This window comes from Herpailurus yagouaroundi, unplaced genomic scaffold, assembly GCF_014898765.1.
Source record: "Herpailurus yagouaroundi ecotype Mexico unplaced genomic scaffold, PumYag 28, whole genome shotgun sequence".
Taxonomy (NCBI): domain Eukaryota; kingdom Metazoa; phylum Chordata; class Mammalia; order Carnivora; family Felidae; genus Herpailurus; species Herpailurus yagouaroundi.
In genome coordinates this window covers 99717582-99856654 of record NW_024412376.1, presented here as the reverse complement: position 1 = coordinate 99856654, position 139073 = coordinate 99717582, and the positions used below count along the sequence as shown (strand labels likewise).

Genomic DNA, 139073 nt, shown 5'->3' with positions numbered 1-139073 from the left:
ATATATGTATATATGTATATATGTATGTATGTATATATGTATATATACATATGTATATATGTATATATGTATATATGTATATGTATATATGTATATATGTATATATGTATATGTATATATGTATATATGTATATATGTATGTATGTATATATGTATATATATATATATATGTATATATGTATATATGTATATGTATATATATATATATACGTATATATATATAAGCAAGTAAGTAGGCAATTCCAAAACAGTATTATGAGAACATACAAAGGGGATCCTAACCCAGACTTTGGGCTGGGGATCGTGTGTGGTTAGGGGTTTTCAGGAGAAGTAGTTTCACTGTTAGACATTCAAAAGAAATAAATCTAATCCAGATCAAAGATAGATGGGATTGAAGCAAGTGTTCCAGGTGTAGGGAAATGTCCATAAAGACCAGAGGTAGAAGAGAATATGGCACCGCTGAAGAGCTAATGGGTGTAGTTAGAGCCTACAGATTGAGAGCAGGGAGAGGACAGACTGGAGAGGCAGATAGGGCTGTACCATGTAGGGACTATGAGCCCCCATGTCCTGGAATCCAATTTTCTGTGAGGGCAATATGGAACTATGGAAGGATTTAAAGCAGTGGAATGGCCTCACTAGCCTTCCATTTTAGAAAAGAATCTCAGGCTGTAGTGTAAATAACTGAAGAGAAGGACTGAGACTGTGGTCACATTTATATAAACTGAAAGTGATGCACTGAGGTAAGAGAACAGCAGTGGGGATGGAGAGAGGTGGATACATTCAGGATACCTGTGGAGGTAGAACTACTAGATTCGGTGTTTAATTGGATATTGCAGAAGAGTCAAGGATTACCCCTGGGAAGCATGTTGGAAAATGGTAATATTTGCTGAGATAAAGAACAGGTGATAGACTGGAGATGGCCATGAGGGCGGGGAAGGGGCACAGTTTTGTAGAATTTGAGATGCTAAAGGAAAACCAAAAAAAACATACTTCCATCTGGCCCTTGGCCATGTGTAACAGGAGCTCAGGGACACATCTAGGCGAGGTGCAGGATGTACAGTCCTCGATCTAAATGTCGGTGACTAGTAACCCCCAGCCCACAGGTGCAGAGACACAGCCCTAAAACTGATATAAGGTACTTCCTCAGAGTCTCTTGAGACTGGTTCTGTTCCCCTGCCTTTGGCCAGGCACTGATTTCATTCCTCGGCATTTTGATTGCATTGGATGATAGAGGAAGCTCATTTAGATTTGTTATGTAGCTGGTATTTGCAAGCAATACCAGACACTGGTGCTCTCTGGGAAATGGAGGGAAAACTAGCACAATGTAGAAGGAGCTATGGTACCTCAAGATACATATCTGTGCACAGCCTGTGTCAGATGCCCGAGTCCCAGAGCCTGCTTCCCAGAGATAGTGACTATACCACCTCGGGTCACTCTCGGTCACATTGCCCTGAATGTTCTTCAAAGGATTCACCACTTTCTGAAATTAACTTACTTATTTGCTTGGTTTACTACCTGTCTCCCCTCCACCCCTGTAAGTTCTTATCTGTCTGACTCATCAGAATCTCCTTAGCACCTACATAAGTGCAAGGCACACAGCTGGCGCTTAATAAATATTTGTTAAGTGAATGAATAAGCGAGTGCTCCCTGGTGAAAGGGCAAGTAGAGCCAGACAAAGACTGTTTTCTGAGCACAATAGAAACTCAGTGCTATAGCTCCTGCCAAGTAAAGGAAGTCACGTGTTGCAAAGTGTTGGTATTAAAGACCTTTTTCACTATCTCCTTTGAAGGGGAACATTTCCTTATTTTAAAAATACAAGACTGATGTCCTCTGACAAAAACCAGACTTTAAACAGCTGCAAAACGAGTCCTAAAAACAAAATTGGTCAGAAATACACTGTTTCTATCACAGACAGAAAAAAGAAAAGGGGGCGGGGCCTCTACCACCACCACAGCGGTATGGAAATAACAAAAGGACACATAAAAGCAGCTGCAGATACTCCATTTAGGGAGCAGTTTGTTAAGGGAAAGAAAAGACTACAGGTATTTTTATCTTACCTTACGTGTAAAAATACACTGCTTGTCTCCGACACAAAAGCAGAGACGCGCTGCAGCCAGCTTGTACTGGCTCATACCAGCTGTGAGAGCCAGTTGTTATATTTTGAGAACAAGGTGTTAAACTCTTGGCAGTTTGAAACCAGCCATGGTGGGGGTATATATACCACAGAAATCAGAAAAAAAAGAAAAACAAAAACACAAAACACCGTAAATCAGTTTCCCCTCGTCCCCAAGAGCCAATTGCTAAACACTCCCCAGCATACCACTGCATGAATTCGAGCCCTGAAAGTGGGTGAGACCCCGCAGGAGATTCCGTGATGTGAAAAGAAGGCCTAAGCCAGAGGCCTGAGGAGCATCCAACATTTGAGACAAGCTAGAGAAAGAGACGAAGTGTTAAAGAGGCACGGGAAACCCCCAGAAATGGAGGCAACATAGAGTTTCAATCGTCAACCTTGCCAAATGCTTCCAAGAGCCTCCATTACTTTGCTCGGGATGCGGTAACAAAGTACCACAAACCAGTGGCTTACACAGGGAAATTTACTTTCTTAAAAAAAAAAATTTTTTTTTAACGTTTATTCATTTTTGAGAGACTGAGAAAGACCGAGCACAAGCCAGGTAGGGGCACACAGAGAGGGAGACACAGAATCTGAAGCAGGCTCCAGACTCTGAGCTGTCAGCACAGAGCCTGATGAGGGGCTCAAACTCGTGCACTGTGAGATCATGACCTGAGCCGAAATCAGACACCTAACCGACTGAGCCATCCAGGCGCCCCATAAATTTACTTTCTTTTAGATGTGGAGGCTAGAACTCTGAAATCAAGGTGTTGGCAAGGCCATGCATCCTCTAAAGTTACCAGGGAAGGATCCGTTCCAGGTGCTCTCCCAGCTTCTGATTTCCCTGTGGCAGCGTTTACTCCAGTCTTCACACAGTGCTCTCTCTGTGTGCATATCGGTCTCCAGATTTCCTCTACTTGCAAGGACATCAGTCATAATGGATTAGGGCTCCTTCCATTCTGGTACGACTAGTTCTTAACTAATTATATCCTCAGTGGCACTATTTCCAAATAAGGTCTCATGCTGGGATACGGGGTTAAGACTTCAATGTATGAATTGTGGGGGACACTGAGAAATTAAACCCATGACTGAGACCCAATAAGATACAGACTGAAAGGTGTTTATTGGATTTTGCCACAAAAGGCCATTGTGATACTGGAGACATTGATTTTATGATACTATGATAGGGACATCGTGAAGGTGGACCAAGGAAGGAGTGGGCAGGCAGTAAGGAAGGCCACAAAGGGGAAGAGAGAAAGAGGGCAGTTACTGCAGAGGCATACATACAGGGTGGTGTTTGAGACAGGAAAGACTTGAGATTTTTCTACACTGTGGGGAAGGACTCAGTCAAAAGGGAGAGATTAAATACGGGGGAGAAGAGAAGAGATGACTGATAGAGCAAAGTCCTTGGGGAGGCTACAGGGCACACAGCAGAGCTAGAAGCGCTGGCGTGAGGAGAGAGAAAGGAAGAAAGCTAGACGTGGCCATGGTATGTATGCAGATTTGGTGGCAAGAAGAAAAGGAAGTTCTTGTCCAGTGACTTCATTTTCTTTGGGAAACAGAAAGGTGGTCATACATGGGTTAAAAGTGATGAGGTGGAAATGGGATCAGAGTTGTAAGGACGTGGAGAATGAGAGAGGCAGAGAAATGAAGAATTGAGGGGTAGCCCTAGGGCCAAGTAAGTCTGGAGGCCACGAATTTATAGGGCAACCCATGTGTCTGGGACATTCCCCTCTGCCCCAAGAGCTAATAGCCCAGCTATTTAGGGAGGCACACTGAGACAGCAGGCAAAGACAAATACAAAAAAGTGGCCTATTAATAGGCACTATAATTCATAATTAGGCAATATTTTTCCTCCCCAGACTTCATGGTAACCTTCCCCCGAAAAGGGAAACTGTAGCTAGGTTCGGAGCTATAGGTTTGGGTTTGGCAGGAAGAACCATGGAGCAGCAGTTTGGGGATGTTATCACAAGAATGATTCATGTGGCAAACCAAGAAGCCCAAATGAGATGTGGAAGAAGGAGAGACAGGAAAAGGCTGTCCAGTGGAGGTTAAGTAACAAATAGTTGTGGTGGATCCACAGAGTGAAAATGTAAGAGGGTAAAGAGTGTGGCCCAAGAATGGGAGATTTTCATTTACGACTTCAGATGTTAAAATGTTCTTAATGATGAAAAGAGGCATGGCCGTGGCATGAAGTGGTTGAAATGGGGTGAAGCGGTGTGTGCTAGCAAGCTGGCTCCCAAATAGCAAGTGCCCTGTTTCTTAGCACTTGCCAATTTCCGTGGTGTAAATACCCACCAGGGCTGATTCAAGATGGCAGCATTGATGCCAGTGAATGTGGAATTGGGAAGAGCTGCACACATTTCATAAGATAGTACAAGCTGGTTCCAATATAACAGTGAGTGACGAGTATTATGAAGCATGGGTGTGAAGAGATTGAGAGACAGTTTATGCAAGTGCATTTGAAGTCATCTAGGATGACGGTGGAACGTGGGAGGGGAGAGAAAACTGTGAAATCAATGCCAATCTTTCATCGATAAGGAGAATGAGTCAGAATAAAGCACAGCGCAGTGATAAGGAACATAGGATGAGAGCCAGACATAGAGGAGTGTACCTCACACTGGAGTCACGACCGTCATCTCTAGCATGCACTAGGTTTGTGCAAACTCAGTGTTTTGGACACCTGGCATAAAATATTTTACTCGATCCCGAAACAAACCAGAGAGGTAGGTATCATTATTATCCTCTTTTTACAGACAAGGAATCTGAACAAAAGGAGGCTATTGCCCAAGGTAACAATCCAGTAGGGATTTGAACTACATTCAAAATGGTGGGCAATCACCTAGAAGGTACATTGGTGAATGGGAAAAGGGCTGCGATATTGGAGAATGCATAGTTTCTACCCCAAAGGGCTACCTCAGGGAAGTAGCCACGTCTCTTTCTCCACTTGGGTCTTCAGAGAAGAGCCAAGTTTTAGCTAGGGTGGGAATAGTCTGTGAGGAGGATAAAGCAGGGGTACTATGCAAAGGGCTCCAGAGAGCACAATGAAAGGTTTGGGAGAGAAGGGAACAATGAGCACTTAATCAGGGAGAGAGTGCTTCTTGGGGGTCAGGAAATGTGAGTCTATGGCTTGTAACTGTTCTCAGTTCTGTTTCTCTGGCTGTGGTTCATTCTCTCAGCAATAGGCACGCAGAGGGCCTGAGGTTATTTCCAACATCAGTTTTCAAAATGTGCACCTGACGTTGATTATAAGTGACTTTCCAAATAAGAAAAGCAATTTTGTCCATGAAGATGCAGGAATCTGATTACTGAAAGTCATTATTAATAACTATTCATCAGACTGGCAAAAAGGAATGAACTTTGCTGGAAAAAAATAAGCAAACCTTTATGAAAAGCAAGCACAACTGCATTATTACTGCTGTCGACATTTAGCACCACCTTTCCCGCTCTGTAGTCCCTACGAACTCTAGCACTGACTCGCACTCTCCTTTTTTACCTCGTGTTAGAGGACTGTGCTTGTGTCTGTATCTTGTTTGCAGTGTGGGCTTCATTGCCAAGATGGTAACCACTAGCCAATGTGGCTAGGATTTGAAATGTGGCTAGTCTGAATTGAGATGTGCTAGGAGCATAAGATAGACCCCAGATTTTGAAGACCTGATGTGAAAAGGAGTGTAAGAGATCTCATTAATATTTTTATATTGATGACATGTTGAAATGATAAACTTTGGATATTTTGTGTTACATAAAATATATTATTAAAATTAACTTCACCTGTTTCTTTTACTTTTAAACGTGACTTACCAAAAAAAATTTGTTTTTATTTTTTTTAATGTTTTTATTTATTTTTGAGAGAGAGAGACAGAGAGCAAGCAGGGGAGGGGCAGAGAGAGAGGGAGACACAGAATCCAAAGCAGGCTCCAGGCTCTGAGCTATCAGCATAGAGCCTGATGCTCAAACTCACAAACTGTGAGATCATGACCTGGGCCGAAGTTGTATGCTTAACCGACTGAGCCACCCAGGCGTCCCACCAAAAAGTTTTAAATTGCACATGTAGTTTGCATATGAGGCTCACGTTCTATCTGTTGAGCAGTGCTGGTCTCAACACTCCCTTCTTTGAGGGTCAGTGCCTGTTCAGAGCTCTGCACATCGGCTTAGGAAGTTTTTGATCAGGTTCTTGATTACCTCTGGGAAGAAGGCAAACTGAAAAGATGTTCCTTTCCAATTCTAGATTGTTCTATCATTGGCACTTAAGTTCTGCGCACTCTACGTTCTCTAACTGCAAATGTGGAAAAACAAAACAAAACACATCTGTTTGCTGTGATGGGAAACCAGACCACGCCATCTGATTAAATTTGCTTAGGATTCTGTTGAAGCACCTCAGAGGTTTGGGCCCCGATTCTCCTACTCTCGGGTCAGTGCTTCTTTTCATTATATCAATCTCCTCAATTTGTTTCTGGACAATCTTTTTCCTCTATACCCTACCCTACTGCTTTAAGAAATATAAACTTCTTACTTTGTTTTTGTATAATCTTGTCCCTGCAATTAGTATCTAGGTCCAGACTCTGCTCCTTCATGAACAGCTGACTGACTAGGGGCCAGTTACAGAGTTTCCCTAAACCTCAATGTTTTCTTTTCTTTTAATTTTCAATGTTTATTTATTATTGAGAGACAGAGCGTGAGCAGGGGAGGGGCAGAGAGAGAGGGAGACACAGAATCCGAAGCAGGCTCCAGGCTCTGAGCTGTCAGCCCAGAGCCCGATGTGGGGCTCGCACCCACGAACCGTGAGATCATGACCTGAGCCGAAGTCAGACGCTTATGCAACCGAGCCACCCCAGCGCCCCTCTTCATTTTTTAAAATGGAGATGATAATATCACTGACCTCATAGTTTTGTAGGAAGGAATAAATGCATTAACACCTAGGAAATGCTACGAATGGGGCCTGGCATATGACAAAGGCTCAATTATTTTAATTACCCTCTCCTTATTACTTGAGCTTTCCTCTGCTCAGCCGTTGCCATCTTTGCCTGAGCGGCTTCCCCTTTGAGGAACGGTACCAGAACAACACCCATCTCACAGCTATTAAGCTTAGTGTTGCCTTCTGAGATGGCCAGGTCACTTTGGGCACTGTGCTAACCACCCTGGCGAGAGGGACTCTCAGACCCTCATTCAGAAGCTAGGTCTTAGCTGAGAGCGAGAGGGAGGGAGCTCCTGCTTATCTGAGCCTCAGTCTTTTCAGATCTCGCTGGGAATAGTATGGAAGGGCTTGCAGATGCCCCTGAAGAGCAGGCATGAAGACAGCCGCTGCCAAGGGAGTGGACTGGTGTGGTCAGGAGCCCGTATGAGCAGGAATACACGGAGTTTTATCTACTGCACAATATAGTCTTTTGGTTTTCATTATCCTCCAGCTTTCAACCAAAAGGTGGGGCCAACAGGGAAGAAAGAGTGCTATGGGAGACACGAGACAAAGGTATCACCCTTGCTGCACTGCAGACTGGAAATTCTGCGTGTTTTGGGGGTGGGGAGGATGAGGATGGAGCTAGTCCATGTGTTAGCTTGACTGCAGGGCCATCAGGCCTGGACCCTAAAAGTCATGCTGTAGGTTTTTTCCTTTGGACGTGTTTCTCCAGGAAGAATCCCCAGATGCCCTTCCTTGGGGAGGGGTGGGCACAGGCTAGCTGCAGCAGCAGCAGCACAGGACTTGAGTTCTCCCGTTTCAGGAAAGTGGTTTAGTCAGTGCCTCTGTTTTTAGCAAGGCACCCCCAACACCCTCTCTTTTCCTATCATCACCCCCCCCACCACTTCCCAAGCTAGCCTGAGGTGCTCACACATGGGGCCCTGTAGTTTAGCATTTCTGCAGAGTAATCTGTCTCCAACCACCTGCTGTGTGGTATTCAGCTTCCTATTCCCAAGGGGAAGGGCAAAACATGGGGGTTCCTCTCCACCAGGAAATTCTCCCTCTGCTACCCCAGGGAAACATGGAGGTTAACTCTGATGGAAAGAAACACACAGAGAACTGGTGAGTGGTTAGCAATACTCCTCATTTTCCAAGAAGAAGCAATGAGCTTAAATTTTGAACACTGTGTGTCAAACACTGTGCTAAGTACTTCTATATTGTCTCATGAAGTCCTCAGAACAATCCCACCAAAAGGCTTTAGAAGTTCTATTCTACAGGTGAAGGAATTGAGGCTTGGGGTTGCCAAGCAACCTGTAACAAGCAAGCCACCCAACTCTGGCAGAGATGGGAATCAAGTTAGTGTAGTCAGACTGCCAATCTCTTAACCATTAGGCTACCTGCTTTTATGGACAGAACAAATGACTGAAATTAGCAATGGCAGTTCAGCTGACAGAGTGGGCACAGAAAGGACAGGGTGTGGGTGTTTGGCAATGATGAGATTCCCAGCTGTGTGTGTTGGCTGAGGTGTGGCCATCTCTGGAGGCTCTCATGATCTAGATGAGTGGCCTAGACGACCTGGGACTGTCCCTGAAGCTCCCTGTCCTGGGATCAGCCTGCATTTAGGAGGCGGGGGCAGTGAACATGCACCAGTTTGTCTCTTTCAGGGGAGAAAAAAAATTACAGCTGATTTTGCAGTCTCGTGTTGGAAAAATATCTTTTTATTAAGGCTCTGTAAGTCACTGCAATAGTCTCCTAGGTCTCCTTTACTTAATATTTAGATTTTTTTTTTAAGTTTATTTCTTTATTTTGAGAGAGACAGAGGCAGTGAAAGTCGGGGAGGGACAGAGAGAGTGGGGGAGAGAGAGAATCCCAAGCAGGCTCTGCAGTCAGCACAGAGCCCCATAAGGGGCTTGAACTCATGAAACCGTGAGATCATGACCTGAGCCCAAACCAAGAGTCGGAGGCTTAACCAACTGAGCCACACAGGTGCCTCTAATACTTAGATTTTTTAAAAAATATAGTGTAATCCTGGAAATCTCTGTACCTTGTGCTCAACTTTGCTGTGAACCTAAAACTGCTCTTTGAAAGTTTATTTTAAAATATATAAAATTATATTTTACACACACATACACACACACAGCACACACACTTACTCTTCTTTGAGACTTTTAACATCTGACTTCTTTTCTTTTTTCCTTTTAACCTTCCTAACAGAGTTTAAGCGAAGGACGCCTGGTCCACAATCTTACCTGTCCTACACTGTGCTGCAAATTCAAGGGCTCACAGGCTCCAGGTACACTGCCCGAGTCCCCTCCTCCAGAAGTGTTTCTGGGGCAGGTGGCAAGTTTCTTTTCCAAATTTCCCCGTAATACCTGGCCCTCAGTTGGCGCTCAGGCAGCACTCGCTGAATGAATGCAGGCGGGAACGAGCGGTTTGGGGGCGGCTGTCACAGGAGAGGGAGGGAGGAAAGGCGGGATGGAAGGAGAGAGGCAGAGACAGAGAGATCAAGGTTCCCGGGCGTGGCTGTCAGGAAGACAGGACCCAGGGACAGGCAGAGGCCGGCGCTTACCCCAGGAAGGTGAGGAACCGCGGGTCCGTGGCCAGGTTGGCGTCGATGGTGAAGGACAGGAAGGCGGGACTCACCAGGTGCACCGGCCGCTCGGTGGAGAAGTCCAGCTCCGCGGCGGCGTCCGCCTGCGCGAGTCCCATCGGGGCGCGCGGGGAGAAGGGGCCGAGCGGCCCCAGGAGCAGCAGCAGCTGCGGCAGCGGCGGCCCCGGCTTCCAGCGCAGCGGCATCTCGGGCTCACCTGGCCGGCCCACCCGCGGGGCGCCTCGCAGCGGGAGCCGGGACCTGGCGCACTTCCTCCCGCCGCGCCACAGCGCCCTTTTCTCCCTCGCGCCTCACCCCTCCCACCGCGCCCTGCAACCCTCCCACTCCTGCCCTGCATCCCTCACCCGGCTCCCTCTTCTCGCCGCCCCGCCTCCCCCGCTCACTCCCACTTCCTAGCACGCTTTCCCCTCGGGGCCGGTCACGCCCACTTTCGAAATCACCCACTCGCGCTCGGAGGGTGCGGACGTGGCCGGATACGTGCGTCCAGGAGGCCTGGAGGGGGAGCGCTCGCGGACCAGCGCTGGGCATCCCGAACCCCGGAGCGCAGGGTCGTGGCCCGCGTGCCCCACTTCCAGGCGTCATCGGGGTGGCGCCGGGTCTTCTGACCCTCAGCTAAAACCTCCAGTTGAGCCTTCGTCACTCCCCCTCGCATCTGGCTCAGCAATACTTGCTTGTCACTTGATTAACCGTGTGTCCTTTGACCAGAGAGCTGTTTCCCAGGCGTATTACTTTTACGTGAAAAAATCTGACCTGGGCGTCGGCTCACCTACAGCTAGAAAGAGATCAACCCTCAAAAATTCCTCACCAATTTAACCATGGAAACAGTGCTGGGCAGAGCCTTAACCTGTCAGGTGCTCCAGCACCTGAAACTCAGGCCGTGAAGCCTCCAGACAAGTCCGGGGTAGTGACTGTCTCTTGAATTTGGAGCCAATGCCAAATTCCCCCTCTGTACATTTATCTTTAGCTGTTGGGCAAACTCCAGTTTTCCCCTGGTGCCTTACACTGATAAATAAGGGTGACTAGCACCTCGCACTTAGGGCTTACTCTAGGCCAGATGCCCTAAGAAGTGCTTTACTTGTATTCTCTTCATTCCCACAACTCTGCCAAGTGCACTTTATGCCCCGTTTACACATGAGGGCCCGGGCTCTGTCCAAGTGTCAAATTGGGATGTGAAGAAAGTTACACAAACCCCTAGCAAATGGCAGCCTGTCTCAGCTGAAACATAACTTCCTCAAAGAAGCTATGCCTGAACCTCCAGGCAGCTGAATGTCCCCATGACACACTCTCACCGCACCCCGAATTGGCTAGAACTTACCACATTTGCTAGTATTGTGACTATTGCTCCCATATTGGGCTCATCTGCTACATTACAGACTCCATGAAAGCAGAGATGGGGTTTGTCTTGTCCATCGCACTCACTAAACCTCATGACTTTGTGCTTGGCACTTAGCGGGCTTCCAATAAATATTTGTTGAGTTAACAAGTGAGTGACACCAAAACCCTTAGAATTTTCTACTGAGATTGCACCACCTATAAAGCAATCAATAAAAATGGATTGGGGGCACCTGGCTGGCTCGTTCGGTAGAGCATGCAACTGTTTCTTGATCTCAAGATTACGAGTTCAAACCCCATGCTGGGTGAAAAGCTTACTTTAAAAAATAGGTAAATAAAAACGGATTCTTTTAAAATGTATATCTAATTTGCATAGATGTGTATATTAGGGAACTTAAATTTAACTATATAGTTAGTTGAGGAAGGTGACGGTTTCAGAATTGTGTGTATCAGTTACTACTTTGCAACTTGAATGAAATTTATATCCTGCAACTATACATAAGAAAAAAATTCATACATAAACCAAGTTACCAGGACATCACATGCAAGTGGAAAAGCAGATACCTTGGCTCTTTCTCTGCCTTGCCACGACATTGACCCTACATGCCATCCCAAAGGGCAAACGTCACAACAGTTTCTTTGGAATATTTGGGTGATTCGAAAAGTGGATCATTGCCAGTTTTCTAAACAGTGAGTCCTCATGACATCCTGAGATGTGGACCAATGCAGTTGACATACAAGTTACTAATATAGAAACTGAGAAAACATAAATGAGGAAGCAAAGGAGAGCAACTTGCACGCGTGATGGTCTGTGTTGTAGATGACATGAGTTTCTGGCTCCTGGATCTAAGTTAGTTTGATCCATTATGCCACAGGAAAGGACTACATAGGTGCATAGCAGGGAGGGAATATGCAGCAAAATTAATAGAAATTATCATTTCCGAGACACTTTGTCATTGGATACCTTACTTTTTTTTTTTTTTCAACGTTTTATTTATTTTTTTTGGGACAGAGAGAGACAGAGCATGAACGGGGGAGGGGCAGAGAGAGAGGGAGACACAGAATCGGAAACAGGCTCCAGGCTCCGAGCCATCGGCCCAGAGTCCGACGCGGGGCTCGAACTCACGGACCGCGAGATCGTGACCTGGCTGAAGTCGGACGCTTAACTGACTGCGCCACCCAGGCGCCCCTTGGATACCTTACATTTTTATGGCAACTTCCAGCTTATATACATCCTAGCTAGAGCCCTTCTACATGCATCCTAGACCTGCAGCTTGAAAGGCTGGGTCACTTTTTCAAACTCCCAGAGCCTCAATTTCCTCATCGGTAAAGTGGGAATAATAATGCATATTTCACAATGCTTTTTTTTGAGAATCTACTTAATATATGTAACACTTCTAGCTCTGTATACAATATGAAGTAGGTGTTGGACAGATATGTTTTTATTATTACTCCATGTAATCTTTTTTTTTAATGTTGATTTGTTTTTGAGAGAGAGAGAGCACAAGCAGGGGAGGGGCAGAGAGAGGGAGACAGAATCTGAAGGAGGATCCAGGCTCTGAGCTGTCAGCACGTGGGGCTCAAACTCACGAACCACGAAATCATGACCGGAGCTGAAGTCGGATGCTTAACCGGCTGAGCCACCCAGGTGCCCCACTTCATTTGATCTTGACAATAAACTTGTGAAGTAGATTTAGACCCAGGTTTCTGATTCCAAGTCCAGAGTTTTTCCACTATGTCGCACAGATTTGGTGACTCACAAATTATGTGATGATAATGATTTAGAAATAAAAATCTCAGGGCCGGCTGGGTGGCTCAAGTGTCTTCAAGGACACTTGAAGTCAGTCAAGTGTCCGACTTCAGCTCAGGTCATGATCTCATGGGTCGTGGGTTCAAGCCCTGTGTCGGGCTCTGTGCTGACAGCTCAGAGCCTAGAGCCTGCTTCGGATTCCATGTCTCCCTCTTTGTCTGCCCCTCATCTGCTCATGCTCTATCTCTCTCTCAAAAATAAATAAATATTTTAAAAAAGAAATAAAAATCTTCAAATGAACTAGGACAGTTCGTATGGATTATTTAATAATTATAAAGTGGTATCATTTCCATGTGGTCTTTGGACTGACTTTCTCTAGTGGCATTGGGTTTTTAGGGACTCACACAAGGTTTACATGGTCAATAACTATAAACACTCATAAGGCAATAGGCTGATTTCAGGGCATCTTCAGAAAAGAATAATCTCTTCACTTGTCTATCTAGAAAACTAAGATTTTTCTAGCGTAGAAATCCCTGAGTAGGGGCAATTTCTGAAGCATATTTTGTTCTCTCTAGGCTGTGTAAATTGTTCACATAAGCTATATCGTTTTGAGTTATTGGGTTAGACTTACTAAATTTAAGTTTTTGTTTAAATTTTCTGGTTATTGAACTATACTCTGAAACAAGGAGAAACTCCAAGCAAATGTGTGGTAGGGGCTGGAAAGAAGGACATTAACACGTATTCGGTGCACGCTGTTTGTTCTTCAAGGTGCTTTCATGTATTTGTCTATTCATCTAATCAAATATCTGTTGGGTGCCTACCATGTGCCAAGCACTCAGCTAAGTAGCAGTAAGCTTACATTCTCTTCTATTAAGTTAATGTCCATATGTATACCCTATAGATATATATTTCTCTGTAGGAAAGTGGCTACTTGGAGCCAGTAAATAAGCCGGAGTGTGCCAGAGAAAGCAGGAATGTCCCTAGAATAAGGACTCCTAAGTTCCAGGGGTCACACACACACAATAGCCAGGTGGGTTATTATGGTGTAGGCTGAAAGATTATTCAAAAGTCCCCAGAGAAGAGCTGACTGCCCAATTCTGGTCACCTGTCTCTGGGATGATGAAGGCCCTGGAGACCTTATTAATTAGACTCATGCCAAAAAGGCACAATAATGTGAATTAAGCGGGATGTTATTTGTTGTTACTCCCAGGCTTGGTAAATGGTGTAAACAATATAAACATGGGGCAGAGAAGGGAGAGTTCCAGGAAATGCATTGGAAATAGGGAAGTGGTTGGGGTGGGGACATAGGGAGGAGATGTCCTATCCTAATATATGTAGGCAAGACTCTCTATTCTGTTCTTCACTTTTGACCAGGCAGCTAGGTAGTTTTGGGCTCCCTCAAGAAATAACTGCTATGCTACTGGGTATTTACCCAAAGACTACACAAACACTAGTGCAAAAGGATATATGCACCCTTATGTTTATTGCAACATCATTTAAAATAGCCAAATTATAAAATAGCCCAAGTGTCCATTGATAACTGAATGGATAAAGAAGATGTGGTACATATATACAATGGAATATTATTCAGCCATAAAAAAGAATGAAATCTTGTCATTTGCAACAACACGAATGGAGTTAGTATAACGCTAAGCAAAATAAGTCAGTCACAGAAAGACAAATACCATACGATTTCACTCATATGTGAAATTTAAGAAACAGATTCTTATGTGAAGTTTAAGAAACAAAACAAACAAACAACAGCAACAACAACGAAAAAGAGTGAGAGAGACACAAACCAAGAAACAGACTCTTAACTATTGAGAATAAACTGATGGTTACCGGAGGGGAAGGTGGGTGGGCAGATGGGTGAAATAGATGATGGGGATTAAGAGTACACTTATGATGAGCCCTGAGTAATGATGTACAGAATTGTTGAATCACTATATTGTACACCCGAAACTAATATAATACTGTATGTTAACTATACTAGAATTAAAATGTTAAAAACTTAAAAAACAAAAAGAAAGGAGTGCTCTGAAGAGAGCTGAAAATATTTCCTGCTTTGTTGGCTCCAGTTAATCAGGAAGATGAGGCGTATAGGAAATAGTCCTTGCAGTGGAAGCAATTTAGCGGGAGTGACTGAAGCCTTATAAGAGCTACTGTTTACATCCAGCAGAAGTGCATGTTGATTGGTCAATGAGTTGGGCAGACAATTGCTTCTACAACTTTTATTGAACAGTTGGTTCAGGCATGATTCTGCAATTACTTGAATATTGCATAAGGCTTTGTCCTTAGTTAATAAAATGAAAAGAAAATGGAAAATACTATGCATGAAAAACATGGTCTCATTCACTTGCTTCTTTGAAACAGGTGGGAAATCATTAGGTGTGCTGATGGAGACAAATCTCTATCCTTGATCTGATGTTCTTCAGATGTAAGCTGACCAAATGTGCATTTACTTCTGAAGGAAAAACTCATATTAAAGTACTTACTCAAAAATGCTAGAGGGGCACCTGGGTGGCTCAGTTGGTTAAGCCTCTGACTTTGGCTCAGGTCATGATCTCATGGTTTGTGAGTTCAAGCCCCACATCGGGCTCTGTGCTGACAGCTCAGAGCCCGGAGCCTGCTTTGGATTCTGTGTGTCCCTTTCTCTCTGCTCCTTCCCTGCTCACACTGTCTCTCTCTTTCTTTCAAAAATGAATAAACATCTAAAAAAATGTTTTAATGCTAGAAATAACCTTATTATAATTTCAACTTAGACAAATAAGCTTTATTTAAAAATTTATGAGGCAATTGGGGAAACATGGACTGGATAGTTAATGACATCAAACAAGTTATTGTTAATTTTCTTAAGGTGGGATAATGGCATTGTGGCTATTTTTCAAGATTCCTTATCTTTTAGAGATCTAGGCCGAAGTGTTTGTGGGTACACTGATGTGGTGTTTGGGATTTGCTTCAACATTAGCTCAGCAGGAGAAGGGAAGTGGGTACGGGTTTGGGTGAAAGAAGACTGACTGTGGGCAAACAATTATTGCAGCAGGGCAATAGGTATGTAATGCTTGTGGCATCTCGGTTACCTGTGCGTTAGGAGGAAGTGTGTGTTGTCTTTTCCCAAAATGGAAATGGCTTTGTTTTGTTTCTGTTTATGAAGTGAATCTGTGTTCTTTCTTAAAAATTAGTATACCTAGAAGCAACTCAAATGTCCACCGATGGGTGAATATGATATAAACAAATGTCGTATATACTTACAATGGAACATTACTGAGTCTTAAAAAGGAAGGAAATCCTGTCATGTGTTACAACATAGATGAGCCTTGCAAGATAAGTGAAATAAGTTGTATGATTCCACTTATATGAGGTTCCTACGTTAGTCGAATTCATAGAGACAGGAAGTAAAATGGCGGTTGCCAGGGGCTGGGGTAAGTGGGGAATTGGGAGTTGTTTAATGGGTACAGAGTTTCAGACTTGCAAGATGAAAAAGTTCTGGAAATCTGGTTCACGGCAACATGGATATCCATATCACTACTGGACTGTACACTTGAAGACGGTTGAAATGGTGAATTTTATGTGATTTTTTTTACCACAATAAAAAAAATTTAGCTAGTACTTTTAGAAAAGGAATAAAGAAGAAAACAAGTATCTCCCTAATCTTGCAGCCTAGAAATAATTAGCATTAGTGGGTATGTATCCTTCCATACGTTTTCCCTGTGGATACACACACACATACATATACACACACAAACACTATTTTAATCAAATATGGGATCATACCCACTTAACAATAAAGAAGATACCTTTTCATTCTGTAAATAGGTTTTCATGCTGTATTTCAATGGTTGCAGAGTTTTCCACCAAATTAGATGTATGGCAGAATAAAACTTTGGCAGTTGTTTCCAAAATTTTTGTTCTCAGGACTCCTTTATGCTATTAAAAATTATTGAGATCCCGGGGCGCCTGGGTGGCTCAGTTCCTTAAGCGTCCGACTTCAGCTCAGGTGACGATCTCGAGGTCCATGAGTTTGAGCCCCGCGTCCGGCTCTGGGCTGATGTCTCAGAGCCTGGAGCCTGCTTCCGATTCTGTGTCTCCCTCTCTCTCTGCCCCTCCCCCATTCATGCTCTGTCTCTCTCTGTCTGAAAAATAAATAAAAACATTAAAAAAAAATTATTGAGATCCCAAAGAATTTTTTGTAGGTTATGTCTGTGATATTTAATGTACTATATATTAAAACTGGTCAAGTAAAAAGACTTATTAATTAATTTAAAAATAACTATTAAATACATTTCATATTAATATAACTAACATTTTTAGGATAAATCGCTATCTTTTCTCTAAAACAAGAACATTAGTGTGAAGGGTGGCATTGTTTTACATTTCTACAAATCTCTTACCTAGCTTAGTAGAAGACAGCTAGATTCTCATATCAACATCTGTAGTCAGTTATGACATTACATATGCAGCTTCTAGAAAATTGCACTGTACTCTTATGAGAGAATGAAAATGAAAAGATCAAATAACATCTTGATATTATTATGGAAAGAGTTTTGACCTTGCAAGAGTGTCTGGGACCTTTCATGGACTGTGGATCACATTTTAAGAACCATTGTTTTTTAGATACTACTCTATGTCCTTAATTTTTTTTTATTTCAGCTTTATTAAAGTATAGTGACAAATAAAACTGTAAGATATTTATGGTGTACTATGTGGTTTTTTGATATATGTACACATTGTGAAAAAATCCCCCCATCTAGTTAATTAACACATCCATCACTGTACATATTCACCTTTGTGTGGGGGGGGGCATTTAAGGTCTACTTTCTAAGCAAATTTTAATTATACAATATAGCATTATTGACTATAGTCACCATGTGTCACATCAGATCCTCAGACCTTATTCATCTTATAGCTGAAAATTTGCATCCTTTTACCAACCTTTCCATGTCCTTTTTTTCTTTCTAGCCTTCTCTTTTGAACAAGTAGCCAGCCAGGCTCATTGTGGGGGCTGGGGGTTGGGGGGTGAAAAGGCAGGAGAAAGGAAAGAAAGCTTTCATTTCCAAAAGCCTAAACCTAAACCCATGAAGAAGATTGTATGAGGGGCATCAGAGGTGACATTTCACTATAGTGCAGTCTTCCGACCTTGTACGCATCTTGACATACATAGACAATTACAGCATTTGCAGGGCATTCTGGGGAAAGTGAATGCCCTGAAGGAAATCTATATATACACTTGGTGAGAAATGCATTCTGTTTTGGATGTTATATAATTATGGTAAGAAAAATAAGTACAGAGCATATGTTTGCTAAATATCTGATTTATATACAACTTGCAAATACTGTCTCTTCCATTTTTTTTTAACAAAAGACTGGAGTTTGATTTCATGGACAAAACTTTTGAATATGCATGGTTGTGTTTCAAATGGCTTCTCCCCATCTTGATCAAAAATTTAAAATGATAATCTCTTCAAATTATTTAAAAAAATTTTTTTAATGTTTATTTTTGAGAGAGAGAGAGAGAGACAGAGTGTGAGCCGGGGAGGGGCAAAGAGAGAGACACAGAATCTGAAGGAGGTTCCAGGCTCTGGGCTGTGAGCACAGAGCCCAATGTGGGACTTGTACTCATGAAGCGTGAGATCATGACCTGAGCTGAAGTCGGTCGCTTAACGGACTGAACCACCCAGGCGTCCCAATTCAAATTCTATTTTTATTGAAATATAGTTGACACACAATGTTACATTAGTTTCAGGTGCACAATGCAGTGATCCGACAAGTCTATATGTTATGTTGTGCTCACCGCAACAGTGACTACCACCTGTCACCATACAACGCTATTAGAGCACCACTGACTGTGTTCCCCAGGCTGAACCTTTTATCCCTGTGACTTACTCATTCCATAATTGGAAGCTCGTACCTCCACTCCCCTTCACCTGTTTTGCCCATCCCTCTACCTCCAAATTCTTGATAAAAATTTTTGCTCACATAAGTAGATAAGAAGCAATTTTCATTTTTTAAAAAAAAATTTTAATGTTTATTTTTGAGACGGAGAGAGACAGAGCATAAACGGGGGAGGGTCAGAGAGAGAGGGAGACACAGAATCTGAAGCAGGCTCCAGGCTCTGAGCTGTCAGCACAGAGCCCGGCGCGGGCCTCGAACTCACGAACTGCGAGATCATGACCCGAGCCGAAGTCGGACGCTTAACCGACTGAGCCACCCAGGCGCCCCGCAATTTTCATTTTAAAAACAGTTGTAATTATATTTAAAGAATCTCACAGCAATTCTTTCTCTTCCATAGCAAAGATAATGTTGGAATTTTCCGATAAAGAGAGTGGACTTTTAGATACAAAGATCTTTTTCACAGGAAGCATTTCAAAATCCGATAAAGAGGGTGGACTTTTAGATACAAAGAAATTTTTCACAGGAAGCATTTCAAAATAATGATGAAGCTGCAATTGGCAGAAAGAGCTTGCGGATGACCAGGCAGCGATGGCTCAATAGATGTTCCAGCTGACATCAGGGTGGGCGGATGCCTGGAGGACACGTCTTGCCCATCCCCTGTCTGCTCCCTACATGCACCGCACCTTGGCATTGCCTATAAGCACCCAGCACTCAGATATTACCCTACAGAAGAAGGAAAAGTCTTAATTGACAAGGATTGCATTTACCCACCTCCTATGCAATGGGTTCAAAATAAAAGTTGTTACAGAAAATGTTCTGAAGTTTTATATTTAGTGCACACCTCAGTTTGTGCTCTGAGACTCATTTCTGCCACAGTGTTTATTTAGCTGGTTTCCGAACATTTTGTTATGATAAACAACACTTTGGGAAACTTCTTTCCACACACTTGTGTTTCAGCTACATTATGATTATTTCCTTAGATTCAGTTGCTGAAGCAGATTTGCTGGATCAAAGGTTTGTGGCCTCTATCTATCATCTATCTATCTGTCACCTATCATCTCTTTACATTTTGCTTTTTTTTTTTTTTTAAAGGTCTTTGTTACATGTTGGTCAAATAATCTTAAAAGTTAACTACTGGGTCACCTGCGTGGCTCAGTCAGTTGGGCATTTGACTCTTGATTTTGGCTCAGATTATGATCCCAGGGTCGTGGATTAGAGCCCTGAATTGGGCTCCTTACTGAGCATGAAGCCTACTTAAGATTCTCTCTCTCTTTCCCCCTGCCCTTCTCCCCCATGTGTGCTCTCTCTCTCTTAAAAAAAAAAAAAAAGTTGTTAACTGCTTAAAAAAATAAAAATAAAAATTTAAGGAGTGCCTAGAGGGCTCAGTTGGTTGAGCACCCAACTCCTGATTTTGGCTCAGGTCATGATTCCAGGGTTGTGGGATTGAGCCCTGAAATGGGCTCCTTGCTGAGCATAAAGGCTGCTTAAGATTCTCCCTCTCTCCCTTTCTCTATCTCTATGTCCCTCTGCCCCTCTCCCCAACTTGTGCTCTCCCTCTCTCTAAAATAATAAGAAAAAAATGTTTTAAGTTGTTAACTACTCATATTTTTTTCTATCATTTTATTGAAAATTTGCAGATACATAGAAAATTTGAAAGACTTATATAGTAAACATACATGTAACCACCACCTCAGTTCTGCAATTAACATTTTTCTTTTTGTTCTATCATGTCTATCTGCCTAACCATCCTTCCAACAGTCCATCTTATTTTTCAACTGGGATACAATTCTCATATCATAAATTCACCCTTCTAAAATGCACAATTCAGAGGTTTTTCGTATATTCACATAATTGTGTGGCCATCACCACTAATTGCAGAATATTCTCATTACCCCATTAAGCAGTTGCTCTAAATCTCCATCTGCTTTCTGTCTCTCTGGATTTACCTATTTTGGAGATTTCACACAAAAGAAATCATACAATCTGTGACCCTTTGTGTCTGGCTTTTTTCAGTTAGCACAGTGTTTTCAAGGTTCATCGGTGTTGTAGCATGAATCAGTACTTTACTCCTTTTCACGACTGAATAATATTCCATTGTATGGATATACCACAGGTATTTGTCCTTTTATCAGTTGACAGACATTTGCATTGTTTCAACTTTTTGGCCATTATGTATGATGTTCCTATGAACACTTATGCAAATTTTTGTGTACTTATATGTTTTCAATTCCCCTGTGTATATACCTTGGGAGTAGAATAGATGAGTCGTACAATAACTCTATGTTTAACATTTTGAAGAATTGCCAAACGGTTTTCCACAGTGACTATAATATATTACATTCGCATTAGCAGTAAATGAGGGTTCCAATGTTTCCACATCCTTTCAAACACTTGTTATTTTCTGTCTTTTTGATTATAGTCTTATGGAAGTGAAGTGATATTTTCTCATGGTTTTGATTTGTATTTCCCTAATGACAAATGATGCTGAACATCTTTTCATGTTCTTATTGGCCATTTGTATATTTTCTTCGGAGAAATATCTATTTAAGTTCTTTGCCCATAATCTTGTTCTTTTTTTTTTTTTTTGATATTACAATGTAAATTGCAGAATCCAACATGCATTATAATCATTACCTAGAGTTCAGTATTTGTTTACGGTTCTTTTTCTTTTTAGGTAGAATTTACAAACAGCATGTTAAAAACAAGACAATAGGCCTCAAATGGAGTCACTTATACTAAATCCCATACCACCAAATCCAGACTTAATTGCAGTTTCAGCTTTCCCAGAGACGGAATCTTAAACCAATTAATCAGGAATCACATGATTGGCACTAGTTAGGTAATCTGCCTGAGAGACCCCTAGTACCCCCTAAAGAAGAATGACCTTGGGGTACCTGGGTGGCTCAGTCGGTTAAGCATCTATCTGACTTCGGCTCAGGTCATGATCTCACAGTCTGTGAGTTTGAGCCCCACGTCGGGCTCTGTGCTGACAGTTCAGAGCCTGGAGCCTGTTTCAGATTCTGTATCTCCCTCTGTCTTACCCTCCCCCATTCATGCTCTCTCTCTGTCTCAAAAATAAATAAACGTTAAAAAAAAAAAAAAAAGAAGAGTGACCTTGCAATAACTAATGCACTTTTTTTTTTTTTTAACCTGGTGTAAGTTCCTTGTTCCCACTCTTTCTGCCTATAAAAGTCTTTCATTTTGGGGACGCCTGGATGGTTCAGTTGGTTAAGCATCCAACTCTTGATTTTGGCTCAGGTCATGATCTTGCAGTTCTGGGTTTGAGCCCTGCCTGGGCTTCATGCTGAACAATGAAGTCTGCTTGGGATTCTCTCACTCCCTCTCTCTCTCTGCCCCTCCACTGCTTGCACTTTCTCTCTTTCTCAAAATAAATAAATAAACTTAAAAAAACAAAAAAAGGTGTTTAGGGTTGCCTGGGTGGCTCAGTTGGTTAAGTGTCCAGCTTCGGCTCAGGTCAAGATCTCACGGTTTGTGGGTTCGAGCCCCACATCCGGCTATGTGCTGAGCTCAGAGCCTGGCACTTGCTTCAGCTTCTGTGTCTCCCTCTCTCTCTCTGTCCCTCCCCTGCTCGTTCTCTGTCTCTCTCTGTCTCTCAAAAATAAATAAACGTTAAAAAAAAAAGTCTTTCATTTTGTACTGCACCTCGGGATCCTTTCTATCTGCTAGATTGGATGTTACCCAATTCATGAATCATTGAATACAGCCACTAAGATCTTTAAAATGGACTCAACTGAATTTTTTTTTCCACAAATGTGCAAACCCTAAGTGTAACATTGGATGAGTTTTGACAAATCTGTGAACCCAAACCTCTATCACTTCAGAAATTTCTTCAAAGCCTTTCTGGACAAACCCCTGCTCCCATCCCCAGAGGTAATCACTCTTCTGCTTTTATTCATCTTATATTAGTTTGGCCTGCTCTATAAGCACATGTTACATAGTCCTGTGTAATGCTCCTCTCGCTCAGAATACTATGTTTGAAATTAGGCTGTCGCATGTATCAGAGTTCAGTCTCTCTCTCTCTCTCTCTCTCTCTCTCTCTCTCTCTGTCTCTCTTTTTTTTCTAAGCAACCTCCATTATATGAATCTATCCCAGATTGTTTATCCATTTTCCAATGGATGGGCATTTGAGGTTGTTGCCCATTTGGGGCTATTATGAATAAAGCTGCTAAGAACATCCTTATCCCAGTCTTGTTGTGGACATATATTTTCATTTCTCTAGGGAAAATAGTTGGGAGTGAAATTGGGTCACAGAGTCTTGAGTGAAACCGCCAAAAGTTCTTCCCAGTGATTGTACCATTTCACACTCCCACAAACAATGTATCAGGATTCTGGTTCATTCTATGTCCCCACCAACACTGAGCATTGTCAGTTTTAAACACTGTAGCCTTTATATGCCTGGACAGGACAGAAGTATAGTCCTATCTCATTGTGGTTTTAATTTTCATTTCTGTGATGACTAATGTTTTTATGTGCTTGTTTGCTATTTGAATAGCTTCCTTTGTGAAATGACTGTCCAAACTTTAGTTAATTGCATAGCATTTTAACATATGTTGGGTTGTATGCCCTTCCAGATAGTAAAAATTAAAAAAAGAATACATGGTGCTATGAATTCACATTTTTCAATGTCTGAAGAGCCAAAGAGATGCAAAATGTGTTGGCAAGATGGGCCCGCCTAGGTGACATGTCAGAGTTCTGTAAATTACTGTTAAGAATCAGGGCCTGATATGGGGCGCCTGGGTGGCGCAGTCGGTTAAGCGTCCGACTTCAGCCAGGTCACGATCTCGCGGTCCGTGAGTTCGAGCCCCGCATCAGGCTCTGGGCTGATGGCTCGGAGCCTGGAGCTGTTTCCGATTCTGTGTCTCCCTCTCTCTCTGCCCCTCCCCCGTTCATGCTCTGTCTCTCTCTGTCCCAAAAATAAATAAATGTTGAAAAAAAAAATTAAAAAAAAAAAAAAAAAAAAAAAGAATCAGGGCCTGATAGAACTCACACCCAAGGATGTGGACTGTGACTGGAGTTACATTAGGACTTTCAGAGAATCTGGGCACTTTTGCCTTTGTGAGAAAAAACATTAGAAATTGTATTCTACTATTGTATTGGTATAAAGATGACTACAATCCAAGCTTGATTTGGTATTACATATTCACTATTATTACATAAATATTTTTCTTCTTATTTTAAAAGAAATTCCAGTTAAAGTATATTTGTGGGCACTCAAAAGTATTGCAGGCCTTAGACCCTGTGCCACTCTCAAAAATGAATGTCATTCTTGTTATCGACCACCTCTTTCTTAAATAATGGCAGAGAAAACTACGGTAATTATAAAAGGGAACTCACCCTAGGTCTGGGTTGTCAAAAAAATATATATATATGTATGTATATGTATACATATACACACACACACACATACTGGCCTGGAGGTCTGTAGTTCGGGCTCACTGTCCAGGCTGAATCTTCTGGTTGTTTGGCAACCTTTCAAGCATCTAAGAAGGTAATTGCCTAAAGGGTGGGACAATGGAATCTTTTCCTCGGTGGGGAAGCATCAGTATCAGAAAGCATCACGTACAGGAATGTTTAGGAAAATCACACCTATACATGAATATTTTGGAGTGAAAAACTGTACATATTTGTTACTTAAGGGTTTAAGCGATTTTGGCCTGCTGGAATAATACTTTCAGCTTTGTAATTCCCAGTTAAATGTATCATCCAGCAACTGATTTAACTCATGATTTTAATTTCAGATGTTACACGGTTAATCTATTAGATTTTAACTTGCCTAAGAACATAAGGTTTGTTGGTTTACGTAGTACTTGACAGAAAAATCAACTACATCAAATGTATAAATATAGTTGGAGATACTTAAGGGGATCTACTCACTCTAAAAGTCCTTTAAGGTGAGGGTTAAAATTGTCTAGATTTATCAAGAGAATTATACATTTTTTTTAAAACTGTGACCTCTTAAAAGCTTAAGAAATCGATTTTGAATAATTTGGATACTAACTTTTAAAATGAGAATAACTCTCTGTGCACACAAACCACCCATGAGGACATTTAAAAAATGGCGCTGACCGTGTGCGTTGTGACAATGAAGGAAACTTGCTATAGATAAGTGGTGAGGACAGGCTGAGTAAAGCAGGGATACCAGGAACCAAATGCAAATAGGAGCCTGCTCCTCCTCTTACCCAGGCCTCATATGTGCCATTTTTGAATCATAGTCCCAAGCTCAAACACATGTGTCTATGAAGTCATATGGCATATGCCCTAGATACTCACACCCCAATGTCAAAGCCCTGTGTCAATTTGCTATGGTCACCTTCCTACAAAATATATTTAAATCTTTCCATCAGAACCTGGTCTCTCAAATATGGCTTCCTTCTTGGCCCAGACTCTCTGCTTTTGTATTATTTATCTGGCTATTTATTCCACCCAAATTCTTCTTTTTACTCCCTGGGTGCAAATTAGAGCTTTTTGAAGCAACCTCAAATTTTTGAGTCACTAGGGTCCTATTTACCCTCATTTAACAGAATAATGATTCCTTAAATGATGCCCTAGTGGCCTGAATAAATAGATGCCCCCTTCGAATTGCCTAATTTGCATCCTGAGCATGAGTTAGCCACCCAGCAACATCTAGAATTCTATTTTTATTTATCACATTAGTTAACTTTCTAGTTACTTCGAGAACTATTCTCAGAGTAGCCATATCATGTTGCTTGGATAAGGGAAATACTAAAGCCCCTGAGCCAATGTGGGTTAGTTTAAGTTGCTATATGAGGTAAATGTATATGTATAATACATACATATTCATATGCAAAAAGTATCATTTTTTAAATGTGCTGGTCATGATATTCCAATATGCAGGCACGTTAAGATATATTAATTTCACATTAAAGTTACCAAGTTTTTGTTCCCTGGGATATTGTCATGTGCACATACTCTTCATGTCTCTGAGAACTCCTCCCCCCACCTGTCCACAGAGTTGATTCTGTGCAGAAAATTTGCACCACGTGATGGCCACTGTTTCTTGCCACAGTTGATTAACCAAGGATGAGAATGCAATCTCAACTTGGTCATTCCTTCTTGGGAAGTTTAGAGACACAGGAGAATGTTCTCTGGTATGCACGTGGAAGACCCCATGAACTGAGTTTGGAAGCTGCAACTGGAGGACAGCCAGCCTGTACCCCATCCATAGAGCCCAAGGAGCCCATTTACAGAGAGTGGGGGGGGAGAGAGAGAGAGAGAGAGAGAGAGAGAGAGAGAGAGAGAGAGAAGCAGATGTGTGGAGCAAAGTAAAGGTAGATAAGGTCAAGGCAGCAAGGGAAAGAGAGCAGCTAATTGCTGATGGTTTCATGGTTCACAATCCCTTGTGAACCTGAGTGCACATCTTGTCCTTGGAATCTATGAAATGACCCTGCATTTTATAATAAATTCTCCTGTTCATCCTAGGTTACTTTGTTTGGGCTTCTTTTACTTATAACCCAAATAATCTTGACACAGAAATAAAGGCCACTTACTACATAGTAGGTACAAAATCTGAATCATTTTTTAAAGTGTATTTATTTTGAGACAGAGAAAGAGAGAGTGCACGCATGCTTGCAAGTGGGGGAAGGGCAGAAAGAGAGGGAGAGAGAGAGAGAGAGAGAGAGAGAGAGAGAGTCCCAAGCAAGCTCTACGCTCATCGCCGAGCCCAACATAGGGCTCTATCCCACAACCCTAGGATCATGATCTGAGCTGAAATCAGGAGTCGGATGCTTTAACCCACGGAGCCACCCAGGTGCTCCAGAATCTGAATCTTTTTTTAAAAAAATTAACTTATTTAGGAGAAGACTAATGCAATCTCTTTCTGGTGTTCTGTAAGCTTTTTGTTTGTTTGCTTTGTTTTGTTTTTATTACATTTTTAATTTTAATTCCAGTACAGTTAACATGCAGTGTTACATTAGTTTCAGGTGTACAATACAGTGATTCAACACTTCCATACAACACCCAGTGCTCACCACAAGTGCCCTCCTTAATCCCCATCACCTATTTCACCCATCCCCCACACCCTCCCCTCTGGTAACCATCAGTTTGTTCTCTATAGTTAAGAGTCTGTTTATGAGCAGTGCAATTTGAAATGAAAGAAAGATCATGATCTAAATGGTTTTATTAGGTTCAACTGTTGTTAGGATTTCCCTTCCTATCTTAAAGTAAATAAACTGCACAGTAAGTTCAACCTAAAATACTAGCGTGAACATTGCATAAATATAAGCACATTGTCATTTTCCCTTGGTTTCCTCAGAAGCTTTTCCTTTTCAGTGGAGATTTGTGAATTCTGTAATATACCCTGTTCAACAGCAAAGTTCAGATCTTTTAGCAGACGCTTAATAAGCAGATAAGAGATTGTGCTGATATTGGGGATACAAGATGAATAAGACTGGTTCTTGCCTCTAGAGGAGCACCCAACACATGAAGAAAGAACACCAATGCTTGTAAGTTCCGTTTCTCCCCTTTCTCTGCTGTTGGGGCTCTATGGAAGATGGGGTGTGGTCACCAATGTCAGCTGGCTGGTCTAAACAAGCCACCTTCCTTGGAGTCTGATCTAGCAGAAAAGCACTGAATTAAAAACCTGCTTAAAAAGCTGGCCTTTGCCAATACTAACACAGCTCTGTGAATCCTTTTCCTAAGCCAGTTTCCCTGTTTATTTTCACAACTCTAACTGGGGCAAAGGGAAATTGAGAAAGGGGCTCACAGGGCTCGGCTGTAGGAAACAAATGACTCCATGTATATTTTGCAGAAAGGGATTTTTAAAACGGCAAGTAAGCACTTACAGAATTGCTGCTGGGGCCGTAAGAGAGGGCTCTTGGCTGGACCTCTGGGATGATTCTCAAGGACATCTTGCAGAAGTGGCTCACCGGGGAATCAGAGGCTGAAGCGGGACTTGTTGATGTCATGGACACACTTTTCTAGCTTTGGTCCAGGACTAAGTGCCTCTGGACACCCATGAAGCCAATGGTGGACATAAAAATGCCGCTACGGAAAACCCCAGGACAGTACTTGCCAAAGGAAGAAGCTAGAGAGCAGGAAGATGGCCTGTACCTCACTTCCACCTTCAGAATAACGATTATAATAAAGCTAACACTTACTGATAACTATGCACCAGGCTAAGCAATTTGTAGGATTTAACTCAGTCCTCTTAACAATGCTATGAGGTAAATGCTTTCATTATCCACATTTTACAGACAAGGAACCTGAGGTAAAGAGTGAGTAAACATATTCGGGTCACACAGGTAGTAAGTAACAGTAGAGGCGTGCATGCATCCCATTGGTGCAATTGATTTCATGTCTGGATCCTAGCTGCAAGGAAGTCTGGGAAGCAGAGAAGGACTTTTGTTTTTCCCACCCCTGCAGCTTTCAAGGGAGTCGGGAAGGCAGCAACAGGGTTCTTCACCACATCTATCCCCACAAGGCAGCTGCAGACCCAGGGCAAAAATGCCACAGCAACAGTGATTCAGCACAAGTAGATTCAATGCGTTGAATCTGTCATCTGTTACCCAAAGATTAGCTCCCCACAAAACCCTATCAAAGTGATACCAGCAGCTTCTAGATTGTTATCTGACGCAACTCCTGTTTGAACAAGGCTTCATGTAGTTTGCTGTGTTTATTTCATTCATACAAAGTTACGAACCAAAATTTAGCGTTTCAAATTTACTCATTCTTGGCAAAATATGAAGCGTTTTTCTTTAAAAACAAGCAAGCCAACTCTGAAAAATGATCACGAACTCATTGGATGTCAACGACTCCCCTTCATTTCTCAGAACCAAACTCAAAAGTTGTCTCTTTTGTGACGATTTCCTTCTAGTGTTGAGTACTTTTGTGCATTAATTATATTATCTTCTATGAAAATATAATGTCGGCATGAGTTTTCTAGGGCTGCCATAAAGTATTACCACAGACAGAATGGCTTAAAAACAGAAATTTGTTTTCTCACTGTTGTAGAAGCTGGGAGTCTGAGATCAAGGTGTTGACTGTGTTGGTGTCTATTGAGGCCTCTCTTTGTGGCTCATAGACAGTTGTGGCTTATAGACAGTTGTGTCTTCAGGCAGCCTTCCCTCTGCGTTTCTCTGTCCTAATCTCCTCTTCTAGAACCAACCATATTGGATTAGGGCTCACCCTAATGACCCCATTTTAACTTAATTACCTCTTGAAATTCCCTCTCTCCAAATATAGTCATATTCTGAGGTACTGGGAGTTAGGGCTTTAGTGTATGAATTTAGGGGGCACAACAGCCCATAACATGCAGCCCATAACAATGTTCTTTGCCGGGGCACCTGGCTGGTTCTTGGAGAAGCATGCGATTCTTGATCTCAGGGTTGTGAGTTCGAGCCCCATGTTGGGTGTAGAGATTACTTAAAAATAAAATCTTTAAAAAACAAACAAATAAGAACAACAACAACAAAAAAAAACCAGTGTCCTTTGCCAATTAAACTATTGTACTCTCAGCATTTTTCATACCAAATGCATTTTTTCCAAATCTAATTTTATTTTTACATACAGGAGTTAAAATGTTTTATGTAGACAAACATGCCCGTCTTTCCTTCAATTCTTCAATTATAGTTTCTTGGTTTTTTATTCTATTTATTTATATAACTAAAGTCTCTCGAGCTTGTTTTGGGATTATTCAAGTGAGAGCCTAGATGGTTTTTATTCCTCTAAAATTTTAACTAATTATTCCAACATCACCTTTTGAACATGCCTTCCTTTTTTCATTTGGTAGGTGATGATGTCTTCTTTATAATGTCATAAAGTTATTCGTATGTAACTCTATTGCTTGGTATCCAAGACCTACATATAGGTTTAGACTCGTACCAGAAAAGGGAGAGTGTTCTTCCATGTTTTCAGTTGGGGCACCCCTCAGCCTGTGAGGGGACAGCTGAGGAGGGTCACTGCAAATCTACTTCCCTCATTGTTCTGGTCTCCCCTGTTGTCCCCCGGGGTCCAGACACCATTTTGCTACACTCTCAGTGGTTGAGGCTTGTGAAATCATTTGCCATTTGCATCAGAGGCAGGCAAAATAAATTTTTCTCTCCATCCCAAAGGGCGATGGGTCTTTACATCCTTCAGAGATCTGATGGGGGTGGAGGTTTGAAATAGCCATTCCGGCAAGTAAAAGAGGGGACTAGTTGGTCAGAGAAATATAATATGATTCCCAGGCAGGACTGAACCCCATTTAAATTTGGTGGCCATCGGGACGCCTGGGGGGCGCCCAGTCAGTGAAGCGTCTGACTCTAGATTTTGGCTGAGGTCATGATCCCACGGTTTATGAGTTTGACTCCCACATTGAGCCCCGCATCAGGCTCTGTGCTGGCAGTGTGGAGCCTGCTTGGGATTTTCTCTCTCTCTCTCTCCCTCTCTCTCTCTCTCTGCCTCTCCTCACCTCGCTCTCTCTCAAAGAAAACAAATAAATTAAAACAGAAATAAAATAAATTTGGTGACCATCAATTATGGTGGAAGCCAGCAGCTCCATTATGTGCATGAGTCACTTTGGCAGGGACTAGGGAGATTTGAATTCCTTTGCCTGGGGATTGAAAACAAGAGGAGTGGAGAGGCTGAGATCAGAGAGATGGAGGAAATGGGACTTTATCTAGTTCAAAAAGATAGGAATTAGGCATTTCAAAGAAGTCAACAGAGTGAGGACTGAGAACAGGCCATTGGATGCAGTTGCAGAGAAGCCGCTAGTGCTCAGAACTCCACGCTATTCTCTCCAATCTGCTCACCAGACTTACCTGTGTCATCAAATTGACAAATATTTTACTTTATTAAAAATTTTTAAAAAATATTTATTTATTTTTGGGAGACAGAGAGACAGAGTGCAAACAGGGGAGGGGCAGAGAGAGAGGGAGACACAGAATCTGAAGCAGGCTCCAGGCTCCGAGCTGTCAGCACAGAGCCTGACGTAGGGCTCGAACCCACGGAGCATGGGATCATGACCTGGGCCAAGGTCAGACGCTTAACCGACTGAGCCAACCAGGCGCCCCAACAAACATTTTAAAGCATTTGTTTCATTCACAAAAGTAAATATAACTAAATAGAATAACATCAATGACATTTTCATTAGATATACTGTATTATGTTTTCCACTAATTATCACTAATCCTCTAAATGGCAATATTCCAGAAAATGTAAGAACATAATAATAATTTCTAAAGTCACCCCATAAAGATGAAGGCATTTAAAAATTTTTAGTACATTTTTTGTTGATCACTAGAAAAAAATGAATAGCTTTTCTCATGTTTGTAAGTGCGCAATTAAAAGCTAAAAAAAAAAAAATCCAGCAACACAAGTAATATAAAGATATTACCCTAATATATAGAAATAGGAAGTGTGTGGGGTGCCTGGTTGGCTCAGTTGGTGGAGTGTGCGACTCTTGATCTTGGGTTTGTGGGCTTGAACCCCACATTGGGTATAAAGATTACTTAAAAATAGAATCTTAAAAAATGTAGGAAGTGTGTAATACCAGTAAGCAGTTTGGATTGTGTGTGTGTGTGTGTGTGTGTGTGTGTGTATGTGTGTGTGTGTGTGTGTGTGAGGTTGAGTATAGATGAGCTCTTTGCCTGACAGGTTCACTCAGCTCTAAAGTCTAAGTTAAGGCTGAGCGCATATGCAAAACTGACTTTGGAAGTCAATTATCACAGACAACAGAACGGAAAAGCCCTTACCCGTGCTTGACTGTCCTCTGTATCTTCTGGGGATAATAATGACAAGGCATTGTCTTTATGACAATAGAAAAGATATTATTATTAGAATGTCATTGTATTTTCTTCTGCTAATTTCTTGGAAATTATTTTTAAATAAAATTTCAATTTATATTTTAATATAAATATAATTTTAAAATATTTTCATGAAAATGTATAACAACCCTGTTTGCATTGCAAAAATTCATAAGGACGAAAGAGAGACACTGGCTACTTTGATGACCTTAAGGAAGACTCCGGGAATGTGCCCAACAGCATGACCTTTGAGACCCAATCCAACAACCAGAAGTCCGTCATCTTAGTAAAGTTTGAGCGGCCATAGCTGCTTGAACAATGTATGGTAGAACCTGGCTGTGTGGCTTCGATTCCCCCTTTCCCCAGCACCCCCAAAGCAGTTGGCCTTTGGGGCTGTGCCCAGATGGGTTTTCTCCTACTGTTTATCATGCCACACTGGTCCCATGGGTGGTTCAGAGCTTCCTGGCAGTGGGAAGACTGAACGTTGGCCCATCCGGTCCACATCGTAGGCTCCAGCAAAAGAGCCAGGCAGCACAGACTCTTCTTTTGCTAATTTTTTTGGTTGAGCATAATGAACACTCAACAAGGATGGAGAAAAAGAAGAAAAGCAAAGGAAGGTTTGTTGTCCAATTGTGATCTTAGTGGCTGTGCCAGTTATCAATTTATTGTTACTCGCCTCAAAATCTACCCTTTATCGTCTGCTCTGTGATAGTGGGCTAGACTGTTTAAGCGCTTCTTGTTTGCAGCGAGCATTTGGTTAGATTTTATCAATAGAAGGTGCTGGAAGGACACTGCAGGAGGAAGGAGCTTCTCCTTCCTGTCTGTTTCTTCCATTTTATTTCCCCCAGATTAGACACATTTGCCCATCCAGGCAAAAGCAGCACTGGGCCACAGCAGACTCCCTGAGGTAGGTGGTTGGTGTTGGGGGGGCCCAGATCCCCCCTGCCAGCAGGCGTGCCCACCCCCCACTGTTGCTGTGTAGCATCCACAGTTGCTGCCTTGGCTAAAGTGACGGACTGATGAAGGGCACTTAACTCCATGATGCAATTTGTGCTCCAGAGCGTCTCCAGGGGATGAGACTGAGCTAGGCTTCCGTGGAGACCACATGCTTGCCTCACTGGATTCCCCTATTCTGCTCTGCTTTCCCCATTCTGCTTCTCCTGAGACATTGTTTCCCCCATAAAGCACTTGTACGCGAATTCGCATCTCAGCTCTGTTTCTGGGAGCTCAGCCAAAGACCCACCACATAGACCCTGCCACATAGAATTCACTCACCAGATGCTTGTTGAATAAAAGTAGAATGATTCTAGGCTCTCTGATACAAATTGGCTCAGATTATAGGGTCTGTTGCTTCGCTCTTCTGAGCCTCTAGTTTGCTATCTGTAAAATGGAATCAATCAAACCTAACCTGTGGAACCGTTGTGGATAAAGCACCTGGCCCAGCCCTATGGTTCAGAGAGTGTTAGCTTCCAACCCCTCCTTTTGTTGCGTTTCCCTCTTTGAAGATGTGGGGACTCACTTGGTGCGTCCAGGGTTGGCATGAAGATGATTTTAAGCTGAAGATAGTTGAGATTCAACTGATGTAGAAAAAAGCCTTCTTGGAGCTTCCCTCACATGACTAAAAGCAGAAACTTCTAAGAAAGGAGCCTGCCATAAATTCTCTTTGGGGTGGCTTCTACTCCTAGGAGCAGGACCAGTAATAAACTTACCATAATTACCCTCTCCAGGGGTGTTTCAAGGCCACGAAGAAGACAGAAAGACCACTGCATCCGTATAAACACTATTATCACAGTTTTTCTTATCTCCCATTTGTTCTCCTAGAAATCCATTTGTCTTTGCTAAAGGAATCTATTTGTTCTTCCCATAGAAGCTGTTAAATATATAAACCTTTAACTTGAACCATTCAACTAGCCAGCTGCTTCTTTGACTGGCTCCTGCATATACACTGAAAAACCTTTTTCTCCTGTTAATGTGTCTTTTGCCCATTGAATTCACAAGCCATGGGCACTAAACCTAAGAGACTAGAGGAAAACGTCTTTCCTCTCCTACAAAGGCTTTGGAAAAGAGCTATTTTTTTCATTTGTTGCTGTGTGGCTCGACTATGTACAAATACAAACATCCTGGAATATTATCTTAACAAGGATGGATGATTCTGCCAAAACAAAACAAAAAAGCAAAACCAGTGTGATCATTATTGTACTCATCAGCTTTTAGCAACTGCTGAACCATGTCGGAACCACAGATGTCCACAGTGACCCCTCTCTCCCTTACACAGAAGGAATAGGCAGCACGTTTAATTACATTGTTAAAATTTGCAAGGGAAGTTAAAGTTTGCAAGGGAAGAAGGAAAGAATACAAACCAAAGTGTCAGCGTGAGTTATTTCTGGATGAGGACATTTTAAAATTTCCTTTTTTTTTTTTTTTTGTTAATTTTTCTTTATTTTCTAAATTTTCAGCAGCGAATGTTAGTTTTATGATAAAAATCCTCTTTCGTTCTTAATAAATAGTATAAAAAAAAACAAAAACAAAAACAGGGGCACCTGGGTGGCTCAGTGGGTTAAGCGTCCGACTCATTTCAGCTCAGGTCATGATCTTGCAGTTCATGGAATCGAACCCCACGTCGGGCTCTGCGTTGACAGTGTGGAGCCTGCTTGGGATCCTCTCTCTCTCTCTGCCCCTCTCCTGCTCAAAAAATAAAAAACAAAAGTAATTAGAAATACAAGGTAGGCAACATTTCCTAGATCACTCTTACTTGCTGGGTTTTTGTCGTTGTTTTGTTTTGTTTTGACCTTCAATCCAGATTTGACATGGCTTTTTAAACATATGCTGCATATTTAGCATTCCTTGCTTGCTGGTTACATAGGCAGCAGGAGGTAAAGTCATTTCCTCTGCGATTTTGTAGTCGATGCAAAGGTTAAAAAAAGAGACAACAGGCCCCAAATGGAGTTGTAGCAAATGGAGTTTGCTCCAAATGGAGTTGTCTCTCTCTCTCTCTCACAGAGTCGTGACACCAAGACTTTTCTTTCCAGGAAGCAACTTTATTCATGCTGGCTGGGCTCAGTTGGGTGTGTACCTGAAGAACTGAGACCCAAACGCCACATGGCCTACTTTTTTTTTTTAAATACATTTTCTATTTCTTCATCTCCCATATATGGTAACACACAAACATGCGGTCTGATTAAATGGTCTCATGTTCCAAGGTCGCGAGGGACGTTGTCACGTATGCATATGCCTTGAGGGTTTTTTTTTTCTTCACATTCCTTAGGGAGGGGACCCTACCACAGAGTCACTTGTGCTAAACCCACATCACCAACCCAAGACCTAATACCTAACTTAATGTACCCATAATTGTAACCAGATTAAAGTGAGTCTGCTCCTTGGTGAGTTTCAGGTAGAGAAGACTCCAGGTAGAGGGGTCACATGAAGGAAGAAAGTTTATGTGCATGCAGCAAGTAATGAGATCACAGGGAATAAGTTACAAAGCCTTAACTCCCAGAGCAGGGACGAGTGGGTTTCTTTTATTTAGAGTCAGGATAACTATTCGGAAAGGGGAGTTTTGTCATCTTATGTCGAGGTAGGCACGAGGTTGCGCATGTGTCTTAAGGAAACACGACTGTAAGTACGTTGTAGGTTGTGTTAGGGAGGCTTGTGCTCTCCTTGGGTGGAGATTTTAACATTACAATAAGGCGGAGGTAACTCTGACGACAGGATGTGGCTGCGGGCCTGCTCCAAGAGCAGCTATAAACTAGATGGGGTCTTGGGCTCCAGATCTCAGGTAAGGCAAGCGGGGCCTTGCTCACCTTTGAATCTGCACTTGGGAGTTTAACCACTGGTTTATTGTCTCTGATCAGGTGTGGCTATTTCCAAGCCTGGTAGAGACTTAGTTTTTGCATTTCCTTTGTTCCCTTGAAATCCTTTACTGCTGAGGTTTCTGCATTTCTTTGTAATTCAGCACCTCCTGGGAGGTTCTGCCAGCCGTGTGCTTGGGCAAGCTAGGCACAGACCTGGGAGAGTAGCTGCGGGCCTAAAATGACTTGTCTTGTTTCACAAAAGCTTTGTCTCATCTTTTCTTTTCCTGGTTCACAGCCCTCTCGGGAGCTTTCCTGGTGCAATCTGAAACCTGCCGCAGCAATCAGAGGGCAGGGAGAGACCGAAGAAAGAGGCAGGCCGCCCTGGGTTGGTAGGTGGCAATTTAAATAATAGCAAAGGGAACTTACCTAGGAGGCTTGTCTTGGGCCGCAGCAAGATGAATAGATCCCCACACCGTCGCCCTCCAAATCTTAAGAGTTTTATAAAGAGGCCCTAACTGGGCCAGTCAAGTATACCGTGCAGGTGTTTTCAACAGCACATCACCATCTCAACACTGTGTCCTTGGAGCAGCCTCTGGGAGCTGGAAAGGCAAGTGGAACCTGTATTCCAAGGACAGGGGAGGGGGGAGGAGTCTCCGGGAGCCCCAGTTCAGCTCACGGGTCTGTTGGTGGTCACATGTTTTTGATGATGTTACCCAACATCTGGGGACCCCTAACTCTTTCTGCTTACATAATGTCTTAACCTCTCCCTGGAATGGACTCTTAGACCAGTCAACAAGGAATTACCTAATTAGCACTAGAGAGGTAATCTGCCTGACAGACCCTTGTTGTTCCCAAAAGGAGGGTGACCTTGCCACCAAAATTCTGCTCTTTGCTAGTAACTTCCTTGTCCTGCCCCCTTCTGCCTATAAAAGTCTTTCTTTCACTTTGCACAGCTCTTGGGAGCTCCTTTCTATCTGCTAGATGAGATTCTGATTCATGAATCAAATAAAGCCAACAAAGTCTTTAAAACGTACTCAGTTGAATTTTGTTTTTTTTAACACAAGGGTTCAGCATTCGCCTCCCCAACCTGAAACCAGAGCTCATTTTGTTTTGTCTGCCAGAAATACGGCAGCTGGTCACTACTCCTCACTAGAGCTCAGCTCTGGGAGCTGTTTTTATCAAGCAGAGCTCCTATCAACAAAAGAAAGGAGAGGGGCGCCTGGGTGGCGCAGTCGGTTAAGCGTCCGACTTCAGCCAGGTCACGATCTCGTGGTCCGTGAGTTTGAGCCCCGCGTCAGGCTCTGGGCTGATGGCTCAGAGCCTGGAGCCTGTTTCCGATTCTGTGTCTCCCTCTCACTCTGCCCCTCCCCCGTTCATGCTCTGTCTCTCTCTGTCCCAAAAATAAATAAACGTTGAAAAAAATTTAAAAAAAATAAAAAGAAAAAAATAAAAGAAAAAAAAAGAAAAAAAACAAAAGAAAGGAGAGATTTAAACAAGAAAGGAATAGAATGATTCCTTGGGAAGGACTATGTAATACTGACATGTCCTTTTGAAGCAAAGGTGATTTTAAGATCACATACGAGTTGTTTGAAAACAATACTAATGTTGATTACAATTCGATTAAGGACAAGTTCTAAGACACTGATACAACAGAGAACTTAATCTTGAACTGAATGAAGATGAAAAGAAAAGAAGAATAAATTGGGGTCAAATAGCCTTATTGGGAAATGAGGAATGCGTGTCCACATCTCTGACAGACTTTGTTTTTTTTTTTTTTTTAATTTTTTTTTCAACGTTTATTTATTTTTGGGACAGAGAGAGACAGAGCATCAACAGGCGAGAGGCAAAAAGAGAGGGAGACACAGAATCGGAAACAGGCTCCAGGCTCTGAGCCATCAGCCCAGAGCCCCACGCGGGGCTCGAACTCACGGACCGCGAGATCGTGACCTGGCTGAAGTCGGACGCTTAACCGACTGCGCCACCCAGTCGCCCCCAGACTTTGTTTTTTAACTATTCTAATAAACTAGCATGTGTTGTGGAAATGTAATGAAAAGTGAAATGTCTTCTCAACTCAGAAAACCTCTCTACAAAGAAGAGAAAGAAAATAATTTTTTTGTTGAATAAGCATTAAACCAGAATGTGATATGCATCTCTGGCCATCTGCTAAAGAGATGGCAGACAGCGGGGAAATCTTGCGCCCTTACAGCTGAGCGGATGCCCCGGTGACATTCGGCAGGTTTTGCAACGTGAACTCAGATGATAGTTGAAGTTAAGTTTGTCTTCTCCTAGGAAACTGCGAGGCAGGGCACCATCTTCCTTGAGGAGTACATTTCATAGAGATGGCTCTTGGTCCTGGGGGACGCATTTCTGAGCTGTGAGACTGGCAAGAGGCTGATGCAGCCATTAAAAAAAAAGAAGAAAAAAAGATTTACATACGTTTGAAAAACAGAGAAAGAAATTGTGAAAGAAAAGGGAAAGGAAGGTCTCTTTCCTTGTTTCCAAAAGGTAGAATTAAGCCCCTTATCTTTAAGCCCTTTACACATACGGTGGGGTAACTTCTCAATTCACCTAACTCGGTAGATAATGAGTCGGCGGGGGGGGGGGGGGGGGGGTTAGTAATTCAGTGAATGTCAGGTATGCAGTTTTTCCTCTTTGGCAAAACAGCAGAAACATACTCTTTTTCCGATTGCCTAGACCAGGGTTTCTTAACCACGGCACTATGAGCATTTTGGGGGGCAGATGATTCTGCGTGGTTTGGGACGGGCCTGTGCATTGCAGGATGTTTAGCAGCATCCTGACTTCTCCACCCACTAGATGCCCGTAGGACAACCCCCTCCCCCAACTTATGGCAATTAAAAACGTCTTCGGTCATAATAAAATATCCTAAGCGGAGTGGGGGTGGGAATCGCCCTCGGTTGAAAAGCACCGATGTAGACAAATGATCAAAACACATGAACCAAAGAGGTAGGTGAGCCTGGGCTGGGATGCCAACAAGCCTTCTGCCCTCACTACCTGAGCCACACCTGTCTGAGGCATGCTGGAGCTGTGGCCTGAGCACGGATATCCCGTGGAACTGAGGGTCAGTCCGCTTAGTGGAAGACATCTCTGTTTGTATCACCCAGCCACCAGTCTCCTTCCCACCCCCCCCACCCCCACCCCCCGCCCCCACAGCACCTCTGGTCATTCTTTCTCAGTCCTTGTGATGCTGGGAGGAGGGTTGACCTGAATCATTGTAGCTCCAGGGCTTGTCTTGTGTCCAAGGCCTTGTCAATCACCGCACTCTATCTTTCCGGCTATCGTGAAAAAGAGGAAAGAGGAATGCTTTTTTGGATGATTTTGCCTGGCTGTGAGAGTATGATCCTGCAGGCAGCCGCCTGGCCACCGTCATGGGGGAGGCTGACTGAGAATGGAAGCAATTCAGTGGGAAGCAGAATTAAGATAAAAGGCGAAAATATCCTGGACACAAAATTGGAGCCCTGGATCTAGCCATGTCTGAAACCATTGCTTCTGAATTGTCTGTTAATGTGAGTCATCAAAGCCGGGGCTGGGAATCTAGTGGCCAACCTGCACACAGCACTCACAGACCCTTCGAGCTTTCTGTTCTCCCCAAATGGATGGGGACGTGAGGTGGGTCTTAATCCTCTTTTTTTTTTTTTTTTTTTTTTTTTTTTTAGTTGCAAAGATTTTACCTCAAAATATTTACAGTTAATTTTTGTGGTGGTTTTAACACATTTCCACAAATACCTTGATACTTTGCCTTCAAGCAACAGGAGCTACAGCTGTCTCCCCTAAGTTATGAACTAAGTAGACAGGGTGACTCACTTGTAGTCAGTAGAGAATGGAAATGTCCCAGTAGTAACTACAATGTCAAGATCTGCAGACGTCACCTGAACTAAGTAGTCAAAGTAAACATCTCTAACAATAACGAAGGATGGTATCATGTCCCCTCCTCCCGATAGATGCAATGAGGAGGGTATTATAGCACATGATATTTCTTCCAAAAATGTACTACCCCAGTCTAATCATGGGAAAATATGAAACAACCTACCATGTGAGCGCCTTTCACAAAATAACTGAGGTCTTCAGGTCAAAGTCATAAAAACAAGAAAAGACCAATAAATTGTCAGAAACCAAAGTTAATTACGCAGGCCTGATGACTAAATGCAATATGGAATTTCGTTTGGTTCCTGGAACAGAAAAAATATTATTGGAAATACATTATTGGGGCCATCGGTGAAATTTTAAAAAAGTTTTTAGTTTCATTAATAATTTTGTACCAGTATGAATGTATTAATTTTCATAAATGTACCCTGATTATTAACATTCTCTTCTAAACAGAGCCCATACTAGATAATCCAGTTGAGGGAGTATGATGTAGGCAACTGCTTAAAAAAGTGTTGAAAGACTTGGAAAGTCAAAGAAAGGATGGGGGAGAAGGGAAGGAAGAGCAAGCCACATGTTTGCAACAGCAGAGAGCTGCTACTACCCGTAGGACTAGAGAGATCAGGGGACAAGGTGGTACCAGGAAGCCAGGAACCAGAGCCACCACCATCGGTGGGAACAGTAGGGGCCAAGGGCAGGCCACCCCAAGATGGGCCGCTTTGGCATAAAGATTATTTTGAGTTAAAAACAATCAAGACCCAGCAGATTCGGAAAAACTCTTTACCTACGCCCCCCCCCCCCCCCCCCCCCACAACTGCCTAAAAAGAATGTATTTATTTATATTTATTTATTTCTCTATTTATTTAATTATTTTCAGTCAAAAGGTCTCACGTGTTTATTACTGAACCAACCTACAGGTGCAGAAGCATAATAACAGAGAAAAGTCTTTTCCGTGATACAACAGATCAGGTAGTAGGGAGGTTTGGAGAGTGACGGAGTAGGAACACGTGACCTTCAGGCGGCATAAACGTGTGCCACCTCAGGTATGATCCCGTACAGACCCGGCTTCGTTCTTCTCCAATGCCGCCTCTTGGAGTTGTAGCTGGTGTTATTACCAGTTTTCATCCGAATCCCCTGAGGAATGGGACGATTCTGCTTTTTGGTTTCTTGGCCAGGAATCGCTTGATCCTGAAAGTCTTGTGAGAAGACATGGCAAGAAACAGTCAGCAGCACACGTCATGATGGCGGAGAGGAGGAGAGACCTAAAAGGAATTCGGATTGAGGACCTGCTCCAGGTGGAGAGCTGTGACCCTAGATAACTACATTATACTGTGAACTAGGCGTGGTAGACAGGCAGGAGCCAAGCAAGGCCTGTTTGATGGAAGCCCTCCATGGCCCGTTGTTTCTCGGTGGCCCAGCAAACGTTTGTTTACCACACATTTACCTTTTTTCATTCTTCCTAAAGACCCCATTCCTTCCCTTTGGAGACCCAGACCTTTGACGACCCCGTTCTGCTTGGTTCAGAATGACATATATACTTCATGCTGCCTGACTGTGTTTGGAATTTCCATGTCTATGTGGATGCTCCCCAGGTCTGTAACTAAACATGATTTTTCTCCTGTTAATCTGTTTCATGTCAGTTTGATTCTTTGGCTAGCAGGACCATGAAGGGGACAGGAATTCTTGCTTCCTGACAGCACTGGCCACACTGCCAGAGGAGCTGAGACTGAAGAGGGGGTGCCTGACAGAAGCTGGAGCCTCGGGGGAGCCATGGCCAGAGAGGCCGCCCAATCGCCTCCCAGTGACTTTCATCGGAGAAATTGGAGAAGAAAATCTTTTCCTCTACCCTCTCAGGTTCAGTAACTGGGGGGCTGAGAATTTAACTGATGAAAGGCAGATTAACAAGAAAAAAAGGCAAAGTTAGCTTGAGTGTGCAATGTGATTATATGCCAGAATGCTGTGAGGAGTAACTCAAAGGGGAGGTTAGAATTTGGGAGTTTATTTACCTAAGTTAGTAGGGGAAAGGGAGGCTGGAAAAAAAGCTTCTATTGGAAGAACAGATAGGTTTCTTTTTTTTTTTTTTTTTAATGTTTATTTTTGGGGGAGAGAGAGGCAGAGTATGAGCAGGGGAGGGGCAGAGAGAGAGGGAGACACAGAATCTGAAGCAGGCTCCCGGCTCCGAGCTGTCAGCGCAGAGCCTGATGTGGAGCTCAAGCTCATGAACTCGAGATTGTGACCTGAGCCGAAGTCGGACACTTAACTGACTGAGCCACCCAGGTGCCCCAAATAGAGTTCTTTAAGAAAGACAAATGGAGAGGCGCCTGGGTTGCTCAGTCGGTTAAGCATCTGACTCTTGAGCTCAGCTCAGGTCTTGATCTCAGGGTCATGAGTTCAAGCCCCGTGTTGGGCTCCACACAGAGCATGACGCCTTCTTAAAAAAAAAAAAAAAAAAAAAAAAAAAAAAAAAGACACATGGGTTTTTAGGAGAACAAATAAGAGATAAGAAAATGTGTCGTGATGTTTGTTTATATAGGTGCAGGTGGTCTTTCCACCATGGTATTCCCCCAGAGAGGGGAAATATGGTAGGTTTACTCTTGGTCTCTCTCCTGGGAGCAGACCTGCCCCTAGCAGGAATTCATGGAAGTTAAATTTCTCAGAAGTTTCTCCTTTTAGTCAGGTAAGGGAAGTTCTGAGGGAGCTTCATGCTGTATCTGTTGAATCAAATATCTTCAAGTTAAGTTAACTCTGGGGTTTAGACCAACTCTGGGGTTCCAAGCAGGTCCTGAAGGGGTTCAGGACATGCTCCTGTCAAATATGACACCGTAGCATATTGAATATTTTAAGCTGAAAGGGTTTGAGAAAACAGAAGCAGTAAGGTCACTGTGAATTTCCTTCTGCCCTTCTCCCAAAACAGGTAATAAAATCCCCATGTGAGAGTTGCCCTCCCTGTACCCCAGGAGAAGACATCCTTATCACCAAAGACAAAGGGACATGGAGAAGCATCTGAACAAATAGGCCTTACTAAGTTTCCCCTGCTGTACTTACCCCCTACTCTTTTACCTGCCGTGTTTCTACACGACTGCCTACTCTTTGTTAAACCTAGCATAAAAATACTCAGGCTTAACTGTTTCTTTGGGCATCACAGAAAACCTATATTAAATAAATGTGTGTGCTTTTCTCCTGTTCATCTGTCCCTGTTGGTTTAATTTTCAGCCCCAGCCAGGAACCCTAGGAGGGTTGAGGAAAACTTTTTATTTCCCTATGGTCCCCACAGGCTTAACCTAACTGAGGGCCGGTGGGCAAGAGAGCCCGGGAAAAGGAAGTATCCAGACTCTGGGCCCTGAAATTCAGAGAAACAAGAAGCAGGGAATGGTTTTAAGAGCAAATGCACAAACGCCTGGCCCATCTCCTTTTCTGTGGTCACCTGTGACCTTACCTTACCGTTTGCCCCATCTCGAGTCCTCCGTTATGAAGGAAACAATGCCCACCCCTTAAACAGCAAGTCCAGTGGTTCATTTCTGGGTCTACTTAAATTGCTAACTTGCTGGTACTGCCTAAATAGCAAGCAGAGCTTTGTATTTGAGACACCTCCACCATGTCCCCAACAGTCATATACGTGAAAACTACCAACTTACGTTGGTTTATAAGCAACACCAAACTGAGCGGTCATCATGAAACACCCGAATAACTCTTGGAAGCTTCTTAATTCACAGTGTAGATGTGACAAGTGTTCCCAGAGATACGGAATGAAACCATCGTACCTATGGGACAATTGCCCTGCAATTGTAGCAGAGACCAGCCAGGGTACCTGTTTCAAGGTGGGATTCCACCTTCTCTTTCCCCAGAGATCACTGAAGTTCACAAGGGAGGAGCAGAAATCTGGAATGGGATTCTTCAGTCTTAGCCTGCTTAGTGGCTTGTATCTGACATAGGAATCCAACCAGCCACTGTGAATGAAACCACCAGCCATTATGAATCAGAAATATCCCAGTTATGCATTGGGATAAATAATGGGAAAGGCTCTCTGCTGAACTGACAAGAAAGAAGTTTGGGTAGCATCTGCTAGAACCTGCTCATTCTGCAGGAAGGGATAACAAAGCATGCCCTGCCCTCACTAATGCAAGAGCAGAGGCCGCCACTGCCCAGCTCGCTCTTCTCCTTCTGCTTCTGTCCTTACCTTTCCTGTGTGTGGACGTGGGCTTGTGTCCTTCATGCTTCTCTCAAGGACTTTCAGCTTCTCCTGCAGGAACACATGTTCCTCCATCCCAACATCTTGGCAAAGATGAGTCTTTTTGCAGCAGGGCCATTAATGATAGTAGGAGCTGGTGTAAATCTAGGAACCAGGGCACAGGGGAAGGCGGTGACCCAATTACTGACAGCTGTTAGAGCCTCGTTTCTCTGCATTTTAGTTTCCCCAGCAGAGTGGCACAGACACCACCATCATTAACATTTAATTTTGATTTAGTATGTCTGCACTGGCTGGAACAACTAAAGTGCAGCCTGTTGCCTATAAAAGTTCAAGCCCCTTTGAGGTCAGTCTGATCCGCACCTGCTCAGGCCCAAGCGAGGGGGAGAGGACACCGTTCAAGGTCATTCCAATTTCTAAAGGCTTCTTCCTGCTGCAGGTGTCTTGAAAGATAACTAAAAAGCTATGCGAAGAGCTGGGATTACTTACACAAAACCCTCTTCCTCCTCCCCTGTGGTCATGCTGAGAAAAAGAACTAAGGTTGTGTAATATAGATAGAAGGAACCCAAATACCAACCTTAGTGATGACAGTTTTTTTAGGTGGGCTAAGTGGTGCAATTTGAACATAACTAAAGAGCGATAAAGATCCTCTCCTTGACCATGCTTTAGACAGGCTCCTCTGAGCTCTCTTTTTGACCAGGCCTGGACTTTGACCTCTAGAACCTGCAGGCTCCCAGCACAAATGATTCCATCCATTTCCCAGCCCCTCAGAAGCCCCTGCCAACAGACTTGAATATACACATAGTTTCTAATTGCTGAAAGCTGCATGCTTAGGATGACCCCAACCCCCTTTGAAATATCTACCTGGGGGCGCCTGGGTGGCGCAGTCGGTTGGGCGTCCGACTTCAGCCAGGTCACGATCTCGCGGTCCGTGAGTTCGAGCCCCGCATCAGGCTCTGGGCTGATGGCTCAGAGGCTGGAGCCTGTTTCCGATTCTGTGTCTCCCTCTCTCTCTGCCCCTCCCCCGTTCATGCTCTGTCTCTCTCTGTCCCAAAAATAAATAAACGTTGAAAAAAAAATAAATAAAATAAAATAAAATATCTACCTGAGGAATTCCTGTTTCAGCCCAAACCTGGTAACAAAGAGGCCCCAGGAACACCCCCACCCAAAACAGCTACTTTAGAAAGCTTGCAGTTGTAAATCCTTTCTTTCCAGCTTTGAGATGCAGACGTTCCACCACCCAGAGCTGCAGGCTCAAGAACCCAGAGCTGTCGAAAAGCAAACCGGCAGGTAAACAACTCAGGCTCTCCCTCCCAGGCACTGGGCGGCTTGCTCTAACTTGCACCACTACCTCCTGTCACAAAGATACTAGGAGTTTGCTTCTCCTCCAGATAAGCACCCAAGAGGGAGTAATCCCAGTCTGCTGGGACCCCAGCTTGGTCCCCTGCCTACTCCTTCATTCTGGCTTTAATACGTCTGTCACCTCTGCATGGATAGAAGTTGAGCTCAGTTCACATGGGCCCTCTTCCCCACTGCAGTGGTTATTAATGAATAAAGTCTATCCTTGCCACTTCAACTAGCGGCCAGCTTATCTTTGACAAAGGTCAGGTGGTAGGATCCCCTCCCTGAGGGGAGAAAAAAAACCTTCAAGGCAACCTGGCTATATGCATATATGTATGACAACATCCCTCACGACCTTGTAACATGAGACCACCTAATCAGGCCGCATGTTTGTGTGTTAGCATATATGAGAGACAAAGAAATAGAAAATGTATAAAATACTACGCCACGTGGCATTCAGGGCTCAGTTCTTCAGTGGACCCAACTGAGCCCTACCAGCAAGAAAAGAGTTGCTTCCTGGGAAAAAAAAAAAAAAAAAAAAAAAGCCTTGGTGTCATGATTCTCTGTGTGAGAATCCTGCTACAGTCAAATCCACATGTTCTTGCCCTAGGGAGCAAGGGTTGTTAGATCGCAGTGCTAACAAGGCTAAGGTTATGAACTTGATCTCTATATGGCTCTGTCCATATCGTGGCTGCAGGCGCACACCTCTATCAGGTGTTTCTTTTTTTTAAAAAATTTTTTTTAATGTTTATTTATTTTTGAGACAGAGAGAGACAGAGCATGAACGGGGGAGGGTCAGAGAGAGAGGGAGACACAGAATCTGAAGCAGGTTCCAGGCTCCGAGCTGTCAGCCCAGAGCCCGACGCGGGGCTTGAACTCACGGACCACGAGATCACGACCTGAGCTGAAGTTGGATGCTCAACCGACTGACGCTCAACCAACTGAGCCACCCAGGCACCCCCCTATCAGATGTTTCAAGAGTGCCTCTAGTGGACCAGGAGAGACACCAGATTAGAAAGTAGAGATGGCCCAGCACAAACCATTTACTGCTGGCTTTGTTTTTTTTGTTTGTTTTTTGGTATCTCATTACTGCTTTAAGAGCTCAGATATCCAGATGGTGTGGCTTGCAGCCTTCACTCAGCTAGAAGACCACCTTCATGTCTGCCATCCGCCAAACGCCCTTGTCCCTCTGTGTTAGACATTCCCAATTGCCTTGCCCTTTTAGCATCTAGCTCATGGTCTGCCTCTTTCACCAGGTCTTTCTCAAAAACTCCACCTCCCCTTCTCTGCCTCTAGTGCCTTTAAGCATTTATCTTTGGTACACTGTCTCATTCTGTTACCGTCAGTGGCTCACGGTTCATGTAACTGTGTAAGAAACAAGGACCGAGAACATTCCACCTTTTGTTTTCCATCCATGTCAAGCATCAGGCTAAGTATATTGAAACCCATCAGTTAAATGCATTTAGATATTTTCATTGAGCTTTCGAACAGCTTTGACAAATCTCAACAAAATGAGGTTGAATTCCTTCATAGCTTCTAGGATGGGCAGTGGGCTGTTATTATAATGCTCAGAGTGCTTACAAAGTTACACAGAATCAAATGTCTGTTACTGCACCCTATATGGAGTAGACAGTCTATTGCCTGTGGAGTTTTTCCAATTTTGTGTGTGATCAGGCAATACTATAAAAAGACAATCATTTAGGGGCACCTGGGTGGCGCAGTCGGTTAAGCGTCCGACTTCAGCCAGGTCACGATCTCGCGGTCCGTGAGTTCGAGCCCCGTGTCGGGCTCTGGGCTGATGGCTCGGGGCCTGGAGCCTGTTTCAGATTCTGTGTCTCCCTCTCTCTCTGCCCCTCCCCCGTTCATGCTCTGTCTCTCTCTGTCCCAAAAATAAAAAACGTTGAAAAAAAAATTAAAAAAAAAAAAAGACAATCATTTAGCATGTAGCATTGTAACAGCTAGGCTTTTACATTTACATTGTTGTTAGCCTACATTTTCATAGCTGTACACAGATCTCTTAATTATGATAACACACTTTATGCCCATTCAAGAGAGAAAAAAAGGGGTGCCTGGGTGGCTCAGTCGGCTGGGCATCCACCTTCGGCTCAGGTCATGATCTCATGGTCATGAGTTCGAGCCCCATGTCAGGATCCGTGCTGACAGTTAGGAGCATGGAGCCTGCTTCAGATTCTGTGTCTTCCTGTTAAACTCTCCCCCACTCACACTCCGTCTCTCTCTCTCTCTCTCTCTCTCTGCCTCAGAAATAAATAATAAACATTAAAAAAAGAAAAACAAAGTTTGGGAAGATGCCATAGACTAGATGGCTTGTGAAACTCCTCAGAGTTAGGGCTTCAAACTTCCAGTTTCCGTGGGAAAGTTGTTTTCTCTGTGTCCATTTACTCATGGACATGGAAATAATAGTATGAGCCATACAGTGTTGTTGTTAGGATTAAATTAGTCACATGAAAGACTTACAACGTACTTGGCACATAGAAATTACTAGGTAAATGACTTAAAATAGTCGAAGATGTTAAGGCACGAAGAACTTAGAATGTGGGTCTTTTTGCAAAGTTTCCAATGGATGGCTCAGGTGAATAAAACTTTAAACTGGTCCGTTACTCCAAATCATTGCTAGGGGCGCCTGGGTGGCTCAGTCAGTTAAGCCTCCAACCTCGACTCAGGTCATGATCTCACAGTTCATGGGTTCGAGCCCTGCATCGGGCTCTGTGCTGACAGCTTGGAGCCTGGAGCCTGCTCCAGATTCTGTGTCTCCCTCTCTCTCTACCCCTGCTCATGCTCTGTCTTTCTCTCAAAAATAAATAAACAGTAAAAAAAAAAAAAAAAAAAGCTAGAAGGAAAAAGAATCATTGCTACTTACTACCTTTTTTCCTACAGATAACCAGCTACATACATTCGAGCTATAAATCTAACAAGGGATGGGAGACAGGTGATGTTTAAGTTGTGTTTATTTATTTATTTCAATATATGAAGTTTATTGTCAAATTGGTTTCCATACAACACCCAGTGCTCATCCCAAAAGATGCCCTCCCACTCCCCATCAACCCTCAGTTCTCAGTTTTTAAGAGTCTCTTGTGTTTTGGCTCTCTCCCACTCTAACCTCTTTTTTTTTTTTTCTCCTTCCCCTCCCCTATGGGTTTCTGTTAAGTTTCTCAGGATCCACCTAAGAGTGAAAACATACGGTATCTGTCTTTCTCTGTATGGCTTATTTCACTTAGCATCACACTCTCCAGTTCCATCCACGTTGCTACAAAGGGCCATATTTCATTCTTTCTCATTGCCATGTAGTACTCCATTGTGTATATAAACCACAACTTCTTTATCCATTCATCAGTTGATGGACATTTAGGCTCTTTCCATAATTTGGCTATTGTTGAGAGTGCTGCTATGAACATTGGGGTACAAGTGCCCCTATGCATCAGTACTCCTGTGTCCCTTGGATAAATTCCTAGCAGTGCTATTGCTGGGTCATAGGGTAGGTCTATTTTTAATTTTCTGAGGAACCTCCACACTGCTTTCCAGAGCGGCTGCACCAATTTGTATTCCCACCAACAGTGCAAGAGGGTTCCTGTTTCTCCACATCCTCTCCAGCATCTATAGTCTCCTGATTTGTTCATTTTGGCCACTCTGACTGGTGTGAGGTGATATCTGAGTGTGGTTTTGATTTGTATTTCCCTGATGAGAAGCGACTTAAGTTGTGTTTAAAGAGAATCTTTGAATTGTTAATTCGGGTAGTACTCATTCTTAGCACAGGTTCCTACTTGGTGTGTGACACTGGGCTTAGGTGCCGGGTGGCATCCAAAGAAGATAAAAAAGGTCTTGGTCCTCCAGGAGGTTTCAAACTACCAGTATGAAAAAGGACATGGGCATAATGAAAGGCTCAGAATACTTACAGGAGGGAAAGAAGCATGTATGGGGTGGGGATCAGGACGTACTTGGACAATTTCAGCCAGGAGGCAGTGTTTGCGCATCTTTAGTTGACAGCTGGGGCATACCGTACATATTAAAGATGCAGTGGGTATAGCATTAAAGCAATTAGGAAAGGAAGAGTTTGGAAATCGTGGGAAAATTTTGGGATTTAGTCCAGTTTGATGAAAGGAGGTATTAAGAGAATAATAAAAGGTCTAGCAGCAAAGGCAGGCCGGAGATATGCTGAGGCAATTGGATCTCATTTTGTGGAGGACACTAGATTTTTGAGCAGAGAAATAACGTGCAGGTATCGAAGAAGATGGGTTATTAGTGGGAAGGGTGAGAGGTATATTCAAACATCATCCACAGTTCTTAATGTATAATTAAAATGTATTTTTTCATTTTTAAATTATAGAGAGTCTTTAAGAAAAATATGTCTACTAAGTCAGTCATCTTAGAAAATGCTTGTCAGATGGCTTCATGCCTTCTCGGTGGAAGAGGTAATTCCGGGGAAATCAGAAGGCAATCTCAGCAACTCTTCCACTTCTTCTTGCAAAGCCTCTGCTTTTTCATGCAACAGCATCTGCAATAAAAAATCAAGGCATGAGACCAAAATATGCATTGCCAGAGAATTGTGAACATTTTTACCACCGTCTATTAGATACTTGAATCTTAATACATCAGCGATGTAGACATTAAAACTAATAATGAGACTGAAAAATAGCCACTTAAGAACAAGTGATTATAGTAAATGAAGCTGAGGCATTGAGTTAAAGCCATTTTAGCTGAGCACTGCATTTGGTACACCAAAAATAAAGGAGGTTTAAGACCCTCAAAGATTTGTTTTATTGAAGACTCAGCCACTTAAAAATTAACTTTTAATCTATAAAATGTAAGACAATTTTGCAAAAATTTAATTAGCTCTTGAAAATGTTATCCTTTATATATGCTTTTTATTATTCCTCAAAGTTTAGTATGCTATCTTTTAAAAACCTATCAGTGTTTCAAAGAAAAATTTTATTCAAGCTCCTAAAATTAACATGGCTAATTTCAAAAGAAACATAAAGAGCCAAGAAAGGAGTTCTAAACGTGGTGCATAGTAAACGTCAGTGAATATTTGCTGAGTAATGATTTTCCCTCTTTCTTTTAAAAACTACAAGTAGGGGCGCCTGGCTGGCTCAGCCAGTAGAACGTGCAATTCTTGATCTTGGGGTTGTAAGTGGGTATAGACATCATTTAAAAAAAAAAAAAAAAACCCAAAACCAAAACCCAAACAACAACAACTTTAAGAACAAAAGCCCAGAAATCGAGTGTTGGTATTTGTGCAGCTGGGTTTTGTGTATACTGGGGTGTAGTATTTGCATCACTTCTGTTACAGAAGTTTTATAATAAAAAGTTCTGCAAAATCACGTGGAGGAAAAAATCATACGACAAACCCACTCCAAGCGTGGCATTACATAGCATTATATACAGAAGAGATTAAAATGCAATCAGGTAAGCTTTCCAGTAGCTGAGGTAATGGTGACCACGTAAAACTAATCTCCCAATAGATCCTCTAAAAACGATACAGATCAACAAGACCAAGTAAACTGCCCAAAACTCACGTGTCAGCATTACTAGAATACAGAGAACACCATCAGCTTCAAATTACTTGTAGTTAAAAATACCTGCCAATTTCCAGCAGAACCATTTTTTTTTTACAATTTTTTTTTTTTTAGCTTATTTATTTTGAGAGAGAGAGAGAGAGAGCACGAGCAAGGGAGGGGCAGAGAGAGAGGGAGAGAGAGAGAATCTCAAGCAGGCTCCACAGTGTCAGTGCAGAGCCTGACTCAGGGTTTGAATTCACGAACTGTGAGATCATGACCTGAGCCAAAGTCAAGAGCCAGACGCTTAACTGACTGAGCCACCCAGGTGCCCCAGAAATCTGTTGGTGAAATTGTGCTCAAGGAACATCACCTGCACCTAGACTTGATTTAGAATATTAGACCTTGAGCCTGAGTCTGATGCCATAAAGGAATAAATCTTGTAGGGATGAGTATATTTTGCATGTGAGAGAAATGTAAATTATCTGTGACCAGAGAGCAGACATTACAGATGCTTGCAGATTATCTGGCACTCCCCTCTTGTACAGGTGGGGTCTAATTCCTCTTCCTTTCAATCTGGACTGATCTTAATGGCCTTCTAGTAACAAACAATATACAGCAAAAGTGACACTACACAACTTCCGAGGTTAGTTCAGAAGACGTCCTGCCTTTTCTGCCTCGCTCTCTTGAAATGTTCACTCTCTGGACATTTCCTCTTGAAACTGAGCTGCCATGCTATAACAAAACCAAGCCTCATGGAAAGGCCATATGTAGCTGTTCCAGTTGAAAGCCCCAGATAACAGCCACTTTTCAACTGCCAGCCAAGTGAATGCACCATCTTGGATTTCCAATTCAGTCAAGCCTTCAGATGACTACAGCCCCAGTCAAAATCTGACTGTAATTGCATGAGACTCCAAGTGCAAATCATGCTGCTAAACCTTTCCAGAATTAGGATTCTGGAAACATAAGCAAAATAAAATAGCTGTTTTAAGCCACTAAGTTTTTGAGAGAGACAGACACACACAGAGAGAGAGAGAGAGAGAGAGAGAGAGAGAGAACCAGTGGGGAAGGGGCAGAGAGGGAGGGAGAGAGAGAATCCCAAGCAGACTCTGCACTGTCAGTGCACAGCCTGATGTGGGGCTTGAACTCATGACCCTGAGATCATGGTTACTCAAGCTAGTTTCCAAGCAAGTTCAACAGCACACCCTTGGGAGTGTCTGGACAGTTTTGTCAGCATCCCAGCGGGCAGTTTCCTGCTTGCCAGCATCGGCTGCAACACAACGAAAGAACTTATCTGCTGTCCAGTGAGCCACAGCCACACCCTCTCCAATGAAGTCTGAATCCCATCCCCAGGGGGTGGTGTCAGGTGAGGGTGAACATGCTCCTCATGATTCATTCCCATGTTTGTTGAAGTTCTGTTTACCCCTTAGAAAGCAACCAGTAATCTTTGGTACTAGTTACTAATTCTTTATTTTAAATGTTCCTCTTCAAATTACTGTGTGGTTTCCGTTCCTAATAATTAGAGCCTGACAGATATACCCCCCAAAATCAGAAAGTCCAATAACGATGGGGACAGGTCAATAAGACAAATTGGCCTACATCTAGAAAAGGGTAAGTAGGATAGTAAATCACCTAAAACAAGATTATTTAATATGGATGAAAGAAACAGAAAAGAGAAACCTTTGGAGGCAAAGAGAGCTGTTTTCAAATATGTGAAAAACCACCATATGAACAAAGATAACAGAACAGTTCTAGAGGGTAGTACTTACAATGTAATGGTAGACATTGTAAGCAAGCAACATTTAGCCTCATTATCTTGAGATGCTTTTTGTAACACTACAAGTGTCCAAAAATAGAACTGCCTAATTTTTGAGGTTGTAAGCTCCATGCCAATGTAGGTGCTCAAAGTGGGAAGGCCAGATGTCGGGGATGCTGAGGAAAGGACTTCTGTGAAAAAAGATGAGGAGGCAGAACTCCGTGAGATCCAGCCTTCCTTGTACTTCAGTGAACTCTTGAGATTGCCTAATTTTCAGGAGGTCTTTTTCTCTTTTTAGGAAGCCTTGTATCATAACAGATGCACAGTTTTTATCCACATATTGTGAGTATATGCCTTTGTGTCTTGTAGTTAAATGTTTTTGTTTTTATGTCCAAAGTATAAGGCGATAACACTACAAAATATCATGAAGGTTAAAAAAATGGTTTGTTTGCTTACCTTTGCTGATGAAACAATTTGCTTGGCCTGGCGTCTTGATAAATGATCGATTGTTCTTATTAGCACTTCAGGATTTGCATTAGCTAAGTGCGTTAGACTTTTATAACCTGCATTGTACAACTGTTTTGCTCGACCCTAAAAGGTATTACAAAAATCAGTAGGATCAGAATTTGGGATTAGGAAAAACAATTAAGTGTCTTGCTGAAGGGAAAAATTTCACATGCAAGAGACAGAAACAGATGAAGGTAATAAAGTAAATATGAAGAGATAACACAACAGAACCCTGAGAAATTTTAAAAGATGGATTTGGGTGGTTCCAAACTGCAAGATAGCTTTCTGTGTGGCTTAAGTCAACTGGTGTGTGTTGCAATCAGGAATGAGAAACCCATTAAGGCACTCAGGTGAGGGGCACTGGTTCAGACTCCCCATCAACATGTTCTAGTCCAATAGCCTTAAAATGTGTTCACTATCTACTCAGGGGACCACTGGGGTGTGTGTGTGCACGCACGCGCGTGTGTGTTCCCGAGCAGAAGAATGCTTCCGGTTGAATAACAGAATAAGCTGAAACCAAGAGTTGGTTAAAGACACAGAGCTGAGAAACCAGCTGAGGATGCTTTCTTCTCACCCTCTTAGGAAACGGAAACCAGCCTTGTTGCCACCAAATCACCCCTTCCTGAAACAAGCATCTAGTCTAACCTGACAGAAGGTAATTCGTCATTAGAGTGGAGGAAGGGAGAGATGCTAAGGACGAATGGAAGCACACATATACTTGGGGAGTATCAGTTTTAGCCCTACTGTTACTCTATTTTCACAAATGTGATTTTTCATCAGGGCTGCTGCCAGATTAACAGTGGATTTCTGGGAGGCCATGGCAGCAATTTATTTAAAAAGAAAAACAATCAACTCTCCTGGCAAATGAGGAATAAGTCCGTTATTATGACTCACCTCATGATAACACTTCACAAAAGAGTAAAATCTGATTTTCCTGTTAGTTGAAATCATCCCAGTTGGGAAACTGGGATGGGAAGCTACTAACCTCTAAAACTCCAGTCACTTCCATGAGGGGAATGAGCTCTGCCTTTACACAGTAAGTCAACTTCTTGGTAAGTTCTACCAAAAGGGCTTTATAAACCCAAAACTCCTCAAGTTCCTGCAGAACACAAAGAAACATACAGAATTAATTTAAATCTGGCAAGTTATTTCAAAGTTTGGTTGGTGTGGTAATGGGCTCAGAGAGGATGTTTCCTTATGTAAGTTCTGAAACTTGGGGTAAGCCGGAGATGAACAATAATTCCAGGCAAAATTATTCTAAAGAAACACTGCAGAGACAGAGGAATCTGATGAAGTGGTTTTGGGATAAGGAAGAAGATTAAAAACTGAAAAATAGGTCAGTAAGAAGAGTTGTGTTCATTTTTATCAAAACACCAGCGAGTGAATGGATAGTTTTTCTTTCCCAAATGACTGAAAACAATTCCCACCTCTGGGAATTTATCCTGTAGACAGAATATTACATGTGGAAGAATTCTGATGCAAGATGCAGCAATATTTAAAGCAGCAAAAATATCAGAAGCAATATTTAAGACAATAACAATAATGGAAACCCTGGGTCAATAACTTAAAGCTGGGTGGGTATTTATTACATTGTCTAATTTTATGTTTGAGATTTTCTAGAATAGTTTTTTTTTAAAGGTCACTTTCCAACCTTGGAGTGTCATTGTGAGCACATGTGATACATGGAACAGCATTAGCTGCCTATTTTGTGGTCCCTAGAAAAGCAGTCCGTGCACTAAAGATGACACAGTGAAGAGAAGAAAACCTTGGACAGAACTAGGATCCAGAAACGCTGGCACCGCCTTTGCTCTAGTTTTCCTGTTACATTTGATAATCTTTCTTCCTCACTAAACTTTATTGGGCTTTCCCATTACTTGTAGTTAAAGGTGCCTTAGCTAATACTATGGATTTTATACTACTTACGTAACTTTTTAAAAAGAAAACAAAACACTTTAAAATACTGAAAATACACTCATGAGAGCACAAGTTGTCAGGTAGATTGTTTCCAGGATCAAACATCCAATTATAGTTGTTTTTCAAGTTCAATGTATAGATTCTTTTGCTTGAACACTTCTATGCAGCTGAAGTCCTTATAGTCCTAAGTAAACTAAGGATGGAATATTAGGGGAAGTGCCTTTATATACAAAGAACAACAAACATAGAAAACTCAAGAAGACACATTTTAAAGGCTAGCCTCTCCTTATTACCCATAGTTTTTGTCTACAGCTTAGCTAGCATGTGATTAGAGAATGTGAGCTAATATCTAAAACTCAGCATAAGTAGGAGATATTTAGAAATGTGAATTTGCTAAAATAATTATCATTCACCCCAAAGTCAAGTATTTTGGATTATTTACTCATTAGTACGTATTATAGAGTTAATTGCCATTATACATACACAGAATATGGGGATTTAAGATGGGGAAACTGAAGACTTTAAACTTAAAAATAAAATTCATGGGGCAGCTGATTGGCTTAATCGGTTAAGTGTCCGACACTCGATTTGGCTCAGGTCACAATCTCATGGTTCATGAATTCAGTCCCTGCATCGGGCTGTGTGATCATGGTGTGGAGCCTGCTGGGGATTCTCTCTCTCCCTCCCTCTCTGTCCCTCCCCCAATCACTCTCATGCTCTCTCTTTCTCTCTCAAAATAATAAACTCTTTAAAAAACCATAACATATATACTTTAAAAAATAAATAAAATTCATGGGAGGAAAATGTTTTTAAAAAATTGAGTATAGGAACAAATACGGAAAGGATTATTACACTGCTCAATTAGAAGAAATTTAAATGAGCAAAAAAAGGTTTATATTATAAATTCATCAAAAAAATTATCCAAGAAGAAAAATCTGATAAGCTTTGTTGTGTTATTTAAGGACACTCTGAAAGCTTCTTTTAGGAAAGTCACCCAAATGCATATGGCCAAAATAGCTTTCTTCTTGAATTATCTTATAAACTAAACACTTGACATAGAAACCTAAAGCAGCTGCCAAATGCTGGAATCAAAAATGACAAAATACTATGGAAATCAAGAGAGCATGGTCCCACAGAGTCACAAAGTAGCTGCCGGATATTGGTAACACACTAATGAAATACTTTACATGGTTATCACTCATGAGAAGGATTCTCCCACAGATTCTACATCAATGGAGAATTGTTGTTTTAAAAGTTGATTTCAAATACTTGTAACTATTAAAATTTTTTTTTAATGTTTATTTTTATTTTTTGAGAGAGAGACAGAGAGTGAGTGTGAGTGGGGGAGGGGCAGAGATAGAGGGAGCCACAGAATCCAAAGCAGGCTCCAGGCTGTAAGTTGTGAGCACAGTGTGAGGCAGGGCTCGAACTCACAGACTGTGAGATCATGACCTGAGCCGAAGCAGATGCTTAACCAACTGAGCCACCGAGCACCCCTTTAACTTTTTTTAAGTTTATTTATTTATTTTGAGAGACAGAGAGACAGAGAGCGATTGGGGGAGGGGCAGAGAGAGAGGAAGAGAGAGAAAATCCCAGGCAGGCTCTGCATTGTTAGAGCAGAGCCCTACATGGGGCTCGAACCCACAAACTGTAAGATCATGACCTGAGCCGAAACCAAGAGTCAGATGCTCAACCCAATGAGCCACCCAGGCACCCCCAAATACTTGTAACTATTAACAGTGGTTCTAAGAGTAGGGATAACTAGGTGCTTTCTACTTGTTCACTATATATATAGTTGATTTTGTCATTTTTGGATCTTTACTATAAGCTAGTATATATAGTACTTTTTAAGCAGATAAAAACAAGTATAAGTCAACAATGAGAAAATAATGACTAAATGGTTTACGAGTTTGGTAGCAGTTAAAACAAAAAGATGCACAAAGCATGTGTCATCTGTTTAATAGAATTACCTCACAGAAATGTAGCACACAAGAGGAGAACGTGGCAGCTCCAGTAAGAAGACTCTGTATATATCCTCGAGGCATGTTAAATTTTTCAGACACACTCCAAATGTTGGTCTCTTTGAGCAGGGCATAAAGAACAAAAGACAGGTATAGTCTGTTGACAATGTCCTTGTCCACCTTCTAGAAAGACACAATCAAATAAATTTATGTACTGGACCTGCTAAAAATGTACATTATATTGAAATTGGACAAAGGTAATGGGAATGAAGTTACACTACAGGAAAGTAAGAATAGAATGATTCCACAGAAATAAAACTAAGTTCTAACATATGTACTTTATAGTAATTCAAATTACCATTTTTCCATGTATAAAAAAAAGAAATGTGCCAAATTATTTCCAATTTAAACTTCCTTCTACAGGGAAGGTGGAGTGGGCTGGACTGTGTTTGTTCCCTGCCCGCCCCTTAAAAGATATGTTTAAGTCCTAACCTGTGGTACCTGTGAATGTGATGTTATTTGGAAATAGGATGTTTGCAGATGTAATTAGTTAAAGATCTTGAGATGAAATCATCCTGGATTTACGGTAGACTACCTTTGGGGCTTTGTATTCAATGACTGGTGTCTTTATAAAGAGGAGTGGACACAGAGTGACACAGACAAGAAGGCAATGTGAAGATGGCACTGTCCAACGGAGACACTGGGTTGGGGGATGCATTTACAAGGGATGCCACAGATTGCCAGCAACCACCAAAAGCTAGGAGACAGGAAAGATGTTTTCTTCCTCAGTGCCTCCAGAAGGAGCCATCTTGATTTCAGATGTCTGGCCTCCTGAACTGTGAGAGAATAAATTTCTCTTGTTTTAACACACTGAGTTTGTGCTAATTGTTACAGTAGCCCTAGGAAAAAAGTACAGGAAGGGAAGGAGTTGGGAAGGCTTTTACATTTACTGTGCTATTTGTAGGTTGTATATATGTGTGAATGTGATTAGACAAATGCATTTATTTAGAAAGGTATGTTAATAAGTTGTCCACATTGTAAACTAAGAGTAAATGGTGGATTCTATGATTTCCACATGGTTATGATAATGTTTCCAAAGTTAAAACACTGACAGAGAAAAACGCCTCCTACAGTTGACAATTTGTGTACCTGCTTTTGCCTATGGTGTCTAGGGACCAGTTCATGTGTAAAGTATTTCATAGTCAATATCAAGCTACCTTAGAAACTGAGTAGCTCATGCTTAAAATCAGAGTAAAGAAAGGATGAACTTGAGAGAGAAAAAGTCAGTATAAAATATAAAATGAGGGGCACCTGGGTGGCGCAGTCGGTTAAGCGTCCGACTTCAGCCAGGTCACGATCTCACGGTCCGTGAGTTCGAGCCCCGCGTCGGGCTCTGGGCTGATGGCTCAGAGCCTGGAGCCTGTTTCCGATTCTGTGTCTCCCTCTCTCTCTGCCCCTTGCCCATTCATGCTCTGTCTCTCTCTGTCCCAAAAATAAATAAACGTTGAAAAAAATATATATAAAATGATATCCTCTATGATAATAAAAGAATGTTTGGGATGAGAACTTAGGGTGGCATATCGAAGGCTGCATGAATTACAGATTCTGCATGTTGATACTGGATCACCTTTTAAAAAGCATTAAGCTGAAAAATCATGATAGCTGAATTGCCAGTAGAGATTGCTTTTTAATTTCCAATTTTAGTGCACCTTCATTATTAACTATAATTTGAGTCAAAGTAGATTTTGCTTAGAATGGATTTTCTAAGCCAAGAAAAGTGATATAATTATATTACATGGTAAGATAAGATGTTTTATGACAATTTCAAGATCTTTTACAAGAAATGTGTAAAGAAAAGTGGAGATGTCATTTTCAATGTGGAGAAATAAAGTCGATTTTAAGTAAATATGTTCTCTAGAATTTAAATCAACTGAACATTTATTGACTATGTTTCATTAAAGTGCAACAAAAATAAATTCTGATTTAAGTTTTAAAAGATGTATTATTCTAATAGGATTTTGTAAATGTTTATTATTTGGTAATGAGTTCTTAAATTAATATGATTTTGTTTTCATTTTATATTTTAAAGTTGGATATAAAAGGTTTGTTTTAAGAAATATTTTTATTTAACATTTTAAACATTTAAAACAATGTAGCTATTTCTGAGGTAAAAGACCCAATCAAAATACTGGGATGACATGAACACTGAAACATATATTTATAATTTTATGATATAGCAGGACCTGAGACAGGGCATCAGTTAATTCAAATGTGAGTGAACACCACTTTCACTTTGCAAAATATAATTAGTAGTATTTATGTAAATTCAAAGATATAGGGGGAAATGGTAGGTAATTAGGTTTCAATAAAGATTGGATTACCAGAAAAAATTAAAAATGAAAAAAAGGATATTATAAGGTGGAAAATGATATTAACTTAAGGAATTTGAAGGTATATTTGCCAGAGAATCATTTCCATTCCTCTTAAAGTTAGTGTATTAGACACTTGCTTCATATGTGTTGACTAAACTTCAAAACCCCAAAATATAAGATATTGCACAAAAAGTATTAACTTATCCACTTCAACCTTCTACAGAAGATACTTCAAGTACTAGACTGGGAGTTCTTTAAGGACAACAAACAACAATAACAAAAACCTCAAACCCATCCTGTCTTAGAAGCCCTGACACCAAGCAGAAGGCCTAATAAAAAGTTTCTAGGGGTGTAAAAAAAAAAAAAAGTTTCTAGAGGGGCACGTGGCTGGCTCAGTCAGTAGAGTGTTTGATTCTTGATCTCGGGGTTGTGAGTTTGAGCCCCATGCTGGGCATAGAGATTATTTAAAAAAAAAAAAAGCTTCTAGAAAATACCTTTTTCTCCCTTGAACTGAACTTATTTCAGGATTATATACTATGATAAAAACATTTTATAAGTATTTTACAATTTTTATAATGTAAGGCATCAGTAGCTTAAGAAAAATAAGGCTTACTTTCTCCTATGACAAGAAGCTTATATGTGCATGACAGTGTTTCAGAAATACAAAGGTACACCCACAAAAAAAGAACATCACATCATCCAAAAACAAATACTATTTTTAAAAAATGCCCAAATTTCTGGTCCTGAGAATGTTTTAAAAAATAAACTGGGAATTATATTAACTTAAAGAAAAAAAATGAAACAAAAAGATCAAATCAACAAAAGAGATGATATAACAGCATTAATTTTGTTAAATCAACTTATTTAGGAAGAGAAAAAAAAACTGTGGTACCTTCTTTATAGCTTGACCTGATGCTTTCTTCCCAATAAAGTTTTCAGAGACTCCAAGAAGAGCAGCTACATTTTGTTCTGCTGGACTGAGCTGGCTAAACTACATTAAAAAAGAGTAAACACAGAGAAAAATCAAACTGTAACTTTTAAAAATCCACCATTTGAACCAAATCCAGTATTTCCTGTGATATTACATTTTCATGGTTTTAAAGGATAGGAAAAAACGACACAAATTTTATTAACACATATTTCAAGCTCAAAAAATGTTATTAAAATATAACATATATTAGAACATTTAAAGACAGAGTCACAAGCACTATGACCATGGACTATGGTTTCCATGGACTATGTGGTTATGTTTAATACTGAGATGTTTGGGGGAGAGAGAGAGAAGAGAGTTAAGCTTTTGAAAGTAAATGCATTGTATAGTACCACTTAAAAAAACTTAGTTACAGGATGCATGGGTGGTTCAGTGGCTTAAGTGCCAGACTCTTGATTTTGGCTCAGGTCAGGATCTCATAGTTTGGGAGATTGAGCCCCACATCCGGCTCTGTGCTGACAGCGAGAGGCCTGCTTGTGAGTCTCTTTCTCCCTGTCTCTCTGCCCCTCCCCTGCTCATGAGCATGTGCCCTCGCTCTCTCAAAATAAATAAACATCAAAAAAACCCCACAAAAACCACACAACTCAGTTACAATTTAAAAATATGACATTAAAAAGAAAGCTAATTTCCTGCAATTAAAAGCCACACACTGCCTCTGCCTCATACATGTTCATGTCTCTGCCCTGTTATGGTAGAATCGTAACAAACCATACTCGACCACCTGGTTTTGTGACAAGCAGGATCAGTTCCACCTTGCTATTGGTGATAAAACTGACATTCCTTCTCAGGTGTTAACATCACTGGACCCATCATGCCTGGCTCTGATAGAGCTGTCATATAATTAAACTCTCAAAAAACAACTTTCACAATTTTCTCCACATTCCAGGCATTATAAAATGGAGTGGTCACCAAATCATAACAATAACTATCTTTGGGGAATGGGACCAGGGATGATCTTCTTTTCTTTTTTGGACCTTTCTTTATTTTTTCTATAATGAACATGTTCATATTTAACAGAAAAGTACTATTTAAGTTAAATAAACCAAAAATGCTATGGCCATATTACTATTTTAAAAACTGAAACATGAAAGGCCCAATTTCATATATATTTTAGCAGAGAAAAAAAGTGAAATCACTTAACAAAAATTACATCGTCATTAATAAATAAAATAGTCTATATTGAAGAACCTTGTATTCTCACCTGCCTGAAGTATATCATCCAGTCTGGGTCACACTGAGAAGCCATATCATAGGGAGTTGTTAGGTAAATTAGGTGAAGAAGGCTTTCGAGTACAAGTCCTTCGAGACCTTTCTTCAAGTCTCTGTAGAGAACGTCACAATAAGCCAAATCTATAGTTCCTAAAAGAAAGATACACACATTTATATCTCATAATTGCCAAAGAGGAAAAAAGGTGAATTTTAAAAAGGTCTTATTTAGAAGTTACCTAAATATAGCAAAAAGTCTTTAAAATCTCTTTAAAAAATGTTTTTTGAGTCCAGTATAGTAACTGTGTTATATTAGTTTCAGGGGTACAATGTAGTGACTCAACAATTCTATATATTACTCGGTGTTCATCATGATGAGTGTACTCTTAATCCCCTTCACCTATTTCGCCCATCTGCCCCACCAAAACCGCTTCTTAACTAATTCAGCACATTTGGAGGTCATTTTGATTGTATATATCAACATTTAACAAGTACATACCAACTACTCTGTTTTTGGAAATCTAACCCAGAGAAACATTTCCACACATACCAAAAATACATACATGGAGATGCACACTGCAGCTTTGTTTATAATTGAAAAAAATAAAAAACAGTGCAAATGTCCGTCTACAGGAGAATGGGTAATTAAATTACAGAATTCACGGTATGGATGATTACAGTAGAAAAAGAAAAATGAGCTATATTTAAAGGGACTGACATGTTAAGATTCTCCTAATATTTTAAGTGAGAAAAGCAATTGCCAAAAAATGCTTCCAGCTATGATTTCATTCTTAAAAATAAAATATAAAATAATATGTAAATTATATGCATAAATAGATGCATAAAATAATCTATACACATGTACACACACACACATATATACACATACACATATTTTTTTTTAATTTTTTTTTTCAACGTTTATTTATTTTTGGGACAGAGAGAGACAGAGCATGAACAGGGGAGGGGCAGAGAGAGAGGGAGACACAGAATGGGAAACAGGCTCCAGGCTCCGAGCCATCAGCCCAGAGCCCGACGCGGGGCTCGAACTCACGGACCGCGAGATCGTGACCTGGCTGAAGCCGGACGCTTAACCGACTGCGCCACCCAGGCGCTCCTATACACATACACATATTAATCTATATATAAGATAATACATGGAAGGATACACATCAAATTATTAACAGTGGTTGCCCCTGGGAGAGGGGAAATGGGTCAGGAGAATGGGATTTTCCTTTACATCATTCTAAGTTCTAAGGATTTTTTTAAACAATAGAAATGTATTATTTTTCATTAAGTAAATTATGATGTAGCCATTAAGAAAAAACTATCCACTGTCATACCATGGAATAATTTCCAAGACATTATAGTAAGCAAAAAAAGCAAATTCTGGAATACAAATGATTGTTTATTTAAAAGCAAAAACTTAAGAAAATCTTAAATTTGTATATATGTATATATTATGTTTTGAAATGAAATGTACAGAAAATGTCTGAAAAGACATACACCAAATTGCTATTCTTGGTAGGATATTCAGATTTGTATGATTGCTAGGGGAGAGGGGTATGAAGGGGGATGACCATCTTTTCCCTCAAATACTTCTGCAGTGCCCTAAGTTACTTGTAATTCAACTTTTTATTTACTAAGAAAACTTTTTTAAAAAGTCAGCTCTACCTGCAAGAACTCATGACTCCAAGATCAAGAGTCGCATGCTCTACCAACTGAGCCAGACAGGCTCCCGTATTTTTCAACTTTTAAAAGCTAAAGTAGTTTGACAGTTTATAAACCTAATGTTATTAATATGAACTTACAATTCCAATTTAAAGAAACAGAATGATGTAATTTCTATTTTTTTCCCAGCACATTTCCTCAGAAAGTTAGGGAAACTCTTACCCTTAAAAGAAGCTCGTCCCAGTTTTGTAATATGAAAACTATGCTGGAAATCTTCTTCAGACTTATCAGTAGTGTCTTTTTGTAGGAGTCCTTTTTCTGTCAGGTACCTAAGTGATTCCACAGTTATTTCCCACAGGCTTTTTTCTTTCAACAAAATTTTTTGCTGAACACCAAAAAATGTACCATTCATAAAGTGATACATGTCATCAAGATTTGTTGCAATCTGAAACGATTCAGGACATCATTGGGACACCGTCCTTAATTCAAGGCATCATTTTGAATGCATGTTAATCTCCATACCTCAAAATTATTGAAATAAATTATATAAAGTCAACATACCTGCATATATAAAGATAATTTTATAGTGGGATTTTGAAATTAATAAGAAACAAGTTAAAGAAGTTATCATATTTATACTTTTTATGAAAATCTACAGAGTTTTCAGTAAAAAACTAAGATTTTTGAATAATTTTTCACAGTAATCTCCAAAGCTGTGCTCTCTGTTTACTCTCCAGCCCATTATCCCAAATTCCCACTCAACCTCCTTCAGAAATCCCTTCACCTCTTCCTTTCAAGCCACCTGTGCAAGCATTCTTTAGCAATAAAAATTGTATTAAAACACACACACACACACACACACACACACACACACACACACACACGTAAAACACAACTGAAAGTCTCCTCTGAAACAGGATCAGGCAATACTTCCAACATATCACCTAAAAATAAACAGTTTTCTCTTTTTGTCTCTCTTACCCCTGCTCTTTTGCTGCCTGTCTCTCCTCCCCCTCGTAGTCACTATTTAAAATCTATAATGGCAATTATAAGTAATACTTAACCCTCCATTTGGTATTCAGATGTAGAGTTGATGCTAAATTAGAATAATATTATATTAGCCAATTTCAATGAAATCAGCATACTATACTAAAATATAGTCAATCAATAAGCATATTTTTCTCACAATTCTGGTGATAGTTTCAATTGGAAAACTTAAGTAGTTATTTCATACTAAACCAATATGAGGATTAACAAAAAAATATGAGGCACAGACATTTCCTATTGCTTTTCTTCCTTTTAATAAAACTCATTCTTTTTTTAAAAACATTTATTTATTTATTTGGGAGGAGGCAGAAAGAGAGGGAGAAAGATAATCCCAAGCAGGCTCTGTACTGTCAGTGCAGAGCCCAATGGGGGGCTTGAACCCACAGACCGTGAGATCATGACCTGAGCCAAAATGAAGAGTCTGACGCCCAACCGACTGAGGCACCCAGGCGCCCCTTAATAAAATTCATTCTTGTTTTTTTTTCAACTTTTTTTTTTTTTAATTTATTTTTTGGGACAGAGAGAGACAGAGCATGCACGGGGGAGGGGCAGAGAGAGAGGGAGACACAGAATCGGAAGCAGGCTCCAGGCTCTGAGCCATCAGCCCGGAGCCCGACGCGGGGCTCGAACTCACGGACCGCGAGATCGTGACCTGGCTGAAGTCGGACGCTTAACCGACTGCGCCACCCAGGCGCCCCTCATTCTTAATATAGTATTCAATTAAGCCAAAACTGCAGTTTTAAGATATTCAAAACTGATACTCAGTTTGTGGATTATTACTTAATTCAAAGGTATGCAGGAATCAGAGATAAAACATACAGGGTGTCTGAAATATGGCTGTGATAAATAAATGATACCTAGAGGCTCCCTGAATGCGATGGCCCAACCACTGTTATGTCGTCTCATTAATTCCTGGAGTTTCCTTCTCTTCCACTAAAGCATGGATCTAGTCTCTCCAGGGCTGCTCATCTGTATCTTCCTGTACCTGCTGCCCAAGTCACAGACCTTGCCCTTCTTGCCTCTCACCCCTCTTCTACCTGGTTGTTCCTGTCCAGAGGACTTGATTCCTGCTTCAATTCCAACTCTAAAGGTTTTCCTGTTCTCTGCCTTCTTTCACAACTGGAGCCCTGTTGTGAACCCCTTCCCCAAGGTGTAAGAGGACCCCTGATGACCTGTCCCTCTCAAGACTGGGTCCAGTTTCTTGAGTTCTGCCTCTTATGGGCAGGAGTGGAACAACAGCCGCCTACCTGCTAGTCTCCTGAACCAACTGCTGCCTGGACTTCTTGCTGCTGTACTCCAGCTGTTAAAACAGAATTTAAATGCAACTGTTGTTCCCGGTAGATCTTGCTTTGCCAGGCCCATAAAACCACACCCTTGTGGCCAAGTCAGGTCTCCCAGTCTCCCTGTTACCTGAGTGTGCTTGTCTTAAGTGAAGTCCCAACTCCCTCCCAATTTCACTGCTTTTTGCTGAGTCCTAACTCATATACATATTTGTCAGGGTATGTATTATGAATATTTCCTCCATGCTTTTCATTTTTTAGCAGTGTCTTTTGAAGATAATTTTAAAAATTATGATGAAGTCTATTTCATTCATTTTTTTCTCTTCATGGTTTATGTTTTTTGTTTCCACGTAAGAAATCTTAACCCAAGGTAACAAACAAACAATTTACTCCTATATGTTCTTCTAGGAGTTATATTTTAGCTTTTATTTAGGTCTATGATCCACTTTGAGTTCATTATTTTGGACAAAATTAGAGTGAGGTAAGAGTAAAGGTTATTTTGTTGTTGTTGTTCTATGCAGATATCTTGTCGGTACAGCACCATTTGTTGAAAAAAAAACTATCCTTTGTCCATTTAAATATCTTGGCACCTTTTGTTAAAAACTGATCATATAGGGGCGCCTGGGTGGCGCAGTCGGTTAAGCGTCCGACTTCAGCCAGGTCACGATCTCGCGGTCCGTGAGTTCGAGCCCCGCGTCGGGCTGTGGGCTGATGGCTCAGAGCCTGGAGTCTGTTTCCGATTCTGTGTCTCCCTCTCTCTCTGCCCCTCCCCCGTTCATGCTCTGTCTCTCTCTGTCCCAAAAATAAATAAAAACGTTGAAAAAAAATTAAAAAAAAAAACTGATCATATATGAGGAATGCCTGGCTGGCTCCATTGGTAGAGCATCGACTCTTGACCTTGAGGTCCTGAGTTCAAGCCCCAGTTGGGTATAGAGATTACTTAAAAAAAAAAAAAATTGATCATATATGTGTGGGCCTAATTCTGGACTTCCTAGTCTATTGTTCTATATGATCCTTGCACCAATATCACACTGTCTTGATTACTGAAGCTTTATAGTAAATCTTGAAGTAGTATGAATACTTGTTTTTTCACAAAATTAAATTTTGGCTATTCCACTCCTTGCATTCCCAAATAAATTCTATCAGTCTTCAATTTCCACAAACAAGCTTGTTGAGATTTTGACTGGGATTGCACTAAATTTATAGACTTTGGGATGTAACATCTGATCAAAACTGAAAATTCCAATTCTTGAATATGGTACCTCTCTCTATTTACTTAGGTCTTGTTTAATTTCTCTCAGCAGTTTTACAGTTTTGAGTATATAGGTCTCACACACAGTAGTTAAATTTATCCCTAAGTGTTGCATGTTTTGGATGCTATTGTAAATGGAGTTGTTTTTCCAATTATTTGTAGTGAGTATACAGATACGATTGAGTTTTGTACACTGACTTTGTATCCTATGACACTGCTGATTACACTCTAGCTTTTTTTGTACATTCCTTTGGGTTTTTCTTGAACCTACGATCAGCAAATAAGACAGTTTTACTTCTTGCTTTCTAAACTATGTACCCTTGTTTTTCTTCTGTCTTGTACTGGCTATGATTTCTGATATATCCTGAAAAGCAGTGTGAAAGTAGACCTTTTTTTTTCTTTTCTGATCTTAGAGGGAAAAACATGTAGTCTTTCACCATTAAGTGTGATGTTACCAGCAGTGGTTTTTTGTTGTTGTTGTTGTTGTTTTGTTTTTAAATAAACACCTTTTATTGAGTTGATGATGTTTTCTTCTAATTTGCTGAGTTTTTATCATGAGTGGGTGTTGAATTCTGTCAAATAAATAATAACATTGAATTTTGAATGTTAAACCAACTTTGCAATACTGGAATAAACTCTGATTGTGTTGCTGTATTACTAATACTTTGATAAGGATTTTTATTATCTATTTTTACTATAAATATGTAGTTTTCTCTTCTTGTAATATCTTTGTCTGGTTTTGGTATCAGGATAATGCTGATCTCAAAAGATGAGATGAGCAGTGTTCCCTCTTCCTCTACAAAGGAAGAATATGTGTATGATTGGTATTATTTCTTCCTTAAATGTTTGATAGAGTTTACCAGTGAAGTCAGTTGAGCCTGGAATTTTCTTTGTGGTAAGTTTTAAGTTGTAAATTCAATTTCTTTAATAGATATAGGACTATTTAGACTTTCTGCTGCTACTTCAGTCAATTTCAAAAATTGTGTCTTCCAAGAATTTTCTCATTTCATTTAAATAATTGAACTCATTTTTCAGCATTCAAAGATACAATTATTTCAGGATTATTCATTACTATCCTTTTAATATCTCTAGGATCTTTAGTGATGACCCTCCTTTCATTACTGATATTGGTAATTTATGTGTTCTCTCTTTTCCCTCTGTTATCAAATCAGTCAATAATCTTACTGATCGTTTCAGAGAGCTAGCTTGTGTTTTCATTATTTTTATTCTCCAGTTTGTCTATTTTTTATTTCATTTTTGCTTTTACTAATTATTTCCTTCTTTCTACTTGGGCTTTTTTCCCCCCACATTCCTAAAGTAAAACGTAGACCCTGAATTTAGATTTTTCTTATATTCTAATAAGCATCTAAAGTTATAAATGTCCTTTTCAGCACTTCTTTGGCTTCATGCCACTAATTTTGGTATATCTGTTTCCATTTTCATTCCATCGTAAATATTTTCTAATTTCCTTTGGAATTTCTACTTTGACCACTGGTCAAGTGTGCTATTTAATCTCCAAATATTTAGGAAATTCCCTGTTATCCTTCTATTATTGCTGGTATACTATAATTGCTTTCATTAGACACAATACTATATTGGATTTCAATCCTTTTAAATGTATTGAGACTTGTCTATGATCTCAGAATATGGTCTACATTGGTGAAATATTTCCCACGCACTTGAGAAATATTTCACACACACACACACACACACACACACACACACACACACACACTGGTACACTGGAAAGAGTACAGGCCAGCATGGCAGGAAACTAAATTATAGTCCCATCTAAACCATAATTCACTGAATGATCTTAGACTACTCACCAGTTTTCTGAGTCTGTTACCTTATCTAATATATAAATGGAATAAGACTTGATGATCTTTATGATCTCTTCCTCCTTTACTAATTCCTTAGCAACCTCCCTATTGTAAGGATTTATTACATTATACGTGGATTACTACAATTACTTTTAAACAAGTCTTGCAATACTTCTGCATGCTATTATCCCCATTTTACAGATAAGGCAACTGAGCGAGGTTTACGAGAGAGCTAATACCTTACCCAGGGTAATAAGAGACAGAGTTGGGACTGGGACACAGGTATGTGTGATATCAGAGCTCCTGCTCTCAACCACCACACTTTACTAACGCTCCACTGATATGTGACAGTGTCACAACTCTTTAGGCTACTATTTAAGCATGCTCTCCTATCTTCCCCAATTTATAGCACACAATCTGGCCCAACTTTTCCCACCCAACCTTCACCTCTTCAGGATCTGTAGGCCTTCTCTAGAGCTACAGAATCTAGTCTGTTGACTGATACCCCACAACATCTTTAGCTTTCTCATCATTCATTCTATGTTAAGTACCTGGAATGGCTTATTCTTTCCCTCTGCTTATCTACAACTTCTACAACTTCTTTTTTTTTGAGAGAGAGAGAGAGCATGCGAGCAGGGGAGGAGTAGAGAGAGGGAGAGGAGAAAGGGAGAAAGTCTTAAGCAGGCTCCATGGTCAATGTGGAGCTTGATGTGGGGTTTGTGGGGCTTGTGGGGCTCAATCTCAGGACTGTGAGATCATGATCTGAACTAAAATTAAGAGTTGGATGCTTAGCCAACTGAGCCACCTAGGTGCCCTGACAACTTCTATCTCTTTCACTACCTAGCACTGATTTCTTTTCTTCCTTATAACCTTTCACTATTCTGAACTGCTAAGGGATATTATAATATTCCACTATTCATCTATAAGGTAATCAAAACTTATGGTATTTTTTTTTATTAATTATCTTTTGTGTGTTCACCCAAACTGTTTAGGCTAATAAAGATATACTGCATGATAGGTTAAGACCACTGGTTTTGTAGTTGAACAAAGCTGAATTCAAACTCTGGCTTTGCCTCTTTATGGCCATGTGCCCTTAGACACAAAGTTAAAATTTACTTACGAATAACCCTAAAAAAGAATTTTAACTCAAGAGTAACCCTAAAAGAGAGCTAATCTCTAAGAAAAGGAGTGTTTTCCTAGTGTGCCTTTTCTTTTTAAATTTGTTGTCTGATAAAGGCTATACTGATCTCACAAATGTTTATAATATCCTAGAATGATCACAGGACAACAAGTGAACCTTATTCCTCACAAAGGTAGAGATGATGGATTACCCCACATCAGGACCCATGTCTTTACAGCTTCTTATAATCCCCAGAGTCTCCAAAAAGTCTCTCACTTGTAATGATGCCCAGTTATGATTTGTTGATTTTTCATATTTCATACAACTCAAAGCATTAAAAATGCACATATAAATCTAGATTCAGATTTAGCATGTCAGGCTGTTCTTCTCCACATTAGATTAGAGGTTAGCATTTTTTTCTACTTTACAGTTCTCATAACTTTTAAATCTCTATTATCTCACATAACAGTAATAAGATTTAAAAATATTGAAAAATACCTTCAAACCAATTAAAGAGAGAAACAAAGTTTGGATTCCCTTAGTGAATTCTTGAACAAGATGGCTATAACAGTTTTCCAATGGTCTGCTTATTAACTCCAATACCTACAAAAGTTAAAGCAATATTATGTTTTGTGTTATTATAAAACAATAAAGTGTTCTATATAAAATTTTCTATTTTGCATAGATCTTGTAGAAGCAGGGGGAATTTAAAGACATAAAAACAAATAAGAATTTAGCAGGTGTTTTCATGAAAATGGAAGAAAGATAAATAGGGAAAATACTTTTTATTGCTTGCCTGAAATACAAAAGTATTCAAACTACTTGTTCTAGTTCTTAATCAGAGAGGAGAAAGAAACACTATTTAAATAAATATTAATAAATTTTAATATTTTATAATATATTAATATTTTATATAATATTTAATATTATAAATATTAATAAAATTAATAAATTTTTAAAGGATGATATATATCATAAAAGAGCTACAACCAAAGACCAAAATGAGACAAAATGATTAACCACCAACTGGATTGATTATTACCTGTTGCTTGTCTTTTTCTTGCAGTATAAGGATACTCTCCCCAATAGAATCTATCCCAGCACGGCCAGCTCGGCCAATCATCTGTTTATATTGGTTCCTCTTTAAAAACTCCTTGGCAACATAGGGAGCTCTTAAAATAACTCTATGGAATTGATAATATTAATTAAAAGTGATACTCCATCTATGATAATAGCATCTATCTTTTAAATTCTGTATTATTTATCTGGTATTAAATTTAATGACATGTTAACTCAAAATAATAAGTGACTACTATTTACCAAGAACCTGTGATGTCCTAGATTCTTTATATACATTATCAGTAATTCTTACAAAATTCTTGGTAATAATATTCTTTATTATTTTATTTTATCTTATTTTTTTACAAAGGGACTAACTGAAGCACAGACAAGCTAAGTGGATTACCTCAACCCACAAAACTAGTAATTACCAGAACTATGGTCTGAACATGTTGGCCTAGCTACAAAGCTTATGATTGTCACTAGAACAACAGTCTCCAAAGATTTTTGATTCTATACTTCATAAATGAAAAATCTGACCATGCACTATGAACATATTCCTGCTTATGTATATATGCATATATTTATATTACTGTCAACTATATAAAATTACAAGTTTCAACCGTTTTTGATGTACAAACATGGTACTTTCAATCCTGCTCATGTATATAAAAGTCTGTAGCTAGTTTTCCTGCTCAAAAGTGAGAGGAAACATGTCATTTATCTACTAACCAACCTACTCTTTTATTTATAAATCTCTATGGACAGCCAAGATTATAAACACTTGAAGAAAACTAAGGACATAAAAGAAAGACAAGAATATGCAGAAACAGGGAACAGAAAGAATTCTTAAAAATTCTGATCAGTATTCACAGAAAATTCTAGAGGGTATTATATTCACAATATGAGAACAGACTATTATAAATGAAGAGCAATAAGAGAAGATAGTTCTTGGAAATTAAGAAACAATTTTAAATTCATTAAAAAATTCAAAGACGGACTTAATAATGAATGAACACAGTTAATGGGATACAATAAAAAAATGATCTTGTCACATAGAAGTAAAGTTGAAGAAATCACATAGCTCATACAGACTGAAAACTGTGTAAGAAAACTTTAGAGATTTGAAAGCCCAATCTACCAGGCTTCAACCCTGTCCAAGGGAAGTTACAAAAACAGAGAACAGAGATAATGGAAAAAAAAGAAAAAGCCAAACAAAAAGTAAGATGAAGGCATAAAACTTTTTTGGGGGGGAAGCGGGGGAGAGGGTGCAAGTGAGTCAGGGGCAGAGAGGGAGAGAATCCCACGAGAGGCAGAGAGAAAGAGAGAGAGAGAGAAAGAGAGAGAGAGAGAAGCGGGGCTCACCCGGGGCTCCTGTTTCTGTTTTTTTTTTTTTTTTTTTTTTTTTTAATTTGAAGTGGGGCTCATGCTCACCTGATGCAGCACGCATGCTCACCCAAAGCAGGGCATGAGCTCACCTGATGTGGGACTCGAACTCACCAACTGTGAGATCATGACCTGAGTCAAAGTCAGATGCTTAATGACTGAGCCACCAGGTGCCGGAGGCATAAAAGGCATAAAACCTTAGACTGAAAGCATTTTCCCAAGTGCTAAGACCTATGAATAAAAAGTAGCTAAACTGGGATGGTTGGGATTAAGAATTAAATTTCCAGGGTTTCAAATCTTGGTTTTTGAAACTCATTTGTTGGCATGAAGTTGGGTACATTATTTAATTGTTCAGTGTCTCAGTTTTCTGTTCTATAAAATGTGGACAATAAAATATAACCTTCTTCACAGAGTTGTCATGAAGCTCTATTAAGTCAATGCATGTAAAGCTGTTATGACACAGGGGAGGGAGTATAATAGCTGCAATTATAATTATACACTATGATGAAATTTTAAGGTAACAGAGAAAAATCTAAGTTTCTGGAGAGGAAAAAACAAACCTATGCAAAAACAAAAATGGGCAACAGTGGCTCCTAAAAGACATGGAACAATACTACAAAGTCCCCAAAGGGAAAAAAATTGAAACTAGAATTCCTTTCCTAGCAAGATGTTCAAGTGTGAAGCTAAAATAAAAACACCTTCAGCTATAAAAAGACTCAAAAATTTCTACCCCCCAATCTAGCATTTAAAAAATAATTGCTCAGCAGTCAGAGAAAGACAAATATCATGACTTCACTCATATGAGGACTTTAAGACACAGGGCAGATGAACATAAGGGAAGGAGAGCAAAAATAATATAAAAACATAGAGGGGGACAAAACATAAGAGACTATCAAGTATGGAGAACAAACAGAGGGTTACTGGAGGGGTTGTGGGACGGGCGATGGGCTACATGGATGAGGGGCATTAGGGAATCTACTCCTGAAATCATGGTTGCACTATATGCTAACTAATTTGGATGTAAATTTAAAAAATAAAATTAAAAAACGAAGAAGATAAGAAGTCTGCCTGTAAGGAAAAATAAAAGAATGAAAGTAAAAGACAAGAAAGAAAGAAAGAAAGAAAGAAAGAAAGAAAGAAAGAAAGAAAAGAAAAATTACTCAGGAGGTGCCTGGGTGACTCAGTCAGTTAAGCATCCGACTTTGGCTCAGGTCACAATCTCGTGGTTCATGAGTTTGAGCCCCTGCGTCAGGCAGTGTGCTGACAGCTCAGAGTTTGGAGCCTGCTTTGGATTCTGTGTTTCCCTATCTCTCTACTCCTCCCTAACTCACGTGTGTGCATGTGGACGTGCTCTCTCTCCCAAAAATAAATAAACATTACAAAAAATATTACTCAGGGCACCTAGGTGGCTCAGCAGGTTAAGCATCAGGCTCTTGATTTCAGCTCAGGTCATAAAATCATGGTAGTGAGATTGAGCCCCACTTTGGGCCCAGCACTGACAGCGTGGAGCCTGCTTGGGATTCTCTATCTCCCTCTCTCTCTGCCCCTCCCCTGAACTCTCTCTCTCACTCAAAATAAATAAACAAAAAAAAATTAACTACTCAAGGATGGCAAAATTAAAAGTAAACCACAGAAGGAATATGTGAGATATGAGGTAGTGGTAAACAAAAAACAAGTATAATTCATAGGATAGTTTGAATAATTATGGACTATAAGATGAAAGAAAATTAAAAATCTGAAACTAAAACTTTAGGAAGCTGCAACATACATGAGGCAGTATAGGAGAATATACAAATGCTAAGACTTGTTATCTTCAGGAGAGGACAAAGTTCTTGACTAAATCTAAAATGGCAGAAAAGCATGTTTGATTATAACTTAAAATTTTAAGAGTAACAACTGGAAATAAGAGAAATAGGATATATAATTTCATTTTAATTCTCCAATTATCTGAAAAAAGGAAAATTTAATCAGTGACAGAGGTTGAAAATAAAAGAATGGAAAAAGATAAACTCGGCAAAGAAAATGTAGTCCTAGTGTTCAAAGTAAAATCACTCAATGAGAAAAACAAGGACCTATTATATTGATAAAAGGTATGATTCAACAATAAGATATTTGAAATAAATCTTTGTATACTTCAAGAGTTTTGAAATAGAAAGTAAAAACTTCTAGCAATGCAAAAAGGAGAAATTGACAACTCTGTAATAACAGTGGGAGACTAACACAGCTCTCTGAAAACAAACCGATCAAAGAATCACAAATAGAAAACAGAGGAGCTGGTAACAAGATTAACTGTGGTCTCATGGAGATGTCCAAAACTGCATACCCAACAGGAAATACCTGTATTTTAAAAAATGTCACAAAGTTTAAAGTCACAAATTATAAAGATCATAAATCAATTATACAGGCCTATAGCTTTGGTAGTAACTGAAAAGATAATCAAAGACTTACTCTAAAAAGATACTAGACTCAGAAGTCTTTATGGATGAGTTCTCTAAGCTGTCAACGAAATCCCTATGTTAAACACACTCTTTCAGATCATAAAAATGGTAGAAAGCTTGCCAATTGTTTACAACTAAAAAAATAAACCTTGATGTCAAAACCAGATAGGGAGAGCACCAAAGAAAGGAATTCTAATATCAGGAAATCTACTAAAGTTATTTTTCATCAAAATAAAGGAAATAAACCACACAATTAACTCAGCAAATGAGAAAAAACAATTTGATAAATTCTCACCCACTACCGAGAAAGAACAAAACAACAGAACTCCTGGCAAGCTAAGAATTAAAAAGTTTCAAGCCCGGCCAATAGTTTCCGTGTGTCTTACCTTCGAGCTGGTAGATTAACGCCTGCTGCGAGGGTGGATGTGCAGGTAAAAAGGCACAGAACTCCTGTGGAATAGGCCTCTTCCAAGAGTTTCCTTTCATCACTTGTTAAACCACTGTGGTGATAAGCAACCCCAAAAGGGATGGTGCGCTTTAAAACAGGACACAAGTTGCCACTGCTGACATTCTTCAAGTTTTTAATCACCTCATGTTTTTCTTCCTCCCTGTGTTTCAGATACTCCCTAGGAAAAACGATCTGTTAGAAATATGAACCCTTGATCTTACGGGAACAAAGTGCCTACTGGTTTAACTTTAGTAGATGCGTGTAAAAGTTCTTTATTAAAAAAGATATTGCTTTCATTAATAGAAGTACATAAGATGTTCTTAGAATTCTGATTCTGAGTTCATCAATTATGAGCCACTCTCAATCTTTTTGTATATCACAGAGTCCTATGAAAATATGATTAAGACTAAGGAAAAGAAACATAAAATAAACATCAAACATAACACTTTGCTTATAAGTTCATGGACTTGCTGAAGTTCATTCCTGTATTGCCTATGAAGGCAGGTTAAGACACTTGCTGTAGATGTTACAATTAGTTTTTTCATTAGAACATACATTTTTATTGGCTTTTTAAAGAAATTTTAAGTCATTTGCTTCTGTGAAGATGGAAACATATTTGTTATCAAATCATATGTACTTATGTAAAACACCAATGGTCTAAACACTAGCATTTTAGAAGCTTCAATAATATCCCACAATGTCTCTGCATCTAAGAGTACCTATTATTTTAAACAGACATAGAGCCAGATTCTACTGCCCAGGGGATTTCATTACACCAGTTTCCCATGACACTTATGATAAGGAGGAACATAATTAAGATACAAGTGGATATCACAGGACTCTCAAGAAATCACATTTTTTAAAAAGTTTTTTTTTCAATGTTTATTTATGTTTGAGAGAGGGAGGTTGCAAGCTGGGGAGGAGCAGAGAGAGAGAGAGAGAGAGAGAGAGAGAGAGGGAGGCAGAGGTCAGTCAGCACAGAGCCCGATGCAGGGCTCGAACTCATGAACTGTAAGATCATAACCTGAGCTGAAGTCACAAGCTTAATGGACTGAGCCATCCAGACACCCCTCAAGAAATCATGTTTTAAAGATACTCATTTAGAACCCATTTAGCTCTAGATTTACTTTATCTACATATAAATTACAGAATAAAGAAAGTATGCTCAAAACATGATTCACCATTTTTTAATCAAGAGCCACAAAAAGGGGTACTGAACTATACTCAGAACATTCAGCTTATGAAAGCAGCAAGTAATATGCAAAATATATTTTAGAGGAAATTTTCTTTCAGACGATGTTGAGTCCTATCTCTTTTAGAAAGTATCAAGTATCTACTATAATTCATTAACTAAGGATTCTAGAAAACCAAATTTTTAAGTGCTTCAGTGTTAAACACCAACATTTATGTCCCCAAAAACCTATTATCACCAAAAGCAAAATAAATCAAGGGTAAAATTAGTAAGTCTCATGTCTCCCAGGAAATGTCAGTCTCTAATAAATTTCCATATCGCTTAGCTGGTGCTATATTCCCTTATTCTATGAAAACAAATGATTTACTGAGACTACCTCAATGATAATTTAATTTCTTTAGGTTTTTATAATCAACATCATCATTGTAAAGGCAGACTATTAGTTACCAAAATGGGAAACTCCTTGACTTTATCCTAAACATCTACATCATTGTGCTGGTCAGTAAATTAACTATATTAGACCAATCCATGACAGTAGGACTGGATGGGGAGGTGAGGGCTGAATTAGAATCCATAACTATCTATGAATGGTGATACAGCACTGGCTAAGGGGCAAAAAAGAAGTCTGAAAAATACGATAAAACTACACATGGGACAAAGATACAGAAAAAAACTGAATTGTTCATACTTAAAGTCACTTTATACCCATTGCTATGAGTATAAAAGAGCCAATATTAAAATACTATAAAGTTACAAGCTAATAAATTTCTTAATTACTTAAGAAATTCAATTCAAATTCAAATTTATTTACTTTAGTGTAAAGTTTACTAAGAAAACTAAGGCAACAGTATTTAATTAAAGAGAAGGTTAAGTTGAAGATATGATTCATATCCACAGTGATTAGTGCCTGGGCCTCTGACTACAATAGCCAGTGGGTGAACTTGCTGCAGGTTGAACCTGCCTGGAAAGTTTTACAAAATCCTGATACCTGGGCCCCACCTGCAGAGATTCTGATTTTCTGGGATGTAACCTGGGCACTGAGATTTTTAAAAGCCCTTGAGAGGATGCATTTGCAGTCAAGGTTGAGAATCATTGATCTAAAACCATTATATCAGTCAGCATTCTCTTCCATGTAACCTTAGAATTCTTTGCCTATTTCACATATACGAATCTCACAGTTAAACTTTCTTCAAGGTTAGGACCTTTAAAATCGACTGTAGTTATGATGTTCTACAAGAAATAACCAGTGCTTGTTGAATGAACAGAATATATAGCATGTAAATCATGATAAAATAAAACAGAATATTTTTTAAAGATTAACATACTTGCTTAAAAATTTGCATATCATTTCTGCTACGTTTTCACAGTTCTTCTTAGTGGGACAAAAAACTAAGCAGGAATAATTGGGAATAACTTCTGTCACCAATGCTACCAAATGATCAGGATCCATCTTTTTCAGAGTATCAGAATACTGTACAACAAGATGCAGGAACAAGGTAGTTAGCAACCATGAAAACCTGTCATTTTACCAGTGTGCTTTGAAAGGTAAGTAAACCATCCTTAATTGTGAAGTTCTCATTTAATAAATCTGATCCTTTAAAAGAAAAGAAGAGACCCAGATTAAATTTTAAGACGTTAAGTCCCACTTTTAGGTTATTAGGGCTTTGTTAGGCATATTTAGTTTTAAATTACAGAAATGAAAATAGTAAATGTTTTAATAACCCCACTGCATGTTCAGCTCCACTGGAGCAAAACAAAAAGTCCACAGAGAGAAACACAGATTGAGCCTAATAATGATCAAAGGACCATATAGATAAGATATGCCTTTCACTAACAGTTTTCAAAAACACAGATTCAATCACATTACAGGATATATTTTCAGAAATAAAAAATGTACTCATCAAGTAGACATAAGGAATTCAACATAGAGAAAAATATAAAATTATTTAAAAATCTCACTTCCTTCAACTTTATTAAAAACTAAGATACAGATTTAGAATATACCTTTATGGAATTCTAAACTATTGTAAAATCCCTTTCTTCTCTTTTTAATATACTTTACATAAGTCACAAAACATTAACATAGTAGACATTAACATTTTATATACAATATCTGAACTACATAGCCCACAAAAGTTTCTTCTTGTTTTGTGCTTGTTACTGAATGAATAAACATTTAAGGGAGAGGTCTCCAGATTTTCTTGGTTCATGGAGCCCCAGGGCCAAAAGAAATACCTAACAGTTTTGTTTATTAGGTATTTAGGTGCAAACAACTGAAGTACGTATTTCCTCACAATTTCGTAGCCATTTGAATAAATAATACACATCAGTTGAGTGAAAAAGATACTGTTATTTCATTTTTAACCATAATAGCTAACGAACAGGATGTGCGCACAACTGAGCACCCCATAGTCTTCCAAATCTTAGAATCAGATTGGACCTGGCTACTCTTTTTTCTGTCCCACGTTGACTGTCACACAGTATTTGTTTACAGTAACTACAAAAAACAAACAAAAAAAACTTCACTAAGATATAATATCATAGAAAGGAATACAGTGTGATCTAATGTTAAAACTGGAAACTACCTCAAAGTGGTAGTTTGTATGGTGTCCAACAGATGTCAAGCATCCACTGTTTCTCTCAAAAATCTAAACTATCCTACGGCACCCATGTGAATCTTATGTGGTGCCCCAGGGCACCTAGGCACAAAGCTTGGGAACCTCGTATTCAAGGGATATTAAAATGTTACCTTATAATTCAGTAGACGTGAAAAAGTCATGCCATTCTCAGCTTTGCTGTCAACCTCATATATCGCATCATTTATTTTCAAATATTCTTTTAATTCAACCTTGCATTAAAAAGACATTTGCAATTAATACCACATACAAATTCCTCTTTCCAAGTTTAAAATTTTGTGAAGTATGTTGTAAAAAAGGACAGCTATAGAAAAACTGTCGCTTTTCTAAGGTATGCAAAACATGCTTCAATTTAAAAGTTTTTTCTTTACCATTTCTTTGAGTCTCTTTTCCCTTTCAATCAAAGTAGGGATTAATACCCTTAAAGAAATACTTCTGAATTGAATATCCACTAAAAGGAAACCAGACACTTCTGTTATTTGTCACAAGAAGTATAAATAAGCCAATGTTCACACTCTTTTATTAAGGAGTTATTTGTGTTATTCCTCAAGATCTAAAATTTTCTGTCTCATCAGTCATCAGTTTTAATTCTACATACCACGATATTCTCTTTAATTTAAGTATTTGTAGACAAAAGAAGTTTATGAATACAGTTCATTGCATTTTTAAAAGAAGAGTGTCTAATTTGACTATTAAGGTCAGCCAAGTGTCTCGAAAATTCTCCTCTTTGATGCAAATGTAAAAACATCAAATTTTAAAATTAAAGTTGGCGATTCTCAATAACTATTTTCTGAAAAGCTATTTAGACACTGAATATGCACATGGGTACTGCAGACAGAGCAGATGTTCACTATAAGCTACTTTCAGATAATTAAGAAATATATTTACTTTTTTAAGTCTTTTGGGAATACCATTATTAGGGAGTTTAAATTTAAATCCACATGAAGTCTTAGCTTATTAAAAAAGCATTGTAACTACCAATGCATAAATATATGAAAATATTTTAACTTTTAAGTTAAATGCTTTTATATGCCAATGACTCAAAATATGAATGACTAAATTCTGAGCAAATGAAAGAATTTTTAAGAAGAAGTAGAAAAATAGAATGTATCTGGAAAATTTCATTCAATAAATATTCATTGAAGGCCCATAAGCCAAGTATTGTTGAGGTGCTACAGACACGCAAGTGACCCAAGCTAAGATCCTGACCCCATGGAGTTTATGTTCTTTATACACAAACTCTTATTAGCATGCAGCTATGGTGACTGGAATTATATCCCTTCTATGGTATACCTACTCTATGGTATTTTTTATATGGTATGTTAGCTACTTTTCTTCTTTTAAATTATTTATTTATTTATTTATTTATTTATTTATTTATTTATTTCTGTGAGAGAGAAGGAGAGGGCACACACACACATGCATGAGTGAGGAAGGGGCAGAGAGAGAGACAGAGAGAATCCCATGAGGTGCAAAGAGAGGAGAGATGGAGAGAGAGAGGGAGAGAGAGAGAGGGAGAGAGAGTGTGGATCCAGCTCACCCAAAGTGGGGCTCGAACTCACAAATTGTGAGATCATGTGAGCCAAAGTCATATGCTTAACCGACTGAGCCACCCAGGCGCCCCAGCTACTTTTCTTTCTGAGTAAGATGATATAAAACAAATCCATACAGCGCAAACCTTAGGTACATACTGGTCTAAACTGACTGGTGTAATATTCTGCTTGAAGGAATTCTTGAAGGTCTTCAACATTGTTCAGTGTGGCACTCATGCCAATAATCTGAGTTGTTTCTAAAAAAAAATCCAAAGGATTGAGGAAAATGTGTTATTTAGTGTATCAAAATAGTAATTTCAGCAACCTTTTAAAAATTTTATTTTATTTTTAAAGTTTATTTTTATTTACTTTGAGAGAGAGAGAGAGAGAGTGTGCTGGGGAGGGGCCAGAGAGAGAGGGAGACAGAATCCCAAGAAGGTTCTGCACTGTCACGGCAGAGCCCGATGTGAAGCTTGAACTCATGAACCAAGAGATCATGACCTGAGCCAAAGTCAAGAGTCAGATGCTTAACTGACTGAGCCACCCACGTGCCCTTAGCAACGTCTTTGAGTTCTGTATTCTTCCTGAGTGATCTGGGAAAGGAGGGAGGGAAGGAAGTAAGAAAAATATAAAAATATTACCAGAGTATTATTCTGGCAGTCAAAGACTGAAAACTCTCAGGTATCTTGACAGCTACTATTTGGAATTTTACAGAATCTCACACTTGTCAAAAAGTCAGATCTTTATCAAGACTTCTAAACAACAATAATGAGTATAAATATGCTTGTTGCTGACTATCTGGACCATTGTTAGGAAGAGTTATGACATGGTCCACAGGTATGGCTACAGGCAGATGAACAGTGTAGGATGTGGGGCTGAGTAGGTCCTGAACTCTTGTCATATAAAGCCCTTTATGGGATCTTGCTATCAGGTTGACAATTTTTTTTTTTTTTTTTTTTTTTAAATAAAGGTGGAGTGACACTCATGTGGCTGCATGTCCTGGGCAGTATAAAATGGCTGTCTGCCATAGGAAAGCAACTCCGTCAGGCAGGTTTTATGACTATCACCCATTTTTAAAAATTTTTTTATCATTGAAATATAGCTGACATACAGTGTTATATTAGTCTCAGGTGTATAACACAGTGATCGACAATTCAGTACATAATACAATGTTCACCACGGTAAGTGTAGCTACCATCTGTCATTATCATGGACTATCTTCCCTATGCTGTACTTTTCAACCTCATGACTTGTTTATAACTGTAAAGTTTGTACCTTCACTTATTTCACCCATCCCATTATCAACTATTTTTGGTGCATAAGGAAACAGAGGCACAGTTAATATAACTTGCTCAATATAACTTGCACATGTGTCGTTAAAAGTGAGTCAGGATTTTATTCCAGCTCCAGAGTCTGTCCTCGGCCGTGTGGTAACACATGATCCCCTATACAGACAGACAGTAGGGAAATCAAGAGAGAATGTTTCAGCACCTAAAAGAAAAAGGAATGATAAACAACCAAATGCTGAAGAAAAATAAGACAAGGACAGTCAGTATGCACTGGATTTGACAAGCAGGTGACGATTTGTCTCTCTTCCTCTGCTTTATATTTTTCCATGGAATTTGTCACCATCTGATACACCATATGTTTTCTTCTTTATCCGTTGACTGTCTGCTCACTTTCACTAAAACAGGTTCAGTGAAGGCTGGGACTCTGTGTTATTCACTGCTAGAGCCTTAGCACTTAAAATAGTGTCTGGCACAAAGTAGGAACTCAGTAATTGTTTTTAACGAATGATTATAAAGTGCTGCAACCTGCCTAAATAATATTGCTATCAAAAATTGTAAAATAATTCTTAATATTTGACCTTTATAATTAATCACTTTTCCATATATTAGCTCTTGCAATATATAATTTAATAAGTCATTGCAACAGCACATCTATGAATAGGAAAGAAGGCATTTAGAATAAATATTTCATATACATTGAAAGACTATTTGATGTTGCAAATAGCTCCTTAAAGTGACTACTTACATTCACTGGTCTGATGATGAGGATACTGATGGTGGTGGCAACAACAAACCTTTATCAAGTGCTATGTGCTAGGTAATTGTTGAATGCTTTACCTGGTTAACTCATAATCTTCACAACGATCCCATCAGGGTGGAACCATTATCCCCATTTTACAGATGAAGAAATAGGTTGAGTCACACGACTAAGTACACACAACTAGTAAGTGGAACAAGATGTCCTCAAACGTTAATTTCCTTCATATTCACAGCTCTACTCATATACCATTTCCTCCAACAAAAGTTTATGAAGTTTACTTTAGAAGTAAAAAAATCTAAGGGGCGCCTGGGTGGCTTAGTTGGTTGTGCATCTGACTCTTGATTTCGACTCAGGTCATGATATCACGGTTCGTGGGTTCGGGCCTGCGTTGGGCCTGCTGACAGAGCGAAGCCTGCTTGGGATTCTCTCTCTCCCTGTCTCTCTGCCCCTCCCCCACTCATTCTCATTCTCTCTTTCTTTCTCTCAAAATAAGTAGATTTAGAAAAAAGAAAGAAGTAAAACTAATGCAGAATGAAAAACTTAAAAAAAAAGGAAAGAAGTCAAAAGCTAATGCAGAATGCTTGAGTATCTTATTCTGTTACATAATCTAACTAATGACACAAGTCTTTCACAGGCTTCCTGAGTATAAATCGATTCTATTTGAAAAGATACTTACTGCTAGTGTAGAGGACTTTTGCTAGGGTCATTTCCAGTATAGCCCCACGGCTTCCTTCACCAATCATGTGTAACTTTGAGATTTAAAAAAAAATGGGAGAAAAGTAAATTTGCATATGCCTACATAGAACACGCATGTATTTATATGAAATCAAGTAATCTTTGCTTTAGAATTCTTAAGCATTTTGGATATAGCAATTAGAGTACACATGCATTGTACCACTGATATTTTATGTTAATGAGGCTTGGGGGCAACATCCTGACACACCTGGAAATTGATAAGCATCATTATAAAATTGAATATACACATACACATATATTCACTCTTCAAAAAACACAACATAAAACCGAATTTAAGATTACTAAGCATGAAATGTATTCATCTGTATTGTCTACATATTAAAATAAATTACTTATCCTCATAGAGGTACTAAGTGGACCCACATAATAATACATGTTGATATTAATTAATTAGTAATAAAATATAATTATTCAACAATTATTCATAAAATGATAAACTATAAAAGCAGTTACTAACCTCATCTACAACAACCAGACCCAGACTGCCAATCCTTCCGGTTTCAATCAAGGAGTTCACCAGACTATGTCCTTTTTCAATAGTGGCAATATAGAGAGATTTTTTTTCCCTTCTTTTAATTGGGGGAAACTTTCCTTTGCTTCCAGCATATTCTTCAACAAAGAAACCCAGTTCTATACCAAAACTTGACAAACCTGAAATCTAGAATATCAGTTAAAATAAGCAAAAAATTAGATAATTAACTCAATTATTAAGAGCTCATGTCTATTTTTTTTAAATCTAAAATAGTACATAATACCAATGAATGAGAACAAAGTCACAGACAAGACACATATATCTAAGAAATGTCATAATTCACGTGTGGCTCTTTGCAAAATGAATGCAACTTTTACATTACATAATCAATGTGAAAATAAATTTCAAATGTTTCCTCTTGATGTAAAAAAAATCAGCATAACTCACTTATTTTGATAAAATAATCGATTACTTTCTGCTTGAAGAGGCAGGCTAAACAGCAATAGAACGTAAAAAACATTTTTTTTTAATATTTATTTATTTTTGAGAGACAGAGCACAAGATGGGGAGGGGCAGAGAGAGAGGGAGACACAGAATCCAAAGCAGGCTCCAGGTTCTGAGCTGTCAGTACTGAGCCCGATGTGGGGCTCGAACCCACAAACTGTGAGATCATGACCTGAGCTGAAGTCATTTGCTTAACCGACTGAGCCACCCAGGAGCCCCTCAACGGAATTTTTAAAATGGAATTTAATCCACCAGTTTAGAAAAAAAATAAAATTCTTCTTTTAAGAGGCAATTAGTATTAGAAAAGACTTTTGGTAGGTTCTACATACTGCTTTGCACATCCCCAAAATATTAATTCTCCATCATTAATAGAAGTACCTCTTCTTAGTCAATAAAAAGTTGTTACAGGAATGCCTGGGTGGCTCAGTTGGTTAAGTGTCCAACTTCAGCTCAGGCCATGATCTCATGGTTTGTGAGTTCAAGCCCTGCATTGAGCTCTGTGCTGACAGCTTGGAGCCTGGAGCCTGGAGCCTGCTTAGGATTCTGTGTCTCCCTCTTTCTCTCTCTCTCTGCCCCTCACCTGTCTGTTCTCCCTCTCCCTCTCTCTCTCAAAAATAAATAAATACACTTTAAAAAAAATAGTTGTTACATTTATGGTACCTTTTCTATCTTAGTATGAAAATGTTAACAAATACTGCTTGTTAAAAAAAAAAATCGCACCTTTTCTTGGACAATTGCCACATATGGTAGGATCATTAGAACATCTCTCCGCCGGCAAAGCAGTTCTTGCAGCATTAAAATCTCAGCCACAAGGGTTTTTCCACCACTCGTTGGCAAGGAATATATTAAGTTTTTTCTTTCTTGCACAGAATTCAGTGTTAAGCAAGTATGTTGCCATTCTACAGAATTAAAAAAAAAAAGAAAGCATTCCTTTCCCCTTCTACAATTCAGTCTTAAGAAAGTTTTCTAAGAAGGAAAAACCAAATTCCATTCTGTGTATCAATCTCCTCATAATAATAAGTATAATCATACATACTTGTTAAATGTCAAACATCCCTAATCCTCGATGGGCAAGCCAGTGAGAGTCTAATTCTAATTCAGGCCTGGGCAAAGAAGTGGGTGACTAGGCCACCTATTCGCCAGCTGCACACTTAGGTGTAAGATTCTAACAGAGCAGGTAGTGATCTCGGGTATCACCTGAGCCATCAGAAGAGCTAAAGGACAGTACAAAGATCTGTGTGAATTCTAATGCTTTGCTCTTATGCTCTGCAAGGAGATTGCTCATCTACCCACACAACATCCTAGAGAGAAACAGGGGACGGAGGGGGAAAAAAAACCCATGAGGTTTTATACATGGTTAGAAAGACTATTCAACCGGCTATTATGGGGAGCTGAACTCTGGCCTGAATACCATTTTGAGCTGTAAGAATATTGAAACCACAGGACTAGGATTCTTAACCGGCACATCTAGGAATTCCACAATGTAGCAAGGTAGAATTCACTAAAAGGACCAAATCAGATCCAAAACAAAACTAGAGTTTTGAAAACTAGAGTAACTACTCTCAAGGATAATCTGACAATGTGGACCATCAAAAGTCTTCAAAATGTGCATCAGTACTTTATCACTAGGAAAATGGGCAAAGGATATGATAAGACATTTCACAGCAGGAAGAAATATGAATGGCTAATATATACGTGAAAAGATGCTCAACTGTTACCTACTCGGTTGGCAAAATAAAATACAGGTAACTACTAAAAATAAATAGCCCCACATATAGAAATTCTGGAGCTGACTGGGGACAAGGAGACATTCTTATGTGTGGCTGATGAGAGCATAAAATACTATAATCTTTTTAGGGGTGCCTGGGGGACTCAGTCAAGTGTCCAACTCTTGATTTTGGCTCAGGTCATGATCTCACGGTTCGTAGGATCAAGCCCTGCATCAGGCTCTGTGCTGATAGTATAGAGCCTTCTTGGGATACTCTCTCTCCCTCTCTCTGTCCCTCCCCTCTCCAAAATAAATAAATAAATTAAAAAACAACAACGACAACAACCCTACACACTGTCTTTGGCCTAGTAGTATTGCTTCTAGGTCTCTACACCTATAGAAATAAAAACAAGATTATGTGCAAGATGTTCATCATAGCATTATTTATATAAAACAAAGAGCCATCAAAGGGTAAAGGTTGGATAAATTATTGCAATCATATGATATTCTTTACAGCCTGAAAGCAGGTGGTAGACTGATTTATACATGCTCAATATATAATGAAAGATTATAAATGTGTGTTAGACTGTAACTAACCAATTATGTACAGATTATTAGAAAATAATATATACATAGAAAAGTTGTACTTGAATGTATTACATTTTCCAAAAAAAGTTAAATAAAAAAAGGTGACTACTAATAGGATATATTGCAAAGCTTTAAAAAGTTACATCTGAATAACAGCCAAATGACTAATTTCTTACATTTTGGTGATTCCCAAATGCTTGCAAATGACTTCTTTTCACTTTACAAATATTTCAAAAGGGGGACGTGGGTGGCTCAGTCAGTTAAGTGTCTGACTCTTGATTTTGGGTCAGGTCATGATCTCACGGTTCATGAGTTCAAGCCCCATGTCTGTGCCAACAGCATGGAGCCTGCTTGGGATTCTGTCTCCCTTTTCCTGTCTATCCCTCCCTTCTCCCCTTCCTCCCTCCCTTCTCCCCATCAAAATAAATAAATAAACATTTAAGAATAAAAATATTTCAAAAATACTTAAATACTTATGTTTAATATTTAATACTTACATATTAAAAATATTTCAGGCTGGTATTACCCATTATATATGAAACTGTAGGTATCTGTGCAAAAATACAACTTGACCACATCCGCTTTTCATCCAACTCAGATTTTTTTAAAGTATAAAATGACCAAAATAACAAATACTTAGCAATATCACTTATCTTCACCCATTAAAAAATGATTAACTTAGTTCTCAACATTTATGGAAAACCCATTAAGCATGCAATTCTATGATAAAAAGGCAAAAAAATAATAACAGTGTAAGGTTGAGGTTCTCAAGCTCAGTGGTTCTAACTTTTGGCACACCAGGATCCACTGGAGGGCTTGTTAAAGCCAATTGCCAGGTCACACCCCCAGAGGTTGATTCAGTAGGTCTAGAGTGGAGCTTGAGAATACTTATTTCAATGAGTTTCCAGGTGCTGCTGCTGCTGCTGTCCAACAATTACACTTTCAAAACCACTACTTTAGCCCAATGAGAAGTGACACACTTATTTATGCTTTAAATTGGTCATGTCATCGAACCAGATTGATAAGCAAAGAGAGCTTTAAAAACTTGTTATTTACTCAAGTTCTTACTCAGAAGCTACCAACATAACGATTGACAGTCATTACCCAAGTCTCATTTCGCATGTCCTTGACGCAGAACATAGCTTGCAAAACAACCACGATTGTTACTTACTTTTTAATAGACCAGGAACTAAGGCTCAGAGTGCAAAACTTGTGTTTAAGTGACAGGATCAGAATTCACAACTAGGCTGACGAGCCCCAGCAGTTGAGAACCAACCGGAGCCTACCAGGCACAGCGGTAGTTAATTAAGAAAAAGAGGAGTCAGAGATAGCCCTGTCCTCAGAGAACTCGCTCTGGCAGAAGATGCGGATTAAACAAAGAACAAGGAGGTAGGAGAAAAGCAGAGGGAAGAAAGTGAACGCCTGCTTCAAGGGCAATACACACCTTTAGCTCTTTAACTGCAAACCTCACAATTTAGAATTTATTAGACCCTTTTAGTCTTACATTAGACTTTGTGTCCTTTCTCCACCTGGTTGTCTTCTCCCTGAGATGAGAACCGTGTTTTCATATGGTTCGTAAGGTACTAACACAGGAATTTCAGAAACACTTATGAAGTGATTGGTTGATAGGCTCATCTTTTGAGGATGGCAGCAACCGTCCCTTCTTTGTCTAAAGTGGCACATATCTGAAATATATGCAAAGACCCAGGATTTTTGAAAAAGACTACAACATTTATTGTTATTAATACTATCTCTTTGCACTTAACTCAACTTCAGCTGTCTTCAGGGATGTTTCGTTTTAATCAGTGGTATTACTAATATTGATGCTGTCACTCAAGACATGAGTAGTAAAAGGAATTTCAAGTTTTGGTAGAGAAGACAGAGCCAGCCAAGGAAACACCAGCTAAGAAAACTGAGAAGCAACTAGACGATCAGAGATAAAAACAGGAGTGGAATGTCAAGAAGTCAAGAAGTCCGTGTTTCAAGGGTCTGGTTAATTGTGCCTGGTAAGCTACTAAGAAGTCAGAAAGAACTAAAAGTATTGGATTTAGACACCCTAGTCATATCTCAAGTGAGAGCACAGAACCCAGAGTTGGAGTGGGCTGAGAATTGTGAGGTGAGGAAAGGAAGACAGCAAAGATAACAGATTTGAGAAGTGTGACCATGAAGGGAAGAGGTTCAGTAGCAGCAGGATAGGAATGGAAGGCTTGAGAGAACTGATATTTGGATTCACCTTAAGATGAGATATGTGACCACGGGAGCATCTGCTTTCTACTGATTTGCACAAGTATTCTGGTAACTATGGTAAATGTTTTTTCATTTCAGCAAAAAGCATTACCATATAATTTTCCAATTCCCTTGAACTGAACATAAAGGTCTCTCACTTTGCTGGGTAATGAATAAAAAGGACCAAGGTCATCTGATGATGATTCAATTGTTTTCTTGGCAACATTAATCTCCTCAGATAGGAGAGTCTCTTTGAGTTGTTTAGTCTTAGAAAATATTGGTGTTTGGGCCTTGGCATTTCCAGTCATGGCACTTTTTAGATGTTCTTTAAGACTTTTTCTTCTATTCTCCTCTGAGCTAGTTCTGACTTTAGAAGAGGGATCATCAGTTTGCTGGTGTTGTTCTATGCTATTCTGGGCTAATTCCTCATTCACAGTCTTGTGGGAGGAGGAATTGCAATCCCTCTCTTTGGTAGACTGATCGCCCAAATCATTTGAAGAATTTTCAAAGTATAAAACCTGGGAGGAAGGTATATCATACAAAAGATCAGGTTCAGGTTCAATACAGACATCTTCCTGCCTACTCTGGTTCTTTGTGTGCTCATCCATTTTTAATTCAGTAAAGTTGTCTATGGTAGTAACGCTGAGTTTGTTGTGTTTGTCGCTTTCCGAACAAAGATCGTCAGTGGCAAGGTCTGAGGCATGTCTCCTATGTTCAGGAAGCTGCATATATTGTTCCAGGTCATCAACGTGAGCTAAAAAAGAGTTTTCAGCAAAGCTATCATAGTCACCAAACATGTCCTCTTCACTGTCATTATTCTGGAAAGAAAATGAAAAGATTTATGGTCAATTCTAGCTTCACTATAAATAAAAGTTTCAGTCTCAGGCTATACCAAGGTATAATTATATGGATCATAGACCTTAATGTAAATCACCCTATGAAATGGATATTATCGTCTCCATTTTACAGATGATGAAATGGAAGCCCAGAGTGTGTAAGTGATTTGCCTAAACTGCACTCCTAGTGTATGGTGATACAGGGATCCTCATTTAGTCAGTGCCAAATCCTTAAAGGTAATCCTAAAAAGGTAGCAAGACCAACCGACATCCCTTGAAATGTCATCTCACTAGAAGTTTCTGGTAACTGCACTATCTTTTCCCCTCCCATACTCCAATCTAAGACCAGCTTGTAACAGAACCATGCTTGTTCCACTGGACATTCCAAGCAAATTCTGTTCCTAGGAATTTGGAATTGAAAGGGAGGGTCTGCATACGGACTTGGGATGATCTACTAAACAGAGGAGATGTAAATTTAGAGGTAGCAGTACAGTGAAGTGATTAAGAAAGCAAGATCAGAAGGGGCACCTGGGTGGCTCAGTCGGTTAAGCTACCGACTTTAGCTCAGGTCATGATCTCATCGTCAGTGAGTTCGAGCCCCGTGTGGAGCTCTGTGCTGACAGCCCAGAGCTGGAGCCTTCTGTCTCTCTCTCTCTCTCTCTCTCTCTCTCTCTCTCTCTGCCCCTCCCCCACTCACTCTCTGTCTTTCAAAAATGAATAAATGTCAAAAAAAAAAAAAAAAAAAGCAAGACCTGAAGTCAGAAACCCAGTTTCTTGGGCGCCTGACTGGCTCAGTCAGTTGAGTGTCTGACTTCCGCTCAGCTCAGAGGTTTGTGGGTTTGACTCCCCAATCCCCCGCATCAGGCTCCCTGCTGTCAGCAAAGAACTCACTTCAGATCCTGTGTCCCACTCTCTCTCTGCCCCTCCCCTGCTCATGTTCTCTCAAAATAAATAAATAAATAAATAAACATTAAGAAAAAATAAGTGTTTCTTAACTTCTCAGGGCCTGATTAATGTTGTAAAATCAAGATAATGCAAATAGCTTAAGCTTAACAAAATACCCCGCACATAATGAGTGTGCAATAAATGGTAGATTCTATTAGCACAGTAGGAACAGCAGTAACCTGGAAATCTAGATTTGCATCTCAGTCATGCCACTTATTTGCTGCAAGTATGACTTTCATACCTATAAAAAAATGAGGATAGCAAAGCAATAATACCTCACAAGTGAGGACTAACAGCGATAACAAAGACGAAGTAAGCAAATGAAAGCTAGTAGCTAATTGGTCAATTGTTTGCATCTAAGAAGGGAACTGCCGAAATTTTGAAGTTTCAAATTCCATCACTTCTACAGCTGGTCTCCCAGGGTTCTTTCAGTGGGCATGCACGCTAGGAGACCTGGGTTTACATCATCGCTCCAAAAGTGGACAATGAGACCAGGACCTTGGGGAATTTGAGAGCTGAGGCGGTTGTACCTCGACGGGCTGCACCTCCGCGGTTTTCTTCCGCCGACTTCCAGCCATCATCTCCTCCTCGTCCTCCTCCTCCTCATCGCCTGGCTGGAGATCGGCGGCGGTGGGGGAGGCAAAAATGCTCTCTAAGCTAGGCCGGTTCCTTTTGCGGACAGCAACCCGCCGGCGGATGCGGGAACCACCTTCATTCATGGCAGGGGCCGAGGACCCTGCCCGAACTTCGTCCCGCGTGACCCAGCTGCCAAACCCCCGTGGAAGAGGGAGTGGAGCACTGAGCGAGGGTAGCAACTGACGGGAAACCGCGCTCGCCTGTCCATCCACCTTAGGGTAATATCGCAAATCAATTGCCGGGAGGCGGGGGGGAGGGGGGGCACTCAAACCGGAAGCGGAGGCCCGAGCAGAGGGGCCCGCCTTCTCCTTGTCCAATCATAGATGTCCCAGGCTTGTGCCTGTGAAGGGTTGAACGAAAAGGTGCTGCGCAGCCGCATTGAAAACCTTACCGACTTCGGTTCGCCAGCGGAACCTTTGAATCGAGTTTTCGGGCCACCAAGGGAGGAACCCCGGAGGCGACTCGTCAGGACTATTTGGAAAGAGGATAAGGAAGAGGAGGAGCGAGGATCCATGGCGGCGCTGGTTGCTGTTTGCAGTGATCTAGGGAGGAAAAAGTTGGCGTACTTCATAAAGCCAGCTCTCTGCCTCAGAGATCCTAAGACTCACGCGGGTAAAGTTTCCATAACCTATGCTCTTTTGTGGCATTGCAGCCGTTGCATTGGCCCTAATTAGGTTGGTGGAGTGGTCACTGTTAGCCAAACGACGCCGGTTTCTAGGCGATTAAGAGCTTATCCAGGATACGTGGGAATCTGTAATGGCCCGTGACTAGTGTTTTAAGGCAGAAGGGTGCGTGATTGTCGTCGAGTACACTTTTTTAACCACACGAAGAGAGTGATCTCCTGATTCTCAGAGTACTTGCTTGAGAGCTCTGGGTAGAGTTGGTAAGGAAAGTACATTTCCAGAATCACCCAGCAGCAGATTATAGGGGATGTCTAACGTTCCCGATCAGGGCGAAATTGTGACATGGGCTCTCGAATCTATCGTTTCTGCACGTTATCTTTTCTGTCAATACTTTCTTTAGGGGGTCTGTTACTACATTTTCCCTATGCTATAACAATGCCTTTCTGTTGCTTTCCCGGCATTTCCATCGAAATCTGCCTCTAACCGTTGAGTGAAGGGAAAATAAACTTCAGGAAGAGAGCAGGTGAGAGGTTGTAGGGGTAGGGAAATATATGCCTTTTCCCCAAAGCCTTGGAAAGCACATTCATCATAAATCTTACTCTGCCTCACTTCTAAAGGTTTTTATTCTGTCGTTGTTTGTAAATATAAAACCTCTTTAAAAAAATCTTTTTTAACGTTTATTCATTTTTGAGAGACAGAGAGCATGAGTGGGGAAAGGGCAGAGAGAGGGAGACAGAATCTGAACCAGGCTACAGGCTCTGAGCTGTCAGCACAGAACGCCACACGGGGGCTCCTCACCAACTGCGAGGTCCTGACCTGAGCCCAAGTCCGACTGCGAGATCCTGACCTGAGCCGAAGTCCGACGCTCAACTGAGCCACCCAGGCGCCCCAAAACCTCTTTGTTCAATAAAAATTTTAAATGTTTATTTTAGAAAGAGAGAAAGAGTGTGAGTGGGGGAGGGGCAGAGAGAGAGGGAGACACAGAATCAGAAATCTCCAGGCTCTGAGCTGTCAGCACAGAGCCCAGCCTGGGGCTCAAACCCATGAACTGGGAGATCATGACCTGAGCTGAAATCGGATTAACAGATTGAGCCATCCAGGTGCCCCCAAACCTTTCTTTTATATTGTATCCCTTGGTTCACCTTGCTTCCATAAAAACAAAAATATTTCTTTAGTTACAGAGCTAACAAAAAGAATTGGTTTGTTTCTGTTTGTTTAATTGCAGTGCTGTGGAGAAGCTGTTCACAATACACGCAGGTAGCCAGCAATGAGGACCTGGTAAGGCTTTTTTTCTTCCCTTTAAGGCATTTGCAAATATGAGCAAATTCTTACATTTTAGCTATTTGAATAAAGTTCAGCTGGACGACAAAACAATTAAGAAAATAATCAAAATTTGAAAATTATAATTCATTGGTTAATCAGCATTTAAGAGAGCTTTGAAGTAAGAGAATTTCTAAAGATCTACCAAGAAGCATCAATTGTGTAAGACCATACTTTTCTTCTTAGATCTTAAATTTATTATTATTTATTTTTTAATTTTTTTTCAACGTTTTTTATTTATTTTTGGGAAAGAGAGAGACAGAGCATGAACGGGGGAGGGGCAGAGAGAGGGAGACACAGAATCGGAAACAGGCTCCAGGCTCCGAGCCATCAGCCCAGAGCCTGACGCGGGGCTCGAACTCATGGACCGCGAGATCGTGACCTGGCTGAAGTCGGACGCTTAACCGACTGCGCCACCCAGGCACCCCTAGATCTTAAATTTAAAGATATGTGCTTTAGAAATTAAAGAAGGTAGTTTTGGTGTGTGCAACAATTGCAGAATATCCAACAGAGGAATTGGACAAAGTCTCTTCCCCATTTCAGATTCAGTTCTTTGTGCCATTCATTACTGGGGGAGTTTGGGGGGGAGTGGGTTTGGTGTTTTAGTGAGTAAGTGATCAAAATTAAAGTTTTACAACCAGGATGTTCAATACAGTTTCTTTTAGCCTGTAGATGTATTTTTATGGGTTTCAAGTGCTAGCTTTGGGCTTGGCCAGTATAGCTTTTCCTGCTATATGCAAAGATGATTTGACACTAATCAAACCATACAAAACATTTTATTTTTTATTTATTTTTTTTTCAACGTTTATTTATTTTTGGGACAGAGAGAGACAGAGCATGAACGGGGGAGGGGCAGAGAGAGAGGGAGACACAGAATCGGAAACAGGCTCCAGGCTCTGAGCCATCAATCAGCCCAGAGCCCGACGCGGGGCTCGAACTCACGGACCGCGAGATCGTGACCTGGCTGAAGTCGGACGCTTAACCGACTGCGCCACCCAGGCGCCCCCCATACAAAACATTTTAACACAGTGTAGAGAAGGAATGTAATCATTACATGTGAGCTGCATATAAATTGGATTAAGAGTCTGAAGGGTTGGAAAACAGAATTCTAGTCCCTTGAGCATCCTTCTTGGTCATTTAATGCACACCACAGTTCAAGAGAGTAAAGGACATTACTAGAGCTGTTTTATAGGTCATAAATTCCCGAGATGCTAATAAAATATGGGCTCTCAGAAAAAAGCTCACAATTTCATTCACTTGAAATTTTGCATGCAACTACAGGGGGTTAAGGTCTTCAAAGCCATTTCTAGATAAGAATATCTTGATTGGAGACATGCCTGTACTGATTATAGATTGGAGGCATTGTGACAGAAGCATTAGAGGTAGTAGTGAGGACAGAAAAACCAAAAAGGTTGAGATATAAAGCAGTTTGGGGCCATGAAAGGTATCCTCCCATAAACAGAGATTGTATTCTATCCCAGAATCCTCCTCCATGATTTAATTCCTCCTCAGCCAAACCAAAGTACGCGTACAAAACATTTATAAACACACTGAAATCCTTAAAATGGTGACTTTTTTAGAAACCTTGATTTTTCTTCTACAAGCCAAGCTGTCATTTATTCTTTTTCATATTAAGAAAGGTACAACTAATCCTTTGGATAGATTCAAATGTGGTAACCTTAAGATTTAATTCTATTTTAATATTAACACATTAAACTATTAGATTTTTTTCTTTCCTTTATCTTAGCCCATTCCAATGGAAAATCCTTATAAGGAGCCTCTTAAAAAATGTATTTTGTGTGGAAAACGTGTAGATTATAAGAATGTACAGGTGAGATATGGTTTTACTTCACTATGATACTGGATTTTAGGATTTTTGCTCCCTTGTTAGTCATAACTAAAGAGAATCAAGTCAGTTTTATAACAGGCTTTGTGTAGAGGCACCTGTTGTAGTAACTTCATAATTTCAAATCTGGTTTTCTATGTACAAGGCATCCCTTTTATTAAAATGAGAGCCCTTTGGCTCTCCCTCATCTATTATTTCAGCTCAGTGTTTTCTTCCTTTTTTTTCCCCCTCTGCCTTAAAGGTCTTACCAGTAGCTCACTATGCAGGGATTCTTAGTTGGTAGAGTTAACAATTTGGAAAAAGCCCCTCTGCTGAAGTTGATCTCTGTACTGATACACTACCAATCTCACTGCTTCAAAGGTATTTTTATTTGTTGTCCAGGGCTCAGCAAATTAAAAGTGGCAAATCAGGGGCAAGAGTGGTTCCGGAGTTAAGTATCCTGACAGTAGCATAAAGTGATAGCTGCCTTAGGAGCAAAACCATTAAATTTAAAGCACGTCAGGAGGATTATGCATAGTGCCAGCACAGTGCCTGCTACCTGAAAAGTACTAAAGAATTTAAATAAAACACAAAATTATGGCAAGTGGCTTGATGTACCTTTTGAAGACCTCACTGTAGTCTGATAGAATAATGTGATAGCCTGTCGTGATAGATGAAATGTTTAATGCTAAGCATAGTATTTTAGGAAAGTATCTGTGGAGGTCAAGGAAACAGCTTTAGCACTGAAAACAAGTGCTCATTAAGCTGTTGTATAGACTTTGTTTGACACACTGGATAAGAGATGTTAACTTTGGTAATTAGCTTTTTCATTTAAAAAGATCTATTAATAGAATGGACATAGTATTTTTATTTAATGAATTTTGCCTGAAATTAAGCCTTTACATAACTTGACAGTGATATATACATTTTTTAATTTACACAATCAAGGTTGAACAAATGTATTGATATAAATTTTTTTTCTTCTCCAAATAAAACTCAAAACAGCTTTTGTCCCAGTTTATATCTCCATTTACTGGATGCATTTATGGAAGGCACATAACAGGTATTTTGTTTTCTATTATAGCAACTTATAAAAATTAGATAAATCTACTTGTTATTTAAGAAAAATGGCAGATATTCAGATTGTGCTATAAATCACTATTAGACCAGATATGACAGTACTTTGAGAAGGCCTCTTTGTAGGCCAAAAGGGCTATTATTTTACATGTCTTCTTATGCTCGGAGCTAACTACAGGTGGACATGTAAAAAAAAAAAAAAATGAGGGCTTAAGAAGATTGCATTGATGTTTTGGAGTATACTATAATCATTCCTATTTATTTAAACCTGGGGCCAATTGCCTCTAGGCCAAGTTGGATCTACCACTTGTTTTTGTAAATAGCTTACTTTACGTAGTGTCTATAGCCACTTTGTGAGCTACATCAGACTAAATTAGGACACCGTATGGCCCACAGAACCTAAAATATTTACTACCTTGCTGTTTACAGGTTTTCTAGCCTTTCCTTAAGATAGTTGTGCATTTTGAGTGCTGACATTTTTTTATGAATATGAAAGCATTTCTTTCATAGGTCTTTGTGGGAAGAAACAGAAAGAAATCACAAAAGCAATTAAGAGAGCTCAAATAATGGGTAAGAGCATCTGAAAAACTGAATTGGGCTAATCGAAAGTTTTTGCTCGTTATCTTTTGTGAAGAACTTTCATTCTTTTTTACAGGGTTTATGCCAGTTACATACAAGGATCCTGCATATCTCAAAGACCCTAAAGTTTGTAACATCAAGTATCGGGAGTAAATTACATGTCTTATCATCAGTAAATGTATTTTACAATAAATGGTTGTATGGTTTTAATATTGACTCAAATTAGAAGATTTAATAATCTTTGAGTAGAAAATAGGCTAAATCTTGCCAAATGCTTGTAAGTTTTAAATTCTTAATAATTGAGATCTTACAAGGAAAAAGTGCTTCCACTGCTCATTAAAGAAACATTATTTAAAATGTTAATACTCATCACATTTTACATACATACAAACTTTAAAAATTGGTACTGTAGGATTGTCATTTTATCTGGTCCCCACTTAGCTCATACCATATACAACTCATATTGGGATTTTAAGTATGGAATAGAGGACTTGGAATTTTACTTGAGTCCCAGATTTTGTCTTGTAAATGGGATTTTAGGCATATGGTTGCATCAAGGTAGAATGCTTTTATTAATGCCCAAATTCCATGTGACAGAGTGTAGACTTGAAATTGCTTAGATTTTCTAACTACCAATATTTCAGTATGCCTGGCCAGGACAGTGGGTGTTCCCTTTATAGAGACATTAGTTAACGCGGGTATGGATAGTGGTGCAAAGGCCCGAACATTTATTCCTGGGCTAGTCTATCTTGAAACTGGTAGTGTACTTTTTTTTTTTTTAAACATTTACTTACTTTTGAGAGATAGAGACAGAGCATGGATGGGGGAGGGGCAGAGAGAAGAAGACACTGAATCCAAAGCAGGCTCCAGGCTCAGGGTTGTTAGCACAGAGCCCGACATGAGACCCAAACTCATGGATGGTGAGATCATGACCTGGGCCAAAGTCGGACACTTAACCAACTGAGCCACCCAGGTGTCCCAGTAGCATAATTTAAAACGATCCATAAACAAATGGTCTAGTAACTAATTGCCAAAAGATGAGTAACTGGGGGAAAATGATATAGAAGAACCTTTTCCTTTTCATTTAATACCAAAAGGTGGGTCATCAAACTTAATTATGGAAATTCAGCTGGTACTGACCTTAGCATGCTTCTCTATGACTGGAAGGTTAGCATTTCTTTCTTCAAGATGGATCACTGTGCCGAAGTATGAACTAAATACATTACCTCTCTATAGTGCTTTAGCAAACTGAACTTTGTATGAAGGCCTGTTTCTTTTAAGGAGTCTGAAAAATCTTTAGTTCCTGTCTTAAGACACTTGCATATGTTGGTTGCTTATTGCTTCTGCTGGTCCTAGTCTAGCTTTTTTTTTTTATTTAAAAAAAAAAATTTTTTTTTAATGTTTATTTTTGAGACCGAGCATGAACGGGGGAGGGGCAGAGAGAGAGAGGGGGACACAGAATCGGAAGCAGGCTCCAGGCTCTGAGCCATCAGCCCAGAGCCCGACACGAGACTCGAACTCACGGGCCGCGAGATGGTGACCCGGGCTGAAGTCGGACGCTTAACCAACTGAGCCACTCAGGCGCCCCTAGTCTAGCTTGTTTTATCTGTTGATTAGTAGACTGGTACATGGAGGGCAGAAAACCACTAAAGAGGCAGATGACTCCAGACTGTAAGTAGCAGCGTAAATAAGCAAGAGAACTTACTTACAAAGCTGGTCTTGGGTGACCACAAGACAGATCTCAGAAAAACAGATCTCTGCACCTGCCTGTCAAGAGTCTTAAAAGTTTCTATTGAGGCCTTAACTGGGTTTAGTCACACACAATCCATATGGTCTTAACAGCTTGCTTTCTCAAGTCCATGTCCTTGGAACACTCCCAATGTGGTAACAGTAGGCAAAGTGTACATTCCAAGGATGGGAAGGGGCGAGGAACCTTTGTCTCAGTCCAGCATACAGGTAAACTAGGTGATGTGTGCTCAGTGACCTCCAGCAAATCATTTGTTGGCTGCACTTAGTCATTATGTTCTATGTGATGCTCTATATGCTCTAGTGATGTTTGTGGTTATTTTAATTTTAGTGTGTGTGAGTGGGGTGGGGAGGGGCAGAGGGAAATAGAATCTTAAGCAGTCTCCACGCTCAGTGCAGAGCCCAACACGGGGCTTGGTCCCACAAACCCAGGATCGTGACCTGAGCCAAAATCAAGAGTCAGAAACTCAACCGACTGAGCCACCCAGCTGCCCACCTGCCCCATTTGTGGTTATTTTTAAGTCAGGTTTCAGACTGCCAACCTATTTCCCCTCCCTCTGCCCTCTGTTGTTACACCACAGTGCTTCTTAGGTAACCAGTTAAACAGCCCCAACAGAAACTCTTTATACAAAACATCTCAGTTGTTATGTGGGCTTCATTAGCACCCCATGGGTAACTAATACATGTGAACATAGATAAAAGATAATTTTGATAGTAGCTAGGAATTTGTTCTGCCACTAGGAAGTAGCAGATGGAAAAGCTATGCTCAAAGTTTGTGTTCAGCATTTCATCCAGTGAGTGAAACATGAAGGCTTCATATAATGTGTAAGCCTTGTGGAAAATTCTCACAATTATGTAAAAGAAATAAAACACACAGTAAAAGCTCTCTTAGGCAACTTCCATTTAACCAGCTCACTGGATTAAACTGGAGCTTTACATCCTCAAATATCATACTGAAGCCCATAATTCTTCAAACCTGTTGAGTTCTACATTGCCAACAGTCAGCTATTTTGTTCCCAAGTCTGTGTCAGTTTCATCACTGTATTGAAGTAGGAGCATTAAAAAGTTACTGCAATGAAAACTAGGTAAATGCTTTCTAACTGACTGCACCACCCAGGGTGCCTGGGTGGTACAGTCAGTTAAGTGTCCCACTTCGGCTCAGGTCATCATCTCGTAGCTCATGAATTCCAGACCCACATCAGGCTCTGTGCTGACAACTCAGAGCCTGGAGCCTGCTTCAGATTGTGTTTCCTCTCTCTGCCCCTCCTCCGCTCGTGTGCGCGCACTCTTTCTCTCTCAAAAATAAATTAAAACATTAAAAAAAAATAGTTGTCAAGTTAGATGTGGTTAGGACAACTAAAGAAGGGTGGAAGGAGGATGCTGTGAAATGGAAAAAAAAAGTAGTAGCGTTTTGTACGTAGGTTGCTTTGCAAGCTTCTTTAAATTCTTTATAAAGAAACTAAAACTGGGAACTATAAAAGTAATGGATGTGACTTATATAGGAACACCAGTATACTCACATAAAAGTTCCTAGCCCTACAACAAAAGGTTGACAAAATGAATGTACAACTCCACTTTATGTTAAAATGAAATCTGCGATAGACATGTATATATAAATATATATACACATATGCACCATTTTTGGTTCCCACTTTAACTGGTGTTTCTAGCTACTTGACCAGCTACTGACCTCAGACACACCATTACCAGACTTGTCCTGTACTCAAGTACTGGATTCACTCAATTTTGTGTAGAGGACTCTAGACTAGGAAGAGATTATTTGTGCTGTATTTTAGTTGTGCCATAATCAGAACTGCCAGATTTAGCAAATAAAAATATAGGACATGCAATTAAATTTGAATTTCAGATAACCAATGAATAATTTTTTAATGAATGTCCCTAATATTGCATGTTTCCAGCATTTTATCTGGCAACCCTAGCCACTTATAACTTAAGGAGTAGAAACTGTAATGACTTAAAATGAAATACCTCTTCATATTTTTAGACATCTTCTTCTATCGTGTTCTAATGCCAGTGTTTCTTTTCCAATTCTAAAGTATGCTATATAAGTTTAAAAGAACCATCTACTTAAATTAAGCCTTTCCCTCAACAGTTTTGTAAAAGGGGCACCTGGCTGGCTTGGTCAGTGGAGTGTGTGACTCCTGATCTTGGGGTTGTGAGTTCAAGCTCCTTGCTGGGTGTAGGAGATTAGTTAAAAATAAAATCTTTCAAAAGGTGGGGGGCAGAAAAACGTTATGGTTTTAAAATAAAGTGCCTTAAAAAAGAAATGCACTAGAACTTATGTATTACTGCAAATTGCTGAACATAGTAAAGACAATATAAATGTCTGGCTTTACCCTTCAGCCAATCAAAGCTCTCCTTTTGGCCTAAAAAGATCAAAATGTAGGAGACTGTGGATATCCACCAGAACCCTTCATTCTTTCAATCTCTTCATCTGTTTCAGGGCTGCTCAATGTATATGCTTTTTCTTGATTACTACTATCAGTATCTGTTTTAGATGGTTTGTTTTGTGTCTCTAACAGCCGTGACTTCTTGAATTGCCATCCATCATCAGTATCTAAAGCTTTATGTTTAATCATTTGCAGTGTACTGCTAGCTGGACTAGCTTCAGGAATGTCGGTGTATTCTACCATTAAGGTCAGGTTGTCTATCACATCAAGATGGTGGTTGGCAGTGCAGCTATTTTTAGAAATATGCCTATTTTTCAAAGAGATAACACATGAATGAAGAAATTCGCAATCTGGAAAAAAGGTCCGTAAAGCTTCACAAAGAAAAATGTTCTCCTGAGGGTCTTTTTCGACGGTCTCCCCTAAACAAAATAAAATTAACAGTTCAACATGCGATATTTGTTTTACAAAGCTTTTGTAGTGATCTATTTGTTAAGTCAAAAAGAGCTTAACTGAATATTTCTATCCTCTAAACTCAGAAAAATAGTGTGCATAATCCCATATTCTAATTTACATGCCACTATATGCTAAACGAGAATTTAAGTTGTATTTTTTAATATCAATAATATAGTATAGCTATAATAATACCGAGTTCTTTGTTAAGTAGGATTTAAGAGTATTAATAAAACAATTATTTTTAATCCTAAAGTACGTAAGTTCATCAGTTAGTTTAGTGGGCTCATCCATAGTTCAGTCAGGATTTTTTTTTTAAAAGCACAGAAGGCAGTGATGTGTGAACTTTTTACTTACGTGCTACTTGAATTTGTGCCTGTTTTCTTTTTTTAATTTCCCATTTCAAGCTGTGTACATCCTTTAGTAGTTTCTCTACTGCTCGCTCACTGTGTTCTACTTTTTTGCATATACTCTGCAAAATAAAATAAGGGCGTAGATAAAATTCTAAGTGGTGTACTACAGCCTAGGTTCATAAATAACAGAAAGCCCTTTGTGGATTTTATATTATTATTAGCCTTTATAAATATTTTTTTTTTTATTTTGCTCTTTTCTGAAGGAATGCAACAAGCACTTGTATGGTGCTTTATAGGTTATAAAATGCTTTCCAGATGTATGAACTTCCCATTTATACACACACAGCTTTATCACACCTGTTATCTGCATGGTAATACACAGAAATAAAAAACAAAAATATTTAAGTCATTTACTTTGAAACAAAAAATACTGCAGTATTTTGAGAGATGCATATTTACTCCAAACACAACATTAAGAAACTGACAATAGGGGTGCCTAGCTGGCTCAGTTGGTAGAGTGTGTGACTCTTCTCTGGGGTTGTGGGTTTGAACCCCATGCTGGGCGTAGAGATTGCTTAAAAATAAAATCTTAAAAAAAGAAAAAGAAACTGACAATAGCAAGTAACTATGTTTTACTGGTACTATGAAAGAAACCAATGTGCAGACCCAAAGGGAAGAAAGTTCTGATAGCATTTTGGCTCCTGGTTCCAATTCCTTCCCGAAGTTCAGCTGCTTTCTGCCTACAGCTCCTCTAACATACCTCTACATCCCCTATTTTAGCCCAAGTTAGTACTTTTGACATAAGAGTTCTAATATATTGCTATATGAAATATTCTGCCATTAAAAAGAACTAGACTATGTAGCAACATGAAAAATGCTTAGTGACATCAAATAAAAATCATGACAGTCCCCAACATCATCAACTACATAAAAGCATGTATATATATTAGGGAAAAACCAGAAAATATGGTAAAGTGAAAATAGTTATGTTACAAGTTGGGATTCTGGACATGTCTGTTTTCTAAAATTCCTGTATTATCATTCACATTAAAAACCAGTGTGCATTAGTACTATAAAATGTATTAACCCTATTTCTTTTAGCGTGGTGTGTGTGTGTGTGTGTGTGTGTATATATATATATATATATATATATATATATATATATATGTTTTTTTAATGTTTATTTTTGAGAGAGAGTGAGAGCACATGGGGGAGTAGCAGAGGAAGAGGGAGACAGAGGATCTGAAACAGGCTCCACACTATCAGCACAGAGCCTGATGCGGGACTCAAACTCATGAACCACGAGATCATGACCTGAGCTGAAGCTGGATGCTTAACCAACTGTGCCACCAGGTGCTCTCCCTTAGTGTGCTATATTGAGAAGTACGGTGGCCACGTAATATACTACTCAGATCTCCACTGGAGGAAGCATAGTTGACTGACAGTCCCAGCTACCAAACGTTCAGGTCAGCTACTGAAGCCACACTTCCCCTCAGCCACTCTTAACCAATGACTAAACACAGTGGGTATTAGTACAAATCCATTCCTGTAGGACAACTTTGCTTAGCCACCTCTCTAGCCCTGTAGTCTTTTTTTTTTTTTGTTTATTTATGAGACAGAGAGAGACACAGAGTGTGAGTGGGGGAGGGGCAGAGAGAGAGGGAGACACAGAATCCGAAACAGGCTCCAGGCTCTGAGCTGTCAGCACAGAGCCCAATGCGGGGCTTGAACCCACAAACCGTGAGATCATGACCTGAGCTGAAGTCGGACGCTTAACTAAGCCACCCAGGCGCCCCTCTAGCCCTGTAGTCTAAAGCTCTACCCAGTTGTCCTCCCATCCTGTCTCCTCTCTCAGGTGTCAGACTCAGCATTGTAAGTCTCCCTGCCTGTTCTCGTTCCTCTCCCTTTTATCCTTCTCAGGCCTCATCTCTTACATGTCTAATCCCATCCTGAAGTCTACTTCTCAACTGATACAATGAAACAGAATTTAGTACTGTGGTAGATTATTCTGTTCTCAAATACATGCTTCCCTTTTTATCCTGTAAAAGGATTATATATCCCTGCCTACTTCCATGAAATAGGGATATATAATCTGGCCCATGAAATGTAAGTGGACGTGTCATGTAAGCTCTGAACAGAAGGGTTTTTTTTGTTTTTTTAATTAAAAAAAATTTTTTTTTAATGTTTACTTATATTTGACACACACAGCATGAGCAGGAGAGGGGCAAAGAAAGACAGAGACAGGAGACAGAATCCAAAGCAGGCTCCAGGCTCTGAGCTGTCAGCACACAGCCTGATGCGGGACTCGAACTCAGGAGCCGTGAGATCATGACCTGAGCCAAAGTTGAACGCTTAACTGAATGAGCTACTCAGGTGCCCCTGAACAGAAGTTTTAAAGCTGTTGTGAATTTCCACCAGCTCTTGCTCTTTTCCCTTTGTCATGAGAAGAGCATGTCCCATATAAGGAATGCTCCTTCAGTGTGGATCCTAGAATAAAGATGACATTCAGAACAGGAGCAGAGCTGCAGCCAAGATATAATGTGAGTGAGACCAAACCTTTGTTTTTGTAGGCCACTGAGATTGAGGTCTTTGTTACTGAAACTAAACCATTAGAAAAATACGAATCTAATCAAATGTCAAGTTATCCCTAAAAGATTTGTTATCAATTTGATATGAACTCTAGAAGTAGTCTTTAAAAGTGTTTGATATGTGAACTTACCTTTAATTCCTCTTGTAAAGAAGCATACATTTCATTTATTTTATGTACCTCCTTTAAAGATCCATCTTCTTTAAAAAATTCAGAGCTGTAAAAATTACCATTTTGTCAAGCAAATGTATAGAAGTCATTTTAATACTATGACGAAAACTTATTTGTAGTTGAGGAGCAACAGAAGATTCTTTTTACTGGTTTTGCAGGGACATTTTGTCAACCTACTTGTTCACAGCAAAACCAATCAGAAAACTTAGTTCATGTATCTTCACATTAGCAGACTTCAAAGCCTCTTACGTACTACTGCCAAGACTCAAAAGATGTTAAGAAAAATAAAGACTGAAGGAGAGAGGGGGAGAAAGGTTTTCAATTTTTAAAATATTTTACTGAGGGGCGCCTGGGTGGCACAGTCGGTTAAGCGTCCGACTTCAGCCAGGTCACGATCTCGCGGTCCCTGAGTTCGAGCCCCGCGTCGGGCTCTGGGCTGATGGCTCAGAGCCTGGAACCTGTTTCCGATTCTGTGTCTCCCTCTCTCTCTGTCCCTCCCCCGTTCATGCTCTGTCTCTCTCTGTCCCAAAAATAAATAAAAAACGTTGAAAAAAAAATATTTTACTGAATTTAAGTCATCGTTGATTAAAAGAGGCAACATTATTTTATATACCAAAAAGACAAAAACAAACAAAAAACCCGGTAAGGCATAGTTTGTAAATTATCCCAATTAGAGATAAATGTAAAACTGTGCATCTCAGAATTAATATATTCAGTTTCTTTAAAACTGTTAATTCTTGTGGAACACAAAAATAAATAAAATCTAGTCTCTTATTCTCCAGTAAGTACCCTGTAGTACCAGTGTTGTCATTTCTGACATTAACTATTCCCTTAACGAACACAAAACAGTTCTAGCTATATAGCTGTAGCCTATAGTATGAGTGAGTCTTGGCTAAAGCCTCGTATTTTTGTTGTTACTTAATATCCAATCTAATTTTATGCCTTTATGATCTAAATTGCTGCCTTAGAAAATTATTTTCAGGCCAGCTACTTACTCTTAGAATATATATGTTGACATACACAGGATATACAACAACCCTTCTCTTTTCTGTGTATTATAAATGACCAAGTGCTAGAAAGAAATACGGAAACAGTAAAAAATAGTCTAGTTTATTTGAAATATGTGGTTATTACTTTTCCTTTTTTATTTTTTTGTATAATAAAAATTAATTTCAAAAAATGAATAGAAATTTAGTGGGAAAGCAGCTGAAGAATCTCACCTGTGTGTTTTTATTGCTCGGCTAAAACCAGTGGACTCACAGGAACCTGATACAGTTTTATAACCCAGTTGTTCAGACATGCCCAGATTGGCCACCACTAATGGTATCCTGTGAAAAAGTCTGAAATAATAAAATTTTAAAATATAAAGTTAGAATAAAGTAAAATATTAACCTCTCCTTATTATATACCTATATATACTTATACATATTATATATAGAATACCTTTCCCCTACAAGATAAAAAAATAAACAAAAACCCCATTCCATACTACTTACCTGAGATAAAATTTATTGACTTGAAGCAAATGGTATTTAAAAGTGATGAAATGTGCATCGTGCAAGGTAATTTTGTGAAATTGACAACACCTTTCTAAAAAAAATTTTTATTTTAGAAAGCATGAACTGGGGAGAGGAGCAGAGAGAGAGACAGAGAGAGAGAGAGAGAGAGAAAGAGAGAGAGAGAATCCCAAGCAGGCTCTATGCTTAGCATGTAGCCCGACATACGGATCAATCCAACAACCCCGGGATCATGACCTGAGCCAAAACCAAGAGTTAGACACTCAGTCGACAGAGCCACCCAGGCGCCCCTAAAAGAAGACTGTAATGTCTATTTTAACATGTAAAAATAGGCAGTATTGTTGAGATTCATCCTGTCTTCCATGAATAATAAAATTAATCTTGGCACCAGGGTGGCTCAGTTCGTTAAACATCCAATTTCAGCTCAGCTCATAATCTCACGGTTCGTGAGTTTGAGCCTTACATCAGGCTCTCTGCTGTCAGTGCAAAGCCTGCTTCAGATCCTCTGTTCCTCTCTCTCTCTGCCCCTCCTATACTCTCTCTCTCTCTCTCTCTCTCCCCCCAAAATAAGTAAACATTAAAAGAAATTAATCTTAGGGGCACCTGAGTGGCTCAGTTGGTTAAGTCTCTGACTCTTGATCTCAGCTCAGGTCTCGATCTCAGGGTGGTGAGTTCAAATCCATGCACTGGGGGTGGGTGTCAAGCTCACTTAAAAAAAATAATAAAATTAATCTTAGTTGGTACTCTTTTCACTTAATCCTCATATCCCATGAGAATGTTGTTTACATAACCTGTTGGGAGTCTCTGTTAACTCATTTTGGTGGACCACCAAGAACAACCTTGCTTCTTTCTTTGCAGAGGTTATAGAAAAGCTGCTCAAGTACCTAGGATTAGTTCTATATTACATCCTTTAGGAACCATATCCAAAGTACACATATTTTTTCCACCTTATAACAAATCCTCTGTGGCAAAAACACAAGTCATCATTCCATACTGGGCTTCTAATTTCCTTATGCAACCTTCATCTTCCCCATCTATAAGAAAATATGGTACACTAACTTCAGAGGGGTATTGTAACAAATGCAACAGTATTTGAAATATTTGTTAGGCTGCAAAAAGTACAATGAAAACATTGAGTATATTTTTCTATTAACTGAAAACAGCCAATGACTGGCCAACATTACCCCTTCTGAGGTTTATATAAGGCATGCTCCAGCCGATGAGTAGAGCAGCTTTCTGTTATTATACTTGGTGTTAACAGCAGAAAAACCAGTTCCCGGCTTGAAAGATGCTTCTGTAAGTTTTTATGAAGCAGTCTCTCTCTAAATGTCATGATCTGGTCTGAATGACGTCGGAATTTGTACCAACCAACCACAGCCTGAGGGAAAATACAGAAAAATATCAGGTGTAGACCTTAGTGGTTACAATTATTATGTGTCTTACTGTCATAATTAAGCAATAAAATTGACAACCTTTAAAATGGCACTCTTAAATTTAGCAAGATTTTGGCATATATAAACAAAGTACATACTTAAGTATATACTTTACTTTTATAAAGTATGTAAACTGACTTGTGTAGTCAAATTATTTTCCATTCAGCTATGGAGCTACTATTTTACTCATATAGAGAAAAAAAATTCCTAACTTCTTTTAGTTTCTTGATATCATTTGCTATTTTAAAATCTTAGTCTTTAGTCAAAATTTAAATGAAGAAAATGTCAGTGAAAACAAATTTACTTCCTATATGGATATTTGGTTTGCTCAATAAATTGAACCCAATAGCTTTTAACTGAAATTTATATGGGAATGATACCACCTTTAGAAAGTGGGTTTCAAAATTGAGTAAGATCATATGAAATGGTTTTACAAACTGTAACATTTGCTGAACAAATTTGTTAGTATTACTAAACTTTTTTTTTAAAAACTGGAAAAATAAAATCTCATTTAGTAATTATAGTTTAGTAATTATAACAAAGAGCAACTACTTTGCTTAAAGGTCTGTGTATGACAATGTCAGCAACTAAGTTTTGTATCTGCACATTTAAACTAAGGAAATTAAAAGTTTTCTTCTTTTTAAAACTAAAAAATTTTTATAAGTACATTTTTATTTATTTTTTTTTTTAATTTTTTTTTTCAACGTTTTATTATTTTTTGGGGGACAGAGAGAGACAGAGCATGAACGGGCGAGGGGCAGAGAGAGAGGGAGACACAGAATCGGAAACAGGCTCCAGGCTCTGAGCCATCAGCCCAGAGCCCGATGCGGGGCTCGAACTCACGGACCGCGAGATCGTGACCTGGCTGAAGTCGGACGCTTAACCGACTGCGCCACCCAGGCGCCCCAATATAAGTACATTTTTAAATACCCAAATATAATCAGGGGGCAAGCCCAAAGCATTTTCAACAAAGGAAGTTTTTTTTTTTTTTTTAAATTTTTTTTTCAACGTTTATTTATTTTTGGGACAGAGAGAGACAGAGCATGAGCGGGGGAGGGACAGAGAGAGAGGGAGACACAGAATCGGAAACAGGTTCCAGGCTCCGAGCCATCAGCCCAGAGCCCGACGCGGGGCTCGAACTCACGGACCGCGAGATCGTGACCTGGCTGAAGTCGGACGCTTAACCGACTGCGCCACCCAGGCGCCCCAACAAAGGAAGTTTTTTAAAAGAAACTTACTGAATCTACTTTTATTCTCAACTCAGAGACCAAAAAGTTTTAAGAAGTACCATCCCCCCCCCCCAATTTTGTATCTGGGGGGAAAAAACCTGTTTTGATCATTCAACAAGTCTTACCTAAACACCAAGTATACTAGTAAAGGTTAGGTGCTATATAGCAAAGCGCTTTAACTGCAGCTATGTAAAAGAACAGTAATGAGTTAAGTCCTGGAATAAATGGTATGGGAAGGGGTATGGTAGGAATGTGGAAGAGGAAGAGATCAATGCTAATTAGAATAGTCAAGAAAGTGGGGTGCCTGGGTGGCTCAGGCGGTTAAGCATCCCACTTCAGCTCGGGTCATGAGCTCAATGGTCTGTGGGTTCAAGCCCCGCAGGGGCTCTGCGCTGACAGCTCAGAGCCTGGAGCCTGCTTTGGATGCTGTGTCTCCCTCTTTCTCTGCCCCTCCCCCGCTCATGCTCTGTTTCTCTCAAAAATAAATAAAAGTTAAAACAATTTTTTTTTAATTAAAAAAAAAAAAGAATAGCCAAAGATGAGAACAAGATTAATATTTTTAATGACTGGTTTTGCTCTCAGAGCAATCCCTTTGAACTTCTGGAAGGAAAAAGCCTTTCTTTGTTCACTTGCTTTATAGAACACTGTGAAGACAAATGTTGCCAAAAACTTCCGTTAAAGTATTACGCAGTTTTAGGATATAATACCAAAAAAACCCCAAAAGTCAGGGAATACCTTTTTGACACTTGATAATATTTTCTTCAGTGCTTGCTCATTTAGTTCACCAGAAGAATTATAAAAGCTGTAAAAGCCAAAATTAAAGGCATTTCAAATAGGCTAAAAATATGGATTTTATTAGCATTTTTAACTTTAGTTACTCCTTACCCACCCAAAATCCATATACCTACTTGCTGGTCATATGAAGTTCTAAAAATAAGAATAAAGTTCTCAAATTAACAGACTTGAAGTGGTAGAAATAGGAGATCCATAAGCAATGAAAAAGGCAAAGGAGTGGAGAATCCAGGGATCCTTCATTCAACAAATATTTCTGTATGTCTGTTGTATGTAGAACACTATACAAGCTCTAGCTTTTTCTGGCAGAGCAGTTTAAGACCACACAAAAGCCTTTATTTCTATCATCCCCTACCACAGATCTTTCTCACCTTTACCATACGCTCCACTGCAGTTCTTATACAGCCTTAGCTATGTGTACATACAGTGTGACTGTAAGATAGTAATGTTGATTTTTCAAGTACAATTGATATAAATCATAAAACTACACCATGTTGTAGTTGTTTGCTTTATGAAAATTTATCTAACTTATGTGTGTATTTTTCTACATGTATGTTATACCTGAATGAAAAGTTTTAAGAAATATCATAGCCTATTAGGGCTACAGTGCTATTACTATCTGTAGGACTAAAAACACAAGTTTTCACCATAGAAAGGCAATAGGAAGCAGGCTGGATAAAGAACCTAAACAGGCAAAAGATTACATTAGAATATGGTAAGTGAGGACACAAATGATCAAATAAACTGGAATGAAAGAGTAGAAAAAAGGGCTGCTGTTGATATATGAGAACGTGTCACTGAGTTTAGAATATGCAATGAGGTGACTGGGTGTGAGAAAAACCCTCTAGGTAAACTGGTACCTGGGAGAGGCAGTGGAGACCAGCGAAAGCAAGCATATAAATACAGAGAAAGAACTATTAGACAGGGTTGAAATGAACAAGTGAATTTTCTTTAAAAAGTCTTTTCATTTTTATCAGTACCACCATGTATAACTGACAATTAAGATATCTTGTTAGTTTTAAAATTTACTTCATTCACACAGAATAATTTTCACAATAGATCATTTACTTCCTCTTGCTACTTACCTAAAGAGCTGATAGCATGGAATATATTTCTGGATGTCTGGAAAAAAGGAATTTTTTGCTATGATTATATAAGTTATCATTTGAATAGCATACACCAAGCACTTCATATATGAACGGCATATACTGAGGGAGGAAGTACTTTACCGTGATCTCATTTAATCCTTACCACAAAGCTATGAGACCAATCGTTCCTTCCATTTTAAAGATGTGGTAACAGGTAGAGAGAGTGGGGGCCAAAATTCAAAGCCCGTGCCTCGGTCTTAACTAAAACACTACACTCCCTCTCAATAGGTTTAATAATGGCAACACAAGAGATAAATTTAAAGTTGCTATATTTCCATTGGGTTCTAAAAAGGTCATGCTCTAATTCTACCCAATTGACAACAACAGCTGTTAAAGGGATTATCTTTTGTTATTCCAAGCAGCTGCTTCATAAAGGATTTGTTAATGTTAACTACAAAAAAAAAAAAAAAAAAGCTAGTATCCTTTAGGAAGTAACTTTTATTCTCTTTCCAGTAGAAATACATCAAAATACATCTGAATTCTGGTAGCTACAGATGCTGTGCAAAACAGATTAAATTCTATTGCATAAGACATTATTATAAGTCTTGTAAGAAATATCCAGATGAATATGGTGTCCCCTCTATTATTCCAAACTTTCAGATCTCTCAAAATTATTCAAGGAGCAGTATGAGTGAAACATCCACATCTGATAACAAAGAAACTTATCCAGTGCACACAAGTCCAGGGGCACCTGGCTGGCTCAGCTGGTAGAGCATGCGACTCTTGATCTCAGGACTGTGAATTCGAGCCCCACACTGGATGCAGAGAATACTTTAAAAACAACTACAGGAAAAGAGAATACAAGTCCTTCTGGGCTTCCCACTTTTAATTGTAACTTGTGTCAAAAATCAAATTTTACCAGACAGCATTTACTGGATTACTGTAATAGCAATCACTTATTTCAGATAGTTCCTGTGACATGTCCTCTTTGCATATCTCTTAGCTGGGCAGATCCTAGCCAGATTACTAGAATTTTTTTTAGTTACTTAAATTAAAGACATCAATGTGATTACAGAGAATCTGTGAATCTTCAGCAAGGTGAGGAAACCCACTATCAAACTGCTGTTGAATCTCTTCAAGTAAACATCTGAAGGCTGTAGGCATCTCTGCATCTTTGTACCTGCAAGTGCCATCTTTAAAGAGAAAACTACATGAAATCACCATTTCAATAACTTTATGTGTATATTAATAAAAGTCATTCGGTCTATTTAAAAAAGGAAAAGTGATCATCCTCTTGAGACATTTTTCTTCTAGAAAATGTATGTTACCCTCAGACAAATCCCTGTTTGAAAAACAACAACAACTGAACAGAAACAGTCTTTGTAACTGATAATTGGTCAAACATACTCTGGTGTAGATATGGGAAAATGCAAAAATGATGAAAATCTCACTAACCACAGCAATGTAGTAATTTGTAGATCCTGGATTTTACTTATCATCTAATATTCCAACATTTTAAAATGTTGAGCAAATTGAGCAAATACTTAAGTGTTCCTATAGCATTTGCCTAATACCTTAATGCTTAGCATTGTTCCAGCACGATGGAGTTGCTCAGTAAGTGGTTGCTTAAACTCCTCAAAATACTTTTGCTTACTTTGGGTGGTATGCCAGTTACAATGTGGGGGAGGGGGAAATGCCCCAAAGGCTTGTTTTTAAAGCTTCTGTCTGACAAGGAAAAAAACCACATTAACAAAGTAAAGCTACAAACTGTATCAACACCTGTAACACATAACAAACGGCCAATTTCCCTAAGTTGTAATTTGGTATTACAAATCAATTAAGAAAAAGCAAAACAGTAGAGTAGAAATATAGTCAAAGTATGCAACAGTGCTGTCCTTTCCAACAAACAAAAGCTAAGAAATACAAATTAATATAATTTCTTTTGATTTATTGAATTGGCAAGGATGAAAAGATTGGAAAATACCTAGTGGTGGCACCAGTATGGGGACCCAGGCACTTTTACATATTATGAAAGAGTCTTAAGAACATGACTTTTCCCAAGGCAATGGTCTACCTCTAGGAATTTGACTTTCCAACAGACTCGAAGTCATAGAGATTATGCACTACAAAGTGTTATTATATTGTTTTGTATTAACAAAAAAACAAAGTCATTTGTAACTGGTTTAAGTAGATACAGCAGGAATTCTTAACTGGTAAGTAGATACAGTGGGAATACAAAGCCATTAGAAAGAATGGCAAACTATACATATTGATACTATTCTACAGTAACAGAACAGTATCAGTGGAGATATTTATCTTGAAGATATTTACCCATTTATAGTATAATCCCTTTCGTGTAAATAAAAATACACATTTATATACATGTGTGTTATTAATGAGCAAAAAAATACTCATAAAACAGTGGTGACCAGAGAAGACTCTATTGAGAGTGAATTTAAATTTACTTAATATATTTACTTTACACATATACACTACATTTATATACATATATAAATCTACATATATACTTCCATTTTTAACCTTTTAAAGTGGCAAACAAAAAATGACATACAGTAGGAATATAAACTGGTACAGTATTTCTGGATCAAGAACCTTAAAAATGTTCATACCCTTTGACACTATAATACCACCCCCAAGAATCTATCCATAATAAATGTAGGAAAATATTTATGTACAAGGATGGTCACAGAATATAATTTATGATAATGAAAAACTGGAAACTACTGATTATAGGACTGCTGAAATCACATAGAGCCATTAAGAGTAAGAAAGCTAACAGAATACACTGCAGTTATAAAAAATGATATTTAGAGGATTGTTTAACATACGGAAGTGGGCATGACACAATATGATGTCATGATGCCACATTTTTTATACAGCATACTACCAATTTTGTTTTTAGAAATATGCTTAGATAAAACTCTGTTAGGTAATCAGAGCCTCCCCCCCACCCCCCATATATTTTAAAGCTCCCTTTTCCCTTTCTTCCCTGAAAGAACAGCTGCCGTCTGCTGCAGGTGTTTCACCACCCACTCGTCAAACCCTTCAGTCTTGTCTTTTCCACATCACACTCCAGAAGTTACTTACAATGATCTAAAACGGAGTCGAAAAAACTGAGTTTTTCAGTTCTCATCTTCCAATTTTTCTGTAGCACTTAGTGTTTGTGTCCAAACTGTTTTATCTTTTTTATTGGTCTTGCTTACTGGTTCCTTCTCCTTTTGTTAGGCCACCTTCCTACCACTTAAATACATGCAGGAGCTAGTTCAGCCGCGTTTCCCCACAGTAATCTTACCGCATCTTAGGTTCCACACTCTTGCATTAGGCCAGAGCCATGATTTTAATTGAGAAATGAATACAATGCATCTTTTAAAATCTGCATTAAAAGGTTTTATCTATTTTTTTAAAACAATTTACAAACTAATTTATGCTGATCCCATTTAGTATAAACCATCAACTATAGTAGACACAGAATAAGTGATCACAGGGGCGCCTAGGTGGCTCACTCGGTTGAGCATCTGATTCTTGGTTTCTGCTCAGGGCATACTCTTGCGGTTTGTGAGACTGAGCCCCACATTGGGCTCCATCCTGACAGTGTGGAGTCTGCTTGGGATTCTCTCTTTCTGCCCCTCCCCTGCGCTCTCACTCTCTCTCAAAATATATAAAGAAAGTTAAGGGGCGCCTGGGTGGCTCAGCCAGTTAAGCGTCCGACTTCAGCTCAGGTCATGATCTTAGGGGTTGAGTTTGAGCCACACATCGGGCTCTGTGCTGAGAGCTCAGAGCCTGGAGACTGCTTTGGATTCTGTGTCTTATTCTCTCTCTGCCCCTTCCCCACTTGTGCTCTGTCTCTGTCTCTCAAAAATAAACAAATGTAAAAATAAAATTTTTTTAAAATGTATAAAGAAAGTTTAAGGAAAAAAAAGAAACTGAGTGACTCACCAATTGTATAAATAACTTCAACATCATCCATTTGGGAATCAGTAATACTATTCTTGGCTTCACCTTTCACTTCCCCAAGAAGAAAACCTTCCTATAAAGGTAAAAAGCAATCTATGGAATACCATGATAGAATTACTACTCAATCACTTAACCAATATATCCCAAGATCAGGTGAGGGTCCCTGGTGAGGGACCAGGTACACTTTCAGTTTAGTTGGGAAATATGAACAGTTCAATAAAAATGAATAGAAGAGACTGTAAATACTGCTGTGATTTTAGCACACCTAGAACATAAAAGGCTTAAAGCCAGAAATGAGTACATAATGTCTGAAGAAGGAAGAGCAGGGTAGTTTGTCTTGGAACAGAAGGCTCCCCTTTCTGAGTAATGAAATTATGGATAGATGGGAATAGTGCCAATAATGAAACATCCCAAATAACTAGCCAAGGACTCTGGATTAATGGCACATGCTTCTGGGAGCCAGTGGGTGCTTCTGAGCTATGAAATGACACAATGATCAGTGGTTTTAGACTAAAAGGTATACAAAAATATTAAAGATTTGGAATTCAGTATCAAAGTCTAATTTCTAAAAGGGGAACTAGGAGCCCTAATTGTTTTTAAAATGCAGGCATTTTGCCACAACAGCAGTGATGTCTTTGAATTTCAGAGAATTCAATATTTTCATTTGGCACATTTAAAGACCCAATATGCTTGATGGACAAAGATTTTACCTTCTTTATAATTAGGTAAGAATGCCCCCTCCCATTCCATTAAAAAAAAAAAATGACAAAAAAAAAAGTTTCAATAATGTGAATCTTTACTGGAATCTAGGGGGAACAATCCAGAACTCTATAGTCCAGGTTTTTAGACAAACCCTGGGAAAGGAAGCAGTGTCAATGCAAGAACAGCTATCCAGAAAATCACCTTTTAAAGATGTTAGGAAAAAGACGTAAGAGTAATGGCCTAACACAATGCTATTTCCCAAGGGCTAATCCTTTAAACTACAGAGACTTAAGGACCCATTTTGTTTATATTCACACAAAGACTTTCCAAAATAATTTCCACAGCCACACACATTATAAATTGCCATATATTTGCTCTTAGCTAGGTATTAATCTACAAAGTTATTTAAAATTGTAGGGGTGCCTGGGTGGCACAGTCAGTTAAGTGTCCAACTCAATCTCACTGTTCCTGAGTTCCAGAGCTGATGGCACCCAGCCTGCTTGGGATTTGGTCTTTCTCTTTCCCCCTCCCCTGCTTGTGCTCTCTCTCTCAAAATAAACACCCCCCCCCTTTAAAACTGTATACATGAAAGGTATCAACTCCAACCTTATTAGGATTGTGCCAAAAAAACAATTTTGGAAACAACATGAAATGAAATACACAATATTTAGCAGAAATCAGTAGGCTGTGTTCAGTATGGTATTCTCTAAACTGTACTAGCATACTAAGCTCTTAAATCTAAGCCAGTATTTCTTGGGCTCAAAGTTTTATAGTCTTTTTCTGATTTCATAAGTTTTTCAAAACGTGTACTGTATTTAAAAAACTACCTCACTACTTCATCCAGAGATTTTTGAACCTGGCAGAAGTATGAAATAATAATATCTAAATTCGAGGATAAATGTAAATGTTTCTATTGTAACTGAAAGCATCACAAAGGAACTAGCTGAGGCCTTACAATTTCATAAACTTGACACCAATGCAAACAAAAATCAGGTATCACATACTCCAAATTAGGCTTTCCCATCCACTAAGCTTTGCCCCAGAACAGCCACTGGATGCATCTTCTATTCCTTCACTAGCCTACAATTTCAACAAACGCGCACAGCAGCTGCTCTGCACGGAAAAATTCAGCGGCCTCTGAAAACCACTATCGGTAGTTAGGAGGAACGGAAAAGTTAACCCGCAACACCTTCCTACCGTAGTGGGAGAACGCTCTGTGAACTCTCCATCCTTTCACAACTAAGTTTAATCAGAAAAAAAGGGGGACTGCTGGAAAAGAAACGCGGGTGTGTGGGACACTCCGGTCCGGGCGAAGAAATAAACACTGGTTAGAAAAGGAATGGCTACTCCTGGAGAAGACTTGCCGGACGGGAGACACACCTACGACCGCGCGGGAGAGGGACAAGGCAAAGCCCCAGGGCAGAGAACCAGCGCGGCGCCGTCGGGAAGCTCATGGGCGGAGGCCGGGGTAACGGCGGCGAAGGGCGCCCGCGCTCGGGGCCTCTCCCGAGGCGACGCTGGAGCCCGCCTCGCCCCTCGGGCTCACCGTGTCCGAGTCGGTGTTGAGGTGCTGGAAAGCGAGCGCGCCGAGCACAAAGCCGGAGAGCACCGCCGACGTACTCTCCCCTTCCATGCTTCCGCAGGCTCAACGCGCTGGGGGGATCGGGAGAAGCGGCCCGGGCCCGGCTCCTTGAGCGTCGCGGCGGTGAGGCGGGGCCGAGCGAGGAGGTGGTGCCTGCGCCGGCGCACTGGACCCTGCGCGCTCCGCCGAGGGGGCGGGCCCGGGGAGGCGAGGGAGCTCCCGGTGGAGGAGGGCGCGGCCAGGCGGCTGTGGAGGGCGGGGCCGGGGCGCTGTGGGTTTTTCACCTGGGGCGCGGTCCCGGTCGCAACGTGGCTTCCGCTGACGACTTCGCAGTAAAGGCGGCTGGTTGTTGGCCACCACGAAGTGCGTTTGGGTAGCCAGCTGCTGCCAAGGGCCCTGTGGCGTATATGCAAACTATAAAAAACGAACAATGCTGACAGAATAGAAACAGTGCTTATGTCGCTGTAATAGCACAATGGAAATACCCTGGGTATGGATTTCAAAGTGCGTGATACTGCCATTTACCCATTGAGACCTCTAGCATACTGGCACCCTTTTCAGTCTCTTCTAGAACTCTCCGGTGATGTTACATCGTGCGTGTGTGTGTGTGTGTGTGTGTGTGTGTGTGCGTATCTGTGTGGTGGGGTGGCGGCTTCGGTTTCTTTGAAGATTTGCTATCTTTTAGAAAAACTAAAGAATCGGGTTAAAGAATATGCTGATTATAAATATTGTTTAATGATATGTATAACCGTGTTGTGTTGAGTCATTTGATATAAATGGTAAGGGGAGTGGGAAGACCAGGGCTTGACAATATTCCACACACAATATGTAAAGCTATGTTTCTTAAATTATTAAGTCAGCAAAATTTCAGACTACTGAATTGAGTTACTGTTGCATATTTCTGGGTTTTGTTGTGTGGCGGCTGTGCTTGGCTGAGTAACACGTTGAAGACAGATGTGTAGAATTATATGTTTATTACCTGAAATTAAGTTTCTTGCCTTCAGTTTAGCAAAATCAGTTAATACGAAAAGATTTGTCACATAATTTCTGTTTTGTGAATGGTAATCTAAAGGATTAAAAAATAAAATGCAACACTATTCCAAGAGATCAGAAATAAACCCTCAATATAAAGCCGAGTAATTTTCAGTAAGTTTGCCAAGACTGTTCATTAGGGAAAGGACAGTCTTTTCAACAAATGCAAAGGAATTAAGTTAGGCCCTTTCCCTATACCACAGACAATAATTAGCTCAAAACGGATCAAAGATGTCACAGTAACACCTGAAACTATGAAACTCTTAGAAGAAAACATAGGGGGAAAGCTTCATGATGTCAGATTCAGCAATGATGCTGTGGATGATACCAAAGGCACAGACACTAAAGGAAAAAATATAGAAATTGCATTTCACAAATTAAAAACATTTGTCCATCAAAGAACGCTATCAAGGGGTGCCTGGGAGCTCAGTCGTTTAAGCATCCTACTTTGGCTTGGGTCATGATCTCATGGTTTGTGAATTCGAGTCCTGCATCAGGCTCTGCGCTGATATAGCGCAGAGCCTGGAGCCTGCTTCTGATTCTGTGTCTCCCTCTCTCTCTCTGCCCCTCACCTGCTCACGCTCTCTGTCTTTCAAAACTGAATAAATGTTAAAAAAAAAAAAAAAGAACACTATTAAGAGAGTGAAAAGGCAACCCACAGAATGGGAGAAATATTTGGAAACCATATATGTAATAAGAGATTAGTATCCTGAATATATATAAGGAAGAACTCAACAACAGTAAAATAACCCAATTAAAAAATGAGCAAAGAACTTGAATAAACATTTCTCCAAATAAGATATACAGATGACCAATAGGCACACAAAAAGATGCTTACCACCACTAATCGTTAGAGAAATGAAAATCAAAACCACAAAGAGATACTACTTCACATGCATCAGGATGGCAACGGTATAATAAAAAATATGTTTGGTCTTTGTCCCTGCATCCAGGAACAATGCTCCTATAACTCTTGGAGTCTCCAAAGTGATAAAAGTATCTTTTTGCTAATGTGATCTAGGGTTGGGGGAGCTGGATAGCACAAGGATGGGAACTAGTTGCCAGAAAGACCAAGCCTTAATTAGATTGGAATTTTTAGCTCCACTCCAGACCTCTTAGGTAACAGGAACTAGAGATTAACTAGAGATTAACTGTGAACGGCCAATGATTTGATCAATCTTGCCTAGGTAATGAAACCTCCACTAAAACTCCTTAAGAATGGGATTTCCCTGGGCAAAAGCAAGCAAATGTCTGAGAAGTCTTACCAAATTTGTTTCCTGGGCTTCCTCTCATGGGTCTTCCAGAGACTAATTAAAAAAAAAAAAAATTAAATTAGCTGACAAGGAAATGGGGAAGGGAACAGAGAAGGGTCAAAGAACTCTCCCAGTAAGGTGGAAATCTTTAGATGGTTATTAACAAATAAGATAAATAAAACGGACATTGATGGGGTTGAAAAGTGTACTTACTACAGCACTATTGAAGTTTGGGTGGACCAAATGAACCCCCTGCTGGTTCCCCAACATTAAAATGCCCCAAATGACTTTGCTCTATTTACCCCAACTTGGAGGAATTTAAAAAGTTGGAAGGCAAAGAATACAATGAGAAACCTGGCCTATGATCACCCGGGGCAATAGGCAGATTAAGCAAAATAAAGTTTGACAAAAGGGCAGGGTCCCTTGGCTGGGGACCCAAAGCCTGACACTCAGGAGTAGGTAAAATGGTCAGAGGATGAAGAAAAGAAGTTTCCAAGATTTCTGGACACAGGAGATGCATGCATGGTGGTATCAACAACTGTTGGTGAAGCCCTACCAGGGGCTACAATTAGATTGAGAGAATATAGAAATGTAAGAGTTGATAGGATTAAGGTGAAAGTTTGAGTGAAAATTGTAATGTTCAAACAGGCTTTATGTGAAGAGGTTTTGTCTCCTTTATCTGAATGCTTTAGAGGGATAGATACTGGTAAAAACAGGACAACAGGCCTAAAGTGGAGTCACTTCTGCAAAGTCCCATGCCACCAAACTGAGACTTAACTTAGAGTTTCTGCTCTCCCAGAGATGGAATCTTACATTAGTGCCTAATTAGCTCTAGTTAGGTAAGCTGCCTGATAGAGCTCTGCCATCCCCCTAAAGGAAAGCAATCTGGCAATAATCAACCTTTTTTTGGTCTAGTATAACTTCCTTGTTTCTGCTCCCTTCTGCCTATAAAAGTCTTTCATTCTTTACAGCTCCTTGGAGCTCCTTTCTGTCTGCTAGATTGAATGCTGCCCGATTTATGCATCTTTGAATAAAGCCAATAAAATCTTTAAAATGTACTCTGTTGAGGGGCGCCTGGGTGGCTCAGTCGGTTGAGTGTCCGACTTTGGCTCAGGTCATGATCTCATGATTCACGGGTTCGAGCCCCGCGTCGGGCTCTGTGCTGACAGCTTGGAGCCTGCTTCCGATTCTGTGGTCCCTCTCTCTCTGACCCTCCCCCCATTCATGCTCTGTCTCTCTCTGTCTCAAAAATAAATAAACGTTTAAAAAAATGAAAAAAAATAAAATTTACTCTGTTGAATTTTGTTTTCTAACTATATTATAACTGACTGGGGAACACTTTTCCTACTTAGTGTGGGGCAATCCAGTCGGGTGGAGGCAGTCATCCAGGAGATGAAAGAGTTCACCCAAGGCAGAACAAAGGAGATAGAAGTTTATTGAACACACTGCAAGGAAGCAGTGGGCAGGGCAGCAAAGAGACTGTCTGCCAGGAGGCAGTGGTGCTGGGCTATAGTTGACAGGAGAAGGATGGGAGGTATGGGAACGAATAGAATTTTCCTTTTTTGGTCAGCTAGGGTTTATGGACATTTTTTTTTTTTTTAATTTTTTTTTTTCAACGTTTATTTATTTTTGGGACAGAGAGAGACAGAGCATGAACGGGAGAGGGGCAGAGAGAGAGGGAGACACAGAATCGGAAACAGGCTCCAGGCTCTGAGGGAGACACAGAATCGGAAACAGGCTCCAGGCTCTGAGCCATCAGCCCAGAGCCTGACGCGGGGCTCGAACTCACGGACCGCGAGATCGTGACCTGAGCTGAAGTCGGACGCTTAACCGACTGCACCACCCAGGCGCCCCGGGTTTATGGACATTTTGAGGTGGGTTGCCTAATGGCTTGTTTGTATTCAGCCTGGGGGTCACTGTGGGCACTTTTACTTTACTCAGGTTTTCATTGCTCAGGTTGGTTGCCTAAAAGAGGCCTCTAAACTTAGTACTGTAAAACCAAAAATCTGCTAAGGTTTTTACTTTACACCATCAAATTGTCCTAGAGTAAAACTGTTGTAATTTATAATTCCATGAGAAATGACTACCTTGAAAAAATAAATTTTCACTAACTGGAATCTTTGCCAAGGTTATATGTCAAAAATTTTCTCTTAGGTAGTTTCAGTTGTTATGATAGGTAGTTTGCTTGCTCATGAAGCTGAGACATTATTTGGCCATTTTTACTTGTTCTCTCATGAATTACATCAATGTATATTTGCTCTTTATCTATTGTTGCTTACATCTTATTGATTTAAAAGAGCATTTATAGGCGCTCCTGGGTGGCTCAGTCGGTTGAACGTCCGACTTTGGCTCAGGTGACGATCTTGCAGTTTGTGTTTTTGAGCCCAGCATCGGTCTCTGTGCTGACAGCTCAGAGCCTGGAGATTCTGCTTCAGATTTTGTGTCTCCCTTTCTCTCTGCTCCTTCCCCGATCATTCTCTGTCTCTCTCTGTCTCTCAAAAATGAATAAACATTAAAAAATTTTTTCTAAAGAGTGTTTATACATTAAAGATATTAAGTTTTGTCTGTCAAATATTGAAAGTGTTTTCTTCTCAGATGGTTTTTAATTTTTAATTTTAATACAGAAAATTGAAAGCTTTGTATTTAAAACTTCCATTCATGTCTTTAATCTTTCTAAGGCATCATGTTTAGGAACACCTCCCTATGTTATGATAAAAAAACATTATTTGGAATTAGAGGCAATTATTAGTTATGACTAATCACTAATGCCACTGGCTGCATGGAACCATAATAGAGATCATTTACCAAAAGTTTAAACACTAGATTCACACAAACAATAGTATTGTTTTTAAAAAGACTTTAAAAAATGATAATTGTTACCTTTCTTCACTAATTTTTTTTGGGGGGTGCCAGATAGTAAAGATGGGCTCAAAGAATGATGTAAACATGTCACCTTGGCCTAAGAGTCAGGTGGAAAAGGGTGATACTAACCAAATCTGAGGCAATTTGAGTTTTAAAATAACAATAATAATGGATTATGTCCCGTTAAATAAAGCAAGAATATTTGAGTTCATACTGATATAAATGAATGAATGAATAAATAATTAGGGTAAGAGGAAGCTCTTACGTTCAGTAAAATATCAACTAATAAATGTAGAAGAAATTATGAAATTAGAAAATCTCTTTTGGGAACTCTCCTCCTCCTCCTCCTCAATACAGGCAACAGGGGGGCCTGACTGGCTCAGTTGCTTAAGCCTCGGTCTCTTGATTTCTGCTCATGCCATGATCTCAGGGTAGTGAGATGAGGCCCCCTGTTGGGTTCTGCTCTGGGTGTGGAGCCTGTTTAAGATTCTCTCTCTCCCTCTCCCTTTGCCCCTCCCCTGCTCACATGCTCTTTCTCTCTCTCAACAAAAAAAAAAAAAAAAAAAAAAAAAAGCAATTACTGGCAACTGATACCACCACTGGGCAATGTTTGAGTAATAGGCTATTAATGTAGTCTCCAAGTATCTTCCCCAAAGATTTTTATGAATGGCTGGAGGAAATATACCTTCACAAACATCACCTTAACCAAAAAATGAAAGTTAACATCACCAATAAAGAGACAAATCAAGATCAGATGCCTCATGACATGATGCTCCGAGAAGAGAACATCCTGTCTGTGATATTCTTGCCAAAAGTGCATAATCTGAATTTTACCATGAGGAAACTTCAGACAAACTCAAATTGAAGAACATTTTATAGGGGCGCCTGGGTGGCGCAGTCGGTTAAGCGTCCGACTTCAGCCAGGTCACGATCTCGCGCTCCGTGAGTTCGAGCCCCGCATCGGGCTCTGGGCTGATGGCTCAGAGCCTGGAGCCTGTTTCCGATTCTGTGTCTCCCTCCCTCTCTGCCCCTCCCCCGTTCATGCTCTGTCTCTCTCTGTCCCCAAAATAAATAAACGTTGAAAAAAAAATTAAAAAAAAAAAAAAAGAACATTTTATAAAATAACTGACCTGTACTCTTCATAAATGTCAAAGGCATGGAACACAAAGTTTGAGAAACTGTTCTAGATTAAAGAAAACTTAAAAAACAGGACAACTAAATGCTGTAAGAAATAACCCACAATGACAGGGACAAATTGGTTCAAACAATATTGAACTGTTGTTGAAAAATACTTTTACCTGATTTTTCTTTGCTTTTTTCCATCATTAGCATATGATAACTCAGGAAAACCTGAAAAATAGAGCAACTTTGGAATCTCCACTTTTTTTTTTAATTTTTTTTTTAACATTTATTTATTTTAGACAGAGAGAGACAGAGCATGAACGGGGGAGGGTCAGAGAGAGAGGGAGACACAGAATCTGAAACAGGCTCCAGGCTCTGAGCAGTCAGCACAGAGCCCGACGCAGGGCTCGAACTCACCGACCGCGAGATCATGACCTGAGACCAAGTCGGACGTTTAACCGACTGAGCCACCCAGGTGCCCCTGGAATCTCCACTTTAAGAACTATTTTAAAAATTTATAAATAGACCTCCTCCAGTTACCCAAATTGCAAATCTTTGAGTATGTTTAAATAATAGTTTGTAAATTTTCTGGTCATATTGAAATTTTTCTGCCATGTTCTACATTTTGTGAAGTATATATATATGTATATATATATATATATACACACACACACATATATACACACACACATTTGTTTTTCCAACATAAGGAATTCCTTTAATATATTCTATTAATAATAATTTTTAAACACCCTATTCTACAGGTGAAATACTTAAGGAACTGAGGAAGAGACTTTCAGAAATGTCATTGTGCATATCATTCCCCAAACTCTAGGAAAATAAAATGAGATGATCTATTATAAGAGAATAGTCTGAATTTTTCAAAAATCATAATATTCCTTCATTTAAAGTTTTACTCCAGCATAATAATAATAATACAATCTTTACCTCAAAATCCTCATAAACTGTCACCATATGAAAAGTTTATAGCAAGTTCTCATGAAGCTTGGCTTGACTCCTACTATGACAGATTCCTCCTGGTACATTTCTAATATTGTCAAGTATTTTCAAAATACCATTTTCACAGTATATGTCCAACATGTATGAGATACATTTCCAAAAGGAGCATTTCTAGATATACTCCTCCCTCATGTACCATCATAAGATATAAGAAGAGACACCAATAGAAGTCAGCCTTAGAACATACTAGAAAGGAAATTTCAACCTTAAATAGGTTTCCTAAGTTCCAATGCATACTCTTGTGGAAATATGCTTTCCAGCTGTATTAGTTTTCTAGGACTACCATATCAAAACACCACAGACCTGGTGGCTTAAATAACAGAAATTTATTTCTCACAGTTCTGAAGCTACAAGTTCAAGATCAAGGTACCAGCAAGATTTTTTTTTTTTTTTTTTGAGACCTCTCTCCTTGGCTTGCAGATGGCTTCCTTCTCGCTGTGTCTCTGTGTCTTCACGTGGTCTTTCCTCTGTGCATAAGTATCCCTGATATCTTCTTGTATATCAAAATTTCCTCTTCATATGAAGACATCAGTTGCTTGGGTTAGGGCCCACCCTAATGACCTCATTTTAACTTAATTACCTCTTTAAAGACCCTACCTGCAAATATAGTCACAGTTTGAGGTTCTGTTGGTAAGGGCTTCAACATAAGCATTTTGGGTGGACACAATTCAGTCCACATCACCAGCGTGATGTGTTTGGGATTCCAGATATCCAGTTCCACTGGAGATCTGATGCTGAGGTTCATTAAGTGGTCTCCCTAAGTAGAAGGCTTCCATAAGTAGAAAGCTATCTCCAAATGATCAATATATCAATAAGATAACATTGGGTATTGTCAAAGATAAACAAAGCTGGACATTTGTTAAAGTGGTAAAAGCAGCTTTTATTTAGTAACTACTGCCATAGGGGAAAGAAGTGAGGTCCATTCCAATTTGTGCAGAGATGATAGGGCATATTAAAGGGAGTATGAGGGATGAGAGAAGGGGGAGCAAGTATAGGCTTAAGCAGAGTCAGAGAAGTGAAAAATTACATAAAAAGGGCAACAGAGTTGGTCGATGTAAATGTGATTAGACCATCTGGTTCTGCTAACTAGCATCTATCAAAATTAGGCTTCTACCCTCCCCCAAAAGACTGGAGGCAAAGACCCTATCCTTTCTCATTATTATATTTCAAAGGTATGGTTTTTTGGTCCTTGGGAAAGACACTCTTGGTCATAGGAAATACAAATATATCTCAAAGGGGCAGAGGAAGGATTTATGATTGTAAGCCCTTTTTAGTAAGTGCTCCAAGAAAGGAAGGTCAGGGGCCTATCATTAGATATTGACTGAAACAAATAGCAAGTTCTTTTGGCAGTCTTGAGCTCTTCCCCTCAGAAATGCAAGGTAGGGGGAAGGGCAGTCATCCCAGGGACATGGCCTTAGTCTGCTCAGAACCATGCTAAAGTTTGGTCAAGGCTCTTAGTGTATGAGTTTGGATTGGAATCATTTGTGATGAGAGTTTTTATAGTCCTTGGTATAAACATCTTTCTCCCATCATCTATGGATCAAGATCCATGATCTGGCAATGAGCTTTAAAATCCCTAAATATCATTCTCAAATAATTGAATGACTGCAATTCTTTCCAACCACTGGACTTTCTAACCATTGGACTTTCCAACTATTGGATTAATTGACACTGGAACCCTCTAGAATATTATCAGTCCCAATACATCTACATGCCTTAATTACACCCTAGGCCTCCAATAATTAACTGCTATAACTATTATCTTCCAGGGCCCTGAAGAAACCCAGAAGACATCAAGAATATAAAAGAGATGTGGGGCTGATAATGGAAGCTATTATCTTATTATTTTCTCACAAAGTCATATAGAACCCATTATGTGATTTGTTTAACTCCATTCAGGGCATGTGTCCTCAATAATCAGACCAACTAAATCAAAGCAGCAACTGATACCTTCAAGTTACCTTAAACTGCACATTTGTCTACTTAATGAGAATCCCTGGGACATTTCTCCCTGTGTTTACCTCATCAAAATGCAGGGTGTAATTTGGGCATGATTCTGGTGAACAGGATTTACTCTCAGCTGCCAAGGTTTGCCTTAGCTCCAGAAGTCACCTCACGGTCAACATCTAACCGATCTTGCAGGGGTATAAAGGCCTGGCCATTTTGGCCCAAAGAAGGTTAAGTTTGATGAGTCCTATATGCCCCAGAGCTCCCTGTGGTTTGGCCAAGGATTTGCAAGGTCTGCATGACCATTCGTTTTCACCTTCTGCTTAATCCTACTTCTATCTACCTCCCAAGTGTTCATCCCTAATAAATGCCCTATAGGCAAAATTCCATCCCAGTGTTGGCTTTCAGCGAACCCAACACACATCAGTGATCGGTTAGATTCCAAATACTCAAAAACAAACCCACCAGTTTCTTTATTTTATTAGGATGATAAATTACTAGGAATGGTCTGAGACACTGCATGTCACTGGTTTATACAAGGATTTTTTGTTTCACCTAACTGCAAGTTCTTGAACAAAAATCTGTGATACATAATTTAACCATGACTATGACCCAAATTGGATAGTTCTAGGCTGACTAAAGAATTGAACGTAAAAGTGGGTTCTGAATATTTCTTATGATATTCATGATTGCATTGATCTTTTTGTCTTTCCCCATTGTCTGATACATAGGTGTTTAAGTGTTGCTATGCAGCCATTATCTCAAGGTTAAATCCAACTGAAAATACTGTGTCAAAAAGCAGTCCTTATGTACACCTCTGTTCCTTTGAGAGCTGACAGTAACCAAAAGGGGGTAACTAGAATTTCTGATGAAGAAAATGATGCACTTTTGGTTTAACTAGATAGAGCTGTCAACAGGAGAGCAAAGGCAGACGTGATACACTATAGCTAAGACTCTCATGGCAATGGTCTCAAAGTGTAGTTCCCAGAGGAAGAGTATCTGGGAAGCTGTTAGACATGCAAATTCTCCAGCCTCACCTCAAACCTAAGGAATCAGTACAGCACTCGGTGTTTTAACAACCTCTCCTAGAACCTGCTAACTTTGGAGAACCACTGTCCAAAAGAGTCTGCAAGCAACTGAAATTGTTTTCCCTGGGACCCAGTAGCATGCTCTAGGGCAGACTCCATGATGGGCTCTCAAGGGTAACTTCCAGTCAATCAGAGACTTCAGTGAAAGAAAACAGAACCCCTATTTTCCTAGACTGTCATTTTTCTTCTTGTTTTATCATCTTTTTTTAAGATCTTTTTTTTTACCTTTGTTTGATTGTAAACAAAAGTAAATTCCTAATATGCTACTTATGTGAAAGATCTCTGAATTATTCTGTGACGTGACCTAAGCAAAGCCAATTTGTAAATTAATTTTTCTGAAATTAATATTTTGAGGCTGGTAGACCTAATATTTGAGTCTGGGATTGCCAGGCTGAGGAAATAACCTACCCCAGAGTATAGCCTTCCAGTGGTGAGTCTAGTGTATTTGACACCTGGAACAAGCATATTGGTTTTTTTTTGACTTTCTTTCTTCTCTACAACAAAGTTATTTTCAGTAATGGTAACAAAATAAAATGAATAATGATAAAGTCCAGAAAAGAAATGCAAACACTGAAACTTTTCTTTTATTGAACTCTATGTATAATTATGTCAGGGAAAATGAGAAAACAAGTAAATAAATACTAGAGTACAGAAAGGACAAAACTAACGGATTAATGTATATTTTATTAAAAAATGTTTGTATTTATTTTTGAGACAGAGCGAGACAGAGCATTGAGCAGGGGAGGGGCAGAGAGAGAGGGAGACACAGAATCTGAAGCAGGCTCCAGGCTCCGAGCTGTCAGCACAGAGCCTGACGTGGGGCTCGAACTCTCAACCACGAGATCATGACCTGAGCCAAAGTCAGACACTCATCCAACTGAGCCACCCAGGCGCCCCAATGTATATTTTAATAATAATATTATATTGATGTATATTTTTGAAATGGGGGAATTCATCTACACATTGGTCTATGAAGTAATCAACAGTAACATTACAATTTTTCTTCTAGGGAAATAAACCCGTAATGAGGTATAGTCTCATTCTATGTTTGGAATTCCTGTGAAAACTAGTAGGTATCTTACTTGAATAAGAGAAAAAGATTTATGCCCTCTGCACTATAACAATTTCGTGAATAATATAGCATATTGACCTAGTAGTTCAATACCAGAATATAGAAGATAACAGTATAAGAAAAGCAGTTCAGCTGCTCTATTAGAATCATGTTAGTTAGAGACTTGATGCTTCAGAGGGATGTACTTGCTTACTGAAATTGGGATCCAATAATATTCATCTCTATTAAATAGTTGTAGGGCTCACTCCGGCAGCACATATACTAAAATTGGAATGATACAGAGAAGATTAGCATGCCCTCTGCGCAAGGATAACACGCAAATTCGAGAAGCGTTCCGTATTTTTGAGATCTTTATGTAAAAGAAAAACCTATAACATTTTTGGAAAGCTAGATGAACAATCTTTTGGAATACTTGTGTTAATTCTTTTCCTGGATAAAACACGTGCCAAGCATTTATTGATCAACTCATTAATTAGGTTTTCTATTATTTAATTTTTTCCAGCAATTAAAATCTTTTTTTCCACCTGCTGGAGAAGTGTGAAAGCTAATATTTGATCCTGGGCTTGGCGATGTGTGCAGTGAAAATTGTTGGAAAAATAATTTAGAACCCATGATAGCTGAATGGGTAAAGAGACTATTTCAGTCTTTTCTATGGAAAGGTATGAATAGACTCACTCAAGCTTCAGTCTTAAGTAGATTTTCCTGGAGAAATGGGAGTGTTAAATTCTCTTGTTTTTTTTTTCCTAGAGCATACTATTGAATTTATATTTTAAAACAATTTAATACCTGCTTGCTTTCCAGATAACCTGGTGGAAAGCAAAAGCCACAGCTGTTAAGATGTTTGATGGATTCTCCTAACAAGACATTCAAGGTGTGACTCACTGATGCTAATTTGTTTCAGTACAATTTTTTGTGCCCTCTGGCACTGGAGATTTCACGTTGCTACATCCTACCACCCTGGGTGATGAAATAGCATTTCTGTTTTGTTTTTCGCCAACCCCAGAAAAAGGAAAGCTTGCGCAGGATTAAAAAAGCCTTAAAGGGGCGCCTGGGTGGCTCGGTCCGTTAGGCTTCGGACTTCGGCTCAGGTCACGATCTCATGGTCCGTGAGTTTGAGCCCCGCTTCGGGCTCGGTGCTGACAGCTCGGAGCCTGGAGCCTGTTTCGGATTCTGTGTCTCCCTTTCTCTCTGCCCCTCCCCTGCTCATGCTCTGTCTCTCTCTGTCTCAAAAATAAATAAACGTTAAAAAAAATTAAAAAAAAAAAAGCCTTAAAGTTGAAAAAGATGTGGGGGGGGGGTGCCTGGGTGGCTCAGTTGGTTAAGCATCTGATTCTACGTTTCGGCTCAGGTCACGATCTCATGTTTCATGAGTTCAAGCTCCACGTTGGGCTCCAAGCTGACAGTGCAGAGCCTGCTTGAGATCATCTCTCTTCCTCTCTCTCTGCTCCTCCCCTGCTCACTCTCTCTGTCCCTCTCAAAAATGAATAAATAAACTTAAAAAAAAAAGTTGAAAGAGATGGGAGATAAAATTAAAGCTTTGGTTTGGTGATACTAGTCAAAAGTCTACCCAGAAGTTCTTTTTTTTTTTTTTTTTTTTTTTTTTTTTTTTTAATCACTTAACTGAAGGCAGGCAATGGTTGTTATTTTACTCTCTTCCTCAGAGAACAAGTTGGGGAAACCCAGTTCCCCTGTTAGAAGACTTCATGTAATGGGGTGCCTGGGTGGCTCAGTCGGTTAAATGTCCTGCTTAGGCTCAGCTCATGATCTCAGGGTTCGTGAGTTTGAGCCCCACATCGGGCTTGTGCCTCTCGGCACAGAGCCCGCTTCAGATCCTCTGTCCCTCTTCCGCTCTTGCTCTCTCTCTCTCTCTCAAAAATGAACATTTAAAAAAATTCTATAAAAAAAGAGAAGGCTTCATGTAGAAATGTGGGGATCCTAAGAATCCTGAGAAAGTGATTCCCGTGGTGGTCGAGGCATTCTACAGCATTTCACTCAAGAAGCAGAGACCTGGTGTGACCCGTGTGTGAGAGTGAGCTTCAGCAATTCTGTAAAAATACTTTATGCTGCCACAGACATCTGAAATTGTAAAATGGCAGCCCATGAAGCCTCCCATCGCCACGAGCAGGCAGCACAGAACGGCTTGCTGCCCCTCCAGAGCCCTGCTGCAGAGCCCCCTGATCAGAAACCATTGCTTCCAATCTCCATAACTCAGAAACCTCAAGTGGCACCAGAAACATGAAAGGATGCCATCAGGATTAAAAAAGAAACATCCCAAACTTCATTTGTGTGCACTGACTGCAGTAAAGCTTTCAGGGACAGCTATCATCCGAGGCACCACGAGTCCTGCCACACAGGGATCAAGCTGGTGTCCTGGTCAAAGAAAACTCCCACTACATGGTTCCCCTCATCTCCACCATCACCGGGGACAGCAGCAGAACTTCGTTGGTCTCTACCATTGCTGGCATCCTATCAACAGTCACTGCGTCTTCCTCGGGCACCAACCCCAGCGGCAGTGCCAGGAGCACAGCTATGGCCGTGGCCCCGGCCGTCAAGAAACCCAATAAGCCTGTCAAGAACCATGCCTGCCAGATGTGTGGGAAGGCCTTCCGGGATGTGTACCACCTCAACCGGCACAGGCTCTTCCATTCGGACCAAAAGCCCTTCGAGTGTCCTGTTTGCAATCAGCGCTTCAAGAGAAAGGGCCGATGACTTCTCATGTGAGGTCTCATGAAGGAGGCAGCACCAAACCCCATACTGGCAGCGTCTGTGGGAAAGGCTTCTCGAGACGTGCCCTGTTGCCTTGGCCACCAAAGACAGACTGCGGACACACACGGGGCGCCACGAAGGCAAGGTACGGTGTAACGTCTGTGGGAAGCTTCTGAGTGCAGCATACATCACCAGCCACTTAAAGACACACGGGCAGAGCCAAGGTATCAGCTGTAATACATGTGCACAAGGCATCAGTAGAACATGCATGCATGAGTGGAGAGTGGCAGCCAGAAGCAGCAGCAGCGGCAACAACATGTGATAGATGACCGGGGAAGCAGGCGGGGACACTGAAACTGGGGGAAGAAGCTGTCAAAGCAAGCAAGCAAGAAGCTGCCAACCCGTGCCTGACCTCCGTGGCTGCTATGACACCCGTGACTCTCACTGCTCCATTCAATGTAATGTCCTGCGTGTCACCTGGGGCGATGTCAAACCCAATCACAGTGGCAGCAGCAACGAGCATGAAGCATCCAGTAAATGTTTCAAGTGCAGTTACCATAACCAGCCCAACGAACAGAGCGCACCCTGTAACTATAACCAGCCCATTATCCATGACCTCTCCTTTAACATTCACTACCCTAGTCAACCTTCTCACCTCTGTCACTGCTCCAGTGAATATAGCCCACCCTGTCACGATCATGTCTCCAGTGAACCTGCCAACACCTGTGACGTTAGCTGGCCCTCTCAATATAGCAGTGAGGCCCGTAGAGGGCATGCCTGTCTTACCCCAAGCCTTACCCACATCACCACCTTGATAGACAGCATTATAAAATTTAAAAAAAGGGGTTAAAGTAAATATTTACCAGCAACTTACTTTTAATTTATTAAAGCAAAGAGTAAACTATGGGGACACCTGGGTGGCTCAGTCGGTTAAGCGTCTGACTTCAGCTCAGGTCATGATCTCACGGTTCCTGAGTTCAAACTCTGCGTTGGGCTCTGTGCTGACAGCTCAGAGCCTGGAGCCTGCTTTGGATTCTGTGTCTCTCGCTCTCTGCCCCTCCCCTGCTTGTGCTCTGTCTCTCTCTCTCTCAAAAATAAATAAACATTAAAAAATTTTTAAAAAGTAAACCACGAAATGGGGATATTTCATTACATTAGTTAATAATAGTGTAGCAGCATTTTTCTCCAATTTGGCTGGGATTATTCAAAGTAGGGTGTGTATGTAATTTATCACTGGACCACTTTAGTTTAATCAGAAATTCCTTTTAGCTGACAGCATTGCTTAAACAGGATAGTAGCTGGCAAGATGAAATGCCAGAATTAAAACCAATCATAAAAAAGCAAAACCCATTTCAAAATTAAAAAAAAAGCATTACTGTTTCTAATCCCAAGAAATCATTTTATTCTAAACACTAGCAGAACTATTCTCCCCATACAAGGTGGATGGCTGGATGGCTGATTTTAACCTGAAGTCCTAAATCCACAAATTTAGAATTTGTGAGAGCTAGTGTAGAATTGTCTGTGTTTATTGTTTTTATGAGTAAATACATGCATTGTCATAATAAAATGCATTTTGGAGAATATGCATTTTACCTTTGAGAATATGTTAATTTCAGGCAGCATTCTTTATGGGAAAGGTGATACCAGCTCTGATATGCAAAGCGTATAATAATTTATGATTCTACTTTCAACATATAATAGAGATCGTGACCTGATATTTGGAGATGTAAATATCACTCAGTATATTAATCCTGATAGAACATAGCATTGTAGTTGACTTAAAAAAAAAAAAACAACCACCAAAATATACAAATTTTGTTTTGGTAAGAAAAGGCCTCAACTGACAGTGGATAAGTCAAGTGTGTGAACAGGCAGACCCCTAACAAACAGAGGCCATGGGACTCTTATTCAGGGGCCAAGAAGTACTTTAGAACAGCCAAAATATATTGCTTTAAATTGGAAGATGCTGGAGGCACCGGGATGTGATATGCCCCTCCCCTCTCTTTCCCAATCAGAACCTGTTGATGCTATGATAGGGAAAGATGTGTTAGTTGCTCACTGCAGTTTATGTCTTATATTAAATTGTATACAGTTTGTATTCTAACCACCAGCTAGGACTAGGTAGTATGCCCCTTCAGAACAAGCAGAATGTATCTTTTTTTTTTTTAATTTCTCCTTTCATTTCTTAATCAAGTATTGTGCAGATTTGTTCAACTTTGTAAACATGGACATCACTTCTTTTTTTTTCTTTGAAAAAACACTTGTATCAGCTTGGTGGTGTTTTCAGGGAGGCATTTATCTGTACTCCCTGTAGGAACCCAGGAATGATTCTGCACGTTAAGACAGGTGCTTTTTATTTCTTAGCAGGATGTTTTATCTCTGTATGTAAAGTAGAAACCAAAAGTTAGGGAAACAGATACTCTTTACACCATTATGCCACACATTAATGTTTTTAAAGCACTGTGTTAAAAAAAAAAAAGTTCCTGGGGCGCCTGGGTGGTGCAGTCGGTTAAGCGTCCGACTTCAGCCAGGTCACGATCTCGCGGTCCGTGAGTTCGAGCCCCGCGTCGGGCTCTGGGCTGATGGCTCGGGGCCTGGAGCCTGTTTCAGATTCTGTGTCTCCCTCTCTCTCTGCCCCTCTCCCGTTCATGCTCTGTCTCTCTCTGTCCCAAAAATAAATAAAAAAAGTTGAAAAAAAAATTCCTAAAACCAAGATGCTGTGATTTTTTTTAAGTTACAATATGTTTTTGGGGTTCCCCCCCCTTTGTAATCTTGCAGTTAAAGGAAATCAAATTTAGTTGTATTAATCTTGCAGAATGTTGGCAGGACTGACTATCAAATTGGATGATTTCAGTTTATACCCCACTGTGTCAGTTCAAGCATCAAACACCTTACATCTGAGGCAGACTTCCTACATCATGGACAGATATCTGTGTGTCATTATACAAAACAGTTTGAGGGGGTTGAACTACATAGTAAAAAATAAAATAGTACTTAGTGTAAAATAACTTTATAAATTATCTTTTGTACTTTAGGACATTAAGTTGTACAACTTCTGTACATATAAAAGCTTAGGAACATTCTGTTTAGTAGGAAGGCAACACATTCCTACACTTTTAATGTATATGTTTTGTTATAATGTCCATGTAAACATGCCCTCTGTTAATTAAGGATTAATTAATCCTTTTAATTAGTGTGTCTCAATAAACAAAATGTAGAGAAAAAATAGTTGCAACATTTTATTAAACCTGTAAGAACAGATACTACACTTTATCTAAGCCAAAAGGCCGAGAAGCAATAGTTGTGGCATTTAAAAGAGGTTGGTTAATGCAAACTCAAATCATTTAAAGGAAAAACCATGCTTTTTTTTTTTTACCTCTTTATTCGCATTTTTATATATCTATTTTTCCCATAAAAAGGATCATAACAAAAAAAAGGATCATAACAAGAATATAGAAAGCAATGATTGCAATTATGACGAGGGCCAAATTTTGAATAAATATGCCTGAAAATAAATGAGTATCAAAAAGGAAGATACAAGTTTATCTTTTTTTTTTTTTTTCAACGTTTATTTATTTTTGGGACAGAGAGAGACAGAGCATGAACGGGGGAGGGGCAGAGAGAGAGGGAGACACAGAATCGGAAACAGGCTCCAGGCTCTGAGCCATCAGCCCAGAGCCCGACGCGGGGCTCGAACTCACGGACCGCGAGATCGTGACCTGGCTGAGGTCGGACGCTTAACCGACTGCGCCACCCAGGCGCCCCAAGTTTATCTTTTTTAAAAAAGTTTATTTTGAGAGAGAGAGAGACAGAGAGAGAGAGAGAGAGGGAGACAGAATGATCAGGGGAAGGGCAAGAGAGAAGGAGAGAGAGAGAATCCCAAGCAGGCTCACTCTGTCAACGTGGAGCCCGATGTGGGGCTCAAACTCATGAACTGTAAGAGCATGACCTGAGCTAAAACCAAGAGTTAGATGCTTAACTGACTGAGCCACCCAGGTACCTAAGATAATATAAATTATCTTAACAGCCTATCACCAATTATAGTTTCTTCAAAGGAAATTGAGTGTGTATGGCCATGGATATGCTCCACTCAGGTCTTCCAGGGAACCTACTGGGAGACACAGTTGGCTGAAAACCTTCACCTGCAGCTTCTATGAGAGCTGTGGCCCCCCCCCCCCCCCCCCCCCCGGCTGCTCCCACACAGTCAGTGCACATGATGGAGGTACTAATGAAGGCCCATCCTTATGAGAAACCACATTACTTTATCAGGGGACTTGCTCAAAGAGTCTCCATCAGCCTGGTGGAGATTTTTTTTAGCTTGCCTTGTAGTCTGAGACTCCTCTACAACTCTCCTTCCTTCCCTTTATCCTTTTCCAGGTGTCAGACATGCATGACATTGTGAAGCCTCTCCCTCCTTACTCACCTGTCTTTCCCCTATCATTCACAGGTATTTTCCCCAATATGGCTCTTGAACATCTAACCTTGTCTTTGTGTCTACTTCTCAGGATCCAAATGGACAGAGTGCTTGCCTTCTCATGTCACCCACGAAGGTCTTCCTGAGCCATAAAGATCCCATTTTCAATTTGTGCCAGTGTTTTTTATTTTATTAAAAAGATGTTTATTTATTTATTTTGAGAGAGAGAAAGAGAGCATGCACGCACACACAAATGTGTGCAAGGGACAGGGGGCAGAAAGAGAGAGGAAAGAGAGAATCCCAAGCAGGCTCCAAGCTATCAATGCAGAGCCCAACGTGGGGCTCGATCCATGAACCACGAGATTATGACCTGAGCCGAAATCAAGAGTTGGACACTTAACCAACCGAGCCACCCAAGCACCCCTATCTTTTTTTTAAAAGTTTTTTATTTATTTATTTTGAGAGAGAGACAGCATGAGTGGAGGAGGGGCAGAGGGAGAGATAGAATCCCAAGCAGGCTCTGCACTGTCAGCACAGAGCCTGATGTGGGGCTCGAACTCACGAACTGTGAGATCATGACCTGAGCTGAGATCAAGAGTTGGTCGTTTATCCAGTCGAGTCACTGGGGTGCCCCAGGCACCCCAATCTTTTTTATTTTAAAATTCCCATCAGTGATCCAATGTAAATATTCATGTTGACCATTTACTGGTCAAAACAAAGTCATTGTTTTTGTCCCCAGCTTTACTGAAGTATAATTGAAAATATAATTATATAAATTTAAGGTATATAATGTGATTTCATGTACATGTATATTGTAAAATGATTACCACAATAAAGTTAATTAACACATCTGTAACCTCACATATTTGACTTTTTGTATGTGTGTGTGGTGAGAACATTTAAGATCTTCTCTCTTAGCAAATCTCAAGTATTCAATACAGTATTGTTAACTATAGTCATGATATCATACATGAGATTCCCAGAACTTATTCATCTTATAACTGTGAAAGTTTGTACCCTTTGACTGAAATCGCTCCATTTCCCCCACTGCCCAGGCCCAGCAACCACCATTCTATTCTCTGTTTCTATGAGCTCAACGTTTCTAGGTGGTCCAAAAAGTGAGATCAGATGGCATTTATCTTTCTCTGACTTATTTCGGTTAGCATAATGCCCTCAAGATTAATCCATATTGCTGCAAATGGTGGAACTTCATTTGCTTTTTTATGGCTGAATAATATTCCATTCTGAATATACACTAAATTTTCTTTTCTTTGTTTAAAAATTTTTAATGTTTATTTATTTTTGAGAGTTGGGGAGGGGCAGAAGAGAGAGACCCGAAGCAGGCTCCAGGCTCTGAGCTGTCAGTGCAGAGCTCGACCCAGGGCTCAATCCCATGAACTATGAGATCATGACCTGAGCTGAAGTCAGACGCTTAACAGGCTGAGCCACTCAGGCACCCCCTACACTAAATTTTCTTTAGATAAAGTCACTACATAGAATATAGTACAATATGGAAATGGAATTATAAAATATCTAAACAATACATCAGAAAAAAGTTTTAATCACACGCAAGTATAGACTGTTATTAGCTTACAATATATTGTTGAGTTTTATTGATAGACTCAAGGAATTTTGCCATAATTATGCTATTTTCTATGACTGCTTCCCAAATTTTCAAAATGGTCTGTGCTTACAGTGCTAGTTTGTTAGGGCCTGCCAGAACAAAATACTAGACTTGGTGGCTTAAACACAGAAATATATTTCCTCACAGTTCTGGAGGCTGGAAGTCTAAGATCAAGGTGTTGGTAAGATTGCTTTCATCTGAGGCCTCTCTCCTTGGTTTGTAGATGGCCACCCTCTCCCTGTGTCTTCACCTGGTCCTTCCTCTGTGTGTGTCTGCATTTAAATTTCCTTTTCATATTAGATTAAGGTCTATCCTGATGACCCCATTTAACCTTAATTACCTCTTTAAATTCCCTATTTCAAAATATAGTCACATTTTGAGATACTGGAGCTTAGGACTTTAACACATGAATTTGGGGGACAAAATTCAACCCATAACACTCACATGGATAGGTAAAATACACTCATCCTGTGTGTTTCTCATTTACTCTCACTATTGATATGTAATGCTTTTGTTACCAGATATGTGGATTTTCCACATATCAGGCAATTCTCTGAAACCAGCCAGATGTCCTACAATTTAATTCAGTTCTGATAGCATCTACCTGGAGTAATCGGTCAATTTCGGCTCTTAGCACAGTGGCAACTACCCTGTCCCATTCCCAGCCCCATAGTAGCCAGATAGACATTCCTGGAGCAGCTTACACACAGCTTGCAGGAGCTAGGAGGGAAAAAGATATTCGATGCAAATAGTTACCAAAAGAGAGCAGGGGTGGCTGTATAAATACCAGACAAAATAGACTTTAAATCAAAAAAGTTTACAACAGTCAAGGAAGAATCCCATACATGAATTGAAATTCAACACAGCAGGAAGATATAACAATTATAAATGTTTACATACCCAATGACAGATCAGCAAAACACAAGAAGCAAAAACGGATAGAGTTGAATTTTTTAATTCAAGAAATTAACTGCCAAAAAATCGACAGTTCTACAATAATAGCTGGAGACTTCAACACCCTCTCACAATAATGGATGAAACAGCCAGACGAAAGATAAGTGAGGTAATAGAGGATTTAAACCACACAATAAACCAAGTAGATCTAACAGACATGTACAGAACGCTTCACCCAGTAACTACAGTGTGCACATTCTGCTCAAGTGCACACGGGACATTTTCCAGGAAAGACCATGTGTTAGGTCACACTTAAAAATCAAGAGATTTAAAAAGGTAAGTACCAGACAAAGTGTCTTCTCCAACCACAGTGGGATGCAGTTAGAGACATCCATAACAGAAGGAAAACGCGAAAATTCACAAAATTATGGAAATTAAACAGCATGCTTTTAAACAATCAATGAATCAGAGAAAAATATCACAAGGGAAATTAGAAAATACTTAGAGATGACAATGAAAACATGGGGCTGCCTGGATGGCTCTGTCAGTTAAGTGTCTGACTCTTGATTTTGGCTCAGGTCATGGTCTCACAGGTTCGTGGGATGAAGCCCTGTGTCAGGTTGTGTGCTGGCTGTGGGGATCCTGCTTGGGATTCTCTCTCCCTCTCTCTCTGCCCCTCCCCCCCCCAAATAAACATTTAAAAAAAAATGAGGGGCGACTGGGTGGTTCAGTCTGACTTCAGCTCAGATCATAATCTCGTGGTTTGAACCCCACATCAGGCTCTGTGCTGACAGCACAGAGTCTGGATCCAGCTTCAGATTCTGTGTCTCCCTCTCTCTCTGCCTCTCCCCTGCTCGTGCTCTGTCTCTCTCTGTCTCTCAAAAAATAAATCAGTGTTAAAAAAAAGAAAATGAAAACATGACATAACATCACTAGGGGTCACATTGAAAATAGTGCTAAGGGGGAAATTTATAGCTATAAATACTTACATTAAAAGACAAGAAGGATCCGAAATCAACAACATAATTCACAACTCAAAGAAGTAGAGAAAGAAGAACACACTAAACCCAAAGCTAGTAGAAAGAATGAAATAATAAAAACTAGAGCAATAAATGAAATAGAAAATAGAAAAACAATGGAGAGAAATCAGTGAAAAAAGTTCGTCCTCTTCCTGGTCAAGGAGGCCCTTTTTCCCATGAGATATTTAAAACAATTTTTTTTTTTTTTAATTTTAGAGTGAGAGATAGCAAGAGCATGAGTGGGGGAGAGGGAGTGAGGGAGAGAGAGAGCAAATCCTAAGCAGTGTGGAGCCTGACATGGGCTCAATCCACTACCCTGGGATCATGACCCCAGGTTAAGAGTTGGACACTCCAATTAAGAGTTGAACGCTCAGGGGTGCCTGAGTGGCTCAGTAGGTTAAGCGTCTGACTTCAGCTCAGGTCATGATCACGGTTTGTGAGTTCCAGCCCTGTGTTGGGCTTTGTGCTAACAGCTTGGAGCCTGCTTCCGATTCTGTCTCTCCCTTTCTCTCCCTCTGCCCCTGCTGCACTTGTGCTCTCTCCATCTCTAATAAATAAATAAAACTTAAAAAAAAAAAAAAGAGTTGAACGCTCAAATAAAAAAAAGTAAAAAAAAAAAAAGTTTGACGCTCAACCAACTGAGCCACCCGGGCGCCCCTCTCATGAGAAATTTTATGACCTATTTTTTGGTAGAAAGAGTAGGTTCGAGTGCTATTTCTGCCTCTGCTGTTTTTCAGATGTCTTCATCTCAAAATAATCAATATGCTAAAGCAGTGTATTTTGGGCTGGCATGTTCTAAAGCACTTCACCTTATTTATTTTATGCAGATTTACTAAGCATTCTCCTTGGTTGCAGGCATCAAATAATACAAGTATTAAAGGGAACTTCAGAGATTATTTAGTCCCTTCTCATTTTATTGATGCAGAAACTAAAAGCCCAGAGCAATTAATCAAATCATCCAAATTCATAAATAGTTATTTTCTACAAACTATTTTTTATGGGTAATATTTATTTAGATTCATTCTCTTTTTAGCTTTATTGGAGTATAATTGACAGAAAGATATTGTATATATTTAAGGTATATAACTTGATGTTTTGATATCTGTGCACTTTGTGAAATGATCACCACAATCAGGCTGGTTAACATGTCCATCACCCCGCAGTTACCTTTTTTGTGTGTGTGGTGAGA

At 39.9% G+C, this 139073-nt stretch overlaps 4 protein-coding genes, 1 long non-coding RNA gene, 1 other non-coding gene and 3 pseudogenes across 19 annotated transcripts in view; 3 read left to right on the top strand and 6 right to left on the bottom strand.

The window, feature by feature from the left end:
• HPSE (heparanase) overlaps nt 1-9894 on the bottom strand; it is a 39972-nt gene extending 30078 nt beyond the window's left edge. For both annotated transcript variants that reach the window (XM_040479523.1, XM_040479524.1), the window contains exon 1: nt 9574-9894. In XM_040479523.1, coding sequence (XP_040335457.1) covers nt 9574-9800 — 227 coding nt within the window. In that variant the 5' untranslated portion in view covers nt 9801-9894. The remainder of the gene's footprint in view (nt 1-9573) is intronic.
• Nucleotides 9895-37226: 27332 nt separating this feature from the next.
• On the bottom strand, nt 37227-39316 carry LOC121030307 (uncharacterized). The gene is made up of 3 exons (XR_005790170.1): nt 39190-39316; nt 38316-38434; nt 37227-37532 (listed from the first exon to the last, which is right to left on the bottom strand). It is a non-coding gene; the product is annotated as an uncharacterized LOC121030307 (long non-coding RNA).
• Nucleotides 39317-39914: 598 nt separating this feature from the next.
• On the bottom strand, nt 39915-40834 carry LOC121030190 (60S ribosomal protein L39-like; annotated as a pseudogene).
• An 8008-nt stretch (nt 40835-48842) lies between these two features.
• Nucleotides 48843-90481, bottom strand: HELQ (helicase, POLQ like). 10 transcript variants are annotated; one of them, XM_040479451.1, is made up of 18 exons: nt 90011-90253; nt 88067-88772; nt 84153-84331; nt 82914-83114; nt 82377-82449; nt 79811-79908; nt 78233-78331; nt 76809-76954; nt 74230-74469; nt 70003-70144; nt 69459-69563; nt 62661-62883; nt 60763-60920; nt 59463-59561; nt 56208-56381; nt 53309-53422; nt 52273-52407; nt 48843-49060 (listed from the first exon to the last, which is right to left on the bottom strand). In XM_040479451.1, the coding sequence occupies exons 1-18, from the start codon at nt 90089-90091 to the stop codon at nt 48956-48958; spliced, it is 3078 nt and encodes a 1025-aa protein (XP_040335385.1). In that variant the 5' UTR covers nt 90092-90253; the 3' UTR covers nt 48843-48955. The 10 variants fall into 10 exon arrangements, with proteins under 10 accessions (XP_040335385.1, XP_040335432.1, XP_040335446.1 ...); XM_040479436.1 differs by lacking the exon at nt 90011-90253 and adding an exon at nt 90266-90481 and having other exon boundaries at nt 48850-49060; XM_040479442.1 differs by lacking the exons at nt 48843-49060; nt 90011-90253 and adding exons at nt 51132-52007; nt 90266-90481.
• A 242-nt stretch (nt 90482-90723) lies between these two features.
• MRPS18C (mitochondrial ribosomal protein S18C) lies at nt 90724-96011 on the top strand. 2 transcript variants are annotated; one of them, XM_040479521.1, is made up of 6 exons: nt 90733-90983; nt 92220-92272; nt 94062-94145; nt 95145-95202; nt 95727-95786; nt 95872-96011. In XM_040479521.1, the coding sequence occupies exons 1-6, from the start codon at nt 90884-90886 to the stop codon at nt 95946-95948; spliced, it is 432 nt and encodes a 143-aa protein (XP_040335455.1). In that variant the 5' UTR covers nt 90733-90883; the 3' UTR covers nt 95949-96011. The 2 variants fall into 2 exon arrangements, with proteins under 2 accessions (XP_040335456.1, XP_040335455.1); XM_040479522.1 differs by lacking the exon at nt 94062-94145 and having other exon boundaries at nt 90724-90983.
• Nucleotides 96012-99099: 3088 nt separating this feature from the next.
• On the bottom strand, nt 99100-115969 carry ABRAXAS1 (abraxas 1, BRCA1 A complex subunit). 3 transcript variants are annotated; one of them, XM_040479408.1, is made up of 9 exons: nt 115796-115969; nt 113530-113620; nt 109570-109606; nt 108428-108494; nt 106215-106408; nt 104734-104853; nt 103475-103559; nt 100760-100874; nt 99100-100371 (listed from the first exon to the last, which is right to left on the bottom strand). In XM_040479408.1, exons 1-9 carry the CDS (start codon nt 115880-115882, stop codon nt 99938-99940), a joined length of 1230 nt encoding a protein of 409 aa, XP_040335342.1. In that variant the 5' UTR covers nt 115883-115969; the 3' UTR covers nt 99100-99937. The 3 variants fall into 3 exon arrangements, with proteins under 3 accessions (XP_040335342.1, XP_040335356.1, XP_040335349.1); XM_040479422.1 differs by lacking the exon at nt 113530-113620 and having other exon boundaries at nt 115796-115911; XM_040479415.1 differs by lacking the exons at nt 108428-108494; nt 113530-113620; nt 115796-115969.
• Nucleotides 115970-127464: 11495 nt separating this feature from the next.
• LOC121040076 (U6 spliceosomal RNA) lies at nt 127465-127571 on the top strand. The gene has a single exon (XR_005795110.1). It is a non-coding gene; the product is annotated as a U6 spliceosomal RNA (small nuclear RNA).
• Nucleotides 127572-129316: 1745 nt separating this feature from the next.
• On the top strand, nt 129317-130748 carry LOC121030054 (vascular endothelial zinc finger 1-like; annotated as a pseudogene).
• A 2277-nt stretch (nt 130749-133025) lies between these two features.
• Nucleotides 133026-133232, bottom strand: LOC121040550 (uncharacterized; annotated as a pseudogene).
• Nucleotides 133233-139073: the final 5841 nt, after the last annotated feature.

Bases quoted from the DNA above. Each gene is read 5' to 3' on its own strand.
- HELQ (XM_040479436.1), bottom strand. From the start codon at position 90,454: ATGAATGAAGGTGGTTCCCGCATCCGCCGGCGGGTTGCTGTCCGCAAA. The intron at 59,562-60,762 runs GTGAGAATACAA...TTTTTAATGTAG, and splicing joins GGATGATATACTTCAGGCAG to TTTAGCCAGCTCAGTCCAGC. The intron at 53,423-56,207 runs GTAATTCTATTA...TGTGTTCTGCAG, and splicing joins GTGTGCTACATTTCTGTGAG to GAACTTGAGGAGTTTTGGGT.
- MRPS18C (XM_040479521.1), top strand. From the start codon at position 90,884: ATGGCGGCGCTGGTTGCTGTTTGCAGTGATCTAGGGAGGAAAAAGTTG. The intron at 90,984-92,219 runs GTAAAGTTTCCA...GTTTAATTGCAG, and splicing joins AGATCCTAAGACTCACGCGG to TGCTGTGGAGAAGCTGTTCA. The intron at 94,146-95,144 runs GTGAGATATGGT...AACTCAAAACAG, and splicing joins TAGATTATAAGAATGTACAG to CTTTTGTCCCAGTTTATATC.
- ABRAXAS1 (XM_040479408.1), bottom strand. From the start codon at position 115,882: ATGGAAGGGGAGAGTACGTCGGCGGTGCTCTCCGGCTTTGTGCTCGGC. The intron at 108,495-109,569 runs GTAAGTAGCAAG...TGGCTTTTACAG, and splicing joins CCATGCTATCAGCTCTTTAG to CTTTTATAATTCTTCTGGTG. The intron at 106,409-108,427 runs GTATTCCCTGAC...ATTTTCCCTCAG, and splicing joins TATTATCAAGTGTCAAAAAG to GCTGTGGTTGGTTGGTACAA.